Here is a 144179-nt window from a genome sequence, read left to right on the forward strand (position 1 = left end):
CCCTGAGCACGAGCGCTGCAGAGAGCACGACCCCTTCCCCTGAGCGCCGGAGTGCAGCAGGAGAGGGAGGACCGCCCGTTTCAGGACAAACTCGGGCCCCGCTCCCCTGTGCCCGTGGGGCCCTGCATGTCGGCGCTGTCGTCCGTGTCTTATACTTTGCACGTGCCTTATGTTACGGCATCTGCGTTTTCCTGCGCCTCATGTGATCGGCCGGATCTCTCCACGCATTTGATTTGCGTACCTGACGGGAACCCATGCCTCCGTTTCAACTGGAGTCCACTGAGAAAATGCACCGTGATCGAAACCGCGTTAAGCTTAATGAATGTGACGAAAAGGTCATCTGAAAGCATTAGTAGGAACCACCTCCCGCAGCCCCACAGGCAATTAGGACCCCTATTCTAACTGGGGGCTTTTATCTTAGTAAACAAGATAAAAGCAAACCTCTCGTCGTGGAGCTCTACCTCACACTCTCATTAGACCAGGCGCGTCCCCCCAGGAACCCGCGATTGGACCAGAGACCAGTCCCGAGCTTTCACCTGGAGCAGAACAAGAAGGACAGGACCCTGTCCGGAACCCACCGGCGTCCGCAACGGCGCAACCACAAAGCAAGGGGAGACAAGAAATATTTTTCCGTGTGAACAGTTATGCTCTCGGTTAAGTCTGCCATGTTTTGTCATGGACACCCCTGTTTTGTTGCGCTCGAGACCTGGGCAGGCTTCACCCCTCAACACGCCAGCAGCGTCGTTCACATTTCATCACGGGCCACCCTTGAACGAGACTTCCCCGGCCTGACAGAGTCACACTGAGGGAACCCAATGGAGCACAAGACGGGCGCTGCTGGAATGAAGAGTCCGTCATTGCCTTGTAGCTACTGGCTGAAAACGGGAAACATGCTTTGCTGAACTGGCGGAGACGCCATGTTCTTTCGATGCCCTCTGTTTCCCGAAATCTTTCAGGTGGTGCGTCTCTGCCAAACCTGCAGGAAGGTCGTGCCTTCGCCTCTCCGCCTTGCTGCAGCTCGTTTTCTGAATGAGGGCGTGAGGAGTAAGACGTGGAGCTGTCAGCTCTTCCTGTTCCTGTTCAAAGCGATTCTTTCTCACCCCTGTTCAGAACTCAGCTGGGAGCCATTCAAGTCAGCTGCACAAATCTAAAAGAAACCGCGCGCTGGGGAACGCCCAGATTGCCCACAGAAAGACTATTTGGACACACATTCTTCAGCAGCTTTTAGCAAGGTGAGTGTGTGTGTGCATGCGATTTCCAAGATGGCATTATGTGTGCAATAATTAGGGTTACTGCAGGTTAGACAGGGAAGAGAATGGGCCATCAGTTTCCGTGAAATCCGTAGCCAGAGGATCTGGACTCATTTGTCTTGCCCGGAGAGTGGAAACGCACTAACAGGTGTGCCATTGTGCGTCTGTGACCCTGTTGCGCGGTGCCTGGGCTGCCTCTGTGTCTTGCCATGTGTCTGTCACATGGGAAGTACCTTGCTAGCTGAGGGCCCATAAAGAGCCTCTCCTGCCGGCTGCTCTTTATCCCCAGCCCTCTCGTCACACTCCGCTGAGCTCCCTGCCTGCCCCTAATGAGCTGGGCTGGAGCTGCAAACCACAGGAGGAGCGCCGGGCGCTCTGCGCTTCCCACAGGCTGCCTGTGCCAGGATTGGCCACAATGTTGGAAAACCAAACCAGCTTCTCCAGCTAGGTATTTTTTTTTGCCTTACTTTGTCATGACTGATTGCAGAACATGCCAAACAAATGTTTGTTTGCTTTTTAGCATTGAGAGGAACTGTAACGTTCTAGCAGAGAAGAACACCACTTTTGAGGTCATGTCCGAATGATTGTTTGATGCAACTCAGATCGCTTTCTTTATTAATCTTGTTCTGAAGCAAAGTTGTGTTGGTAACTATGATCATTTTGTTGTCTTGTGCTGAACAGATTGGCTGGAGCAGCCAGTGATCCCGTAGAGCACACAGGGTGCAGGGGGCTCTGTCCTGGCTGTGTCCCGGGACTGCGGATGACTCTACCGTCACCCGGCCTCAACCCACAGCTCCAGGGGGTGCCCGCATCACCCAGCAGACCGCGCCACAGTGAGTGTCAATTCTGTCCTTCCGGCTGACAGGAGCAGAAAAGAGCCAATTAGCGATCATTTCCTTTCATTCGCACGACACCTGAGCTGCCACACCGGGCACAGTGCGGTTTGACGCAGCCCGAGCAAGGGGACGCCACAGGTGGAGAAATATTGTGTGGTTGGGTACACAACAATACTGCGATGTCTCTTGCATTTTTTTTAATAAAGACAAAACTTCAGAATAAAAGGCAGCACACATACAGACCACCGTAAAACGCTGGTAAATGTCATATTCCGACTGCGGTCAACACAGCTTCAGAACCGTAGTTTTACTCCACGTCTGTTCTTGATATCTTGTGACAGGTATTATATATAGATAATAATGTTCGCAGTTCAAAAGCATGTAAAATTAGAAAGAACGGAGCCGTGTGTGACGAGGTTTGAGGTTCTTTATATGTAAATAATCACAGCCCGCGGTTTGCGGCGCGCACGCCGCGCTCCCAGCCACAGGCGCGGTCCCCCCCTCCGCCACCAGATGGCAGAGCTTGCCGCCTTTTCACGAGTGGGAGCCTCGCCGCTCCTGTGGGAGCAGCGCACGCCGGAGCAGAGTGACAGCTTCCCCAGGAAGCTAGGGTGACATTTGCTTCACTTAATGACACCAGCTAATTAATCATTAGCGATCCCAGAGGTATGCCAGTTAGAAAAGCTTTGCTGTGCCTGTTCGCACCGGGGAGGCTTGGCCCTGACACGGTTATATACACATATGTTTAAGTGCCTTATATCACGCTAAAATGTCTAAACGTGCTCAGGTTCTTTTTTTTTTTACATTCCCCATCGCCCTGCGAAGTAAAACACTTTTTTTTTTCTCAACATGAATTCTTTACCGGTAAAGAGTGAGAAAATTTACCGAGGTAAAGAGGTCTAAGGGAGGGGGCGAGTCTTTATTTTTTTGTCATCGCTTCTAATTTAAAAAAAAAGTCGCGGCTGACAGGCCCGTACTGGGAGAGACATCTGTGCCTCCAAAGCAGGCCAGAGCTAGACGGAGCGACTTTCAGCGCTTCCCGAGCCGGAGGTCCGCACCTGAACACTGCCGCCCGTTCACACTCCGCTCGCTTGCACGGCGATTTCTCCCGGTTCAGACACGGGCAGGCTCTCGGGCGGCGAGGCTGCGCTCGCCGACAAAAATCACCCTCCTCCCTTCCCCACCAAGAAAGAAAAAAGAAACTCCCATCTAAAGCGCGGAGCTCGAAACCGGCCATCTGACGCCGAACAAAATGCACTAGCGGGCCAGCTGTCTAGGAACGTGCAGGGGGTGATCTGTCGCTGGGAAGTAAAAATAAGATGACAAAGTAAAAAAACAACAACAACTGCGTGGCGCCTAGCCTGCTTCTGGCGTGTGGGAGCCGAAAGCTTCCGAGGCACCTGCCCTCTCCAGCGTGGACGCGCCTGGAGAAGCCGAGGACAGCGGCTGCACGGTGCCTGCAGCTCTGCCGCTGGCTCTGGGGTGGCGCCCCCTGTGCTGGACCAGGCAGGCGCAGGTCGGCCAGGGACACACAGGTGAATCCGGGGGGACGCGCAGGAGAAGTACCCCCCCCCCCCCCCGAACCCGGGCCCGGCCTGTTGGTTCGAGCTGATATTCACGGGGTTTGAGAAGCCCCCGCTGAAAGGGACGCCCCCGTCTGCGCCAGGTCGTCGGCCGTCGGGTCGCGGCGAGGTCACGGGTTGTACACCGGGCGCGGCCGGGCCGCTGGACGGTAGACGGGGAAACTAGCGAGGAAGATATCCTACCCAAGCACCGCAACCCCCTGACCTCGCAGCACATGCAGGGGGGGATCCCTGGCTGACCTATGTAGGCCAGATATTTTTCATAATCCATATTTACATAAGTGGTTCACAGCCCCATCGCACCGTTTCAGCACTCGGAGGCCGCGCTCTACTGCCCTCTAGTGTTTCAGGGCGGCAACGACGCCCCCGTCTGCCGTGCGCTGGAAAACGCAGCGGTGGTGAAGGGCTCTGCTGACTTGGATGACTGGGCGTGAAGCAGGGAAGGCTCTGAGGTTATCAGAACATTTTCCAAAAGTAACGAAGATAGAGATGGAAACGTTTCTCTTCGGTGTAAGACTGCTTTCTCAGCCCATTAGCCTTAAATTAAGAATACTCCATTGATAAGTGGCTAAAAAAACTGGGTAAAAGGCTGAGATCAGATCAGACAGTTGAGAATAGACAGGCCTTCAGACTGAAATGTGCAGTGTGAGTGGTGCATTTCAGAAAAATGTTTTTTTTTCTTTGGATTAAGTAAACCAATGTTTCTTGACTACTGCCACCGACTATAAAACCCTTTCTCAGCTACATATCTAAATACCCTGACCCCAGGTAGCTGACTGCTGGCTCGAGTCGGTGTCTCTCTGGTCAGTAACTCGGGCCGACTGGGCTCAAGTCACGTGTCAGCTTTAGGATGTTCTTACCGCAAAGGTTTCACCTGAGCTTCACTGAGTGTTTGCAGCACGTCTGTCCGGCATTCGCCTTGTTCTGCTGTGAGGTCCTAAAGCCCGAGGCGGACGGTACGGGGAAGGTTTCCTTCTGTTTAGAAATCTGGGCCTGTTTTTCTCTCTGCCCAGCCACCACTCGCTTTTCTTTCTTTACAATACTCTTCTGTTCTCTGTCTTTTAAAACATGAAAATCACAGAGCATACAAAAACAATCGACGAAGGTACAATAGTCATAAGAACAAATAAGTGTCTTTCTCTGCCGCTGCCTTTTAAATCATCCAGTTTGTGTTCCAGCATACAAAAAGTACACTGGAAGTGTTTGATTTACTAATGTACTATCTGTAACCTTGAAAACCTTGGATATATTTTATGGATAAAAAAGCCAAAATTTCAATGCATTTCATACTGCTATGAGGCAAGAAGCTGGAGTTTTGGGGGTGAGAGCACACACAGCAGGTGTTTTGGGGTGAGAGTGCACAAGAGGTGGTGTTTTGGGGTGAGAGTGCACAGAGCTGGAGTTTTGGGGTGAGGACACACAGTGCTGGTATTTTGGGGTGAGGGCGCACAGAGCTGTGGTTTTGGGTTAAGAGCGCACAGAGCTGGTGTTTTGGGGTGAGGGTGCACAGAGCTGGTGTTTTGGGGGTAAGAGCACACTCTCACTCCCTGTCTCTGCACCTCTCCGTCCTGCTCTCTCACTCCCTGTCTGTCTTTCCACCTCTCCGTCCTGCTCTCTCACTCCCTGTCTCTCCACCTCTCCGTCCTGCTCTCTCACTCCCTGTCTCTCCACCTCTCCGTCCTGCTCTCACACTCCCTGTCTCTCTCCCCCTCTCTGTCCTGCTCTCTCACTCCCTGTCTCTCCCCCTCTCCTTCCTGCTCTCTCACTCCCTGTCTCTCCCCCTCTCTGTCCTGCTCTCTCACTCCCTGTCTCTCCCCCTCTCCATCCTACTCTCTCACTCCCTGTCTCTCCCCCTCTCTGTCCTGCTCTCCTAATCTCTGGATCCCCGCGCTGCAGGTCGGTTCACCTATGTAGACCAGAAAAGGCGGACTTTTCACAGGCTGATAGCTGAGACATCCCCCCTGCTCCCTCTGCCGAAACAGATGGTGTTTTATGCTGAACACAATCAGTACTATTCACTGTCAGTGCAGACTAACCTTCTGCACCTGCGCAGAACCTGATCAGGGCCCTAATGAACACATTGGGAGCTGTCTGGACCAAATTAATCCCAGTACGAGCTGCCCCACAGGTACGCAGCCGACATGAAACCTTTCCACTTGCGCGTAATTAAATCAAGATTCCGATCTCCCAAAGTCAGCATTCCTCCAGACAAAAAAGGGAAACATCAAGAATATAGTTTTACATGCATGGTGCATCACCAGTCTGGCTTTTGTTGGTTTTCTCTGCCCTTCAATCTTTGACTTTTTTTTTGTTGTTTTCGCTGGAGTTTAAAACCAATTTGAGGTAACAATTTCGGCCCACAGCCACAGTTTCAGGACCTTGAAAGGAAAATAATAGATATCACACACGGGGGAAAATGCTGTTGTGTGGACTCCCATCTGTTTTGCTCTGCTTGCATCACCTCACAGTGTGCCTGATCAGACGGATCTGCTCCTTGGCAATCATCATGTCTGAGGCTCTTTTTAAATAATTTTCACTTTTTTATGAGTCTACTGGGTTGTTTAGAAGAGCAAGCCAGCATACTTATTTAAACGCGCTTTAAAGGGGAAAATCGTTCATGTAAATTCCTTTTTCTCTGTCCATCCTTTACTCTCCTCTCCTTCAGCAGACTGCCCGACACACGCAGAGTTGTCAAGGCAGAATGAGCCCGGTGTTGTGATTCATGCAGTCGTACTGAGATGGATACCTTGGATGAAAGAGGTTATTAATTTTCCAGGCTCATTCTTTCTAAGCAGCACAGAGATTGAAAGGCTGAATCTTCAGCTGTTGGCTGTTGTACTAACCACTTTATCTCTTCGGAAAAAAAGTCTCGCAAAAACAAACGGCCCACGAAAAGCTGATTCTTCCTGGTTTGTAATACTGCTGAAACCCTCACTAGTGTTTTTGTATTTTGTGCCCTCACCTGAGAAAAACGCAGATCAGTTGTTACACACGACTAAAACAAAAGTCATTTTTAAGCAACTTCTTATTTACTGTTAAACTTGAGAAAGCTTCTCTCCTACAATAAGACATGGTCGAACTGCTTTATAGACCTTTGTGGGTATGACATGCATAGATTTGTGTAGGTTAGAAAGAGCCCTGATGCATGAGCAAACTGGAGCATAAAAATATTACAAGTAAGAGGAAGCTATTCAGCTCTTCTGGCTTGCTTGGTTGCTAGCAGCTAATCGATCTAGTTATCTTGTACAGCCATGGCTTGAACTAAGTCAGTGTGCTGGGTTGCACAGCATGGCTGAGTAGCTTGTTCCGAACTCCCACAACCATTTGTGTAAAGACATCCCTCCTGTTCTCAGATGCACTTGCACTTGCCCGCACGTTCCGCGTTTCCTCTGGTTAATGTTTCATTTGATTCTGGATTCCATAGATTTTGATGCTGTCAGTGTCTTCAAGGATTCGGAATAGTGGTAGACGTCTTTGTTCCAGACTAAGAATTGCATTCTTTTATCCTACCAGTGTAGGGCCTTCCTGTGAGCCCAGGAAAGTACCTGGCCATTCTTCTCTGGACCAGTTCCAGAGCAGCAATATCTTTGTGTGACTTAATTGTACACAATATTCTAACTGAGGTCCTACTTGTGCATTTCATGTATAATTGAGAAATAATATCCCTTGATTTGATATCTACATATTTAACTATCGTCCCGTTTTTGCATTTTATTGCTTACCCACGTTGCCCAGGCAATGAATATGATGTCTTGTCTCCACAATATGTGAATGTGTCAATATAGACACCCAAGTCTACGCATCCCCCTGTAGACAACAAGTGGAATGCCTTATAGTGTGTCTAGTACTGTACTTTGCAAAACAGCAAAGAGAGAAAAACACAAGAAAGTAACATTGAATAGAAAACTTAACTTTGGTCGTCAAGTCAGACAAAATGACAGACAAACTTAGTGCATAACTAACACAGATACACAGCCCTTTTGCTATCCCCCAGTGTGCTCTGTGTTCAATCAATCCAGTGGTCATTGAAGGTCTATGACAAATTCCATCATCATCCATCTTCACTTTGACAAGAAGGAAACCTAATTTGATTTACAAGTCAATCAGCAGAATATGCTTTCTTCTACTTGTGTGCAAACACATGGACCATTGCTAAGACCAGTCTGCATGTCAAAACCAAGAACACAGAGGAAGTGCAAATATCCTCTAATAGCCCTGAGCCAGATTGATGCATCCTCAACAAAAGACCTGTCTTTTACTTGGGTAATGGAAAGGCCAGCCTTGTAAAGCAGAGTTAAGCATGCAAATAGGAGCCATTCACATGTTAAAGAGCAGTTAGAGTGGTATGATAATGGAATCAGGTCAATTTCAAGCTAGAACATTGTTTTTCTCTCCCCTAAAGAAGTCTTTGCTATTAAAATCAGGCCTGTTTGAAAACAATCTTTGGCTTCAATAGTCATCTTTTTTGCCTATTTACTTTAAACACTCAAGGGAAATTATCTAAGAGGGCTTAGCAAGGTCATATATCTGCGTCTATCAGCAGTGTGCTGTAGTGGCTAGGGATCTGAGCTCATAACCAGAAACATGTGGTTTCAAATCCTGCGTGGACACTGCATGATGTACTTTTAAGCGAGGTATGTCAATCAGATCACTCCTGTAAAGTGTAAAAATATAAGTAACTTTGGACCATTAGATGTAATAATAATAATAATAAGAAGAAGAAGAAATCTGACTGTGAATTGTCATTGCAGTGGCATAGATAAACTTTCTAAAGAAGGGATCTGTTTCAAGACTGTGAGCACGTCCCTCTCAGGCGTCCCTCTCAGATGAAGAACACTTGTCAGAAGTGAACCAGCGCTGTGGGCTTCACCACAGCTCCAGTTCTTTCTTGGTGAAGGGAGCAGTGACAAGCCAAGCCCGCTGAGCTGGGCCTGGTGATCTCTGCTTCGTGTCCTGAGTGACAGAGATCCCGCGGCGCAGCCAGGGCCTAGCTCAGCGCACAGTTCACACTTCTCAGTTCACACTTTACCAGAAGACCAGGTCAAGAGTGGGGTGTTGTCACCCCTGGGAGAGGCTCAGTGCATGAGCCCCGCTACATGTGCCGGCACTGAAGGTCCCACGAGTAAAACTGTGCACCGAGAAACGTGTTGCCCTTGTGCCAAGATAAAAATAGCACAATACCTAGCTTACCAAATTATATTGTGGCAACATCAGAAAGACGTTGCAACTACCTACAGAAATGCTGCGGCAATGTGAATTTGTAGACTCTGTTGTACAAGCATTTCTAATGTTCTCAAAACCAAAATAAAACTATTTTAAATTGCTGTGATGTTCCCATTAGCCTGGGAGTTTCTAACATATCTTAATGATGTGTGCGAAACATCGGACATAATATGTACTTGTAAAACATGCACACAATGTTACTTTCTTAAGTGCTTGTAATTTGTCTGAATGTCTGCCTTAACCAGAAGCAGAACTATAAACGCCTTGCTAAAATTGTTTTTTCTAACATAACCAAACCACAAACATCCAGCAACATGCAGGGACGGTGTTGCAATGTTTAGTGTGATCAGTGCCCTGTGCTCTTGTTCTGGTGCCCCCTATCATCCATGCCATTCTGTCCCGCCTCTATTGCTGTTTCCCAGAAGACTTGCCTGAAACAGCTCTTGTATAAAAAAGGTCAGTTTCTGGTTCTGTTGGAACCTCGTGCAACTGCCCCCTAATCCGGCAGAGCCAACAGGGGTTATCGCCACGGTGCCTGTGTCTCTCGGGTTCCTGCAGCAGCCGCTGCGACGCCAGTCACACTGATTCTTTCAGCTGAATTGGTGTGGACAGTCACCAGGTTTCCAAGGAGCTTCACCTGGGTAGTGGAATCACCATGTGAAAACCCCCAGACATCGTCCTAGGTGAAGGTCATCGCCGAAACGGCACCACCAATGATCAATTGGTGTACTGGTGTAAATACGCAGTATTTTTTAATCTTAATATATTAAGTCCCTTGTTGGCTGATGACCAAAGGTGCCCATTTCTGAAAAAAAAAATCTACTTTAAGGTCTGACTTCCTTAAAGTCTGGGAAACACAGAGCGCTTCTCAGCGAGGGGACCTCTCCCAAGAGCAGACGGAGCAGCGGTCAACAGCAACCCAGGCGTGTCACACTGCGCTGCACATCTGCCCAAGAGGCCAGGTCTGGGGCAGGCTGTGCCAACGCTGCTACTGTATTCCCAGAGCTTTCATCTTCATTCAAACGAGCTGCAGCCCAAACAAGGGCTGCATGGCCACATAAAGTTTTATGTTTCCTTTTAAATGGTGCCAATCTACAGCCAAAGACACAGCAGAGAGGAAAATGAATTACAAAGCGCTACTCCAGCAGTTTGAGGCATGCCCCCGGCGTTAACAAGACTTTTAACAACGGAGGTCGTACAGGTAATTAAGCTAATGCTGTACAGTAAAATAGAAAAAGAATATTAGGGAAGCAATTTACAAAAGCAAATTTCACTTTGAACAGTGGAAAATTCAAGCTGTCCAGCCTCACGGTGTTGTTTTGACATCATTCCAAGTTTAACGGGTTTTCCACAGCGAGTCAAATTGAAAATAAAATCTAAATAGTTCCTATAAAAGTGTTGTTTTTTGCCTTGTAAAGAAAAGGAGGTTAAAATCTTTAAGTAGTACCATAAGATTCGCTAATGGGAGGTCCTACTTTTTTCTTGATAAGTTCTAAGGGGACAATTCATGAAGAGCAAAATTAATCCCCCGATTTAAAACCTGGACTTTCTCCTTATAATCAACCAATGCACAAAATTCATGGAGAATATGTATCATCATCATCATCATCGATAACAGCCTTAATGATCTGCTGCACGTCAAAGCTTGGCAAACCCCAAGAGTCTTCCTCAGACCTCACTCTCATCTTTCTGCTTTGTGAGAGATTTTCCTCTTTGTCGTTTCTGTCTTGGGACAGAGCCCAGCAGTGTCTTTGTCCAGTGAAGATCCCCTGTTCCTGCTGAGCAGAGAGTCATTTTAGTCTCTTCTCTCTTACAGTGGTGTCACACACCCTGTCTCTGATCTGGCCTGTTCTCTTTTCCTCCTCTGTCTTTTGCATCCTTTATTCAGTGCTTCTTGGGTTGTCTGGAGTTTTTGTGTCATTTTGAATATTCAGGACCATTATTTTGCATCCTCTGTTTTGAAGCTTTGTCCGTATATATCCTTTATTTTATATAATATATATTGAAAATTGAGACAAAGTTTTCAAAAGGCTTGTTTCTCTGTAAAACAAATCGTGTTCATAACAACATTAGTTCTCTGGGAATGGGTCTCCCAGATTTAGTAAAAATAAGTGAACCAGTCCAAAATGCCATTCTTTGTTTGGAACTCAAAATCCCGTCCTCTGTGTCCTGTTGTTGGAAGGACAGACAGGCTGGTCAGTTTGCAGCTTTCTTACATGAAGGCGGGTCTGTGGCTGCTGGCCTGTATTTAGTAAGGCAGCGAACAACCTGAATGATGGATTGGGCTCTCTTCCGTTTCCTGAGTGTGTATACAAGGATGTGTGTTGCATTACATCAGCACGTAGTTAAACTTCCCTGCGCTTCGCTGGTAATGAGGGAATGTCTTTGATCAGAGAAGAGGTCATTAAAACAACAGACAAGTGATTATCCCTTCAGTGTGTTTACTAGGCTGTCTGCCTCCATGCTTCAGTGAAGGAAGAGGCCTAGTCCTGCAGCCTACTGGAACACTCTCTCCCTCCTTCTCATGTCTGTCTTCCTCTGTCTGTAACTGTGAGCCTGTACTCTATGTAGGAATGTGTACATGGATCTATCAGTCTGTCGGTCTATTTTAAAATTACAGGCATCAGAGCAATAGGAAGGACTTCTTCCAAGCTCTTTCCTGGACCAGAAGGCTCGATGTCGCCGTATTGATACCTGCTTGTCATTGCTGTTTTTCTGAAGGCTGAAAATGCTGTCCTTGTGTTTATTTTCTAGAGCAGGAGAGTAAGACAATCAGCAGCCAATACAATGACACCTCCCTGCTTGCTTCCTTTTTCATTCCTTTTCCATTTGACTGCCTTACTGATTGCACACGTATGGGGTCTCTTTATGTCAGTTCTTCCATCCCTGGCTCTTCAGTGCTGATGCCCTGCAGCTGGAGAGTCTGGCTGCATGCAGGATGCTTATTTCACCAGCTTGCTCCCTCCAGTGGACATGGGATCCCTCTGAAACACCCACCCGTATCCCACCCTGTGTGTCAAGACCATTAATAACGAAGCATGAGCACGCATAAGTCTCGGTTTCGGGATTCCCTGATTTTTTATTAATCCCCTCGCAAGCAAACAGGCCTGTTGCTTTTGCCTCTGTTGTTGCTAAACCCTGCTTTAGGGTATCTGTCGCAGTCTGAGCTCTCCCCCAGCCCAGCCCCCACCTCGTCTCCCCTCCTGCTCAGATCAATCCTTTTCCAACAAGTCTGGAATTCTCGGATAATCTGTGCCAGGATTGGATAGGGCTGATCCAGAAAAGACAGAGTGAAATTTCTGGCTGAATGCTCCCAGTCAGATTTTTTTTTTCTTTTGCTCCAGACGATTTCAGACCATCTCTGGCTGTTTAACACTACTAGGTGAGGTTGACATAAAAGAATCAACCTTTTTGTCTCCATTTGTCCCTCTCCCCTATGTTCTGGGGGAGCGACAGTTTTAAAGCTGTTGACTCCAAAGCACCAGGAGCACCATTTGTTAGGAAAAGGAGCATGCAAAATATTCATATGGGTTACAGAGCACAGAGCCAGCATCTGATTTGTATGAAGGCCTCTTGTGCATTTTCAACATATCCATTGAGAGTCTATTACAGTAGCAATTATTTCAACAATAATTTTAGAACAAAAACAATAGTAATATTACATTACCTGTCTTTTTGTCTATCTTGTATGTCTGCAAAACTGGAGACAGAGATTTCTAGTGCTAATCTATTGCTAATCTGTTGCTTTATAAATTAACCCCTTATAGCAAATATCAGAGCAGAGACTCCTTTCTTAATGTGTGTGCATATATGTGTGTAGATGGCACTGTATTCCTGGTATACTGTTTGCAGAGGAACTTGAACTAAAGTCAATCTAGCTCCCAGTTTGTATCTTTTATATCCAGTAGGCTGCACTTCCTACGGGCCTCACAGCAAGCAGAATTGGTTCCCACTCATCACTCTATCATCATGTTTGCTAACCTTGTGCCTTTGGGACCTACTGTATTCTAGAACGCCTGTATTAACTGAGCAGGGCCAAAACAGTAGTCATACTGTATGTACAGAACACTTAAATGCTTATGTATATCACTTACATTTATTTACACAGGGCATGTGTAATAATTTATGCTTAAAGACTAAAATCCATAAATAGAGCTGGCTTAGAAAACGGTATAGTACTCATCTTATGTTTCAAAACAATGAAATAATCTTAGATGTGTGTTTCAGTCTGCATGCACTCCCTGTGTCTGCGTGGGTTGTCTCTGTGTGCTCCAGCTTCCTCCCACCTTCCAGAGACATGCTGGCTGGGTTAATTGGTGTCTCTAAATTATCCCTGTGTGTGTACCTAGTGATGGATTGGCATCCTATCCAGGGCGTAGCCTGGACCCTTACCAGGAAGAAATGGCTTTCTGATGGATGTCTGGGTGCTTCTGAGTTTTGCACAAATCTCTTTTTTCTCAAGATTGTCGCATATGTCACATATTGCATTTATCCAGGAGAAACTAAAGCAGCATGCTGAAATACATACTCTCTCTCCCTGTTTCAAAACAGCGTGCAGTGTTTTGAGGTCTTATCAGTGGAGACTGCAAGGGCCAGTTCTCTGCTAGCTTTAGTTACGGTGATGTTGAAGGGTTAACTCATTAAAGATAAATTAACAAGCATTTATGACAGTGGTTTAATAAATTTATAATTCAATAAAAAGCTGATGTAATTAGTAAAAGCGGTTATATGGTGGAATGGTGGTTAATGGCTTTGGACTCCCAACCAGAGCCGTGTGTGCTCATCTCTGCTGCTGTTACACCTATGAGCAAGGTACCGCACTCAGATTACTCCCAGCTAACTGCCAGAAACCACTCCAAATAAAAGCAAAATAAATTAATAATAATAATACTGATGGATGGGGAAAGAAACATCAGAGTAAATCACACATGAATATTTCAGTTCTTATTCAAGTTATTGGTTAATATAAGAGGATAGATCTACAGGACAGAAGGCCCTTTATCAGTACAGCAATATATCAAGTTATTTAACACATAACAGCTAAGAATGTGACTATTCCATTTTCCTGCTTGTATGTTTTTTTTTGTGTAGCACAAGGAAACAACATAAGAAACAATAGTGCAACAATACCAATCTGTATTGAGATGGTTAGAAAAACGATATTGCTGCTGTAGAATCTGTCCAGCAGAGAGACCAGGTACATTCCCAACACCTCTTACTTTTACAAAGACCAGGCTGCATACAATGGGTGACGTAGCTGTCTGTGGAGCCCACTGCAAAAACCCAGAGTAGAGTATTTGTGACTTTAAGATTTTTACATCTTGCTTAAACTGCCTTTTCACTAAAGATTTCATTAGATAAGTTTTCCTAGGCCAATGTGCTGTTTTCTTTTTCTCTCTTCCTGATTTTGCTTCTGTCACGTGATGTGTGTTACACGTGTGCTGTGGTTTTTTTCTTGAAACGTGCTCGTAAACAATATTGCATTATTATATTACATGAGTATTGAGCGCATGTCCTGCTCTGCCAGAAGAGAAGAACTGAATGCAAGTGTAGACTCCTGGGAAGTACATTTAAGTGTTAGAATGGGAGGTACAACTTTACACAAAGGTTTGTAGGAGAATGGGACGAGCTGCCGAGTCACACTGTGGACTTCATGAGATCTACTGACTGCCCAGTGAGCAAGATGGGTCAAAGGGCCTCCTCTCTTATGTCACCTTTTTTATAACGCAGTGATGTATTCCAAGTTGTTTATTTAAACTTGTTGCCCTGCGTATATATCCGACTATCCGACCCGGGTATTTCTTCGCTAGCACAGACCAGAATAGCCTGAACCGTGCGCCACAAGGAAGAAGTATCGCTCTCCGTATGGACGGCTTGCTGACAGCTTCTGTAGCCAGTGCTGGAATGTGTTCAGCTGAGTGTTCAGATTTTGGTTCAAATCAACGGCTGACGGGATCATGGAACTGTGGGCACCATACTGTGCCTATGAACTCTGGTCAACCTTTGAAATACCTCAACCCAGGCAGGAAATTGAAATATTGCGCTGTATTGGCAAGTCAATGGCCATTTATCATCCACACTGTGAGTGGATTGTGTAAATGGAGCTCTCTGAAGCTCGCAGATGGACTGCAATGCCCAGTTCAAAGGTAAAGAAGAATGTATGTGGGCAGGAAAGGGGATATGGCTCCTCGCAGGGGTCTGATCACAGCAACAATCGACTGTTTACCTTCCACATGAGCCAGCCTGGCTGTCGGCTTCCAGCACACCGACGCTGGAGATTGGCGTCTCCCGGGAGCCACGAGGTAAAAAGTACTCGCCGCGTTGGGGCTTTCGGTTTGACTTTGCTGTAGGAGATTTTCTTTTTCCTTCACAGGATTCCTTTTTTCCCACTTGGGCGAGGATGACCTTGCCGAATTAAAATCCAGCGTGGATTTTAAGTGTGCGACTGAACTGTGTAGCACGATGACATCACATTGCATTTTACAGCCTTTTTGTTAATAAAGCAGGAAATTATCCTGAAATCGAAAACGTCTGCTTTGTCTGTATTATCCCAAATAATTTAAGGAGTTAATGAAAATGAGGATGGGATGTACAATTACTGCACACGACTTCTCTGTGAATTCGGTGGGAAGGATAGTTTGCATAGTTTATTCACTAATACCTTTAATTACATTTTACCAGAGCACATTGAAAGAAATTGAAATATTCAGGTTTCAGCTGGCAGCCGTGGAGACTGAGATCTGGAGATCTTGAGCGCTCCTAGTGGTAGAACTGGCCAGGAGCAGCTCTGCAGGCACAACAAATCATGCTACTGCTTTGGGGAATTCCTTATCAGAAATACAGGGGGCCACAATTTAAGGGATTAATTGCCCTTGGAGGTACTACACACAGGTTGCGTTCATGCACATAGGAGCAAGTTACTTTTCACAGATATCTTTCAGAATTGCAAAGTTGCATATGCAACAACTGAGCAATAGGACTAATAGCATTTATTGCTTTCAATGCATCTAGATACAGTACATGGTTAGGATAGCCATCCTGTTATCATATCATTTGGCTACTGCGGCGCTCTCATTATGAATTCAACAAAGGTCCAGAAAAACTAAATGAATCAAACAAATTACCTAGCTGTTAACTCCATCTTCCTCAGACATATGCGGATTTCTAGACTGTAAATAACTTCAGACAGAAAGGAGACAGAAGAGAAGGCAGAGATGCCATTTGGTATTATCTTAGAAATGAAGCAGGGGTCTTTTTGAAGGTTCGGGCTTGATTCCAATAAATAAACAACCAACCAAACAAAAAAAAAAGAAACGCAGAGCGATGGCATGCTTTTTTCACAGTGAGAGTAGAACTGAAGCCAGCTCTGGCTGTCTTTCTGGCTTAGCGTTGGTGTTAAACGGGCAGCTGAATGTGATTATGAGAGGGAAAACAGAAAGACTAATGGCTGAAGAGAACATACTGGCTTTAGTTACATTCCTCTTGCCATGCAACATGTTTTAATTTTCAGTTTGCAAATTATCCTAAAAGAATAATTGTTTCTCATTGCAGAGAGTCGATAATGTTCTCTCTTACGTTCCTAACTTTCTGTGAAAGTGAGACTGTCTGGATTGTTGTCACATCTGGAAAGGCCAAAACGCAGACTGTTTTTTTTTTAAAAAAAGGAAAGAAATTTAAGCAAAGCAGCTTGCACTTCGAATTTGAACTCACCAGCAAGTGGTCTTAAAGTAGTGCTGGAATTCAGAGTGATTACACCAGGAATTTCCCAGTCCTGCACCTCCAGGCTTTATCATCTTTCTTTATTCCAGTTGAGCTATCAATTAAGGTCTTAATGGAAACAACAATTGGCTTAATTAGACTTTTAACATCCTTTTCGGCTCTTGAACTGTTGGAGTTGCTGTAGAATGACAGGCTCTTCAAAGATGTCGGTGATGGAAACAGAGGGAAAAGGTCTAATGATGAAATTAGTAATTCAATTAAGGGATCAATTAAACCACTCATCACGATCAGAAAGTCCCAGATGCGACAAATGATCTGTTTGCAGTTCTGCAATGCACTGCTGGGATCTGTCTTGAGCAAAAATGGTCTATTTTATAATTGCAACACAACTGCAAGCCAGCTGGCCACAGGAACTGGCTCACCTGGCTGTGTGCGCTGGAGGCACCTCCTCAGTATGCTATTGGTTTTGTAATCTGCTAGCAGTAGGTTTTGCTGATTGCTGTTTTGATTATCTGGTCAGTAGTTTGTCCTACTCACTCACTTATTAATTTTAAGTTGACCTTTTTGGTTTCTCTTCTGTTATGGAGCATCCTCTCATGATGTGGTTTTCAATCTGCAGCTCCTCTGCAGTGTTCCTCTACAGGGCTCTGCTATGACCAGACCCTGCATTGTTTAACTGATCATGATCAGGATCAATATACCTATTAAGGGGCTGATAATATGGAGCCGATTGGAAGGACTGATGGCTGAACAAGTCTGCACTAGAGGCAATGGGATCTTTTCTCACAAAGATGTAGACAACTTAACCTACCAAGAGCAGCTAGCGAGTTGCAGATGTCAAACACTGGAATCATTTGCTGGGGACACTGAAACTATAAACTTTTGCATCTAAGAATGCTTTCAGTTTTAGGGTTAAATCAGGTGTGTCCGATACTGGTCCTGACCTGGTAAGCCCAGTATGAGCTGATTAAGGTAAACAGCTGAGCTGGAAAGAAACTCTGTAGACATGCAGGCCCTCCAGGGCCAGGACTGCGCTGGGTTCAATCATTTCTGGAGCATGTTTCATCTTATCATGCCCTGTTACACTTTCTACAAGACACGGATCGTTCTGTTCTTTCTTTCACTGCTTTGTTTGCGGTGCATTAATGGTGTGAGTCTGTTGGTCAGCTTGTCCCTGTCAAGTTCATTTGCTGTTGGCTTTTTGAAAATGTATTACAAACTACTAAAACTTTATATGCTGATATGCTTGGAACATGTTATTCAAGACAATATTATTTGAATGAATTAAAAATGCTGTAAATTGATGAATCACCAACGATCATGAACTTCCCACTTATTTATGGCAAATCCAGAACCTGTTATTTTCCTCTTATACATAGAGCAATTATTGTACCAATTACATTATTCATTTCTTTTAAACTAAATGGTTCACATGCTGTATCTAGGAATGCATTTTGTCAAACTTAGATCTTCTGCTGATCATAATCTAGGGTTTGAGTCTACTTTTAGTTTTTGACTTCAGATTCGCATTGCCATCCCAAAGAGTCATAAAAAACTAGTGTCAATGTCTCTACTAGTGAAAAAATAAGTCTGTGTGACCGTAACCTGACACAGTAGTAAAAGTGGTCAGGATGGGAGGGGCGGTGGTGTTTTAAAATAATTCATTAACGGGATATTTTATAAATATTGTCATTTCTATATATACTAAATTGCATTTATTCCGTATCATTTCTGATACCTCCTTCTAGTCGGTGCTCAAGACTAGAACAGTTCTGCAGTGGCGGTTATGAAGTAGCACGTTTTTCGACACATTTTTATTATATTCCGAGACCCAGAGACAGGAAGTGACATCACGGGTCAATACTAAAAATATGTCGCGGTAGTGGGAGTCAGAATTGACTTTCACCTGGATTGGAAGATGGAGTCTGCAGATGAGAGCGGTGATTCGGGGGAGTCTCTCAGTGTAAGTAAAGAGCACAGTGAACAGAGAGAGAGAGACACACACAGACATTGTGTGAGCCGAGTTTAACCACGGCTTTCCCAGCACGTTCAGAACATGAAATAAAACGTGGCTAACGTGAAGACGGACGAGATAGGAGAATATGAAAAAAGAACTTTTCGCATACAGATTGAATTGGTGAAGAAAACGCGCTTTTGAAGGGCTAACTTGTACCGAAAAGAATGACGTCGGATTCCCCCCAGGCCGTCCGTGACGTGCAGGTGCCAAGCGGCAGCGAGGAGAAACAAGCTATCGGATGAAGTGGCTGCTAAGTTCCCCTCGTATTGGAAGTGGTGATGTTTGTTGGGTGTGATCAGCTGCTGTTGATAATCTACTGTTCAGGATTCAGGCGCTTTAAGAAAAGGAGAGTTGTTTATGTCTTGAGTCAGGTGACAGCTGGGAAAACGCAGAGGGCTAAAGGTGACGGTTTATCCTAAGCTTCAAAAGCTGGCTTTCCCGGTAGAGAAGAAAGCTCACGGGCCGCAGTGTGAAACTCGCCACGTTTTACTACAACAAGGCAGAAAACAAATGTTTCGTGCTGGTGGGGGATACTGAAAGTGGGGGCTGTCTGGTAGTTAAACTGGTCCTTAAAACTGAAACAAATTCTCCATAGAATTTTATGCAGGATTAATCATAAAATCCGTCAGTTTACCTACAACGGGATAGTGCTTCCAAATAAGCACTTATACTTATTAGATTTTCTCCTTAGAATAACATTGAATAATTTATTAATGCTCTTATTCAGTGACCACTTCCCTCATTAATCCACTTGGTCTCCACTGCATTGGGAATGTCCAGGTCTAGAAGGTGCAGGGATGAAGTAATCTTCAAGAGCTTTTAATATTGGGAACACCAATCCTATCTCAGTTATACTTGGGGGGGGAAGCACAAATTATAAATTCATTCAATCCCCTTTCTTTACCTTTCAGAGGGGGAAAAAAACAGAAATCCCTCTTAATCACACCATTCATGGAAAAACCCCTCTTGTTCTTTTCTTATTCTCTTTCATATTCATCAAATTTACTAGAAAAGCTTGTAAGTTTCTAATTACCTGCAATGGCCTGGTGTCTCATCAAGACTGTATTTTCTATTGTGTTCCGGGCTCCAGGTGGTCTTGAACTTTACAAGGAATCATGAGTAACATTTATAAGGATTTTATCTTATATGAGTGAAAATTAAGAGCTCTGCAAAGGGCATTGCATTGAATACAATTGCAGAAACAAATAAAAACCAATTGGCTTTATTTTTTTGTCAATAACTGATGGGCATAAAGAGATTCGGACTCAATCCTTACCTTGTTTGAAAAATGATTTCTGGGAAGTCTAAAAAGTCTGAATAATTCTGAACTGGAAGAAGCTGCATTGAAGTACTGGCCTGTGTCATGCATGCAGTGCTGGAGCAGGAGGAAAACAGTCTGTCACCTGTGAAACAGGTCTAGCTCTGTCTCTACCTGCTGCTGGGGTATTTCTTAGCTATAAGGCTGTGAATACTACTATGTGTGGAAGATTTGTGCTTGTCTTGTTCAGTCCGTGTGTGGCTCCGAAAGCGATATAACATCAGCAGAAAGGAAAGAAGATGAACACATGATAAATTGTTTATTAATAAATTTTAACTTTTAACAGTTAGGTTAAGTGGTACTCTCCAATTAACCTAACGTTTCATCAACAGTACTGTGTGTCTTGTACATTGGAGCATGCCAAAATGCTACCCCTCTTAGTGCATGCTTGTGTGTTTTTTAGACAAGGGGATAATGCGCTCCAGACCAGGTACTTTTATCCAGCAGCAGTTGCAAGTTTCAGAGAAGGTCAACGGGCCCCCGTTTGCCTGAATTGTATAAGCGAGCGAAGTTGCGTTAACGAGAGGCGCCAGGCTGTGCCACTGTGCAGCCCAGCAGTAATTAGTTAAGCGCAGTATTCAGCATTACCGTATATTCACCCTGCTGAAAGGTCCCTGGAGGGGTCCTATTGATGACTGACAGGTGCATGGGAGGAAGGTGTCAGGCGAGAGAGAGGCGAAACCAGAGACCAGCGACAGCCTCTGGCTCCGGGTTATCCTGTTCCCGGGGTCAAACACCAAAGCAAGTTCAACACCCTTCTGCAGAAACGGAGCTGTGCCCCACCAGTGACCACTGGATTCTCCCCACTGGGCTGTGTCGGAAAGCAGTGAGCACGCCGCTGCTGCTGCCGGAGTTGTCCAGGACTGGGCCGTCTGGAGAATCGGTGTATCTTATGCTGGACGAGAGTTATTTTTATGGATTCTTTGTTCTTTATGCTCCAGAGATTTGCTGCAGGGATTTCTCGCAGCGTTAGTCAGTGTTATTGCTGAAAAAGATTGTGGTGGTTTTGTTGAGAGAGATGATGGTAGTCCATCAGTTTGCCTTTGTTGTGCCTTTGTACAACTGTAGAGGAACAGTACTGACCAGCTACTGCAAACAGCTTTTGACTTGTGTTTTAGGCACGCAGACACAATGTGGCTCTTGATCTCAAAGAAGTCCAAATGAATACATCTGTTCTATGCCGTTACTATTTATTTTTGACTTTATACAATCACTTCCAATTTGAGCCTTTGCCACCCCCGTCTTAATTCACAACTCGCAGAATTAGAAACACTGTGTAAGTTTGGTTTCATTTAACATTCCTGGGGGTTTTATGAGCGGATGTGTAGAATTATGGGTAGGATACTAAAGGCAAAGCCAGTAAGTTACATTCTGTGCGACAAAGAAAAAAAAACCAGCAAGTGTGTAGTTTTCTCTCCAGCGAGCTCAGGTTCTTGTGTAATGTGGGCTGCAGGCAGACAGAAACTTCTGACCTGCAATTATCCCATCTTAATAGGGGAGCAGAGCTCCCCACAAATCAAGGTGCACAGTTCTGTCTGCTGCACCACGCTGGACAGGCTTATTGCTCCCAGCTGCAAAATGGATGTCAAGTGCCAGCCAAAGAAGACATGTGAAAGCCTAGATAAAGCAGAAACCCTAAAAAAGCATGAAACTACTGAAATAAGCGTGGTAACGACTTGGTCTGCTTTTACCTTGAGCACCGAGCCGCAGATGTGCGCTGCCTTCTTCTATAATCCAGGATTTGGAGATTCCCAGAGACACTTTAAATGGTAGCAGACTAGCAATCAGGTCACTGTGACCACTCAGACACCTCCAGCAGATACGAAGAACCTGTGTCAAGTTTGCTTATTAGGAGTGAAGCTCTGACAATAAGTATAGCAGAACACTGTATAGACTATCTGCGCTACTGGCAGTTTAGCTGTATTCGTGTTCAAGTGATTAAGCACTTTCTTAAGGTTTCCTTGTTTTAATCTCTGTGATGGTGTTTCCTTGCTTATAGAGTATGAGTTTTGGGCAGTACTTCTCTTCTCGGACTGTAGAACTCTAAGGTTAATATTAATCATCAAAAGGAAACATATTTCGCTAATAAGAACGTTTTGAAAGTTAGCAAGTCATAAACACCCCTTTGCTTGTGGAGTTTAATTGTTCTTGCGGTAGAAAATAAATACTGTTGCAAGTGGTTGCTTCTGAAGAAATTAAAGAATTCCCACTTGTAGAAAAACACATTATTTCTTTTCCGGGCCTTGGTTTTATAACCTGAAAGCCTAAGTGTGTAATTTGCACTTTGAGTTAGGAATTATACAAACTTTATTTTTTATATTGGAGAGCCATGACAAAATGAATCCAGTTATTAACTCGTATGCTGTGTTTCAAGATGATTTTCCATTTTATTCTCTAAATTTTATGAGAAAAAATATTTATGGTTGTTTGTGCACAATGGAATTCGGCTTCTCATCCTATAAGCATAGAGTCTTTTCTTTAAATGTAATATCTTTTTTTTTAAATAACATCTTTTGTTAAAAATTAAATTCATAATTTTTTTAAAATGTAATCTTAAGTAATGCTGGTTGTTTAGACAGTGGATGCCTGATATTCCCAAATCATTGCTGTCCAGCTCAAACCACTGCAACCATTGTTCCAGATCCCAGAGAAATGTTACTCTTGACTTATGGATAAATAGAGGGACCCCCATTCCCATCAGGAGCAATCCATCACCTTCCACCGGAGCACACCCAGAGAGGGGAAAATATTATTGAGAGAAATCACTGTTTGGGGCTGATTACTACAGAGAAATGTCAGTCAGGATTTTGAGGAAACGTGCAGTGAGCAGCTAAATGTTGGTTTTAAAGCAGACAGCATGTGAAATGACTAACATTACTTTCTCGCGATAACAGCTCAAGGTAACTAAAACCAGCAGATGCAATTGGTGACATTTGCTGTCACTTCTGCAGTAATAATTCATTAGCCATAACATTTTTAATGTCAAACAGTATTCTGTGTGTTTATGCACCCCCCTCGTGACGCTCCCCTATCGGGAAGACCAGCAATTATCACCTTGGAGGAATCTGGGATCCTTGTGCTAAATTCCCTTTGACCTCCACAAAAGGTCAAGAGATGCCTGTCTCACCAGGATGCCGATAGAAGCCTTGCACTGCGCCTTCAGTAGTTAGATTACTGGGAAACTGTTAGCCAGCCAGCCAGCAGGCAGTAAAACCTGGTTCCAAAGCTAAACAGGATTTTGCATGGATATTTACAATGCAAATGGCGTTTTTCTTAATTTGATTTACGGATACTCCCCAGGCATCACACCTTGAAGACAGACAAGAGCCTGCTACTGTATAGAGGCAGGCTCTTCACTCTGTATGAAATATGCTTTTATTTTTCAAGGAGGTGTGTAAAGTATTTTTTTTCATTCTTTATTAGTTTTTCTATGCCACAAAATAGTGGCGCTAATATTCTATGAATAGAATTCAGTTTTGGGGATGTGAAGCATGGAACCAAATAAAAATATATATTTGATAATAATATAATATTTTATATTATTAAAACATAAAGGTCCCTAATACTATGACTGGGCTACTACCAATAATAGAAACAGGTTTTCTTGGTTTCTTGTCAAACAGAACATTATATTTTTATTTGGTTAAGGGAACCGCATTTAAGAAAACTTAAAAAAAAAAAATGGGACCAGAGTACTTGCACTGAAAGCAGACTTTACTGGCACAGTGAGCGGAAGTGCTCCAGTCAGTGTCGTGTGATTGCACGACGCAATGTGAATCACTGGGGTGCCATGCAGATACAGAACGTTATGCATCTGTCACCAGCCTGAGCAATGATAAGTTACAAGATCGCATGGGGTAATAGGAGGCCTGGCTGTGTGTTAATTTCCAGCAAATGTTTTGAGAAACTGCGTGGAGGGACTGACTTGTGCTTAGAGTTTGGAAAGCTTTTTGTGTTTCTGCAATGGATGTCCACTCTCATGAAAGCAGTCACTCAGAAGCGCTTTGAACTATCCCAGTCAAAGTCTCTATCTAGACAGAAAAAAAATGCTAAAGGTAAGAGATTTAGTCTGCAGAAACATCAAAGCCAGGCCCGCAAGTATGGAGAACAGGAAGGCAGCCCGAGAGCCCTGCTGCTTTGGAGTAATCTCGCTGGGGTACCACCGCTGAGGATAAGTCAAACCTCGGGACGCGACTTCAGTTAAATTAGAAATAAAATAATAATAATAAAGAATAAAGAAAGCAGGAGTTCAAATGGAGCCACTCCGCGCTTTAAACATCCCCGGATCTCCCCATTGTTATTTGCTTTAATCTGAGCGTGAAGTGAGCAGCACATACAGTGGTTACTTGAAAAAGAAAGTATGTCGACTTTGGAGCATGATGTATTGTGGGAGCTTGGAGAACTGTGGGTTGACATGGGAAGCGGTGGGGGCTTCGCTCCTGACCAGCTGTGCTTGAAAATGATCCTGCACCACGCAGGCCACAGAGCCTCTGCTGTCCTTGTCTTTAGCACCAAATCACGCTTATTTTTGTCGAAGGGGAAAATGAAAATGCAATGACTCAAGCATCTATGTCAACCAACTACAACCCTAAACACACCTTAGGCGATAATTGGTGGATAATTGGGGCCTTTGTCTCAAGGTGCTGTACACATTTCTTCCTTGAGCAGTTTCATTTCACCAGCGCACAGTGTCGTTATTCTGAGAGACGTAGAATTATGCTGTTGTGACATTTAACAAAATACATTGCGCCCAATGATGTTTAAAGACTAGGACAAGGGAAGAATGCTTCTGCTGCTGCCAGGTTTGGTTCTTAGTCTATGGCTGGGCTACAGAGCTGATGTACTTGTGGCAACATGGCTATTGCATTACAGTCACCACAAAGCATGACAGCAGAGTACTGATTTTCTGTTTTTTTTTCCAGGAATTAAAACCCCATGCTGCACTGCACCAGTAAGAATCGTTCAGTTCAGAAAGTGATGGGAGAGTCTTAATCAAGGTAAGAGCGTATGACTGAATTAAATCCCCTTTGACACTTTTTGCAACATATATTTTTGTTCTGCTGTTCTTGGTTATTGACTTTGGATTTCCTTACTTTCACATATTGCGTGTTGTCACCCCTATCTGTGTCCCATCAAAAATGGATTCTCTTTGTCCCCAGCCTACACCAGATATGAGCTGTATCAGTCCACATGGACCTTGTTAGTCTGAGGTTATACTGTTTAACCAGAACCTGTGGGTGATGACCCAGTGAGTTCAAACCATCGGATATGCTCCCTGGGGAGAGCCGAAAGAGCTGTCTTCGGTGAGGGGAGCTGCAGTTGCCTCCAAACATAGAAACACCATCTCTTCCTTAGTGCTGTTTGCAGTTGAACGGGCACAAACTCTCCCGATCTCCATAGTTCTGGAATTGAAGTAAAATGCACTGGTCCCTCTCTCCCATTCCTAATTTTGCAGTTTGTTTCATCCTGAGTGTTTTGCAAATGATCGTTTAACAATGTGCAGTAAGTGTGTGCCGTTCCTGTTTCCTTTCACCCCTGTCGTTTGACTTGTCAGAGGTGGCGTTTTGCTCACATTAACTTCTACCTCACCTCCTGCTATAATGACCTCATCTTGGAGTGGCCCAGACACGCAGTTTGGTTTCTTATGAGTTTGCAGCTGATTAAAACTGCACAGTAATTAACTCTGCTATGAATGCAGTCACCCTTGAAGAGGATGGCTTTATATATTTTGACAAACCGAAGAACCGCTAGAGTGTTATTAGATCACTGCACCGTGTTCGCGTAGTGCACGATGACAATTACTTTTTTCCTCCGAATCAGTGGAAAGACCTCTAATGTGGACTCTTAAGTCTGAAACTGGAGTTTTTATCTCAGTCTTATCTCGTCTTTATCTCATAACATTTTTCAATAAACTGCATATCTCTGCTTTGTTACTATTCTCAGATTAACAGGGCTCTCCAGTGTATTGTTCTCTGGTGATCACCATTATTCTCAAGAACACTTGAACTTAATCATCGCCATGGTAACCGGAGCTCCAGCCAGGCCTTGTGCACTTGATCGGAAGTGTAATTATGGTTGGCAGTGTTGACTATTTGGGATTTTTTAAGTGAAAGACCATGAAGCTTCTTTAATTGATGTGTCACTTGAAAGGTCAAATCTTTAGTCTCAGTTCTCCACTGTTTTCCGTATTGGATACAGAGGCAAACGTGAACGTCATGAATGAGGTTCAAACCCAGACATCTTCAGAGTGTTTGGATCTCTTCCTCAGTTTCTTCGTTTGGTTAGTTGAAGGAGATTTTTCACTTAACGTGCAGGCAGGCATACAAGAATAAATCACGATGTGGCTTTTTTAGCATGGGGATCTGAACGTTTCCTTTTTTAATTGCTCTCTGCGATTTTGAAACGACGTCAATAAAAGACATTTAAGGAGTGGTAACTCCAAACTGCTTTGGCAAGAGTGCAATTATTTTAGGATATCATGATACGATGCAGATTTTCTGACAGGGGAAAGTTATTTTTTTCTATTTTGGGGACTGATTTTAAATCCTAACGTGTTGTCTTCACGTGAGGTTGACCTTAACAGGCTGTGGTAAACACTGGATCACCGTGAGCTGCAGTTCTTGGCAAACGTGATATTTCTAGATTTCTTACAGTAGGTGGAATGAAGAGAAATGTTGCTACAGTTGCCACAGACTTCAGTCCCATTTCGTGTCTGTTAGTAACTTGGATGTTATATGTATACGTTGGACCACTTTGTACTTAATAACATTTTTTTTCTGCCTCTAAAACTTAAAATTTGCATGAAGTCATAGTTCATTATTCAGAGTCACACTTCCTTCCTTGGACACACCACGATAAAGACCTGGAGAGGAAAGTGCGGAGCTCGGAGAGCCTTGTGGAATGTGCTGGCCGTGCATCGTGGTGCCGATATTCCAAATAAAACCCCCTTTGCTTGCATTCGTCTGCTGCGTTCAAACGAAAAACGTTCTCCATTGTAGGCCTGCATAAGGGGAGAACAGGGAGGGGGGGAAGGGCTGGGGAAAAAAAAAAGATTCCTGCTTCATTATTTCAAATCTATAATCATCCCCTCGAGCCTCCATCTGTCAGCCCGGTAGGGTTAAATTTGGTTGGCCTTGACATGCTATAGAGGCGCCACGTTCAAATGCTTACAAGGACAAGGTCACCATTCCCAATGTTTGAGCATTCTCACACATTCCACTGCTGTTGGGCTATTTGCCTGGCTAGATGGTCTGCTAGCTTAGCACAAAAGATGGACCACATTTCCTTGCCTTTGTACCGGAGTGAATAGAGACCTTAGGAAACCCAAGCTCAATAAGGCATTTGAAAATTTGTTAATTACAAGCTAAACACACTCTGTGCTCCAGCCAAGTGCGGTTTCTTGGAGAGGGAGCCCCCGTGCAGTATTTCCTACGATTTCATATAGTGATGTTATGAATAGAAATCAGGGAAGAAGAGGTATATGGCGATCTAGCATGAAAATAAATGTTGGCGAATAAGTGCAGATGTAATATCCTAAAGGAGGTTTTTGTAACATGGTGTGAAGAACTTCTTGACATACTGATTTTAAAATTTAGGTTGCAGCGGATTATTTTGTTAGTGGAAAATGAAAACCTCCACATGATGACGGTGGGTTTTTTACTGTGACATATCCTAAGATCCATGAGAAGTGCTTTTTTTTTTTGAGTAGTGTAATCTCCCATTTTGTATTCAGATGTTTTTTGTTGCTCTTCTGACAAGGCTCTAGACTGACACCAAAGAAGCTGATCTAATAGAAAAGTAGATTATCTAGATTTCAGAACGACCTTAGAGCATCTTGGCTTTTAATTTGTTCATGCTCGTTTACAATCGTCAGGATGCAGGAACGTGGGAATTGGACCATGTTTTTGTGGCTTATAAAGTAATTGATTTGGAATCACAATTCAGTGCAGAGAGAGATGCAGTGTGAAAGAAAAGTGTGAACATAAATGCATTTTATAACCAAGAATACATTTAGCCTTGCTGTATAAAGAAAAACAAACAAACATGCCCGAAAGAGCCTTGTGAGTTCCCTGGCCTTTCTTTAAAGAAGGGTAGAGTCTACCCTTTGTGGGCATTGTTCCTTTAGAGACCTCTTCAATGATTGTTTGTGTGGGCGCGCGTGTGAACTTGTGAATGAGCTCGTGTTTCCAATAGGAGGGATGCACTCAGAGCCGCGCACATCTCGCGATCTGTCAATGGTGCTCCCCAAACTGGGACATGGGCGGGCTGGTGGGGGGTGGGGGGTGTGGGGGGGGGTCCTTGGAAAAACACTGTCTCATCAGAACCCGCCCCCCTCCTCCCTTACAGCCAGAAGAAAGGACACGTCTGTGACAGGTCTGGGGAGGCTGGCTGAGACCTGCAAGGCAAAGCTTGTTTCCTGCCCCAGCGAGTGGAAAAGGGGAGAACACAATTAGTGCTAGCATCTGATCGCAAGGGCAGCATCTCATTTCAGTGACATGTGAAATTATGTTGAATCTCTCAAGTCAATATCGAGCACCACGATGCTCCACATGGCAATCAAACCTCAGTACTGGGAGCAAGGCGGAGAGAGAGCTTGTTCTGGACGTTATCCTTACAGGTGCTGGGAAAGGTGTTTGTGCGAGGGCTAGCTGTAACACTGTTGAGCCTCTGATCCTTGGATACGATTACCTTGCCAATTTTAAAATACTAACTTATGTTTTGGGTATTAAGACGGCACAATTGGGCAGAGCTTGTTTCAGACCCTCACCACCCTTTGCTTAAAGAAGTAATTCCTGTTCTCGTTTCTAAATGCGCTTTTATGTAGTTCCCTCTTGTGATACTCAGGTTGATGTTACACTGTTGACTCTGAAGAGGTTCAGTTGACATTATCAATGTCTTGGAGTGCTTTGAAAACGTGGATCAAGTCTCCTCATAGTCCTCTCTGTTCAAGGCTAAGAAGGTTCAGTTCTTGTAGCCTATCAGTGTAAGATTCTCTTTTAAATCGCAACACGTATGTGGTTGCTCTTCTCTGGACTGATTCTGAAGCAGCAATATCTTTCTTGTAACATGGTGACCAAAATTGCACATAATCTTCAAAATGGAGCCTTGCTAATGCGTTGTACACCATTGTGCACCATTAACATAACACCTCTCGATCTAAATCCTGTTTGTGAACATATGTCTTTACATTTTGTTTGTTTTCTTATTGCTTCTCCACATGGCCTGGAAGATGGAAATGTCAACTTAGTACTTAAATCTTTATTTCTTTACTTTTAGCCATTTAAGCTCGGAGTATCCCATGTTTTATAATTTATCTTTGCTTACCTGCTTATAATACTTTCCACGTGTCTACATTATTACACATCTTATATACAAATGTCAGTCTTGAATTTCCTCTGTTTTTTTGCATTTCATTTGCTGCTTCTACAGTGTCTGCTAATCCTCCTACAGTATTTTGGAATCATCTCCGTATTTGAGTAGTCGCTGTCGGAGCTCCACACTGCTTTACAGCAGAGTCTGTTCTGACTGGAGGTGATAGCCTGCCAGCTCAGAGGTCACTGCTGAGCAGCAGGCAGAGTGTGCCCATGCTGGATGCAGCCCACCCAACCTCAGCAATGCAGGGCTAATTATATTCCACTTCTTGGGGAGTTGCCGCAACAGTTGGCTAATGACATAGTGCAGACTTTTAGCTTGCAGTAAAATGACAAGATTTGAGCTCCAGGGACCTCTGCTGGTTTAAACACTTAAAAGCCCCTATTCACAGCTCCGCAACAAGATGTGCCATAAATTAATTTCACCTAATCCAGCCTGGCTAGAGTCTGGCACTCATGCCAGCCCTCGGACATGTTGCTCGAGTACAGCTATTAATTTCCGATTTCCACCACAAAAATTAAATTTAGAAAATGACATTTTTCCCCAAAACAAAGCGGTAAAAGATGATGTTCTGTCATATAGGTTGCAGAAGAAATTGTAAAAAAAATAAAATAAAATGACCTCATTTAAATGGTAGACCATCCATTTCGTTTATTAAATGTTAGAATTATTGGGATCTAAAGTCATTTTTACTTCATTGTGATGAACAAAATAGCGGTAATTTGTTCAAATTAAATATTATGAATATGGTGCGGTGTCCTTCGTGTTTTTTTCTTCAAGATAGAGGGTCTTTCTTTTGTAGTTCGTCATTCTGGGTTGTGTGATGGGAGAGTCTGTTGAGTCCAGTCTTTTCCAGTGAAGCAGTGTGCTCTGTTCTGCAGGTATGCGCCACTGGGTCTGGACATGTCTTGGAACAGGGATGGTAAGATGTTCTAAAGTGCAGTGCAGGTCAGATTCATGGCTACGGGCTGCTGATGTGTTTCTTGAATGGCAGAATGCGTGTGCCTGCTCCAGCAGCGATTCACTGATGGGCGTCCTCTATCTGTCAGCAATGACCTTTCGACAGGCACTGCAGTCAAATGGCTTCCAAGTGAGTGGGTATATTCACTACTCCGCCCCACCTTCTGTCTGTGCAGCGGCTGGAATTGAGAATGATCGACAGTGTGGCTTTCCACTCAAACAAGAACTGGCTCATACCCTGATGCCCATTGGTGCTGTACTCTCCATGTGCTTAGGTGGTGACATGCACGAGTGAGGAGGTTGCTGGGACACACCCATTTCTGGCTGGCTGGAAGCTTGCCATTGGGGTTGGATTAGTCCATTAGATCTGTCTTTGCAGGGGGGGTAGGCTGGAATGGTTGGGGGGGGCGGGGGGGGGGGTCTTTGCTGCTTTGGGGAAGTGATGGGGAATAATCAATACGACAGGCTGGAGGGAATCTGCGTGGCAGAATGCCCCGTCTCCTCCTACCCAGTGCACGTGCAGAGCGGAACAAGAGGGAGGCACTTTGCTGACTGATTAATGCCGTGTAATATACATGTTGGGATAATGCATCCAATTTTAGAATTTTAAATTGGAAGGGATTTCAGCAGCAGGTCTTGGTAATTGACTGCTACAGTTGACTAAAGCAAGAACACAATAACCAGCCCTGGTATTGAGGTCGTGTGCATCTTAGCTGAGCCTCGTGAATAATTATAAATTTTCCTTGGACTGCTCCTTCGTGTTGTGGTTCCAGTGGTCTAGTTCTTTTTGTAATTCTAATTCTGTTCCGGCTGCCCTTGCAGCGATTATCTTAAGTGCTTTTGTGTTCTTGTTTTTAATTAAAGGCACTACCACATCCACAAAGGAAAAAAAAAATCATCAATGTTTTTGTTTCGTCAGGCCTTGTAGAAATGTAAAAGTTTAAGTTCGATCAAAATGGGGGGGGGGGGACAGAGGATCTCTGTGGAGGTGTGGTAACATTTTTCAGAAAAAAATAATAATGATGGTGATGCCTCCTATGCAGAGCTATTAGCTGAAGCACTGGTAGGCTGCCCACTGAGAGCTGCTGGGCTGGGATCTGGAGGATGGAGGATGGGGGCTGGGGGGGCATGGGACTCAATTCTTGTGATTCTGCTCTGTGCTTCAAATGACTCCCACTCTGGCACTTTGCTCTGACAACTGACTGCTTAACTGAGAGCAAAAATAGGTAGCTTGCTGGTCTCCATGACAGGCTATACATAATCACCATAGAGGTATATAATTACAGCTGTCAACCTCATCCTCTGTAATTGATGCAATAGCTCACAACATCAGTGGCGGATTAAGCTTACTGTGCACATGGATGAGAAATAATGTCTCAGTTGCATGAAGACTGGCTAAACATTTTCTTGGCATCTTAATCATCTTTTTCCATAATGCGTGTATCAGCAAGTTTGCCCTGTGCTCCCCCAACCACCCCCCCTTAGGAACGAGAGAGTGCAGTGTTCCAGCACCTAGGAATAAGCAGTGCATTAGGACAGAGCTTTACAACTGTGTTTTTCTCCTCTTTGTTTTGTATTTAGTTTTATGGGCGCTCATCGGTACACCTAGATGATTGCAGATTTCCCATAGCAATTTAGCTGTGTGACGTGAGTTTGCTGCTGCAAAATGCTTTATGAGAGTCTGCTGGTTTTCTTTTCATTTCTGTTTCATTGAGTTCATTGCATTTTAGACGTCGGAGGGCTGTAACCATTGTCATTGAGCTTCCAAGCTAACCTGATTGTATCTCGCAGAAGGCAGCTGTGCAGATTACATCAAGCTCCCTGTTCAGCTTGTGATGTTGCAGTGGAGCTGCTGGGTCTTGTACCTTTTCTTTCTGCCATAGAAGCCACCAGCAGCACCAGCCCATCAGCTGTCCAAGGAATGCTCTCCTGTCACAAGGGGCTGCTGCTGTTTCCAAGACAGCCCATCGTCCTGCGCTCTTTCTCTCTCTCTCCTGCTCTAATTATTTCTCAGCCAATAAAGCTGCCACGTGCTGCTGTCCAGAAGCCATTATTTTGACTTCCCTTACTATATTTCCATCATGTAACAAAGTTTAATATTCTGTTTCTGGAATTATTTGGTATTTTTCATAACCCAGTTTGGTCAAACTCATATGCCAAGGTCATAATTATCAAAGAAGCAGCTAATTTGACCATTTACCACAAATATTATGTCTTAAAAATGTACACCTTCATCAAAATTGGCCATCGTGCATAGTTACACTGTTTGTTGTTGTTCAGTTTAGTCATATGCACAACTGCAATGAAATGCTTATTTGCATGAATGCTCCAATTCAAAGACATGAAAGAAAAACATAAACAGAGAAGAGCAGCAGCAGCAACAACAGCAAAGTTAAACAACATGCAACTTAAATAGAGCTCATCACAAGCAGTGTGCAAGCAAAAAACATCAGCATGAGCCCGTGGAAGAGGTAGAATTCAGAAGGCCAGGAGGACCTCACGGAAGTGCGAATACGTCAGACTATCGGAAAATGGCCCCCTCTCGTTTATAACCATTCAGCCCGTTATGTAGTTAGAAGCTGATTGATCCGAGAATCTCATCCACTCATCTCTTCTTGAAAGAAGCCAGAGCTTTTGACAACGTGGCTGAGTAGCTTCTCGTGCTCCTGCAGCCCCTGGCTGTCAGCGCACTTCCACACTTCTGCTCCTGCTCCTGAAGGAGCCCGCTGGGCTGACTGCGTCAGGCCCTCGGAGCATTCGGAACAGGTCCCCCCGTAGCCTTCTTTGGGCTCAAGGCTGAAGGGATCGGTCTAGCCCGTCAGTGCAGGACATTTCTCCAGCCCCTGAAATATGTCTGGTTTCTGTTCTATGGACCGGTTCCAGAGCAGCAATACCTTGTTGTTTTTTCACAAGGTGGCCAGAATTTGTGCTCAGTATTCTGAAAGAGCTCTTGCGATTGTGCTCGTGGACCACGTGCGGGTCGAGGGTTTGATTTCTAGTAGCCGATCAGTCTTAAATCTTCCCCTTCGGGTTGGACAGGCCGGTTGTTTTTGTTATGCCCCCCTCCCCCAGCCCGGTTCGGAGGAGCCAGCTGTGTGTTCTTCCCCATCACCGCGCCTCTGGGCCCCGCGACAGCGCACAGGTGTGAATCAGGACGTGCAGCCCCTCCCACCTTCCAGCCACTCGTGGTTCAGCATGTCGAGGGCAGCGCAGCCCCCTGCCGTAGGCACCCAGGTCCCACGCCCACTGGAGGAGAGGCGCGGCCCCGCATCGCAAGTCTGCAAGGGGGCGCTGTGAGGTCGGCGGCGCATCCCTGCTTCGGGAACATGATCCTGCCTCGAACCCCCCAGCGATTGAGCCTCTAGGAGGCTGATCACTCTTAAAACCTCATCCAGCTGTGCCTTATATGTTCCCAGTGAGCCTACTACAACAAGATGGGTGTGTGGCTTATTTTGGACAGACGTGGACGTTACTAATTACTTGATGTACATTTTTTTCTTTCCAATAGTTTAATTCTTTAATTATGAAACAAATTGTTATAATGCTGCATTTGTATTGGTCAGTCAGTATTCCAGCTGTGCCGGCATCTGTGATATAGTCATGGTTAGGAGTTATGGGGATAAAAAAGGTATTTGCTCATACAGTGTAACGTAAACCAGGGAGCCATTAGCCTACTGCTAAATAAATAATATCAGAAAAAAATATTTTAAGTGGGCATAGCCTTGCAAAGTTAGTTAACAAGAAATCTTAAGTTACTTTTTTCAATTCCCCTCTTTCTCCTGCACTTAGCAGGCAAAAAAAAAATACATCCTTGTAATGAAAACCCATTGAGAAGCAGGAGGCTAATGAAATCTATTTTAAAAAAGTGCAAAACAAGGCCGTCTGATTGATTGCAAATTGAAAGTGTGATTGCTTTTAAACTATCCTGTCCCATCAATCCTTTATCCTTCCATATGCTCGCCGCCCCATAAACAAGCAGGAAGCTCTCATCAGACATTCAAATCGCTTTCAATTTGCATTCTTGATTGACACAGAGAGTGGGAGACCAAGGGAGTGTGTCGGGCATGCGTTTGTGAATGTAGATTACAGTACACAGTCAAGGCAGCCCCACAAAAGCTGCAGGATGTCAAACTGCAATCAAACAGCTTGTTTTTTTATGATAGGAATAGAAAATAAAAGGTCCTAAGGGTCATTAAGTGGTTAACAAGCATCTTTTCAGTCTGAATTACTTAAACCATTACAAGACCCCATCTGCCGCAAGACTTTTATCTTAAATGTGATGTGGAAAGAGCTTGATTGTAAAAGTAAAAAAGTGGTCGGAATTGTACATAGCAGTGTATATTGTAACTCCAGTGACATTAGAAAAATAAGCAGATTGATTGGTTTATGCTGCTTTTCTCCAGTCCGTCTACACATAACTGTTGCTATGGTTTTTTATTTGTCAGTAGTAGTAGCAGTCTTTTTTGTGGTGTATAAAGAGATGGGTTTGTAAAATTGATTGTACTTACTCACTTAATAGAAACATTTATTTTAAATCTTTTAATGGCACCTTGCACCGGTAGTGAGTTTGCCAGAGAAAACAATGTGGATGTCCACTTTTTCTGGAATGACTGATGACAGTAATTTAGTTTGTCTTAACAAACCTGGCCTACAGGAAGTTGTCCACCAACTGGATTGTGACTGTGCAAATACATACATGCGTAAAATCAGCATCCTAGGCCACAATTTGCACTTTGTCTATTCTTTAATACAAGTGGTCCTCCCAGTCTAGCAAAGGTTGTGTATTTCCAGGTGTCAGTGGAGCTTCCAGACTGTCGCAGTGGTGCTGTGGAAACTCACACAAAGTGTTAATGTTTACACAATGCAGATGTGATCATAGTGGAATTAACGAGAGACTGTAAGGAACAACTCAGTAAGTGACAACAGACAGCCATTGCACATGCACAGGCAAAAGAAAAGTGGGAGGTGTGTGGTGTAAGCTCTGGGCACGTGAGTCCCGCGGACATCCTTCACCCTGCTGACCGCTGCTGGTGCGCTTTGACGGTTCTGTTTCTGGAAGGGATTATGTCCGCTGGATGCGGTTGTGCCCCCACTTGGTCTTCCTGCTGTCTTTGGGGACAGGAGCCACCGGAGAAAAGCACCCAGAAAACACCCGTCGGGTGCCATTCCCCTACTGCCTGGGGCACCCCTTAAACGCAATCCGGATTGCTCGGCAGCAGGAATGCTCTTCTTTAATAAGCACCGACTCAGGACCGTTGTGGCCTAATACGCCCCTGTGTGGACTGCGCTCGTGATGAAAAGCTCCCTTCGTTGCTGTTTAGCAACAGAGAGGCTGCAGCAAGGATGAGGGGAGATGGGATAACAGTACTGTGATGGCAACAGGCATTGCTGTCTAGTTAATTGTTGCTTTGAGGTGCTCACTGAGGAATGAGCCATGTGTTGGCCCAAATGACCACTCTCTCTGGGTATGTTTTGCCTTTAAGAAGCCTCACCATATGCTCCTCCTGGAGAACATAAGGACAGACATGAAAGAAAAGCAACAGAGGTTTTTAAGAATTCTGGTCAAGCCCCACACCCCTCCCCATATCATTTAGCCTTCACCTCTAATCCTAAAAGATAATCTTATTGTTGAATATATATATATATTTCAATTTTTCTATCATGTTACAGACCATACTAGGATATCATAGTGTATCGGACATTATAATGGCAGCAAAACCCCTTTGCACATTCTAAATTGCAACCACATTGCAGTTGAATTGTGCATCTCTCAGGTTCAAACTGTCCACTCACAAGAGGCGCACAGCATTGGTTTTGTAAATAATGGAGATGAGTACAGTCCCTGGCATTGCTTACCAACGATTAGTAAAACTTTTCTGTCATGTCCCGGTAATAGAAGGCATAAAAGGCCAAAGCTGAAAATCAGTGCATCTCTGCAGTTTAATCTAGGACTGAGCCAGGCACTGCACTGTGCCTAGTAGCAATATGTTTTCTTATAGTATGCATTCACATTCGTCAGACCTCCTTGATTTCATGCAGTATTTGCATAATCCACAGCAGTGCTTTCACCAGCCCATGTCCTTTTTGTTTTTTTTAAAAAGATCCCTCTTTCTAATTAGAGTTTTGTGCCTTTTGAAGTGAGATCTTATGGCCAGTTTCCATCAGAAATGTTCGTTGGTTCAGATTTTTGGAAACTCTCCTGCACTTTTACCTCATCTCTAATATCAAGTGAGTGAAGCTCCTGACGTTTGCGTGCATACACCCCAAACAAAGAATAAACCTCTAATGTAAGAGAATTTGTCACCAGCTCTACTTTTTGAATTTTTCCTGCCTCTTTGTGCAGTTCTTAGACCCTGGGCAAAAATAGCAAATGTTTCAAATTAACTGCAGAATTCTTCAGTGTTATTCAGAGGGTAAGGAAACATTTCTGTGGATTTTTTTTAGAAAACAAGGATGGGTAATTCCTTCATTCATCTTTGCCATTATAATCTATAATCTGACATAAATACTGTCTAAATCTCTGTATATTACATAGGAAAGGCACATTTATGGGAACATACATTAAAAATACAAGCTACTTAGTATTTAGTACTTGTTTACTGCATCCAAGCCTTGAACAAAACGAGCCAGTATTCTTCTCTTCAGTGCAGTCTGTGAACAGTTTGCTTTTATTCCAACAGGAAGTTCTTGGCATGTTGCTAAGCAACGTAATGACATCTAGATTCAAAATCAAACGTCTTAAGTTTACTCAGGCAGGAATTAGTTAAGAGGTACTAATAAAATGTAATGCTTTGCTTTTGACTTTTGTAGAATTGGTGGATTGAATAAAAGGGCTTACAACCTTTCTGTTCAGGGAAGAGATCTTTATTGTTCAGAGTGAAAACGCAGTCCTACTTGGTTTTGGGGTATTCTGATGAGTTGCAGAAACAAACCAGGAATCTGCTGCCCCAAAAACCCCTCTAGCACAGCAAGCATACTCCTCACAATCCCAACCTTACCTTAAACAAGCTGAAAATTGCTGAGGAAATCTGCCGATATCAGCCTGTTAATGTAAACTGGAAGAAGACGTTTCTTTCTCTTTACTTCACAACACTCGGGGCACTGCGTGGTAATGACATTTCAGCAGGAGGTTTTAAAGTGAATTACAATGAGCTGGTTCCAGCAGACCCGGGTCCTGTTTTCAGCCACCGGAAAGTGAAGGAGAGGGAACATGGAGTGGGAACTATCTCTGGGATGTGTCCGCCCAGCGTGCTGCGTCTGCACTAGGAGCATCGGCTCTCCTGCGTCTGCTCTGCTGCGCAGGTCCTCGTGGTGCACAGTGTCTCTCCTCTCTGGGCCGTGGAGCGAGGGGAAGCAGTTTGGCCTGTATTTAGGAAAGGGGACGGAGAGGGGGTGGGGCGGGGGGATGGGGGATGGTACTCTGGGCTAAGCCACAAACCAGCAGGTGTGCCGGCATCAGAGAGTCTCACAGTTCAGCCCGCTATGCCCAGTAGGACTGGCTGCCTCTCGCCTCAAAAACAGGATTAACAATATGAAGTAACTGGAGTAAGAACAAAAAAAGCACTTCAGAGTTCGGCAAATTTATTTCACTGGGAATCTTTTAAATCTAAAATTTTAAGGGACAAGTAGGTAGCTGTGTCAGCCTGCGTAGGCACACCCGAAGAAGGCTCCACATCCGAAATGTTGTGTTTCCTTTCTTCTCTTTTCAGCAGGGAATAAACCTTTTTTCTTTTTTAAGGGACACCTGTGCGGCTCTGACTCCTGCTTCATGTAGTTGCTCTGCGAGTTATATTAAAACACTCAGCAGTGCTTAAGAAAGAGTAATGTAAATCAGGGTCAATAATCAGCGTGCTCTGTTGCTTTCATTGAGGAAGGGAATTGGCACTAAGGGACATCAGAATCCAGTCTCTGTGAACAGTTGCAGACTAGAGAAAGCCATTGGCCCATCTAGTTCATTTGGAAGTTAGTACCTTATTGATCCAAGGATCTCATGCAGCTGCTTCTTAAGAGAAGCCAGGGTGGCGGTTTCAACAGCGTGGCAGGGTAGCTTGTTCCACACCCAGACCACTCTTTGTGAAAATGAGGGACTCCTGTTCTCGGTTTTCAATGCACTTCCTGGTAGTTTCCCCTTATGCCCTGTTTGTTCTTGTGACTTTGGAAATACCCTTGAAGTTTTGTTTATTTGCATCAGGTCCCTTTGTAGATTTCGCTGTCTGATACTAAATAATGTCATTTCCTCCTCCTGTCTGTGCCGGATGTTCTGCTATGCCCCTGTTATTAATATATTAATGATATTCTCTTAGGCCTCTGTGGACATACTCCCCCAAATTGTTCCACTCCCATTTGCTGATCTCCATTTTAGATGCCTCTCATGTCATTTTCATTAGTAGGATTTATTTTTTTGGCAAAGGTAAAGCCTATCGCACCTCATGCGTTCTTTTTTTTATCTCCTGTCTCTATGATGACATAGCTCTGCTGCCTGTAAACATTTCACAACGTGAAACGAAGGGTTTCTTATGCCTGCAAAGGGAAGTCTAAACACAGAAGTTTGTTCTCTTCCGAAGGTCTTTTCTTATCAGGGGGAGCTTAAGATGAGTGCTAAACATGTTTGAGTATCTGTGAAAAGAGTCTCTTTAATCCTTTTAAGTTACTTTGCCCCCTCGGACCATTTGTCCTCACACTCGCGCTGAGCCCTCGGTGCCCCCCTCCCTCTCTCTGCCCTCCACATGCGCGCAGAGACCCAGCGCTGAGGGGCAGATAGGAAAGAAAATCATCTGGCAGAGGGGTGCAGTGCTGAGCAAACAATGAGGGGCAGCGGAGGAGAGATTCTGCCGGCTTTCACAGACGTGCAAAGTGGCTGGAGCTGTGGGGTTTAGCAGCTTCCTCCAGGCAGGTGATAAACACAGCCCTGCCAGGTCCCGGCCGCACGCCAGTGGATCTGGAAGGTGGCGGCGTCGGTGATGATGTTGGGGGCCGGGGGGGGGGGGGCACACGTTTAAGAAATGGCACCTCAACACAGCAGGCCAAAGCGCACAGCCCTTCAAAGGGAAATCAAATCGCCATTTTGACCGGGCTTACAAAATAATGGAAAAAAATGCTCCCCCCATCTCTGTACCCGTTTACCCCCACCCCGCTCTCACACACACTCTCACCCACACACACACACACCTCCTGCTCACCCCCTAACTCCCGTCAGCCTGTAAAAAAAAAACGAGGGGGAGAAATGTGTTGAGACTTCATTTTTCAACTGCTGCTGCACAGTGTTGTCAGAGCGGAGTCCTTGGGAAGTCTTTATTTCTGCAGGGCTGGGCCTCTCTGTGTCTCGTTCCCCCTCTCGGGCCATTCTCCTGCCTTTCCCCCCCACCTGCTGGGACCTTCATCCCGGACAGAGCAGCCCGTCAGCGGGGGGACAATTACAGAGGAGCTCAGCCTTTGATCATCTGACCACATGGAAGCACAACAGCTGACCACATGTTTCAAAAGAGAAGCGACCCCCCCCCCCACACACACCCCAAAAAAAAGAAAGAAAGAAAGTGGAGGAAAAGAAAAAACCCTCATTTCCAACATTTCGGCTGACTGCCTCATTTTAGCAGCTGCCTGAGGAGTTCTCATAATTGTAGTAATTATATACATGCGTTTTTATTTTTTTATTATATTATTTTTTGGATCAGAGGTGCTTTTTTGGGGGGGAGAGGGAAGCTGGCTGCATATACTTTTTTTTTTTAATATGTGGCCAAGAAAACGGGGAAGCAATTTCAGTCTCTGCTAATAAAACGGTGCTAATTCTGCCGTCATTGTTTGCCAAACTGTCATCATGCCAGTTCAGCTTCCAAATAACCTTCCCTCAGTAGCTATTGGAGGCACTTCTCCAGAAAGTCAAACGTGCCTCTCTGTGGGAAATATAAAATACGATACAGGGCTTAACACCTATACCATGAGCGTTTGTGAGGACAATATTGAGGACCTGATTAGAAATGTCGCCTGTGGTTTTTAAAGACCTTGGAGTTTAAAACTTTAGGCATTTGATTCAGATGTTTTAATATGTGTCGATCATGCAGTTTTGTCATTAACAGTAAAATCAGAAGAACTGAACTTTTCTTAGCAACGGAAAGCTTCCTTCGAAATCCTAGAAAAAAAATTGGTGCGCTTGTTTGTACAGCATCTTGCTGTATCAAAGCCGATTCAGTTAATTTGTGAACAGAGACTTGAAAACGCCCCGAAAACGTGACTGAGAACCACAGCCTGAATCTGGTTCGTTTTGAGTCGAAAACCACAAAACGGAGCTTGGAGTAGAGGCCCAGCCAAAAATCAAAACAGGATTAAGAAAAAAATCCTGATGATTATTTCTTAAGCTCTTTTTCATTTTATGAGTTTCCCCTAAAATCACAGTAAAATGGTTAATGAATTGCCTAATGTCAAAGTTTCTTGGATAAATGCTGAACACTTGTCTCTGTTGAAAACCGAATATTTGTTAGAAAAATCAGATGCTTTGCAAAGATTTTATTAGAGTTCTTTTGAGAAACGTCTCCAATGCTTCTCACTATATTTTGGTTTTAAGAGACATCTTGTTCTGTCTCCCTCTTGGTTTCCTTTTAAATATTTCTATGTTTATGTTCTTTTCAGCAGTTAGAAAGCATCATCTTCCACATCAGTTTGGGACACTGTTTACCTGTAATTAAATTAACCTGTGTTCAAACTGTGCATATGTATCACCATTTTTAAATATTTCGTTTTTTACAGATTTATTCAAATTAATTTAAATGTTTATTTTTTTTTCAATAATACCTGACTTTTCTGCAGTGTTTTCATGCAGATAGGCAAAATTAAAGGTACATTTTGTGACATGTAATGTAACAATCAGTAGCAAACACTTCACTGTAATGTATAAATCATGGTCATCAACCACCCAGGCAAATACATTAACCATTCTGTGATTTATTGAGGTCTGTAAAGTGTGCTTTTCTATGGGCAGTGAACAGTTTTGTCTTTGTATTTAGTGCTGTTATTTTACTAACAAAGTATCCAGGTCATGTGGATAAAATTTGACTGTTTTATTAAGGTACAGTAAGGTTTTTTTTTTAATATGAAAGGGGTACCGAGGAAGTGGTTCCAAAAGAGAAATAAAATTCGTAGAATGTGTGAACATCCCATTTAAAAAAAATAACGACAATTCAAAATAGAAACGTCTGGGCCACATTAAAACGATCTGAGGCAGTGATGGTGTTTGCAGTGTCTGTTTGCAAAGAATGGCCTCTCTAAGTGTTTCCTATTGTGTGGTGTATCAGTTTACCACATTAACAGGCTCATGAAAAGGGTCTCTTCACTAGTGCTGTGGCCCTGTCTGAAATAACATTGATTGTTTTGACTGAGTGCCACCTTTATTCTGGCCGAATCACTGACCGTACTCCCTTCAAAAGCCCTGGCTCTCAGTGTGAGAGAGGGCATCTCAAGCTTCGGCAGGCAATCGAGGCTTGAGAAGTGTCTAACAGTCTGGTTTCACATTCAAAAAATATTTTAAAAAAAACAATGCCGGCGTTTTTTTTCCCCTTTCATTATTAAAAAAATATTTGTGTGTGCTCACATCTCTAACAGTCTGCGCGCGTTGAGGATTGTGTGGGCGTATCTGTATGTATGCATCTACACAGTGAATTAAGATGACAAATTATTCCATGATTGTGTGCCTAATTTTTGCATTTCTCCACTTAAAGAAATTTTAAATTTCTTAAGTTGCACAGCCAGTATTTCAATATACAGACATCTGCATTTTAATTTAAATGCATTAATCCATCCCATTATTTGTGTTGTAAATAACTTAAGACCTGAGTATCTTGTTTTTCACCTGTGTCATAATTGTAAAAAATAATGTATAAGTATATAATAATACATTATTATATTTATAATTCTTTATTATATCATAATTTATTGATGATATTTAAGTTGGTCTGGTAGTGTATTTAAGTGCAAGATGTCTGTACTCCTGATATTACTTTAGACTATGAGTGAAACATTATCATGTAAATTACTTGAAATTGTCACTCAAGAAAATCTGTAGGATTAAAGATTAGCATCCCTTATGAAATTAGATGACTGTGAGAATGTATTGATGTCTTTGTTTATTACACTGACTTCATCTCAGCCAAGGTCACTATCGGGTCTATCGAAGTGATCATTTGTATTGATCAGATCAGTAATCATGGTATACATAGCAAATCTGGAGAGAAATACTTGCATGGAGATCATAAAAAAGTCTACGTGTTTAATGTATAGCCAATAAACATATGTGTAATTAACTACATCACTTTAGTGTATTTTATTGAATTATTGTTTGACACCACTCTTTAGCAGGTCATTGTGTTCCCTTTATACAGTATGTTGTGCTTGCTGTTTTCCAGTGCACACTATAGCAAATTGAGACTGCTGTTTGATCTTCTACTACACACGTAGAGATTTTGACAAACATTTAACGAGCCATTGAAATGTGGGGTGTAGAGACTTGATACGCCACCCTAAATAGTTTTTCATAATAGGTGTCTCTTTAAACGAGCGAGATAAGAGCTCCCTGTTGCCAAAACCCCTTCACCCTCAGGGCGTCTGCTGTTGCTGAGTGCTCAGTGAACCCACATCTCCCCGTCTTTCTAAAGCTGGGTCCTGGAGAAAGAGGGGGTGTCTGTGTGAGTGGGGCAGTGGTTATGGGGTGTTATAGTCTAGGCCCAAAAAAAGGAAGCATTCCCCAGTGTCAAGTTGTGTTCTTGAAACTGACCCCTCTGTGTATTCTTCTAGTTCATTATCGTTTCTCCTGCAGTAAAAAAGTAACAAGTCTTGTTTTTTTGACAATTATAAGTGTTTGGTTATACAATCAAAGGGGCTCGTGCAAGCATGGTCCCATAATGGTGTCAAAATCCATTTTAAAGTGCTGTAATTCTTGTTTTTTACAAGCCTCCATAAAAAATGCAATGTGCTTTGTAATGAGAAGCATGAATGGAGCCATGGACCGCTGCAGAGCCCGTATGGCAAACCAAACTCGGGACCAACAAAAGCTAGAGAAAGTTTTCCATGTTCCTTGAGCTGTTAACTACTAGACATGTGGCAGACATTGTTCCCAAGCTCCCCGGACCAGAAAAAAAAAGCCTTTTTCAAAAGCTACTGGCTTTTGTTTTGTGCACCCAGTTATGAGCTCGCTGAGCAACGTAGAGACCTCACATGAATCGGCTTTCTAAGTTATATTTAGGAAGTCTACAGCATAAGTGTTACCTTTCGGTTTACTTTGTTTGCAGCTTTCCTACTGTCTGAAACGGGTTTCTGGTCCCCTGAGCTATTGTTTTAATTAATTCAGAATGCAGGAAGCTACTGTTTTTTGACATTGTATTATGGAGGAAACAAAGCTAGGAGTAAGATTAGATTAACTAACAATGACCCGTGATATCATTGCATTTTTTTTTACTCTAGGATAAATCATATTTATATAGGCGGTGTGTATGTAATTTAAAAGCTCTAATCATCTTTAGCAACAAATGTTTTAAAAACGGAATGCAAATGTTAGCACTGGGTATAAATATTGAATGACATTGCGATGTATGAATTTATCCACAACTTTCGATTAAACACATTTATAGAAAGCTTTTATAGATTTACAAAATCAAGAGCTTTACAAAACAATGTATTGTTCCTTTTTAATAACAAACACCACAAAGCACTTAAAGTTTGGCAGGTTTGGCCAGACAATGCCAATTAGAAGTCCCTGTCCCTGCTCTACAATCGCTAGTACTGACATTAGGACGTCTGTGTTAAAGTGAACTCTAACAGTGGCTAACCATTGTCATCACTGATGTATCCATTGGGCAGGCCCTGGGAACTCCTGTTCTGCACTAGTAAACACCTGCTCTCTCTCAGGGTGAGAGGGGAAGAGAGGAGGTCACCCCCCCATCATTTAATTAGGATTTCCGTGAAAATGGACACTCTAGGTTGCAGAATACAAAATGCATGACCCAGTCTTTAGAAGAAGACCCTCAAAATGTGATCATCATGATTTCTAGCTGCTTAGACTGTTGCATATTTTAAAAAAGATTTAAGAACACCGAAACATTTGCAAAGTATCTTGTTTCCTCAAAAAAAGTATCTTGTTTTCGTTCTGCCACTTCTTCTTCATATCCATTTTAAATCTATTGGTTTATGAACTTGGCGATCCTTCAGACTGAGAAAGCAGGGAGACTCCCAGGCCATCCAAGGTGAACCTTCGGCCAGTCTCTGCTGGTCAGGAGGTACACTGACGGTCACGTCCAGACAGAGCCGACAATCAAACCATAGGCCACATAAAATTTAGAACTGCACGGAACACTTACAGTCATGTCAAAAATTATTGGCACTCTCGATAAAGATGAGCAAAAAAGGCAGTGTAAAATTAACAACACAGGAAAAATTTTGTTTTTCTATTCTAATGTAATTGTAGTTACTTCTAATGTAATTCTAACAAATTGCTCACAAAAGGTGTTTGTCAGCAGTAATTTTCTAAAAAAAGATAGGTATCAAAATTATTGGCACCCCTAAAGAGCATCAATGAAATCAAACAAAAAAAATTAGATCTGCCATTATACACGCTACTTTTTGTGTTCATCTCCATCTTAAAGAATAACATTGTAGCCTTTCATGGCTTTGTTTTACTGAGGTATAATGTGTGTAAAACCCCTTTGTCATCCATCATCGTGGGGGAGAGACAAAGAACTTGCAAATAAAAAGAGAGAAATTATTGTTGACCCTTGGAAATCAGGAGATGGATACGAAAATAAATACGACACTTACCACTATTAGGGAAATAATTAAGAAGTTTAGAAACAGCAGAGCAGTGGAAAACCTGCCTGGTACAGGACACAAGTGCGTCTTGCCCTCACGCACAGTGAGGAGGATGGCGTGGGAGGGAAAGGAAACTTAAAGGGCCACAGCTGTAAAATTACGGAGCTTGGGTGCATCTGGGGGTCACCAAGTCTCCAGATTTACAACCAGCTAATGTAAGCTCCTGGAGTTAGGTCAACAGCATTGGCCACTGGACTGGAACGTCCTGCTGCGGTCAGATGATGGACAGTCGAACATGGCGCCGGAGAGGGGCGGCGTGTTGTGTGTTGCTCCACGTCTGTCTGTCTAAAATAGACCTCTTTGGGCACGCACGCCACCCGTGGGTTGGGTGTCAAATTACGACTGTGTATGTAGAAAAGAACATCTGACCAGCTGTAAAATACGGTGGTGGATCTTTGATGGTGTGGAGCTCTTTTGCTTCTACTGGTGCTGGGGTCCCAGTTAAGGTCGCGATGAAGTCTACCATCTACCAGGACATTTTAGAAAAAAACCCTGGTTGTTAAAAGTTAAACGTGGCCACAAGAGGACCTTCCAGCAAGGCAATGACCCCAAGCACACATCAAATTCCACAAAGAAATGGTTAATGGAACTCAAATTCAACATTTTACAGTGGCCATTTAAGTCTCCGGTCTTGAGCCCATTGACAACCTGAGGTTGATTTTAAACAGGGTCCACAAGTACAGACTGAAGGATATTGGGGATCTTAAGGATTTCGTATGGTGGAATGGTATAAGATCCCTGCTAATGTCATAAGACATGATAAAAAAGGCTCTGTGCTGTTATACTGCAAGGGGAGGGTGCACATGGTTTTAAAACCAGGGCTGCTAATAATTGTGGCACTTAATTTTTTTTTGGAGATGAGTTTATAATTCGCGAAGTGTGTAGTTGTGGTCGATCCATTGAGTAATAAAAAAATAAATATATTCCACAGGTTGGAATATAGGTGTCGTTTATTTTACACAGACTTTGCTTATTTTTATCAAAGGTGCCAATAATTTTGGAGGTGAGTATACATCTGTTATCAGAATCCATAAATATTACTCTTAACCACCAGTTTAGCAGTTTTAAACTTGAATTTGGGCTGCCTGCTCCTAAACTGCTAAGCATATTCCCTAAAGTCAATAGAAAAATGCAAAAAAGATATTATCGCGGTTAAAACTGTGTGTTGCTTTACGGTATATTTGCATCTTTCCAAGTACTTAGTCTTATTCGGGTTATTTTTTGTGGTTCACACTTGAGGTCAGGCGGATATTGGCTCTTCTTCCTTGTGTTGGACTAGTTACCCCTTCTTGTTTCTGTTGGTTATGCTTGTGACCTTCCTTAACAGGAAGGGGATCAAAAGACAGTTCATATAGTTCTGCCTGTTGGAGTTATCCCTGCGGTGTGTCTGCGTATCATAACATAAAGTTCAAGAAGTCACGCGGGGGGAAGTTTTTTTATGCTACACTTCTCATGATAAAAATAAGGACCTGTAAAGTACCTCGGGTGGATCCATGCCAGTCACAAGAGTGCATCCCCCTTCTGACTTTTCACATGCTGTGCTCTTGAGATGCCCTGTCCCTCTGTGCACAACAGCTCCCCAGCAATAAACAGCTCAAACTCGCGAGTGGAATCGGCACCAACGCCCACTTGATCCAAAAGAAAGATTTCCACCTTCACCTACTGACACGTGATGAATTAAGATATGGATTAAAGGCATCAGATCACTGCAGAGATATCATTGCTGCTGTTGTTCACATTCAGGGTGGCCTGTTGGTAATGCATTGTTCCATAACTATGGTGTTACTGTTTATCTTGATTGTGCTGCCCTATAACTATGCTAAAGGCAGCTGAATTCTTTTTTTCCCCATTTTTTTCTGACCAATTTATATCACATACAGTTCAAGTTGCAATGAAACAGATTTTTTTTTACAATAATCTTAGCCACTTAGATGTGCATTATCTGCAAAGTGGATTTTCTTTTAGTGGGCTATCGTACTAAAAAAACACCATAGCAATTCAAACAATGAGGAAAAGTTCAACCAAATATATTTATGTTCAAACGACAGAAGGTAATTGTAATCCCAGTTTCTGTTCTCAAATTGTTAAGGTAATTCTGTGTACAATGATCTCTGAAAGGACTGTTCTGCAAAATGTTTTTATTCCTTTAGACTTGTGATTGGCTATGGTGTAAGAAGAAGAGACAGTCCTTAATTTATATATAAGAAGAAACACTTAATTAAGGAGATGTGCATTAAAATCTTTTTGAGCCATATCCGAAATGGAGAAAGGTTTGTGACCTTTAACATTTTAAATTGATACGTGATTGGACAGAGTTGGAAAAATGCGAACTGTCCTTGCAGGGTCTGTGGCTATATGCTGTTTGTGTGTCTGCATCTAAATTTTATTCAAGTGCGGATTATCCATACACTGAAACTGTCTGGTTTTGTATTTTACCCCTGTAAATAAATACCAAAGAAAAATCCCTTTGTACTGTCAATCTGCAGCACTCAAAAAGCTCTAAATTCATTACTTTAAAAAAAATTAAAAGCATGGGTAAAAAGCTTTTCACTTATCAGCCCCTGATTACTTTTAATTGGGCACCATTTTCTGACAAAATAGCGTGAGTGTGACTGTAGAAGTAAAGGAGATGACAGGTCTAATGACTAAGTACGTGGAAACAAACCAAGTTCTTATAGAGCTGTGATCAAGGGCTAGGAAAAGCCATCAGTGTGACAGAAAGTGGCCTTTACTCTGTCCTAATGCAGACACTAGGTTGGAGATCTTGTTCTTACTGTAGCTGGCTCTGAGGTTTTGTATGTCACTTCCCCCAAGAAACAAAATAAAAAATATCAACCTAGCGTTTGTCTGTCAACTCTTCTAGTAATCTATGTCTCTCTGTCCAGAGTGATAGATAGAAATGATAGAAAGATAGTAAGATAAATATAGGGATAAAAGATTCAGAAGCATCAGATCTGATCAGAAACCAAGCTGTTTTAAAAAAATCTTCAAGACAAAAAAAGCAATCTTGTTTACCAGTCATTTAGCTGTTTACTCAAGCTGTTAGATGATGAGTGAGTCACCGTTTAATTAACTTTTTTAGAGATGGATCACAAACAGCTTTCCTTCTCATAACGAATGAGTTATATGGGTCATGTGCGAAAGCTGTTTTTTTGCTTCTCAAATTTCCTGAATTTTTCTTTACTTAAAGAATTTAAATGTTTTCCTGCATGTTGCACTTACTTTTAGTAGTGTGGATCGTGGAGTGGAGTTTGTTTCTCATCTGTGCAATCATATAAAAATTGAAAGTTATGCTTTTTAACACAACCGTGCTAAATATAGATTTATCAATGCAGGCGAGTTATGAACCACACAATGTGCTCATGTACAAAGCTCACACAACAGTTGCAGTATTATACAGTTTTTTTGCACGCTCTTCTGCACAGTTTGACTGACTGGAAGGTGTAAAGCAGTCATGTTTTAAAATACAGTTCTCGCCAGCGTATGTTATTGAAGCTGCAGTATTATTTTTCTGTTTTTGCTTTGTGTTGAAAGGGGTTTCTGTGGGTGCCGGTCAGGTTGTGTCTAGTATGGGGGAGACACAGAGGTTGGCTGCCCCCGGTTGCTGGTCTTTCCCGTTCCTGAATAAGGTGGCTCAGTCAGATCAGTCTCAGGCTATCGGAAGTGTTTTTGTGGTTGAACCCTTTCTAAAAACCGGATCCTCTCGGACAAATCGCTCAGTGATAATTCAGCTCGTTTTCAGATTTCCGTGCCTACCAGATGGACGGAGCGTTGGATTATTAATTTTAAACAAAAGCTAAATCTTTGAATCTATTCTCAGTATCCGTCTGTCTGTCTGCTGACATTTCTTCTTCACCCTTCGTCAAAACGCTTCACGGGTCCCCGGCGTTGTGTTTATCTGACACTTTCCTGGAAACTTCTTGAATAAGAGCAGTAGGGGGGTGGACCTGCAGAGGCCACAACCCGCTCGCTTTTACTCAGGTTGTTTTCTAGAATAATCTCTGTAATCAGAGCCCCCTTTTGTTGTTCGCCGTGATTCTGCAGTACAAAAAAATCTCAAATTATGAAGCAGCCATTGGAGTTTTAATAACACTCTCCTGTAGGCACTGCTTTCCCTCCACAAATAATAACTTCTCATTCCCTAAGTAAATTGCAGTTATTTGATTCCTGTAAATCTCTGGAAGAATTTCAGAAGGCCCCTTAATGGCAGAAGAAAACTATTCTGTATCTTCACCAAAAAAACAACAACATTTACTGGCGGTGCTAAGGGAAATAAAATCTGCCAATCAACTTGAGTGTGTTTTTTTTTCCTCCCAAACTTCTAGTTCTGCTCAAAAGGACACTTTGATGTGGATTATTGAATTACAGTAGCCAAAGAATTCTTTTTGTCAGAATCAGTCAGGTTGATGGCGGGCAAAGACCACCTCCACTGCAACCCCAGAGCAGCGTGGCTGCTCACTGGTGGGGCCAGGAAGGCCAGCTGGAGGTTGTAGATGCTTCATAAGGATGTTAAACCTTGAGAGAGTGACCCTGTCGCAAATAAACAGGATGCCATTGTTCTGTTCTTTTTGGTTTTTTGATCCACTCTAGAACAGAAATATTTTTTTCCCTAAAAGGGTAACTTAGAATTAGAATTACAGTGGTTATAAGAATGAGGCAATAATGACATTACCTAACTAGAAATAGCTGTTACTTTGCACTTGAGATACTGAATTATAAAATATAAAACAGACTTTTTCTCTTTTGGTGATACATTATGTACATCAGCTTAACGTGTATTCAAATCCTATAATTTTTTGTTTAAATTTAATTCAGGGTTGTAGGATAAAATAGATAAATTTAACAAAAATTAAGAGTTGAACGATTTGATTTTTAAAAAAACGCACACTGCCTTTGTATATAATCAGGCCTGAACTTATTGGATAGTAAAGGCTGATAGACAAAGGATAATGTGATGAGGACTAGCACTGGAAAGAATTAAAATGTTCATTAAAAAATGAAATATCCAGGGCCATCTCCTGTATTGTCTATATTGGACATAGAAAAAGTCAATTCAATGTGCTGGAGACATACTCCAGAAATGAGAGTAAATCCTTTTTTTCTCAAGTCAGCAAAAAGTTAACCGTTCTCACTTAATCACCCTGTAGTCTGGCAAAGACCCCACAAATCTCTAGGAAATGTGAGTTGGGTTTGACGTAAACATTTTTACGACAGTTCCAACACAAAGAGAAGTTTGTTTGTAATGTGCTGTTTTCAGCTTCCTGGGTAGAATTGCACTGGGGATTTCAGTTTCTTCATTAAAAGGTTTAATGTCAAACTGCCCCTCAAAATGTTTACAGATAAACTGTGAAATTTGTTATGTGGGTTGAGCCCTACAACAGGTGTTCCACACGCCTTTGTCTAAATGGATTTAGGCAAGGGTGAAATGGAAAGGGGTTGTTACTAATTCCGATTTCTAATTGTTCCATTTTTTCCTTTCTGACACACAAGGGTGATGGTTGGAGGTTCCGGAACCTGGTGTAAATTATAAAGCTGAAAGGAATTTCAATTCATTTTTTTTTTACAAAAACACAGCCAGGTCATCAGCAAAGACTGTTAATTTTTATAACCTGTAATCCATTATGAGGAACCCTGGCGAAATGGGGAGAGTGAGAGAGAGAGAGAGGAGGAAAAACACAACAATGAAAACAGAGTAAAGCATTAAAGCATTAATCTATACGTTTTTTTTTTAATTTAGCCATTATAAAAATGTTCTGTGAATGTAGCATGAACATTAGCCCCCTTCTGAGCCATTATCCGGGCTGTCTGGTGTTGCAATTTCACACTTCAGTGAGTCAGACAACCAGTCTACTTGAATCTGCTTGCCCTAGATTTCACCTTATTTAGGTAATACACCAAAAAGGGGGGGGGGGGCGTTTTCTAGGCAAAGAAAGGGAATAAAAATCGGGTAGGATGGGATATTTTATGACAAATTCCGACCACGTGAAGACAGATGTCAATTCGTGGACCCCTCTGATGGGTTTGACTGAAACACTGGTGGCAAGATGTGGACGGGTGGTTGCTGGAGGAGGGGGCTGCGGCCCAAGCTGCCCCGGCCCACTGCTGCGGTTTCTCTTGAACTGCGTGATGAAATGATGGGCACGATTACGTGAGCGCGCCGGATGGACAATTACCGCGGAACGAGTCACGCGAGGTGTGAAGGTGGTCTTCACCTGCTCGTGTCCTTTACCGCGTTCACGGCAAGACGCCTTGGCTCTCTCCCCCCCGTTTCTTTTCTTATGCATGAACGACGGTGCATTGATGTAACAGCCAGACAGTGAACATATTTATTATTTATAGGGATTGGTAAAAGAATAAAAGCAAAGGGTTTGTAGTATATCGCGGTAGCCTCTCCCTTTTCTGTGACCCGCCACAGCGGCAAACTTCGATTAATAAGTACATACAAGAAACGCACGCAGAACCTCACCTAAGACCCTTCGCGGAAACCTCCTCTCACGCAAATAACCGGTTCCTGAACGTAATACGCGTCCATAAATCTTACCAGGAATCTTTGAAAACCAGCGGACGTGCGTCCGAAAGGACACTCTGTTAGTTCTAGCATAGTTCTTGCATTTGCGCCGAATGTGATATCTGCTAATGCCCACTTAGCGTCATTAAAAACCAGACCCAACTCGCACACCGTCTTCTTTAATTTATACACAGACACACGTGTAGTTATTGGAGAGAGAATTGCCCCAGTGTCCCATGGCGCAGGACGGAGGTGTTCCTGACATTCATTTCGAGTGAGCTGTTCAAGGGCATACCAAGTGAGTTGTTATTAACACGGTGTTTTGTCTGCAGATTTCTTATTGGCTTTGAACATGGGGCTTCTGTGTGTGAATGCTCGGATATGATCTCTGAAACACTGACACAGTTGCACTGAGACTCGCAGGAGTTTGCGACAAGCCAAGACTGCAAAATCTGTTTATGCGACGGGTTCTATTCAATATAGAACAAAACAGCTTAGAAAATTACCAACACGATACGAGTTAACAGACACTTATTTATAAATACCAAAGGAAAAGAAAAAAAACATCCATTACTAATTATTGAAAACGTTTTGTCTACTAATGCATATCACCCGCTTCATTTTTAGATTATAAAAATAACTTGTTGGTAGCTTAGATGATTAAAATAAACATTGACTTATATTTTATTGTTTTCGTTGTTAGTAAATCTACATCTTAAATATTTACTCCATATTATTTTATATAAATACCCTATCAAACGTAATTAAGACTAATTAAAATCCGTGGGAAACATTCCGAATAAGCCAATACCGAATAAACGCTGTAAAAAAAAAGTTGTGGAATTATATCATTTATAATGAAAACACCCAAATACATCTCACAATAAATAAGAAAAAAAATAAATCCAAGAAGTTGGACGTTGAATAAATTCACAGTAACTGAATAAGGCGCAGAAGGCGCAGAAGTGGAATTTTACAAAAAGAAATGATGTCATAGGTCACTAGACAGGGGGTATGGATTGGATTTCGCAAAGGCAAAGTTTGGGGATGTTTGAGTCTTTCTCTGTTCGCCAGAATATCATTTACGGCTCTTTGGCAAGAGGTTGCTGTCTTTAGGTAATGAAAAAGCGAGCATACCGCCAAAGGTGAAATATCCGAGAGAAACGTCTTTTAATCGGGTGTCGCAGTTGCCAGAGTTGGGAGTATTCGTGCTGTTAGCACGGGGGCTTGGACGGCTTTCACCGGGCTCCTGGTCAATTAGGAGTGAACCGAATGAGTTGCATCTTGTTTCATAAACCTTCCCCTTGGTTATGATATATATATCGATTTACTCACGTGGGTTTTGTTTTAACCATGTTGATGAGAAAAATGATTATTAGACATATTATTATTGTCGTTGTTCTGTTATTATTATTGTAATTATAATTTACGTTGCTGCCACTTTTCTTGGAAATATTCCTGAACTTGTGTTTTGGTGAGCTGGATTCATTGCTTTTAGTTCGTGGGTCTATGCCATTACCATATAAACCAGAGCCAAGTTTTGTCTTTAATCATTTCATTTATGTCACTTCAGCCCCACAGTAATTTATTCCTTGGAACGAAATAAATCGTTTTGAAATGAATTAACACATGACCAGGAATACAGACATCTTCTCCTGAGCATTGTGTCCATCCCTGAGCACAAACACCCGATGAATTTAAAGCAACACAAAAAGCTATAAAACAATAATGTTATCATCAGTATTGTGAATTATTATTATCAGTTATGTTGTATGCCATTAATACACCTTAGAAGTGTTGATACTATTTGTGATGACAAAGAAAATTAAATGGAAAATATTTTCCATTATAAATCTGCAATATTAATGTGAAAGAAAAGCCATTACTAAAATCACCTGTCCTGCGTTGTGAAAGACAATCAGCAGGGTGACTGTAGATTACCTGGACATCTATGGCTCTGACATTATCCTGGCATGAGGTTATTGTACCTGGCAGAAAAGCCAGCCATTGAGCGACACACCCTGATATACTGTCTGAAGAATAGCACCCACCTGTCCTTCTGAAGCTGTGCCACCAGTTTTCACCCCATCTTTCACCCCTTCACTTGACTTCATATTGTGACTGAAAGCAAGAGGAAACTTCAGCAAACAAAGGCAGCAGCACGTTCATTTTACACCAAAACAGATCAAGATGTTGAAGTTTTGTCTTATTTGCAAATCAGCCACAAATAATAAATAATAGGTTAAGAAGTAATACATACTCTCTATTATGTACTTGTGAGTTTTAATGTGTATAGCACTGTGCAATGTTTATTTAATTTTAGTTATCAAGGCTGAATGGTCATATGCGATTGATTTCCTTTAACAAAACAGGTTCTGAACTGTTTTTTTTTCCATATTAATACAATTTTGATGTAAGGATTCTGTTGATGAAATATTTCAATTCCAACAGTTCAAGAAGCAGCAGAGTTGGTGTCAGAGTAGAACATTATTGAATTGTTCAGGTGGGGAGCTGCGTCAGCATGCGTAGGCTGCAAAGGAACAAGTTATAGGTTTTTTCCATGCTGAAAAAAAGAAGAAAGAAAACACAGCGTTTCGGCAGTGGAGCCTGAATTGTGTTTTGTTTATCAGTTATAGGCTGGTCAAGGCAAGTGTAGGTCTTGAGAAAAAATTAATGAATAAAAATTATTTTAAAAAATTGCAATGTTAAGACGGGACTAATGATTTAATGTCTAAAATATAAATCCTTTAATTATAAATATTCAATGTGGTTTTTTAATCAATCCTCTGGATAGTAGGTCAAAGGGGTTGTGAGTCTGTGCAAACAGCAAATCATTCCTAGAAACAAATTACAATTGGTGCCTTCTGTGTGCAGATTTGTAATGTCAGCATCAGCAGAGTGGAGACAGTTCCAGACACCTACTGTAGTTCCATTGTGCAATCAAATCATCTCGGTGTGACTGGATAATATAGGCACTACGGTGTCATTGTTTAAATTGCTGGATCCAAATTATTTATTTGAAAATGATTTATTATTCAGCATTTTGTATGCTTAAAATGTCTTCAAGTTGTATACCTTTGCATGATGCATCTTAGGAATGTAAATGTTCAGAATTACAGCAACTGCCACTTGAATAATTTTTAAAAATGAATATTTAATTATCTTCATTGTACAAGAAAAATATGAAGCAACAGTATTCTACAATTCATGTAAATGACAGTCCAGTTAATGGAAAACTTAGGATGCCCATATTCGTGTACTTGTCCCATCTTATACTGACTTGTCCAGATCCTGCAACAGATTTCTTTTAGGCGCTGTAAAAATCGAACTTGCACGTCTGTAGCAGATATTGCAAATGCTCACCCCAGTAAGACATTGATGAAATTGGGCTATTTCATAGAAGAAACAACACCATTACTCTCCATTTAGAGCAGCCTCACTGACCTGCTCATCCACTGGATCATGGAGAGATTAGCGCTCGGTGTCCATCGCTTGATTTGACCCAGCTGTAATCTCATGCATGACCTTTCATGTTCTCATTGTTTCAAAGACTTTTAACTGGCTGCGGTTTCCTAGCCTAAGGAAAATACACGGAGTTGTTATTTATTCAGTGCATCATTCCCCAAATCCTTGCTCGGCTATGCACAGTGTTTTAAATTGTACGGGCATCTTCGTCTCCTTTGTGTCTGCCCTTTCCCTGGCGATTAATGCCAAAACCAGGAGAGCACAGGCATTTTATCTGTATTTTTCCATTTTTATTCAATCTAGGAATGTGTTTATCCCTATATCCCTGTATAGTACATAAAATGAGCTGTCAATGCCAATTGCTGTGAAAAGAGAAGATCTTATAAAGCCTTTATTACATCTTCTCTAGTATTTCTTGTAAATATTACAGGGTATAGTTACACTGAGAAGCTTGTAACCTTCAGGTTAAAATATATCTGTTGCAGATGTGGGAAGAAAATATGCTTAAGTATACCTTTAAAAAACCCTTGCTGAAATGTGACATAGTCATGTTGACATTGATCTCATTTTACTCTCAAAACAAGAATACCAAGGAGCAAATTCCCTCGACCCTCTTTCCATCATGATGGATTCACTTATGGTGCAGAAACTGAATGATAATAAAATTGGGAATTTCCGTGTTTTTGATGAGAGGGACACAAAGAGCATAAGAGGCAGAATATGCAACGATTTCAATATTTTTAAACAATAAGGGTAAAATTCTACTGCAGGTACTAAAGATCCGTGTCAATCTTTTCATAATCATGTTTCCCTTAAACTTCTTGTAGGATCTAACTTCTTGGGATAATTTTTTGTCATTGATGAAATTCCGGGTAATATTCCAAGTTTAAAATGAGCTACACCTTCTGAAGGCAGGCATGGCGGGAAGACGACGACGACGATGACGACGACGATGCTGCTGCTTGGGGGTTTCAGGGTTTGATTATGAGTCGGTGGGGGTTTTCTCCAGGTGTTCTTGATTCCTCTCACAAGACAGGGCTTGGCTCGGGTAGCTGATGTCTCTACATTCTACTCGTGTGTGTGTGTGTGTGTGTGTGTGTGTGTGTGTCCTGTGGTGGACTGAAATCCTCTTCTGGGCTGTAACTTCACCTCCCGAATTTTCCTGCCAGGACGGGCTTTAGGTTTTTCTGAACTGTACCAGGAATAAAAGACTTCCTTTTAAAGGCTGGACGGAACACTTTCCGAAATTATAAATGGATAGACAGTTCCACTATGGATAGGTACGATTCCCCACTCCCTTTCAGACATGAGTAATGTCTAAAGATGTCTATATAGACAACTGCCCTTCTTTAACTCTTAACCCAAACTCTCATTGTGTGGGATGAAATATCTGTGTACTTCTAATAAACTGAACCGAGGATGTAGAAGAGGGTTGGTGTCGAGGGTAAGGGTGACTAAGGTTAGACATGTGGAAGAGGTTGCCTTGTCAAGGTGACTATTTGGACTTTGGACGACAGGGGGGGAAATTTAATCCAATATACACTCATTTCATCCTGTGGATGTGTTAATCTGTAACTGGATAAAACATTTGTTCTTTGTTTTACCGAGGAAAAAGGGAGTTCAGAAAAGTAGTACAGCACTCCGTGTGTTATTTTCAGTGGCATCAGTAAGAGTGTTGCTTCATGGGATAAGGTGATGTATGAAAATGAATTTTGAATTGTGGGGAAATACTAACTTTTTTTATAACAGTGATATGTAGCGTATATGTACATCTCAGGATTAACTACAGCACCAAAATAGTCTGGTCTGTGTAGGTACAGAGAGATAAAAACAACTGTTATCTTTTCCTGTAATCCTTTTAGCAGTTACAGTTTATTAATTAGAATTGTGGCTGATCACATGGAGGATTTGTCTGTCTGTTCTCTTGCTGGATTCATTTTGCATGTCTCTCCCTGCAGTTCTGTCCCTTTTTCTGAATTTGACTTTTGCAAAAAGAGTTTTTACAACGCGCCATGTTTACTGGATATGACGCCTGAAAGGACGTCAACACACACTGCAGAAAACGTTCTGTTTCACATTGTATGGACAACGTTTAATCATGTACAGTGCATATCATTCCAGAAATGTAAAAAGGAATATATGTCCCTTTCCAGTCCAGCTCCTCAGACTCTAAAATTAGACATGAGCACGGAGCATTTAACCTTGTGAATTATAACATTTTGTATATTTATAAAATAATTTATCATCAATAAGAAGGAATTACAGAGAAAAAATACTGTTCACAAATTCAGAGTCAAGCTAAGAAATCATTAGCTGTAGAGGCATGATCCTGTTTGAGGTGGCAACATCCTATCTTTTTATCCTAATTGGTTTCAAGGGACATTTTAAAGCAGCATTCGTGTCCCACTTGCCTGTAAAGAGCTGTTTTATCGATCAACATTGAGACGTGCACACCTGTATAGTCAAGGGCATCTTGAATTTGGTAGCACGGTGAAGAGTGAGACTCCTGGGCTGGCAGCCTGATTAATTAATACTCTAAACATTTGAAGTACAAAGCACGCTTTGGAGAGATTTAAAAATGATCGTAAAATCATTATGCAATGAAAGGTTAGCGCTCAGTTTGGACTCACATTTCGGATCTAAATCAGGTGTTTCACTTTCTGATCGCAGATTAAGAATGCAGCGCTGAGAATCTGGAATAAGTGGGTTGGGGGGAAAGGAGACCCCGAGCTCTTAGAAGGCAGATTCATCGAGCTTTTCTCATTGAAGAGCGTGATTGAGATATAAAAGTTACGCGTGCAAGATGCAGGCATCGGAAAGGGCTGCCTTTCCCGGCTGCTACTCGTGTGCCGATTGTGATACCCGAGCCTCCTTTCTCAACACTCATTGTGCCTTACGTTTTTCTCCTTCCAGAAGTCTTAGTATTGCAGACAGAGTGTCATTGATTTTCAAGGTTCTTGTACAAACGATTTTACAGCCAAAACACCAGCACTGGGCTAAATACTGTGCAACAGAAGCTCAGACAAGAGATTTTTGGAAATGAAGATGTTTTACAATATGTACCTGAAAAACTATATGGTGTACTAACCAAAACTCTTGCACAGTAGGTGTTGTTGGAGCAGCAGGGCGATTTTGGAAACAGACGGCCGGTGAGAATAGTTTTGTTGTCTGTCGGTCTCATCAGCTTTTGCAGAGGGATGAGCGCTTGCAAATTCAATCAGCGGACGGACAGTGATGAAGACTTTCCCATGGTTAATGACTGGTCAGTAATTACTAAACTAATCTCAGGATTTCCGAGCGTCCTTTTACGTCAATTTAGGGTTTTACAAATCCAGCGTTCCAGTTGAAGGGGTTAAGATATTCATTGTTTTCTTTCGTTTTTGTTTTTTTGAATATTCATCCCTGACCAGCAATTATAAAGGAAGGGGTACGAATAAAGTATTGATCTGTCTGCCCATCCCTCGAGGCTCTCCATTGAGCCCAGCGGGACTTCTTTCGGGACAAGACACAAAAGACGCGAGGCGCTCTTTCAGTTGCAAAAATTAGCTCAGGTCGACGTTAGAAGAACGCGGATCGAGCTAAACCGCTGAACGTCAGGCCTGCTGTAATGACGTTCGCATCGCACACCTTGCAAGAGATGGGTGATGAAAAGGCAAATAAAAAAAAAAACATGTAAAATCTAAAACCCAGGCGAATGGCTTGGATGTAAGAAGTATGTTGGCTTTCATTTCGCTCATGTTCCAAACTCGCGTGTAGAGGGATTGCGCTCACACCTATTGTGGTGGTAACCCGTTTGCATGAATTTCCGGTATTTCTCACTGAGTTAAACTTCTTGGCTCCTTCTCGTCCGTCCCAAAAAAATGAAAGCAAGTGAACGAAATGAATATTTTAAATCTTGTGGGAAAACACGAGAAATATCTGCTCTGAGAAGAGTTCAAAGAGGGGAAAACAACACAGGACGGCGCCACATTCCCAATCTGTGCGACAACCTTGCAAAATGGCAAAGTCGAGTTTGGCTTTATCTGATCAGATACCATCACCCATTAACCTGGCCTCACTCGCCGTCGACTTGCTCCTTGGCCCTGGTCTCGTGTTGTCCACTGCGGAGGGGGACTTGACGTTTACACCTGGGACCGCAGATAACGCGGACAGGGGAAATGAGAAGCAAGGCAATTGCTCATTAATACGTCTTTCATTAGAGTTGAAAATGAGACCATCAAACTACAAAACGCCATTGTAAGACCTGCTTGTATTGCCATGGCTGAACATCTGCTTGTCTGAATAAAGCGCACCGCTTCGATTTCCACACTTGGGATCCATTAAGTTCAACTCATATGCCAGCTCTGAGGATAAATTCATCACGTTTTTGACACCTTCCCATATGCTAAGGAATTAAAAGTGTCTCTTGTTGGGCATAAAATTTATTATCAAAGGATTCTTCAGCATTTCGCGAAGAAAACAACATTATTTCTAGGTCGGGCTAATTGAGAACTCCCCATTATGAAATTCACGATAGTGTACCGTTACAACGATAAGTTTTTTTTTTTTCCCTTACAGACGAAACAAAAAACTTCAGAACGCACCCTAACACGTGTGTATCCGTGTGGGGGAAAACTATCCCTGCAATATTGTGATGTTTATTAAAATGTGTGTCACAAATACAATCACCAAAAGCGATTGGTTAGCATTTTTTTCTTTATTTTTAGCCCCAGAAGAACCTTCATACTTCCACTAACAATTTAATGCAGCCTTAATCGCTTTTTGTCATATGACGTTTACATCTGACAACCGGTACAATCCACATAGTTAACGTCTGGTTAATTTATCGCATAAATTAGAACTAGCACGAGAAACGTTTCTTCAGTGCGTTGTGTGGGCCGCTGTGTTGTCCGGAGTGCCGAAGTAAGCACATTGCAGGCTGTAATCTAGAGCTCTTGGTCCTGCAGTTCAGAACTGATCTCCATTAAAATGTGCACGTGTCAGGTGTTGCCTTTTGGGGAGACTCGAGTTCGGGGAATTATTAAGTCTCCAGCTGTTGATATTATTGTGGTATTGCTGCAGTGGTTATATTTCAAGGAGAAAAGAGAGAGGGGGGAGGAAAAAGTGTCAGGCATTTTACAACCGCCTGCCTGGAGAGAGAAGGAAGCGGACAGAGTCAAAGAATTGAGTCATCTGTGAGGTCAGGGCAGCAGACTTCTCGGGGAAAAAAACCCCCAAAACTTAAAGCCAGATCAGAGATGTCGTAAAACAACAAAATGCATTTATTTTTCCTCGTTGTGGCAGTGAATTGCATTTATCAGATTCTTGCCGGGGTTTTTTTTTTCTTATGAGGGTTCCTGGTTGTTTAAAAACTTACACAAGCAAATCACTAGAACGGCCAGACGAGAGCAGTGCAATTCAGTATTATGACCGCATAAGAGATCGGATGTATTAAATAAATAATACATTGTAGTTCATAGTACCGAAAGTGTATGTTTGCAGTTTAATAAAGTTTTAAAACATTGATCGTCGCGTTTATGTGATCGGGGAAAGGGTTTGGTAGAGAACAGACCCTATGATACTTTATAGTTATTTTAAACTTCGTGCTTAACAATCGATCGTGGTTTAAATTGGTATGTAAATTTTCCTAAAGACCCCATCTACAGATCTTTAATCCTGTTATTGAGCTAAATGACAATGCCATTGTTTTTTCTCTAAATTATTTAGCATTACAATTAACCTGCAACAGGTCTCCATAAAAGATTTTAAAGAGGCATATCCTGGATTATTATTCCCATTAACTTTTTGCATATTCACCACTTTCCCGCTGGTTTGAAGGTGAAAACAAGCATCAGTAATGAACTAAGCATTTCCCCGATTGTGTCAGACTACAAAACAATCAATCGTGTAATGTCATCATAAAAATACAAACAAACCAAAAACACGTTTCTTTTCGCACTAGTTTAAATCACACACACGTGTAATATGTAAAATGATGTACGAATTTAAAAGCTGGAAAGACATTCTTAAAGAGGAAAAGCTGCAGCTCAGAATTACCTGTTGATAATCTTTCACAAAATTCGGTGTTGGTTGCCTGATGGTTATTTGGAGAAGACGGAGCTAAAAAAAAAACCCCAAACTTAAATAGGAAAAAGCTAAAAAATATATTTTTGTTTCCTTACTTCCGATGTGAACAGAGGAACTTGAGAAACGGTGCAGTGCTGAAAAAAGACACTGATATCCACGAATTTCTAGAAATATGTACAAGCTGTACAGGGAGTATTTAGTGAGAATTTAGTGGAGTCTCAAATTTCTGCCTTGGATACGGACGTAATTCTATCCCAGCTACAGCGCTCAAACGTTTAAGCAACTTAAGAAAGCCCCGGTTTTAAAACGGTTCTCATATCGTCCTTCAAAATCACGAAAAATATCTGATTGTAGTTTTTAAGGTAGACGTATATGACCATTTCCTCTTCTCAATCAAAGTGATAATACTTCCACTTTTCTTTTAATCTTTTTTTTTTTTTTTACCGCATCAAAAGGACGTAAAGAACGTCTTAGCAAGCCCCCTGTTCGCGGCAGACTTTCCTGGAGAAATTCGCTGCCGAAATCGCAAATGGTCCCCGACGCTGTTTGAAGAGTAGCTGGCCAGCTCGAGCCCATGGGATTTTTGTTTTTCACTTTATTGACAAACGGGATTGGTTTTCAGTTCCAATACGCAGTCCAGCACATTATAAAGGAAAAAGAGAAAGACCTTCTCTACCTGTTGAACCCCCACCTCTTTCGACAACACCAGAGTTACCTCTCTAATTTTCTGCAGAAATGTGAACGCCAGGCGCAGTGTGTGAAATATGCAGTACATACATAGTGGAGAGCAGCATTTTTTTCTGAAGACAATCAGTCGTGTGCTCTTAGAGGTAATAAGGCCCCCACCTCTTCAAAGAGGAAAGATGAGGAGAATGTCTGAAAAAGGTGATTGGCAAACTAAATTAATTGTTATTTCAACACCGCGTGCCTTTAGGAGACAATAAGAAAAATGGGTCTTAGAATAAATGTATTAGGCTACCATAACGCACCCAAAAAGGTTGTAAAATAAGTTTAATGTCCGTCTTTCACACCCTTGGGTGGTAAAATAGTGTGGGTACAGGCCATTTCATAGATGCACAGAGGTAGTACTATACTGCACAACCCGAGGTGCTGCAATAATTTATGACTCCAGAAGCACACCCGACCTGGTCGGCCACACACATGCTAGGACTAGTGGTTCGGCCGCGTCTGCAGACAATATTAATAAGCGCCTAAAATATTACACCTGGAAGCAGCCTGCATTCTATTTTCCTTCCGTTTATTTTAGATATCCAGCCTTTAAAGTTCATCTGGCCGACAGAGGGTGCCGTGAATGTTACTCTTGTTAGTTTTTGGAAAAAAAATGGTGTCCCAGATCAGATGTATCCTATAAACCGAGACTTAATTAAGAGAGCAAGCAAGAAGAACTAAACAGACAAGTACGACAGAATTGTTTTTAATTCCTATAGTTTACATGGTATTCTTTTCGCAAAAGGTCTAGGCTATCCCAGAATAGAACACGGCACTTGTGTCAGTTTAAACCATAAACAACAGCGACAATACTCATTTCGTCCAAGGTAGTCGCACATGTTAAAATATGTTGCCAGCAAGCAGGCGAGAATGTGATTTACACTCGTAAACCACTAAGATTTTCTTATGCAAAGGGCGTCGTTTATTTTGTTCCTGTTACTAGAAAATGCGAGATCTGTACTTTCAAGTGAATGTTAAAAAAAACCCAAAGAAAATGTGCAAAGTAAAGGGGTACCGAAATTTTAATCCACAACTGTTAAAGAGTCTTCATTTTTGCAGAAAAAGATTCTTGATGTTTTAGTAGAGAATCTAGTACCAACAGATCAATATTTTATGATCAAGCTGCCAGAAACGTGATTGCGGATTTCTTATCGTTAAAGCTCATTTTCTCGGCTTTTGAACAGAGATGCAGTTAAAATATTTCATGCTCGGTCAAACTCAAAGTTGATGTTACTAATAGGCTACTAATAAACGTCGATTTTGCAACAGAATGCTTAAATAGCTCACATGTTTTATACATTAATGAAATTCATCTAATTTTAGCATTTCGTTGATCCTGCAAGATTTTTTGTCCTTTATTTCCTCGTAACAATGACAAATACCGTTATCTCGTAAATGGCAACAGTTATTATTTTATGTTAGTTCTATGAAACTATGTGAACTGTACAGATAGTCTGTATAAAACAATCTTTTCTGTTTATAAAAGAAAAACCTGTTAACACCAGTGGAAGACGCCATTCAGACTTTTCCAAATAGTCTGATGCAACTTTGCATAGAATATGACACAGGAAATGAATTACACATGTTAGTTCACGGATTTCATAGCTGTTCAACTAACATAATCAGGAACATATTTTGCAGTAACATAATTTTATGGTAAAACCGTTTGTTTGTTTTTCTGGGCCAAAAGATCGTGGGTTTTTTTTATTTCGAACATTGGAAAGCTGATGGTAAATCAGAGTGGCAGTGAGTTGCACGCATCGTCTCTGGACACCTGAAGGTCTACTCACTAGTGGCAAGGCGGGCCAGAGCGACACGATTTAGCCACTGACTTTATTAGCGCCCCATAAACTCGGTTGCGTGACAAAAAGCGTTCGGAACATGCTTGCTTCGGTTTATCCTCTTAGTCCGCGCTTCCCTGCTTAACTAACAAATGCTATCTGATTGAGGAGACGGGAGGAGGAGATCTGGGGATTGTCTATCAGTCTAGCGAATCGGTGTTAATTCATCCTAACCGCTGGACATTTGAGAATTCTGGGTCTTGAAGGAATGTAGCCCGCTCCTTACGTTTTGTGGGCTAGCCTGGTGTAAGTGAATGTGAGAGAAATAACTGTTAAACATGATCGTGCACGGGTTACACCGACCAGCGTCCATGCGCTATATATATATACACACAATGGAAAAGTAATTTTAAAATGCAGTATCTTAAAGAGAAGTTTACACAACTTCTGCACGGTCTTCTTCCACACCCCACCGTAGTTTTCATTAAAAAAAAATGTTTGCAAGGTTGCATGAAACCTGGGGCCGTGTGCACGCTACCAGTCAAAATGTGCACAGGCGGGCGCTGCCGTAGACTACATTGTTACAACGCTAAAGCTGCGGTCAACATCATTACTGACAAGCCGCGGCTCCTAAACACTTAGACCACGTGACTGGCAGCGCTCTCTAATCCCCTTTGAGCACGCACAGAAAGCAGCCTTTTGGAAAAGACGGGCCTTATCCGCAGAGATGGCTCATCTCCTTGTGATACAACTAACTTTAATGTCGATAAACCAATAAAATATTGCTCTCGGCTTCTTTGGTTTACCACTAAACTGTTACAACAAAGACTGTTTTAGTCGCCCAAGTTCACTTAGGATTTCTATTGTGGCTCAGCGGGGTACCTGGCGCCATCTTGTGACGTCATTGGGTTCGTCAAAGAAGGAACTTGAACTGCCGGAGAAGATAATAGGGCACGCCTGCGCAGAAGGGGGAACCCGGGGTTTAAATAAATTCTTAATACTGTTTGTATCTGAAGATGGGGGTGGGGGTCTGTGGGGGTTGGGATGAAAAGACAGCGAATTACGGAAATGTATTGAACTGAATCGTAACGTTGCATCTGCCAGGGAATAAACGTGCACGAGGAATATTTGCTTGCTTTAACTTTCTGCATGTTCCGACCAAGTGTTGGCAATTAAGATAATAATTAAAAACTAGTTCTAAGTGGCGTATTTCAATAATAGATCGGAATAACGTGTCGAAAATAGCCTATTTAAAACAGATTATCACTGGTAATGATGTCTGTAACACTCTCCACAGATTTACACTCAGATTGTGAACTTGAAAACACCAGAGACGTGCTAAACTGGAGCGTTGAATTGTATTTATGGAGAGGGTCGCCATGACATGAACTACCTCGAAGGTTTAAAATAGGTGCAACTGGCATTAAACATTAATAGCACGTGTTTGTTATATTTAATAAACATAAACTTTTTATACATTTGTCAATTGCTCTTACTACACCGAGTCTACCCAAGACTACACATAAACAGGTGGGCACGTTCTGTTTCAGATAACTTTCAGAAGGTGGTGTTCGTTTCGTGTTGTCATGCACTGCATTTTGCCTCACTGTACGTGAAAGGGGGTTTCGTGTTTTTAAATATTCACATTGCATTTCCCCCAGCTTCTATGTTAAATGTAAGTCGATATTCAGTCTATTCTTAATTCCTAATTCCTAAACTATTATTGACAGACGATAGCCTCTTAAAGATGGCAGAAGAACGTTTGTCGAGACAGATTTTCCTATTTCCGTGATTGCGAGATGTGCGAGATTCACAGCTGTTGTCTAACAGTGAACTGGCATTTGGAAGAAGTTTTGATTTTAAACATTAATATATTATATTCCAGTGTGTGCGTGCCATGCCCCCTCTGATATTTATTATGCAGCACATTTCGGTGGTTTACTTTTGTGTACACTGACACCCAAAGCCAGGCAAACGATCTTGAGGAACTTGACTTTCTATCACTCTATAAACCTGTCGCGAGTCTTTCATTATTACAAACAATAATATACGTTTTCCCTGCTAAAGTCACATGCTTCCTCCCCCATAAAAATACGACAAAGCTATGAGCGTACAGGAATGACACGCATTTCAGTCAATACTCACTCAGCTTTGATTCGCCCTGATGTTACAGACCCGCAAAACGTCATACTGTAGATCTTCCATCTGTGCTCGGGTAAAACTATACAGATGATATATGCAGGACTTCGAAAGGAACACAGCCGTATTATGTCAGTTTCACATTGAGTCCCAGAATATAGCAGTTTTGAAATAAGACACAAGCTTGTTGCGCTCAGAGCTCGCTCTATTCACGGAGGGATGAGGAAAACTGTATCACTGTTACGAAAGGACACGCTGTCAGTTCTTATAAGAGTTCTGGGTGCTGTGCTCTTCGGTGGTTATGATCAAACCTAAGGAAAACCAGTTCAGGCAACAGAAACTTTTCTTGTCTCTTTCACTCCAGAAACAAGATAATAGACGAATCCTTCCCACCGTCAAGTTCAAGTCGATTGCCTGTTTTGTCCTCAGGCTACAATAGTGAGACAGCCAGGAAGGCAATGAAAGATCAGTTTTAAATATTTTAAGAAGTACGTTGAAGTTCGGCGTTGTATATCAAATTTTGTTTTTAAACTAACGAGCACAAATATTGCTCGGTTCTCCACAAAACCCAGGTTATTAAAAACGTGTAATTCCGTTTGTCAAAGACCGTTCTCTATGTTCTCGCCAGAATATCGTGGTCTCATGCCTTATGTGGAGATACAGTTTAGAAAACGGAAAGAATTACTTCTCATGGATAATTCAATAACTTACTAGAGACGTGTGCCACCTCAACTTTAAAACTGACGTTCACTGTATTTGAATCCTTTGAAAGTTAAGGAGGTCGACTTATTTTCTTTCAAAGATTATGGTTGGAAAAAAGGAAACTTTAAATAATTCGAAAGAAAGGATTTGAGGGGGAAAAAAACAGCAGTTTTATTCTTACACCAATTTTGGGCAGAATATGTCACATTTTGTGGAATAACTATGGATCACACTATGGGATGGGGGGCATATCATAAATCTTAGTATGCACTTCATTAAAAAAACTAACATGGAGTTTTGTAGACGTGAAATCATTCAACATAAAATGTATTTATACGGGTCTTGGAGATCAAAGGCCACTTAAAATTACAAACATTAAATTATCATTCACATTCCAGAAAAAAAACTACATTTTTAAAGTGCAAGTGGACAGAAAAAAAACTGTTATTACAAAGTTAACTGCTGTAAAATTCCACGGGGCTTGTGCACGTAATCAAACATCCGACTGAAGGGGACCTCAGTTGTTTTTGCGCATTTACGAGTTTTAAAATACTTACATCATTGTAATCTTTCTGCTAAAATTTTCGACTGGCAACTGTAGCCAGTTTCATAACTGCAAATATGTGAACTTAATTGGCTGTAACGTGTTTTAAGGCCATTATATAATTATATGTATATAATTATATATGTATATGATTAATGGCTAATTGATGGATTCCTAAATGTGTGGTGAGATGCAATTGCTTGTACAAATTCATTGTACAGGCTGAGTCTATGAGTAAATTAAAGCAAAATTAGAAGAAAGTGAATTCACCAAGATTAGTATACTGACAAAGATTTACTAGACAATCTGTCAGCCTAATAAATATTCAGGCTCTACGAGTACGGTGTTGTACACTGACATGTATCTACAAGCTAACACAGTCTAACACAGAACACTTTTAAAGGATATGTCAGCACATTATTGATCTCGTGTTTTATAGCTCTCTACCACATTTTAAAGAAAGATACAGTCGCAGTACCTGATCTTTAAATTCGAGGATTTTAATGTTAAGATGGTTATAACCCAAAACTGTACATAGTCTTGTTAGAAAACATTTCCATAAATATCATTTCAGTTTCGGAACTTATGCCGATAATTAAATTACAAATTGATAAATATGGCATCATGGATATGTATTTACAAAGTTATTACAAAAGGCAACGGTATATTCAACGGTAACAATCGTATTCTAACAATACCACATTCTCCACCTGAAAACGGACGTTAACAATAGAGTCGACCCCATCAAACAAGGAATACATTCACGAGTATATATTTATTTTTTGTTCAAGTTCAAGACATAAAAGACTTTGGCACGTTTCTTAAGACTGTGTGAAGGTTTAACAATCAATTCTAAGGCGATATTGAAAATCACCATCGTCGTAGAACACACCGTGAAAGATTCTTCCTTTTAAAAAAAAAAAACCCAAAACAAATGAAAAATAAAATTATCTGAAACCTGGAAACTAAAAACGAAACCCTTTCTATTTTTCTTTTCATTTTCGTACTCCCAATAAAAGTCAGTTTCTAATCCTGAGAAAGGACGAGGCCTGCCCGACGCTCTATATGCCTACTGAAATAAAATTTCATGTCCTCCAATGCGATTTCGTTTCCCCTTTGTACACCTTAGGGCGCGTGTGGATTTTAGGTTTTCCTTAACCTTTTGGTCCATTTCAGAGTCTTGCTTTGCTCGATTTCAAACGTACCATTCATTAAAGTTGGGCGGAAGTCCCTCGCTATGAGTTGGCGTGTTTTGCACTGCTGAAGGAGGCGTTTTTGTCGGGTCTTCGGTGCTCGTCGAAACCAGGGCTGGCGGCGTGGACGACTCGTACCCCGAACTTGCTGCCGGAGAGGACTCCGAGGCCTGCGACTCGTGAACCTACCGCGATAACAAGAGCGGGTCAGCGCGGGTCTGTTAGAGACACTGGAGACACGTTGGCTGAAAATCACTCCCATTTATGCAAAAAAATATATCAACTCTTTTTATCACGCTTTGGGGGAGAGGAAAGGTGATGGTGTCCCACCAGTAATGAAAGTACGTTTATCCTTAACTGCTTGAAGACAACACAAAAAAGATGCCGATTAGGGAAAAAAAAAGACAAATTAGACCCGATAATAATGCACTGCTTTTAATTATTTTAGTGGTGTAACATTGATTACAGGTCTTTTTCGTTATGCAACCCAGAGCATTTCGCTATAAAATCCTTAAGTTGCTCCAAATATATTTTACATTTGTCCATTCCTAAAACAGAACAATGGCGCAAAAACATGGGCTAACCATAAAACTTAGGTAGATATAAGGATTTTACATTTGATAAAAACGTCAGCAACTACTCCGCTCCGGAACCACCACGCGTATAATCAGTAAACAAAAGACCAGAGAGAGCTGAAAATTAAATATTTTCCCATATTCATTGTTTCCGTCTCTGGCTGTTATTGCAAGGAGACTAAAAAATAGGTTAATGTGTTTACACCCGGTAAATAAACAGTTAATTACCTTCATGTGTTTCCTGAGAGAGCTGGGGTGTGTGTATGACTTGTCGCACACTTTGCAGATGTACGGCTTGTCGGAGGTGTGGACATGCATGTGTTTTTTTCTGTCACTGCTGTTTGCAAAGCGTCTATCACATCCCTCGAACTCGCACTTAAAGGGCTTTTCACCTACAAGAGAAAGTAAGATAAATAAGCAATAAGTGGTAAACTTTTACATTTGCATGAGGGAAAACAGAACTCACAAAACAGCAACTTGCGTTTGGCGGTTGCCAATAATGATTCTTAGAAAATACGGAGAAAGGATATTCGTAGATTTTATTCCAGTTGAAATTGTAAGGGCAAATGTCAACATATCTTAAATCTCAAATAATGGCAGTCTTCTTGGTTTAACACTGCCCACCAATAAATAACCAGACCGCTTCTTTTTAATTACCCAGAATTCAGTAAGTTTTCTACTTATTTACATGAAGTGAATTTCTATGAAAAAAAAATACAACATCAACAGCTTTAAACCGTAATATATTTTCTTTAATATCACCTATACACAAAAAAGACAACCAAAACGTTTTAGTGATTAATTAGGATGTGCCAATCAGAAATAGGACGGAAGTAAATGATGTTTTATTTTGACTCATTAATGTCACCGATATAGCAGCATCATTGATTGTTAGACTCCAGTTATCATCGGGCCTTAAGACTAAACATTGCACTTGTACTTTTACACATCGTCCAGCTTTGAGCTCAAGAAGTATCTGAACAAATGCCCAGAGACCAGAGAAACTTCATCGTTTGTTCAAAAACAAGCAAGAGTACAGTTGTTGTAAAATAAAATTAAAAAGATCCCAGCAGATCTAGCATAATACCTTATGATGTTTATGTACGGAATTATTTTAATGGAGTCTGCCGGACGCTCTCCAGGCGCGAGCAGCTGGTGTTCGAATCACTGTAACTTACTTCTTTTATTGCTGTCACGGCGCTCGTCTCCTCTCCTCTAAACTCACCCTCGAAAAACACAACAACACAGGCCTGTAATCCCTAAACTGAGACACATTCCGCAGACCTCTGAGCTCCGCCGGCGCGATTCCGGCTAGCACGCGAAATAACGTGGAAAGGCAAATGTAAGCTCGCGCGTTCGGAACACTGCTCGCGAGGGGTGCATGCCGCCGTATTTACCTGTATGAGTTCGTTTGTGAATTTTCAGATTTTCCGAGCGGGCAAATATTTTTCCACAACCGGGGAATGGGCAGGGGAACGGTTTCTCTCCCGTGTGCACTCTGATGTGATTTACCAGTTTGTATTTGGCTTTAAAAGACTTCCCTTCCCTGGGACAATCTTCCCAGAAACAAATGTGGTTACTTTGTTCTGGGCCGCCGACGTGTTCCATAGAGACATGTGTCACCAGCTCGTGCATTGTGCTGAAAGTCCTGTCGCAGGTCTTTTTGGGTCGGTTCATCTGGTTCTCGTCTATCCACTTACAGGACATTTCTTGCTTAATGGGCTGTCTCATGTACCTAAAGAATGCCCCCGGACCGTGATGCGTCGGCACGTTCATCCCCATGTTCATGTTTATGGGGTGGTTGTAGTTGTGCAGCTGGGCAGTGGCGTAGGGGTCCGCCCGGGGGCTGGCGACGGGTCGGTACGGGTCCGGCCGGCCAAAGAGATCCCCGCGCAAACCCAGGTGCATCTGGCTGTTCACGACGTGCCCGTTCGGGGACGTGTGGCTCGCGGTCTGCTCGTGCAGCCCGGGGAACAGGAGGTGCCCCGGGTTGTCGGAGATGCCCGGAGGTCCGTGCAGGCTGCCGGCCGACGGAGCAAAGATCCCGTGCTGGGCGCCGGCCGCTGCAGAATCCCCGATGCCGGCGCCGCGGTTTCGGAACAAAAAGTCTCGGGCTGAATTGAACGCTCCGCCGCCGTAGGAGCCCACCTGGCCGCCGTGGTGGTGTCCGAGAGCGGTGGCGTATCCGGACGCCTGCGGGGTGAACGCCGAGGTCTGGCTGGAAGAGATGTCGTGAGCCACGGGGCTCAGCTTGAACGCCGCGGAATGGGAGGACTCTCCAAAGGGATTGAGCCCCAAACCCGGATCCCTGTTTCCCATCTCGTGGTGCCTTGGCGTTCCGAAACCCCCAACTCCGAGCGCAGAGAACTGCGGACCGCTGTCAAGTAGCATCGTCATCTGGAGCAACTCGGGAAGAGCAAACCAAAAACAGCAGCAACAACAACAATAACAAAAAAAAAAAGGGACAAGAGACGGAACAAAAAAAATAATAAAATTAACCCAGGTTTGCTGAGTTCGGTAAAAACAAAACAACGCCGAAGAACTGTAACTCTCTTTTGTTTTGGTTGTGTGCACGGGAGAAAAAAAAATTGCAAAAGGCGGAAAAAAAAATCCCCCCTTTTTTTTTTTTGGAGTTACTGGGGGAGAAAAACTCTCGTAACTGTGATCCTTGAGAAAGAGGATCAAACTTTCCCCCCCTTTCCAAGTGAATGATGTCCTTGGACTGATAAAGTCAATCACTCACTGCTTGCACATAAATGAACTCGGGAGGCAGCCCTACGCTGACCAATGAGGGCCTAGCGGCCTCTTCGGCACGTGACGGGATCCCGGCGCGCTCATTGGCTGCGCCGCTCTTGATTGGCACCGTTTAGCATTGAAAATGGCAGATCAGCGCCGCTCTTCGATCTGATTGGTCAGTCAGGGCATTATTTGCAGGTAAGGCTACGGGATATTCTCTCGCTTGAATAAATTGTGCCTTGTTTATTTCCCCTTCTTTCTAAACCCGCCAGCTGTTTTGAAACGTATCTTTTTAATTTGCTTAGTTTTTTTTACACACACACACACACAACGCACACATTTCAAATACTATTTTAAAAGGCGTTGCTGGGTCTTTTTTCCCCCCAGCTCGCGCCTTTTCAATAAAAAAAAAATCGACGACGGGGTCGTCTGTAAAGTTGCTTATTGCGTTTATTTTATTGGTTTTTTTTTTTTAGAAAAACACAGAGAAAAGGAGACGATTTATATTTCGTGATGCTTCAGATGCCATTAAGTCCTACACGCTGTCTCCGTTCTTTTTAATTAGTAATGGCGAACTGTTTAGCTAAATCGTCCCCTTGGGTGAAGCTATAAAACTTCCCAGCCTTTTGAAATATGGGCACGGAGAGGATAATAAAATCGGCAACTTTCTAAACCCTGAAACTGCAGTAGATTTATTTTGATTCTCTTTTCGTATAACTTTTTCTCGTTATAGCACGCGTTTTTTCTCATCCTGACACGCTCGCTCTAATAAAGCGCTGCTGAAGCAGAGCTGCTCAGTCGTTGCACTGTGTCGCTGTATCGCCCTCTTCCCAAACATAAGTAAAAATACTGTGTAATTAATATAACCATTGCTACCATTTTTACACAGATTGTTAGACTGATTCAAAATATCGAATGCACAAATTTCCCATAAACAAGATTGTGTATTTGAATTCACAATGGAAAGGAATGCGTTATTTTTTTAATTTTTACGATCAATTATTTTATTTCTGGATTCTCGCTTTACGTGGACATAAGGATCTCTGGCTGGGTTCCGAATTCTCGCTGTCGCGTTGGTGCGTGGGAGGGGGTTCGTCTTTTTCTCCAAAGCACTATAGGGTGTAGGAAATAAAAGACGGGAAGAAAGATGGCAGTAATTGTAATATCCTCAGATTTTTGCTTAGCCAAAAAACTCGGGCTATTGAGCCAGTTTCACAGGGTTGTCGCCGACTCGCTGCAGGAAACGTAAAATCTGATCAAGTTCAGAGACGCGCTGAGCGCTTCAAGCAGAGCTTTATAACTGAAAGCCTTTCACATCCTCTTCCCCAATCAGTCTCAGGATAGAGCCCCACATTCTTTATTTTATTAGAGATCTGAAAAAAAAAACCTTCAAATCGCTATTTCTGCACTCACGCGCCATCTACACAGCTCTCGGTCTTACAACACATGCATCGAGAATAATGTTAAACTTTCAAGGTGAGTTACCTCTTGTAAATTATGGGCATTTTTTTTAAAGTGCTATTTTGTAATCCAAGGGATGCGTCGATAGAGTGTTGTAAGATCGTGCGTGGGAAGTAATGCGCGTGTTCTTTCTAACGTACTTGAAGGACATTGTAAGAGCTCGGAGATGACCGTTAAAGAGCCCCTGTATACTGGACTTTCCGCAGTGAAAGGAAACAACAGTAACGTCCCGTGGTTTTTTTTTAATGATTTATTTGATGGCATAGGATCGGGCGTGATAAATAAGTTAACGGAAAAATACGACAGTGAGCGCTCATCTGTTGGTTACAGCCTGTGCTCCGGCCTGCTGTTCGCTTCTCCTCGGCTGTGTGTGTATTTCACTGATGAACTCAAGATCCACGCAAGACTCTTTTAAAAAGTGGACAGGAGCAAATGCTGTGAACACAAATGCGGACAGGCAGATACACGCTGACACACGTACACACCCCGTGATTTCTCCTCAGTCTGCCTTTTTCTGCCTCACACGACCCGGACGATAAATACACTGGGAAGCGTTATAGCTCAAGATTTATGGCGACCCTTCTGCACTTTCGCAAGTGACAGGCTGTGAAGTTTTCTTAACTTTTCCTTTTCGTAATTTTATTGGGTCTTTGCAGCGAAACGACTTGGTTCGGGTTATTATATATGGTCTGTGCACCGTCCGGGTGTAGCGTTAAAATAATGAACGGCGAGAAGCACGTGCACTGCTGTCTCTATAACAGAAACGCATAATTCAATTAGATCATCAACCACGTATTCTGTTGTATGATGGCTCTGAAGTTGCCGATTTAGGACAGGGGAGGGTGGATGACCTTTGACTCGGAGAAAGGCCACATGTGTAGTTCCAGGTTACTGTCTTTAAATCTAATCTAAAGCAACTGTTGGTCGGTGGAAAGAGCAGAGTGCGGATTATGGGATATCATAAAACAGCCTATACCCCAAATGTTCTTGAATTTCGCAAGCGTAAATTCCTCCAGATGTATGGAATACAAAGATTGTGCAAAATAAGTAGGGGTTTCCTTAGTTTTACGTTATCTGTCTCTCGGTCTGACTCTTTTTCTTGAAGAAGTTCAACGCACAACCTTCTGTCAATTCTATTAACCCACTGTAACCCTTTCAACACAACAGTGCCTTTGTATATGTGCGTGAGTGTATATGTAGAACGGTCCTAAATTCTGCTGGAGTTGTATGCTTTGCTTGGTCCCGTATATAGTCCGGTTCATTTTGTACTTTTAAATACTATTCTTGCCGTTGTGGTTAAACAGAATTGAATGTCTGTTGTGTAGGACAGAGTTCCTTATTTTTTTTGTGCTCAGAGCTCCTCATGTTGTTGTATGAGTCATCATGTTTTCGCTGTGTAATAGGGGAAACATTTTATGCAAGAAATAACTACTCTGGATTTTATGAAGAACTTTCTATCTTAAATATAGAGGCACGACTCCTTATATGATTTTAAATTGAGCATTTCACACACTCGGTGGTGATTCAAAGGGCATGAAGTACTGAAAACTGAGCTCACTAGATTATTTTTAAACAAAGCATGCGAAATTCAGAGGTTTAGGATTTGAACTGAAAGATTGAATATCTTTATATATAAAATCATAACACACATGTCCAGGTGCAATAAATATACATAATTATACATGTACAGATGGAAATGTTGTTTTTAAACTCACAAAAATGTCACTCATATACACCAATGCAAGAAAAAAAAACGTTAGTGAAAAATATCGCGGATGTCGGCAAACCGTTGTCAAAAGAAAACGCCCGTAAATGGAAAAAATAAACAAATGAGAATCTGAAGATGAATAACCAATAAATATACAAAACTTTGTCCGGTTTTATTTCAGATTTTTTTAATAGCTACGTTTGATAAATGAAGCCTATCAGAGTATGGATTTCGTTCACATGTCTCGGCACTTCAGAAACGAGATGCTTGTGCATGTATATCGCACATTTTGTGCCGCCTTCAACCAACACAAATCGCATAAGAAATAATACCTCCATTAGATAATACTGGATTACATGTGGATAGATCAGCATAGCGAGGCGTTATCCCTGAGTCATGCGGGTCGCTATCAAGTTCAGCTTTCCCTGTCCAGCTAACCGTTATGGGGCGGTATACACGTTTCCACTCGTCGTACCGTGTAGATACTTCCTCTGGGAAAAAAAAGGAAGAGTTTGTGAGCAACACATGTATTTCACTCTTCCAACTTCAAACTAAAATATTGTTTCTGGTTTTATTAGTTAAAAATAATACCAGTTCCCATTGCGGGGAATTGCTTTGTTCCTGTATTTTATGCATCGCGTTTTTAACACCTACGGCTTGACTTTCATTTGCTTTAAAATAACCCCGAGTTACACAACGTTTAGCACGTCTGCCGGAATTAATATAGCTCTTCACTTGCCGAATTTAGGTTTTGAGCAGTGTGTCAATCGTGCTGCCTTTGTAAAGTAACAATGCTTATTCAGGCGTTCTGGAAGTTTAACAAACAGCACAGTATTTACTGCAATTATTTAAATGTGTTTATTTGATCTCCGCCTGTACACTTTTGAGCTATGAAAATTAGAATTTAATTTGATATTATTTTAATATCTGCTTCTGCAGCTCCTCCCCACCTCCAAATCCAGCCCCCTCCTCCTTCTCAGCCTCGCACCAAAACACGTACTCAACTCAAGACAAAGATTTTATGAAATATTGAAATATTTACGCTGCGAAGAAGCTAGGCACAACCTTCAAAGTCATTAAAATAATTTAAAGAAAAAATACCCCACACATTGGAGAAAAGTAATGGGAGGAATGATTTAGGCTTCAGCCAACATTTCTGGACTTTAATACTAATGGAATACGCTTATGTGGTGTTAATTAAATGATAATATAGTTTAATTCCTTGTTATTAACATTGCGCTAAAATATACCTTCATTAGAATGTTCGCTTTAAAAATTAGACCCTGGTGAAAAATCAGTTAAAAGCAACAACCTCGCTAACCTGGACACACCATGTGCTCATAAAAAAAGTTGATGAAATTATATTCAAAATTGAAACCATGATAGTTGGGCTTAATTTTTTCCCCCGAGTCTTCTCAATCTCATCGCAATGCATTTGTAATGCATCTTATGTAAGGAGGGTTATTGTATCTTTTCTCATCCAGAAACGTGTGCTACATGCATAGAGTTTAACCCAATAGTTACTAGACACAGCACAGAAAATCTGCTAAGGCGTTTTTATTACATTCAAGTGTGTATTTTAAATTCTTTTTATGTGTGAAAAGTCTACGATATCATCTAGTTTTGTACATTACTTAATATATGTAGGCATATTTTAAAATTGCTTACACGTTTTTAAAGAGGCGGGACCTCTTTATACAATAGGCAAATCAAATGACAGTTTGTAGCGGTGTGAAATATTAAAACAACTGAAAAATACATTATAGTTCCGATGAAAATTCACTTCACGACTAACAGGTATTTTAACTTTGTTTTTGGAGCAAAGTTTTATTGGTTTTTGCCGGACGGTTATTTTAATTTGCTAATTTATTGCCTTTAGGTTATTACTGAAGAGTTGTGTCTTATTGCTGTGGGGATGAAAGTTAACATTTTCTTTTTTTTTGTCTTGTCTGACACCTATTATACGCAGTTTTTTTTCATGTGTTTTACTGAAACGTTTAAAAGCGCCACATTTCGAAAATCTAACCAAAGGAAGAGGGAGCCTCGTTGCTGGCATTCCCCTGTGTGAGACTATGGACCTTTAATTAATATGTTCAAATGCCATTAGATACGGTAATTCTACCAAAACAATATTTCTAAGAAATCGGATCAATTTTACGCAAGCCTCTAATTAAATCTCTGCCAGAAGCTAACAGGTACATAGTTAACACCTCCTTTTCCCGCCATGATTGATATGTATCAGTACCTCAGCTCATCTCTTTAACGAGGCTAGTTGTGTTTACTGTTTGTGTGTCTTCCGAGTCACGGCACCAGAGCGTGTTTTGGGCGCTTTGGTAGCTCGTCGGAGGACACTCCAGTTAACTCTTGAGACGGAGAAAAGAAAAAGTTGCCAATATCTCAATCAGTGACTAGGTGACCTATGACCCTTGGGTGGTTCTATTGTCTTGTCTTTTTAGTCGGCGGCACATTTTTATTGACCCTTTCTGCGCGTGAATGCCTCTTGATTGGCAACCGAAGCCACGAAATACTCGGAGACATAGTGTATCAAGTAGCCTGCCCGTCTACCTCTGTGGTTTAGGAACCTGTAGAGTCCCAGTCCAGGCAGAGGGTAATTAGACCCCCGGTCTGTAGCCTTACCCTTTTTCACAACTCTTAGCCAAAGCCAGTTACACTCGTAATATTTGCACTCTGTTAACTTTTCTGGCACTTGATCAGTCCGAGGGCCCACATACGCCCTAAAGCATGTATAAAATTACTTACTTCTACATTTGCTACAGATCTGGACTGTTGTTCAGTGCGTGATTGTCGTAATAGACACAAAGCAATCCGTTAATAGTAGCCTAAGTCACAATCTGCAACCCTACAAAGTTCAACGTGTTAGAAAACTCCCAGTATATATATATACACACACATTTTTAATGATCCTATTTTTACAAATTGGCCTGAACAATAATCAGTGAATATACAGTATACAGTGCATCACACGCGTGTGTGTGTAGTTCCCTTCTTTATACAGGCCTATACGAGTTCCTGACTCCAGTAAGCAGCGAGAGTCAATCTATTCAGATTCCTGTGTGGCAGAAAGCCTAAACTTGGTGGCGCTATGAGGAAACACGCCGGATAAGTTTAGATAAGCAGGTAAGTCTTGAAACAGTAGCCTAATATTAGTCATCATTTAGGAATATATAACATAGTCCTAACGGCATATTTTCTGAGGGGATAAAACATTTTGTATACAGAAATTACATCTAGAATATCATAAGACTCATTTTCGAGACGTGTTTTGCAGTAATGACGTTTCGCTATTCGGCAGTGGAGACAATTCAAGGCTCAATTATAAAGGCAAGTCAGCCCGTGTCAGGAAATAAATGAAAGGTGTCTGATTGAATTTGAATTATTTGCCCCTTTTTAGAACGGTGCACTGTGTGGCCAGTTTAATTCATATTAATTTGGTACAGTATGTGTTAACGGTTTTGCATTAAGCATCGCACATCACAATTTAAGTTTGTGGTTCTTCGTGTGTTTCTAACAAAAGACGCGCTTTGCGGAAAAGGTCAGTGGTAGCTGTAGCAATTGGACTTCTCTTTCTGGTCTTTCCTTCAAGCACACACTTTATTCCGCTAAGAATTTGTTTACTACCGTTAAAAAGGCAAGATAAAGTGTGTGCTTTACCTCAGACAGAATAGGAGTTTCTTTTACAAAGAAAACAAGCACGTGTTCTGTCATATAGCGGGGATCCACAAGAATAGGTGACGCATTCCTGTCCTGATTTCATAGCCTACAACAATTAATCAAACATGAAAAATGAATGGTGGTGTTTGTTCTGTATTGAGGGAAATGTTAGCAACGTGTAGTCATTATTGCACCCTATGGACAAATGATGAATATTTCCCTCTTCCAAATGATTTCTCAGGTGAATAGGAGAGCAAACTGCTCGACGTGTCTCAAACGAGTTGTTGATAGTTGTTGAGTATTAAAACCGAGAGTCCAAACCAAGGTAAAAAAAAACAAACAAACCTCAGGTATCCACGCTGTATTTCTGCAACTTTCTTTTTGCACCAGTTTTTTAAAAAATAAACATCTCTGTGGTTCACTCGCTTTCGCGGTTTTTAAAAAAGAAAACAAATGATTATTATGAAACATGTTTTGCAATTGTTCATTTTACCCTGTAGACGATTAGAAAAAAAAATCTTATAAACGTGTTGTTTGATTTTTTTTATTGCTCTGATTTTCGTTTTACAAGATGCTAAAAACTGCAGTCTTACAATTCACAATTCATACCCGCTGTCTGTATCTGTAGTATCCGAGAATGGGACACAGGTTATTAATACTTTGATGTAAACGAAATTTTCAAAACAAATAATACAGTAAGGTTCATACTGACATTCTGCGTATACTCAGCAATATTATTTACCAAATTAAAAACGTGGATCGAAGTTCGAAGTACCCACCGTCATGACGATTACCACCAACAAAAAAATACATACAGCGCACCTGGATGCGTACAGTTGTCGAGTTAGAATATTTTTTAAAAAAAATTTAAAATAACAAAACTACAAATCATACAGGAATTTAAAACAAGCTAATATCACGAATTTCGTTTGAAAATGGTTGCTGTCTGTCGTGTTTGAATGACGCGCGCTGGAGGTGAAATAAGAAGATTCCTTTGAAAAAAGTTCACCGATAAACAGGAACCTCGCGCGGTTTTGCAGGTGAAGGACACGAGACCAGTCCTTCGGAAGATTAAACATCACTCTCTGTATTTCATAGCCACGACGACTTCTTTTTAATACAATCTGATTTGTGTGATCCCATTGTTACCTTTTTTTCATTAAAACTCGTGACCTAAAATACACAAAAAGAATAGGAATTGTTTTTAACCCTCGTTTAACTTTGATTTGTCGGTCCTGTAGCCCAGACAACATGCTTTCGGTTTATAAAGAAGCACCGTTTTGGGGAATTTAACACACGTTTGAGCAAGAAGACAAATAAAAATATTTTAAAAAAAAATAATTATTTACGTTAAATTAAAAGTATTAGGGTCCCGTATTTATACATGGCGCAGATAATGGTAAGCCACACGATGGCATTTTAGTGAAAGGTTTATATCGTGCTTTCTGGTGACGGTTTTTAAATGCGATTATTCGGCTTGTGGGTCGATGTGCACGTTTTATTCTCGAGTCGTACTGACTGCAGGTAGAAGTTCTGTGTCAGTAACAGCGGCGCGCAGGTGCGGCGCATGTCGCGCGCGCCTCTGTGCCGCTCTGCCGGGCGCTTCTCGGACCGCAGGTCTGGTCAGCGCCAGCGCGCTGAAATCGCTCACCGTGCAAGCGAAGGCAAAATAGGTAAAGGTCTTAATGGGGGGAAAACGCATCCGGTAGTGATTCACATATTTAAACATTGCCATTTAAATACGATTAAAAGTTTGTATACACCACCATGTCGTTAAAATGTCATATTTATATGATCTTTGCTGATTGAATTTTTTTTCTCACTTTGGAATATACCAGTGAGGTCATTTTCTCGCTTTGGTGGTGTGTGTGGTGAGACCGCAACCTTCATCTTTTCGTTCATGTTACTGGTAAGAAGAATGTTGTGTGTAAGGTTGGGGGGGGCTAGATTTGACCGACAGAAGAATCAAAAACTAATTAAAAAACCCGAAATCGTTTTGTTTTTTTATTGGTCTATATAATTTACAACTTAACCCACTAAACACGTACTTATAACCCAACAACGTGAGAAGCTAAGTTTAATTTTCTATAAATGTGTCAAACCAGTCACATAAAAGCCCTCCGTTTTAACGCTCTTACGCAGCTCGCAACTCAGGAAACCTTTAATAAGATGTGCGAAACTTTTTAAAAATGATTAAAGCCTTCCCCCTCTTACTCTCCATTCCACCCAACCCTCTTAGAAGATCTCCTTTGTAGTTTTGAATGGAATTAAAGTGAATGAAAATCTTCTCTCAGTTTCTAGCGAATTTAAAGGCGTGTGTCCGTTTGTCTCTCAGCCTATCACACCAGAGTATGATCTTAGTAAGAAAATACTAACGGAGTCTTAAAAGAGCCGTGTTGCCTTTCAACGGCAAACGATAAACATATCCTTCCGTTCAACGCTTATCTAATTAGTTAAAGTCAATAATAATAATAATAATAATAATATCAATACTAATAACACTTTGTGGAATACGTTGTTGATTTGACATTGTCTGTTCTTGGTGTTTAAGTTATTTCACAAGGAGCGGCGTGGAAAAAGACCAACAGAGCAGAAAGGAAGTTCAGATTTATTGCTAGGTTGGCATCCTGGATAAATGTATACGCATTAGAGATACTGAGATTTACAACCCCTTTAGAAATGATAGACGTTCTTTGTAATAAATCGCCCGAAAGCGAAATGTATTTCTGCCACGGCCGCTATTTATCTTCACAGCGTATTACAGGGTTGTTGTGGCTTAATGTACAGTTCACACCGGTGACCTTACACGGCGCTCTTGCGAGACGCTCGGTTAAAAGAGCCACAGACAGAATGCTTTGATTTTTCTCATTTTGCACCCATTAGGCGCTTCAGTATCGCCTTACTTCTGAAGACTTCAGAGGCATCGCTTGCTGTTGTACATCAGCAGTAAAGAGCGTGAGCAATCGAGCTTCCGAGGTGTTTTTCGGGTGTGCATGCACGCTGCACACAGAGAGTCAAACAGCCGTAGATATTTAGCAGTTTGTACGCGGCGCATTTCAAAGCATCTCTGTGCAATATTTTTTAAAGGAGTCGTGCAGCGAACGCATGCGTGTCTCTTTTAAAACAAGCCCCGCTCGCGTCAATCATACCGAAGTGCAACCAATCCCATGGCAGTATTTTTTAAAAGCAGATCTGCCTGCTGTGCTTTTATATCGCGCCATGGCCTGTTTCGAGGCATTTTTTACTACCACGGTTATTGCCACAAAGCAAGAGGGCACAGTAGACGGCATGGGACGCACACCAGCTTTAACTAGCCTGAACCTCCTTCCTGCTTCTCCGGCGAGGTTCAGGGCTAGGAATGCCACATGCAGATGATATACAGCAGGGATGATGGAAAACACGATTTCTAGGCACATCCCAAGCATAAGATTGGTTGATTTTGCAGGTTCACAGCCGCACTCACAACAAAACATGACAGGCCTGCCGAGGTTTAGTGGCTGCCCTTTTTCTTACGTCTATCCTGGGGAGAGCAATGCTGAACCCAGCGTGGTGCTGCCACCTTTGGCAGGGGAGCACATGGGGCACCCCACCGGCAGCTCCTTAAAACTCTGCCCCTCGCACAGTTTACGAGACTACCCCGAGTCGAGGTCCGGTGCTTATGTTGGTTACTCTGTCCCCCAGCCTTCAGACTCCGGATACGCAAGTCACCGCGTAGCACAAAGTCCTAGGGGCATTGTCGGTGGAGCCGACCTCTCCGGGACGAGCATGCCGCCCGTTACCGATCAGCTGGCGACGCGGAGCTCCCGCCATGCGGCTCTCGGAAGGTACCGTGACCTTCCCAGCTATAGAGAAGGCAGGAGCCACGCGATTTTCACTGCCTACCACGAGCAGGCCCACGGCTCGCCCGACGGCCCGGTGGTGCTGGGTCTGTCCGGGGACCTCCTCTCCAGACCTCCCGCCTACGGCCAGCCCCTCGGAGGCGCGCGGGGCCACAGGGAGCTCGTGAGCCAGCTGTACGGGCTGTACAAGCCGATGGGCATGGCCGTGCAGAGAGGAGCGGAGCCGTTCCTCCGGTGCTCCAGGCAGAACGTCAAGCGAGAGCTGGTCTGCAAGTGGAGAGGCGACCAGGAGGGGGCCGGGGAGCGGCCCTGCTCCAGGACTTTCGGGACGCTGTACGAGCTGGTCACTCACCTGACGGTGGAGCACGTTGGGGGACCAGAGCAAGCCGAGCACGTCTGCTACTGGGAGCGCTGCTCCAGGGAAAAGAGACCCTTCAAAGCCAAGTACAAGCTGGTGAACCACGTCAGGGTGCACACGGGGGAGAAGCCTTTCTCCTGCCCCTTCCACGGGTGCGAGAAAGTTTTCGCCAGATCAGAGAACCTCAAGATCCACAAGAGAACGCACACAGGTTGGTCAGAGCCTTTTCATCTAATCATCATCCTCATCATCATCATCATCATCATCATAATAATATTACGCTACATCAAGAAGCTAGGGATAGTTGTATCATTTTAATTTTATCCTCGCTATATAAAAACAACGATGTAATTTTTGTTTATAGAAACACGATTGAAAGACTAACCAGAATACTTCGCAGATACTTTTTTTTTCTCGGGGTCTTTTAATTAAAACATCTTCCATCTTCCATCTGTCTGCTCGCACAAAAGTACTTGATTGTAAAGCGGGGACACCGCTGGGAGTTTTGAAACAGTCTCCGGGTCTTGTTTCAGAGCGCCTATAAGCTGACCGTTCCTTTCGTCGCGATTATTTCCTTGTCGTTTATGTTTAATTATTTTAGTATCTTAACAAACGTTAATTGGTTTATCTTATATTATTTTAATTTCCTTATTGTATCAGATGTAATGCCTCTAAGTGCGTAAAGGTTTAAATGTGGGTAGTGGTTTATTTGAGTTAGTCATTTGCTGTCACAAAGTATTTTACTATCAAATTATGTAATTGCAAAACAAAATTGAGTTGTGGGTCTCAGATTGTTAGACATTATACATTCTCTTTGGGGAGCTATATGATATCGTTTTGGATTTAGAAATAGAAGTATGAATTAGAAAATATTCTTAAAACATCTTAAAAGCCGAAGCAAGAACCTTATAACTTTTTTCTGGAGAGTTAATACATTGAGCGTTCAGCATCCTGTGGAATAGTCCCGCGAGAAAATTTAAAGCGACAGTGTCCCTGCTATTAGATGCTAGAGATGAGAAAACCCCATATTTTCAAACGTATGTGTTTTAATGTTTCATTATAAGAATAACAAACGTAGAAGTAGCAAACGTGTCAATATAATTTATATTATTGATTGAAAGCGTTTTATCGTCTTAAATTGATTTCGTGTTTCCCTTATGCACACACATGCAGGTGGGATTGCTTTTAACAATGCCGAAAGAAACACAGTTCGTTTTAAAAACGTATTTTCTTCTTCGGCGTCGATATGTTCTTTTTGGTCACGATTTTCTGTGACAAAACAATCGGAGTATTGTAGACACAATCTTAATTAAAAAGTGATGATTAGGATGGCGGAAAAACACATTTAAATCGTGTGTTACGTTATTCAAACACTTTATTTAGCAGGCTTATAAATGCAACATGTGTAAATATTCTGGTTATGAAGTGCATATGAAGTGCATTTTGTAAATAAGACCGGCTACTGAGGTTGTCGATAGGGTGCTGCTCTCTTACTCAGAAACCAGCACGCCTGCTGAACACCGGAGAGCTGTGACGTATCTCACACGCCTGGCGCTCAGGAGCTCCATGAAGGAAACTCCAAGCGCTCACTGTGATGCTCACAGAGAGCCTGAGGGCGCGTATTTCAGAAAACGACTCGCGAGAAACTGCTGTGGTTTGCTCTTTAATATCCTGGTCATGTAAGCATGTATGCGTGCCGCATACTTCTGCAGACGTTAATATTAACGCAGTGTCCTGCCCATTCCTACATTTTGTACCATGGTGGTTGTATAAAATGACAATTGTAGGCGCAGCTATATTTCAGACCACACTATGTACAAGTTGTGACAACTGCACTACTAATAATGACGACGAGCATGATGATCAACCGAGCTTCAGTCTCCTAAAATTAACCATATAATGCTGGCAATTATTCACTGAGCTATTTTCAAAGCCACCGAAAAAAAATATTACCGTTATATTTATTATTTATCAATCACAATATTAAAACCTATATTGGAAAGACACTCGAACATTTAAGAATTACTGTATGTTGTCCTTTCTAAGATTGAGGCGCAGAAGAAAATGAATATGGTAACACTTTCTAGTTCCATGTTACTCAGCAGCTCATTCTTTTTAATATATATGAGAAACGCAAAACAAATTTGTGAACAATATTGCGACCAATAATAAGCTGATAAGCAGCTCCGTTGTATCTGGTTTCATAGACAATATTAATAAAATAACCAGGCAGGTTATAACCAAGTAGACTACAGACTAGGTAGGCCTGTTTAAATCTAGCTAAAATATTTCCCCGTTTCTCAACAAAAGAGACATAATTGGAAGCATACTTTGATGTGAGTGTTGTGTTTCACTTACATGTAATAAAAGACTGTGGTAACATATGTTGGGATGTAATAGTATATGTTTTACCTTACATGACCCATAAAGCTGTACCCGTGCTGACGAGTTTATAGGTTTACAGCTGTTAGTGACTAAATTACAAGCGGTTTCTGTACAGCTCTCCCGTGTCTCCTATTGTCTGTCAGATGTGCCTGTTTGAAATTCATATACACGATTATTCTGCTGAGAATATTTCCGTGAAGCTGCGGAGGTTGAGAACAAGCACACTATAGAGAACCCGTTTTAAATTATGAATCACTGTCCCTCTTGCATGTTTGCTTTTGTGAACGAAGAAAAATAAACTAACGATACACATCCCTGGGGTAGAGCGTAGCTATCGCACATGAAAGCCTCTTTTTGCTGTATAGTTGTGCACAACTTTGAAATCACCTGAAATAAGAAGCAAAAAAAAAAAACCAAAAACAAAAAGTGGTGATAATGCAGCAGGTAACACGCGGTCATTTTTCCCTCCTTTGCACGTTTAGGTGAAAAGCCCTTTAAATGCGAGTTCGAGGGCTGCAATCGGAGATTCGCGAACAGCAGCGACCGGAAGAAGCACTCTCACGTGCACTCCAGCGATAAGCCCTACACGTGCAAGGTCAGGGGTTGCGAGAAGTGCTACACGCACCCCAGCTCCCTCCGCAAGCACATGAAGCTGCACTGCAAGGCCTACGGCGCCAAGGCGAGCGAGGAGCGGGAGCAGCCCGCCGCGGGCGGGTCTCCCAAGCCCCGGGACCTCCAGAGCGACCCTCCTCCAAAGCCCGTCGTGCTCTGCGCCTCCTCGTGCCCGGCGCTGCCCGGTGCGGCGGCGGACTCGTTCGCCACACAGGCCCCTCCGTTCCCTCCCCAGTACCACAAAGGTTTGGACTGCTCCTCTGCTCGCTCGCCATCGGGCTTGGACCCGCTGCTCTTACAGAGGGGACCTTTCAGGACTGACCTGCAGTTCCCCGCCAGCCAGCCTGGAACTGCTCTGGCCCCGAATCCCCGGGTTTTTCAGTCGCACAGCGCCCCTCCTTTCCAGAAGGGAATTGTCAATGGGTGGTACACCTGCCACAGTGCCGCCGAGCCCTGCATAGCAAAGCACTTGAGCAGCGACATCTCTTCTGCGTGAGGAGAGCGGCAGGAGAGTGAATGCTGCTAACGCTTCGGCATCTCGGAGAGTGAGGGTGACACTGAGGGAGCGGGTTGTGGTGCTGGTTATGTGTGTTTTTTTCGGTTAAATACTTAGCTGCTTCACTCTTCAGAAACTGCGCAGCACGAAAGGCTGAGGACCCGGAATGTGATGTCTGAAAGTCCTCCTTTCTCTCCTTTAAAAGAATGTAATTGCTTTAATGCCCTCACAGTGCCCGCAATGTTTGGCTTCATTACACGTCTTAGTGCAGCCTGTTAGTGTTCTGCTTTAAACGTGAGTGTGGTGGAAATGATACTGTACTTTTTAAATGTGACGAGCTCCATCCTTACCCTACTGTAAGCATCTCAGACCCGCCCCAGCCCGCACCTGAGAGCCGCAGTCCAGCGCACGGGTTAGTAATCCGATTGCAAGCTGGTGTTGCCGCCTTTTTGTGTAGATACTCGTGTATTTTCCCCTCGTTCATTTTTTTTTTCGCCTGTTGTGTGCTGAATTAAAAACACACCAGCAGGATCGCAGAGTTTCTTTAATGTTTCACTCCCTCCGGGACATTTTTCACTAGGTCTCTCCGCGAAGGGCGCACGCAGCAAGTGAGCACGATAAAACCCGTTTTATACAGCTATAAATTAAACGCATTATTCTAGTTCTCATGTCACATTACTGGTTTTCAATTAGGGGGTCGGGGACCACCGGGAGTTCGTCGGAGAGTTCCAGGGGTCCCCCAAACACAAACGGGACCTTTCCACTGTAATTGCGTCAGAATCCGCACAGGTTCTCCGAAAATACGTGTGGTGGATATGTTGGTATTTTGTATCATTAATCGTAACATACTCGTAATAACCATACAGTTCTATTGGATAATACCCTAGTTTATGGCAGTTCTTATTTGAAACGGGTATGTTGAGAAAGTGGTCCATCAGGATAAAATGTTTTCAACAATGAACAATAAACTCCGACAAACATTGAACATATAATACGTGTTGCTCACAAATTATATAATGAGCCAGGCCGGGAAAACAACAAACAAACCGATCTCTTTTAATTTTTTCTGTAACAAAAGAGATCGCACACAACAATGTCATCTACTTCCTGTTGTAAGGAGGTTTTGCCTCTCAACTACATCGAAATAGAAAAGAAATCACATCCTATAAAGCCCCTTCTTTCCCGAAAGTAACAACTCTAAAAAAAAACGAAAAACAGACATTAAAAACAGCCGCTATATTTAAGTTATGAAGTCGGGGCGTTTGAAGACTTAAGAGAAATGCGTGCCTGCAAAAAATCAACAGTAGAAAATGTTTTATCGGTTATAAAAATTCTATCCAAAAAATTATTTAAAATGAAGCGCACTTAAGACATTTAATTAAAATTCTTACTGTATATACTGTAAAATTAATTATGCATACCATCTTTCATTAAAGTACGCCTATTCTCTTTGATCAGCCGGTGTGTGTTCAAGTACAATCTATTCTGAAGACGCGGTACAGTTGGCAGCAGCAGTAGGAGCCTCTGTTTATATCAGTGTTGCTAGATTTCAATGGATTAAACTCAGGTTGCCTGGAATTAAATTAACGCATTTAATGAAATGCAATTAATTATCTCTTTAATAAGAAAAAGGTGCTGAATTTCGCAAATAGACCAGACTCCTCCGTGCTTGGTATAAGCGTTTAATTTAATTTCAGTCTGTTTTATTAGATGTCTGCTGTAAAAAAAAAATGAGACAGCCGAAATAGAAAAATAACGCCTTTGTGCAAAGTAAGCAGATTAAGAAAGCTTTCTGTCGAGACCGTGCACGGGGGGGAGAAGGAGGGGATGTGTTTGTGTGGACAACATTTCAACAACCTGCATACAGTGACTGCGGTTTTTAAAGGCACGGCTCCGTGCATTCCAGTGGCTGTGAGCGGTGTACTGTATGCAGAACTGCATCGTAAAACATTGTCGTCATTGTTGTAGGGGTTTCGTAACGATGGCTGAAAGTCATGCGCCTCCATACTTCCTGTTAAAAATGTTGCGTGTTGCCACCAAGAAAATTATTAAACATGTGGCATATAGGAGCGCAACTGACTCTTTAAGCGCAATCAGCTTGTGTGTGATCTCGAGTTAGCATAAAATACGAGCGCCAGAAAGTCACCGGGATCTTATTGATTGCACGAGTGGCAGCTGACCGATTACCGAGGATCAGAGAGACACCTGGCTCGCATTATCGCCCTGATGTTGCCTCACCGTCCAGCTTCTCTCATCCATAAGCGATGAGGGTGAGAGCCACGCTTCTAGTTTTATCCTAAAACGCTAAACCTTGAGTAAATCAGAAGGGTCCACATTTTATCGCGCCGTTTCGAGCGCGGAAATAATACTCCTCACGTTCCCAAAGTTTCTGTCGATGTGTGCTTGTGCTACACTGTTCTCGGCTAAAACATTCACAATATGATGCTGTACTACACACAGCGGTACAGCAGGCCGTGTAATGTATTGCAAGTTTTTAATTCAAGCGCCGTTTGTGAAGAACAGGATTTTTAAACTGTTATTTGCAGGTGGTAGGCTACTGGCAGAGCCTGTCGTATGAAAAATAGCTACCTATAAAATTGAACAGCACAGTCTATTTAAAGTGTTTTCTGTAGTGGATAGTTTCCCGTTTGTACAAACATAAATATTTTCTGGAAGCGACTTTTTTTTTTCTTGTGATTAAGAAAATCCGATTCATATTCAAGATCGTAGAAGCCAGTCGTAAAGCTACAAATGTTTTGAAAACAAAATCATAAATTTAACTCCTACTAGAGTGGAGTCGTACCCATCGTCTTTTTCTGCTCCCCCCCTGAGATTAATCGCTGTTGAATTTGTCAATGAGCTGTCCAAACACTGTACCCCTAATGCCCATAGCACATACTGTTAAAAAGCCTAATTCCATTCACTGCTGGGTATAGCAGTATCACTACTGATTCATAGTTTATGCACCCAATTCGCACTGTTAAGGACGGACCCTCCGGCGCTCATCGTCTCGATCTACTTATAAGGAAAACAGCAGGACGTCTGCGACCTTTTGGGCGTTTCAGGTCGGCCCAGGTGCAGGCGTGGTTCGGCCGAACCAGCGGGAAAGACCTGGGGCTCCAGCCTGCAGCCTCCTGACCTCGGCGGGATCAGGGTCACTCAGAACTCGCTGCGCGTGGGGGGAGGACGATCGGAAGTGGATCCCGGGAGATCCTCACCGATCCGGCTGGCGAGGAACCTGAACTTTCAGACAACAAATATGCCTGGGCAGCCACGGATGATTATTATGTAACGTCACACCAATTATTTTATAAACGTAGTACGTAATTAAGCTAAATGTCCCCTAAATAAGGCAGGAAACAAAAATGATCTTGATTTTTGTCACCGTATGTCACCCCTTGTCTTGTCAGCCTTTGTAGGCTAAAAATTCTACATACACTTGTATTAAAACGGGGTATTTAGTATGCACCCAAGTGACTTAAACAGCTTTTATTGAAAAGGAACCATGTTCATTTTTCGCTCGTCAGTCCGACGCGCAGTCTGGCTGGGTGCCGGGAGCCGTGTGCTGGGCCACGGCCTCGGCTCTCTCGAGTCCCCCGGCTCCGTGACACCCCTGGAGCCGCGTCCTCGCACCTCCCGAGGACTCGCGGGCCAGGTGAACCGGCGCCTCCAGATCGTGCCCAGCGATGGACCGGGAGATCCCGGGGACGCTCCCGTGGGGCGTCCATGCGCGTGACTTCCGGGAGGGGCTGCGGGTCGCCATGACGCCCACCAGGAACTAGATGCTTTCGGAAAATATAAAAATATACAGCTATAAATTCTTCTCCTGTACTGGTACATCTGACGATGAGTTATTTCATTAGCTGGGTAAGAACCCAACAAAAACTATTTCTTTGGAATTCTCTACAACGCTGATAGGGTGAAACAAATGTTATCCAGCCTTATTCCAGCACAGTGATAAGTGCTTATTCTCATCCGCTCAGGATAAGGGTGTGTGTCAGTAACTACTGTTATTTCTTTGTGTTTCTTATGAGTATGACATTTGGAAAGTTCCAGTAGAAAGTCAATGACTTGCAGGCCAGATCCCCATGACATCAATAAAATATCACTTCAGCTGTGTGTGTGCTATTATCCTGTTGGATGATTTTTCACATCTCCGTCTTCTAAACTGATCTTTGCCGCCTGCTTAAAACCCGGTGCCCTGGCCTAAACCTGGCATACAGCGTGTTCAGAGAAAGCAATTGATTTTCTGATATGATATTGTTTTGATGTGTTCTGCATGGGTTACGTGGGCTGAGACTATTGGCTTTTTGTACTGTGCCTTTTCATATGAGTATTGCAGCTCATTTACAACATAAAATAAATTATACACATGCATGTTTCTTTTCAATCACACCTCTTTATCCATATTTTATATTTCTGAGCTAAAACAGTGTTTGAAAATGTTACTTGTACTGTACTTGTATACTGTGTATATATATATGGCAATATCCATGTAGCAAGATCATTTTATGACCTTCTGAAAAATCATAAATTTTATTTTGTGCATTCCCGTCTTGTCATCAACAATGAGCTAAATCTCACAGTGTTGCAAATTTAATTTAAGAGATTTTGTTCCATCAACAATATAAATCACACAATGTTAGAAAAGCATAAGAAAGGTCGCAGATGAGAGTAGGTCATTTGGCCCATCACTAAAAAGTTGTCAGTCGACTGAACAAATACGTTTTTTGCAATCAAATATCAGGGCCTCTTATTTGCTCAGTGTGGATGAAATAGTCCCCATGGATACCAGAGGGAGTCCTGCAGAATTCTGTAGAATAGTGTGCAGTACAAGAGGACAGGCAACTACTAATATGTCACCCTGGTGCCTGTACCCTCTGACAAAGACAGGAATAAGAATGGAGACTGAGGCTGGAATCTGCTTGTCAGTGTTGGGGGATCTGGTGTTAAAATACAGAGCAGAAAGAGGACTGCTTGGGTTGTAATAACTTAAGATTGCAGTGGTTTAGTGTATGTAAAATGGCAACTTTGTTGACCCATTTGTACTGTTAGATTAACATATTACTCCAATTTCTCTCTTGTAAAACGTGCATTCACAATACGGTAAATTATAAAACAGTAAATATACCGCTTAACTGTGAAGTAAAATACGTTATAAAGCTTATGATGTTAAAATCTAAGTAATTTCTCCATGAACACTGTGCATAATATTTTGTTTTGATTTGCACAAAAACTTTGAAAGCTGTTATTGTATTTATTTTTTTAAACATGGACATATTCTCAAACACCACTTTGACAAAACATTATGCCGCCTATTGTATTGTGCATGCAGTATAAGTGCCTGGAAAACATTTTGGGATCTTCAGAGGCAACCCAGTGCTTCATATTGATGGAGCAGCACCAATTCTCTACAGTCCCCAACACCAGCATTAATGTCTTATTGTTTCCGGATGTCCAGGGAGCAAGCTTGAATCCTGTATCTCATTTTGTTCAGTTTCTTTCTCAATCAGCCTCAGCAGATCCGAGCTTCTATTCTGTTGATACTTCCACCTGGTTTTTCCCTCTCGCTGCTCTTCCGTGCTTCGTTATCATCAACCTCTGACACGAGTTGCACTGCACTGCAGCAGGATGGGGCAACAAATAGCTTTTCTTACCACATGCTACACCACGCCAGCACCTCCTCACCCCCACTGCTGCAAATTAGCCCCTATCAGAGAGAAGGAGATTGCAAATGGAGTGCAATCAAAATTGGATTCCCAGCCTTTTCCATCTTCCCTAGATCAGGCCAAGAGAGGTATCGCTCCATGACTCCATGGCTTTTCATCCCACACCAATAACCCCACCCCCCCTCCAGCACTATCCTTTCTCTGGATTCCCATCCAGAGAATTCTTCCTCCTGGCCTCTAATATTCTTGCTGATGGCTTCTGTGCAGACCATCTCTTGTCTGTCATCATCACACCACAATCATTTATCCAGCCTCAGTCTCAATCTCCTTTCCTGCTTTATCTAAAATCAAGGTTATTCCAATCATATTCTCACAATATCCAGACTATTGCTAAAAGTCCTTGTGTACCGTTTCCCAGCCATAGCCCTGTTGGTCGAAATATGCATACAGTGAACATGAATCTTACAAGCAGCATCTTCCAGAGTCATGGTGTTTTACAGGGCAAGCAGAAATCGTTGTGAGATGTATGATCAATTAAAGGCCTTTTCACAATGCTAGAAATGTCTTTCTAACATTGTGATATTATTATAGAGATAATTAGTATTCACATACCAAGATAACAGTGGAGATAGTATCAGCAAACCTTATATTCCATTAGAACAAATTATAAAAATGATGAACTAAGAAGATTTGAAGAAGGAAGTTGGATGTATCTGGGTTACAATAAAAGGCTTTCATGTCTTGAAATGTGACACTGTTTTACTAATCTGCACAATTTCTAATATTCAAATAAATGGCTTAAAAGGTTCCATGAAAGGCTCTGTTCTTCAGTCTTACCCTGATTTGCTATTATGTGTGCTTTCTCCTGTGTCCTCAGCACATAGAACCCAGAACCTGTTTAATTTTGATTGTTGAACCTCTAACATAGCTTTCAATTATACCTTGTTAGGGGAAAAGACAAGATGACTGCATTTCAATTTCTGAAACTTGGCTGAAATTAAAAAAAAGACCCCCAAAATGACATCGAAATGTAACAGAATGTGGAAAATTTTGCTTCCCTAAAATTTGTTCCTTTTGTCATGTTTCCTTCTTCACTCTCACTACTGACAGAGAAGACCGTCTTCTTTCTTTTGCTGTCATGTCAGTTGAGTTCTTAATATAGATTTCATTAGTTTTGTCTGCTTAAGCAGAAAATCCCCCATCGCAGAAGGAATTACTAAAGGTTAAGATCTTCTGTAGCCACACATTAGGAAAACCTGTTCGTAACCAGTTGTAGGAACCCAAATATGCATTTTGGATATTTGATGTATTTTTTCCTTTTGATGCATTTTAAGTTTTGCAATCTTCCCCTGTGGACGAAGTTCTTTAAAAGGAAGTTTTTTTTTTCATTTATTATCCATGGGCTGCATAGAGATATTACTGACAGATCTCTGATTATCTGGTCTCCGGGCAGCTACAAAACATTAAAGGGCCTGTTTTAATGTACCAATCAGCTGGTACATTTCCCTTCTTTCAACAATGGGCCCTTACTGGCAAGCCACAACAACAGGTTGAAGACCTCCCTGGGGTCAGCCAGGTTTTGTGTGTCTGACTTGTGTTTTCCACTGGGACCGACGATCCTTTGTTTTCTTCCTTTATCGTGATCCAAGCCTCTTTCTTCTTCATTCCCTTGCTGTGTATGAAAACCAGCAACTTTCACTGGCCCAAGTCAAAGTGAGGAGCAGCAGTCACTCCTGTGGGGTCATCACGATATCACACCTCTCCATGTCTCTGATCTCCTCTCCAGATCCTTGTCATTAGAGACCAACAAAGTCTGGTCTGTGTTTAACCCTTCCAGATCCAGGACAGGAAAACTGGCTGTCATCAAGCCCATGCTACTCAGAGGAAACCTATTAACATGGTCATTGCAGATTACTGCAGTACTGATCGTGGGTTCATCTGTCCAGGCTCGGTGACTCATTCGTTGCAAAGTGATTTAAGATGCTTAGCTTTTTTATTCATTTTAACATCGACTCCTTTACACCGTCCAACAGAAATTCAGCAGAAGGACTTTGAGTTTAGACATAAAAAATGTTTTTTTTGACAAATAGGCAAATAGGTGTCAGTTCTGTATATCCCGAAATTGGTGTGTAACTGTTTATTTGAGCACACAAAATGATCTGGATTATCATGAGGGCGACAGGAACACTCAAAAGCATGGCAGCATCTTTTCCTTGTGTCTTCTGAAAGCATTGCTTGAAATAGTGCAGAATAAAAGGGAGAAAAGAAATTCCTCTTGAGTAAGCAGTGATCTGTTCCAATGCAGTGGTTCTGTTGATTGTGTGTACTGTATGCTTATATAGCCACACAGGGCTGTGGCTGTGAAAACAATAAACAGGAGTGTCAGTGATAATCTGGCTATTAACCTCTCAGCATTACACCACCCCAGGCCTAAGCAGTGCAGTGATGGATGGGGCTCTGGTCCCAGTGAATTCCCCCGGGCATTTCAATTACAGTTTGGATAAGCGGTCTAACAACTATTAGGTTTAGCTTTAAACCATGACATGAGTTGGAAGACAAATCTATCTTTGTTCAGTGGTGACCTTCATTGTGTGGCAAAATGACAGGGCACTCCATTACTCACACTCGCACCAGTTTAACTCAAGGGAACGCTGTCGTGAGGATTAGAACAAGATGCAGCAGGAGAGCAGAATGCCACCTCAATGGGTCGCAGTGTAAGGCCAGCTAAGTGTGGTTCTCCACAGATACACCTCCAGATAGGCAGGCGTATCTAAGTGTGATATAAACCACAACTAGACATTCGAACATGGAGCTGTGTCGGCATTGCGTGGCCTGCAGAGGAATGGGTAAAGGTTCAATCTCTGCTGAAAGGTAAAGAAAAAAAGCACTGCATTTAGACTGTGGAGCCTCCTTCAGGTGTCTTCATCATACCTGAAGAAAGCCCCAAAGTAAACACCTACAGTAGTGCTTCTTTTCTTCACCTTTCAGCATAGAATGATCCTTTACCTGTTCCTTTGAAAAGATAACTAGTAATGCAAATATAGTCACAATTTCTCCATATTATGAAGCCAATCGGGCATTACTTTCACACCAAGGGGATCAGTCTCCTTTAGAACGGAGTTTAGAACACTGTCTCACGTGGGAAGAGATTTTATTGTGGCTACTCAAGACTTACAATAGGCAGAGAAATATACTCGCATGTCTGGGATTTGTTGACAAGCAGCAGATTTGGTTCGGGGTCCCCATCTTCTGTTACCATGGTTACAGGTGCCCATTAGGAACCCCCCCCCCCCCGCAAAGGAGGTGAGAGCCGGGGGGAGGGGTGAGGGCAGATGTTCTGTTCATTCTTAAATATCTGCTGGGCGACGGGCCCTCTCCTGGGAAGCACAAAGTGTTAAATCCATATAAATGCTGAAAAAAATGTTTCTCTCCTGAAATAAACAAGTTGGTTTCATATCTGAGCACCATCAAAGAGTCTTGCGTTCTTCACGAAGAGACCTTGCGCATCTTACAGCTAATCCCCCGTTACCTCTCATGTGTAATAACCTTGGATTGTCTCAGTGACATCCGGATGTTTCATATTTTATATATTACATTTCCACTATCTCTAAATCTTATCATGTCTTAAAAGTAGAAAGAATTTCAAAGTAACAGTGTGTAATTCCACTCATGTAACAAAACGTTTTTCATATTTAAGGTGATATTACATAAAAAACAAACTGGATATACAGTATATAGATGCATTCTGTACATATATGCTTCTAAATGAGTTCCTTTGCTGTAGGATTAGATTAAGATATAGCTAGAATAATTAAACCATCAATCCCTTTTCTCTACCGTGAATTAACATACAACAGTATTATGTGTGTTTTGCATGTCATGTATGACATTTTTAGTGTTATGTAAGTGACAGTATTGTGTAATTACTTGTGAGGGATCTCTGTTTAAACCTGCAGAAAGGGTAATTGCAGATGAAATGTAATGGAGCAAATCTGAAAAGTAAAATCCTTTAGCTTGACACATATAAGTACAATGTGTAGCTTCAGTATGATGAAGTAGAAACAGCAAAGTAGCAGGAAAAACTGCTCTTTACTAAGTAAAGATTTCAGGTTTGATGTTTCGTTTAATCGTTTTTCTTTAATGATGATTTTTATGCAAACTGAGCACAAATACCTTAATTCTGTATTCTTTTTTATTGTAATGAATGACTTCTCATTCTTTTTAGCATATTTTTAGATATAATTTTTTTCCTCTTTTGATGTTTCATTACCGTTTTCTTTGTAAACTCATCAGTGCAGCAGAGGTGCTGAAATATGTAACAGGTAATATGTTTGACCAAGTCGTCCCATTACAGCTCAGGATGGGAACGATGTCCTGACAAGTGTCAGCAGGTAGGAGCGTTTGGAAATGTCCCAACAGAGCCCCTCCTGTGTCTGTTACACCACTGTACATCATGGGGTCCGTTTTCCTGGTACATCCTCCGTTTGGGGATCTCAGTCGTTAAAGAGCTCTCGGATCAGCACGGCAGAGATGAGGGCCATGCAAAGCTTCTGAAACGCGCGCTGGTGTCCTCTCTCACCGCGGACAGGATCGGACGCCATCGCCGGAGACACTGCACGGTCGCACGCAGGCGTCTGACCAGCTGCGGGGCTCCTGGAGGAGACCCTGACGGACACAAAGCCCCTCTGTCGGCCGAGTGCCCCCAGCTCTCCCGGGGGCTGAGGACATTGTTCCCGCTCTGCACATCCGTGGAGCGCTGGAGGACCCTGTCCAGTTCCACCTGGAAGCCTCACCACCCCAACATCACAGAATGTTGACGGGAGCTGAAATAACAGAAGAGCTTCACACGTGTGCCTCCTGGGCCTGCAGGCTGGTGTGGTCGGGATGGGCTGACACCACCTCCTTCCGGGACCGAGGGACAAATAGTGCGATACTGTCGGTGAGCCCTCCTTAATTAAACATTATATTACTGGCCCATGAGATGGGATGACCCGACTGACCCTTCCTAGGACTTGCCATCCCTGCTAAGTGTCCATTAGACCTTCTGCCCCACCACTTTCATTTCAGGGGATTATATATCTTTAAATTCAATTACACTATATTCAGTGGATGAGCCTCCAGTGCCTGGGTAGCTTTGGCTTGTTCGAAGCACAGCCACCCCAGGTAATTCCTCTCCATCAGTCGAGGTGTGATTGCTCTTGTGTGCGAGGGTGTCCAGGAAAGATCTGGGATCTCTTTATAATTTAGGGGGTAGTTCAATTGTATGGCGGCAGAGTAACATTATAGTTTCATTGTAAATGCTGCCACTGAAAAGATTTTTAATAGAACTACTTGGCTCGTATTATATTGTTTTTTCCTTTACTTGCAGTTTAAACGGGATAAAAAAAATGTTCAGGATACTGAGACCCGGCTTTGAAAGAAACTGTGAAAGAGCCTGGGGATTCTGACACCCCACCATCTTCAATCTCTGCCCACTTTTATTTGGGCTACATTATACTCTGGGGAAAAAAAGGTGACAAATATTCATACAGATTCTGTTGATCTCACTTTGTCTTTCAGACACACCCGGAAATACAGAGGCACAGGGGCTGTCAGTCAGCCTACAGGCTTAAAGGTAGAGAACCTCACTGTCATGAAATAAAGATACCAGAATATTTATATTTTAAATCTACTGCTCAACACAATAAATGACATGAGTGGAAGTGATACTGATATGATTAGGTTCCACTCTCTTTTGAACAGTGTCAAGAAATTTCTGTTGCTAATAGAAAAAAAAGATTTTAGCCAGTATACATGGATACTTCTCTTCTCAGCATGGAATAAACCTTTACTTGTTCCTTTGTAGCTTAAGCATGCTGACGCAGCTACCGACCTGAACTACAGTAGTTCAACTACTGGATTCCAGAAGAACCACAGTAGGAGTAGCACCTGAATCTGCACACATTGATAAATCTGTTACTCTCACCAGGGCGGTTTCTATGCTGGTGCAAAATACAGATGGACTCTTTTATGAAGATACTGCTGTTATTCGAAACCGATTGGCATTTACAGTAGCTGGATAAACATGGCCTTTTTAAGGATATTTGCTAGAAAAGAAAGATTAGAAATTGACCTAAAGGTACTCAGGTCAGAATTAAGTTGAGTTTTTCAAGGAGGGGCTCAATCTAGGAAATACTCTGGGAAAGAGGCTGGAACTATTTCATTTTCCCGTGAAGTCTTTATCACTGCAAGAGTATCATTACTCATCTGACTAAGTCAACAGTCCTGGAATAGAATCTAATGTTCTAGTTGAAGATTTAATTATCGTTTAGAAGTCAATCAGCGGTATTTAATTCTAAGCCACATATTGGATTTATTTCTGTAAAAGTGATTGTTTTTATATTGAAAGCAATTAAGGAATTCCTCTGTGGTAATTAATACTTGTAATTCCCAAATAAATGTGCTAATAACAGCTGTTTTCTCAGATCTCTTCTCTGCACTGTATGTTGGTTTTTTTTTTTAATTCCCATTGACTCATGTATTTTATCATACATTTGAAGTACAAGAAGACATCTTAGCCCTTCTATAAACCAAGCCAAACAAGAGGGGAGGATATTCTCTTGTTAGTTGTACTTGAGTTGTAGCCTCTTTTTACAGTAATGCAGAGCATGTTCAGTAGCCATAGTATTAGCATCTAATTTCTGTGTGCTTCTTTCAGGGGAATAGATCATTTTAGTTTTCCACACTGACGAAGCTTTTTATTTGGAAGTTGTGAGTTAACCGTATATGTATAGTGGAGTAGAAAGATTTTCGGGAAGACGACGAAAGGTACAGAACAGGAAATCTCGAGGAATTCCTTATGCAGCATAATATTGGGCTTCCTTGAATTAAGATAATTAAATGTGTGTAAGCAGACACATTTGTGGCACAGCCTGTGTTGCAGAAAAATAACACCCATTTCATTATAAATGTCCCAGTGCCTCCCCTAATGAGCCATCACCTGTACTGAGATGCTGTGTTTTCTCAGTCGGTACGTTAGTGTTAGAATTATTGTAAACCTCAAGTTAAAAATGGGTGAACCGCTTAATTACTCATACAAATCAACGGTAAAAAGTCGGGATCTATTGCATTTACAGTATATCGACAGTTTTCATCCCAAAGAATCCTAAAGCACTTCACATAAAGCACCAGATCCACGTCCTTCCGCCCCTGACGGGGAAAACGTGGGAGCCAGCGTGTGTCCACAGCCCCTCCACAAAGCAAATCGGATGGAGTAGGGAGAGAGCTGCTCCGCCAGTTTAATTTTGTGGGAACTTTAGGGGGCCAGATTGTACAAACCCAGAGTGGAATTTGCCCGGGGCACCAGGGTTAACGCCTTCGCTTTTACAGACTCCTCCATGAGCTCGTTAACAGCCGAGCAGCGCGGACACCTCCGGCGGCACAGCGTCCCCGGCCACAATACCGAGGCGCTGGTGCAGAAATTCTGCTTCGGCAGGAGGAGAGCTGGCTGCTGCTTCGCCAGCCCCACGTAGAGCAGCGAGCTGGTCTCCCATCGCAGGACCCGCCAGGCCCATCTCTGCTGAGCCGCCGAGACCCGAGGAGCACAGGCTGGGCGTTCACACGGACTGTCTTTCACCCTGATGGAAAAGCACAACTCGTACGATCAGCTATCAAAACAAACAAAAAAACAATCGCCTCAGTCTTTCATCGGCAGATTATAAATTGCAGATCTGGGTGTCTTTCCTACTCATTCTAAAGAAAGGGGAAGAATAACAAGTCTGGGTCTGCATTTCAATAAACCACGATTGTTGGGCATTATATTAAAATAACCATATTTATTCTGTTTGTGGGTCTCACAGGGTAAATGCTATTAGAACTTGGATTCAGTAAAAAGCTAAAAAAAATCGCAATATGCATTTTTTTCCTTTGCTTTCTAAAGTGCTGTAATGTAAGCAATGTTCATGTGTTTATTCAACAAATCAAGATTATCTCTGTGCTATATTAATCAAATTAAATGAACATCATGCATGAAATTATATCAGTGTTACTAATTTTACTGCAAAGAAAATTTAAGAAATTAGAGAAAGCCTAACATGTTATCTACACAAATTGTGTACTCTACTTTCCCAAATAATGATTTCACCTTTAACATAATAATTCCTCTGACATTTCAGGTTTGGCACATTAGCATTTTTTTGTTGTTATTTACATCTTTTTTACAGCGTTTTTTCTGTGGTCAAAATAAAATCAGAGGCAAAGATGGAGCTGAATTAAGTAATGCACACTCATTTCCTTACACAAATGCCCTGATTCTTGTTACCTGTTGGTTTTTAATCAGAAGAACATGAGGGAGTTTGCACAGACGTGGACTCTATTAGGAACATTTTAGTTCCTGTGCTTTTTCACTGGAAATTGATCTGAGGATCTCATCCAGCAGTGTCTTGGCAGAAGTGATGCAACAACACTGCAGGGAGTCTTGTCCCCGACTCTCACACTCATTGGATATAGATGTGCCTCCTGTTGTCAGTTTTAAACAGGACACACGTCCTTCTACAAAGTGTTGTGGAACAAGCTTTTAGGTTTCATTGCCGATGAGCGGACTGAACCGTCAATTACCTGGCACAAACCTGGGACTTGTGCGTCCCAGGCTCCCCTTCAGTCTTGTGCTGCAGGCCACCCTTAGGTGAAAGGATCTTACATCACACTGTGCCACACGCCCTGAAGCCTCAAGCCATTTTAAAGCTGGCTTACAGCAGCTCCACTTCACTCATTGGCCAAACGATTCTGTTCACCTGTCCCCGGCATTGCTGATATTTCATTGTGCATGTGTCAGTCCGCATGTGAGAGCCTAAAATCCACTGGGTGCCGGTATGCCAGTGCCGAGCTCCTGCCATTTCCACTCTCCCGATTCAGTAGTGTGGCACCCTTGTAACAGAGCAATATCTGCGGTGGTGTACCCTCTAGTGCACTGTGTAGGAGTGTTTTCTCCGGTCTCAAATTGAACACACAGCCCTGATCCGCTCGTCTCTTTCTGTTGAATGGAATAATTTCTGTGACACAAGTGGTGTTGATCATACCTGATGTTGCGAGTGAGTCTGGCCCACGAGCGCTTAGTCACGTACTGTATACGATGCCTGGCACGGCGCACCTCAACAACATGCCAGCTGATTAAAGGGTTGTTCTCACATTAGTATCACAGTTTGATTATTAGCACAGTAAATTACGCTGCTTACTTTTTAATCCCTTTCTTTTTCAGCTTGTGACGCAGGGTTGGCTATAATCTATTACCTACACATGCAGGTTAATTCTTCATCTCTTTGTCTTGTTATTTTGATTCCACCTTTAGGGGAAATGTGGTCCCCCAATCTCTCAACAGGTCAGACGCAGAATAGCAAACAGTCAGTTAGGACAGTTTTTCCTTTACTTTGTCCCTCCCAAAGGAAAAGAGTGCACAAGCAGGGACGTCCCGGAGGTGTGTAAGGTACTTCATGCTTGTCCTTCAGCACATACGGTTGTGCGCCTACAAAAACTGCAAGGACACAGACTGCCTTTAACATCAACCCAAGCCAGTGTACAGTCAGAAAACTGGTCCGTCTGTATAGCGAAGGATTTCTCTGATGTTTTGGCCACCGAGGGAAAAAAAAAGGCTAAAAAAAAACTGTGAACAATAATTCACAATCAAATGTTTTCTTCTTGAGGTAGTTCATACCTGTTAACGCGCTAGAATGGGGAAGACATGAGGAATGAAATGGTAAAGACTACCATTCCTGTACAGAACATCTCTCACAACCCCACTTTAGAGAAGGTACCCCTAAACACCAGCACAAGAATGGCACCTACATCGAATAAACTCCCTTGTCAAAGGGAGGGTTATCAGATTTTTAATTCAAGAGACCAGATGTCGTTTTATCTTCCACTTTGCACAGGTTGTGATCTGGGAGTGCCAATGCTCTGTGTGATCCCAAGCAAGTCAGTATTACCTTTTTTTTTAGCACTTTACTACTTTTCAGTAGCGCCCATGCGAGTTTACATTATCTTTACCTCATGAACTTTTTTTTCTGGGGGAGCCCGAGTTTTAAAACTACGACGAATCACAAGAAGCCACGAGAAGTTAAAAAAATCTGTCGATCGCCTGGGCCAGTATTTATTTATTTTTTTAACCCTGTATTGCAGCGATGTCCTCACTACATCATTGACGCAAATAAATAAGTGCAAGTTACAAAGCGAATCTGCGCGTCTCTTGCAGACGAAAACGCTAAAAAGCGGAAAAAAATTGCACCAAGCGGGCGAGGCGCAGTCCGGGCCCGTGAAGAGACGTGATCGTGGCGAGCGGAGTCCTGGTCCCTTTCGTTTCACTGAATTCCGCCCTCGAGTGTTTGATGTTCCGGGTGTTGGGTGTTGAAAGAGGGAGAGACGGTTTCTACAAATGGAGATTGTACAGCCTTTATCGTTGAGTCACTGGCAGCCTGTTTAATGTGTTTGGGCTATTGACGGCGGCGGTTGTTTACCTAGACTTGAAGACTCGAGTCATAAACTCGGTTCAGGCCACTCTGTTCCTTTTTTTATTACTAGTCGGGCTTTTGACGAGTTTATAGTCGGCAGCCAGCGCTTTGTCGGGGCCCTCTATTTATTTAATACAATTGTGCCGTGAATGGAGAAAAAATAAACAGACGGACTAAACATACGATTCTTCTTTTTTTGTGTGGTGAAAACCCTGTGTTTGGATACAAAAGGGGGACGTTTTCACCGCTGAAAGTAAATTCTTTTGAAGTGGAACTAATCATCTGAGGGATGTTTCTCGTTGTCCTAACAACGCAGCTGAAATGGAAAGAGCCTCCCTTTTTGTTGAAGATATGTTTTCTTTCTTTCATTCAAAACTGATGATGATACTAGTTTCACGCCCTGTCCTCTCCCATTGTCAATCCAAACTTTTTTGTCGAAAAGTCTTTACTTGGAGACGCCGAACACACGGCGGGTGACTCCTGCCCCGTGACGTCAACACTCCAGCCTTTGTCCGGCGCTCTTAACGCTTTTTAATACCGTTAGATTTAAAGCAATAGGCTAAGACTAGCGAGCGCCGTGTCACCGGGACCAACAAGAATTGAGATGCTTAAGAATATTTAACGTTCACCCACTTTTTTTAATAAATTAGATGGGCCTTTATCCCTCAGAATATGCTGTGGGAATGAAACTAGGAACTGCTGTTGGAAACTTCACGACAGAATCAATCAGTAAGGCACCTGTTTATCAGATAGGACAGACACCACCAGTTATAATAACGATAACACAAAGTATATATATATACACACATCTTTGAAAACAGCACTGCAACGTGATGGTTAATCCTAGACAAAGAAAACTTAAACCACCACAATATAGCCTTATATAACACTCGCTTATCCTCGTACTTCCAGACAGCACTAACGTTTTAGGAGGAAAAGACCACGTCTTCAGTAAATTAAAACAACACGGGCTTTACCCCGCTTCCCGGTGATGGAGTTTGTGACGCTGGTTCAGACGCACTGTTTCTAATGGCCACTGGACACTAGGGCCGAAACCACTGACTTCCAAACAACTGAACAGCAAGGCCATCACCTAAACACTTCGCTTGATTTGGATGCTGTATAGAACTCTCTCTATGCTTGCTGCAACAGGCCTTGCCTATATTTAAGATGTGCTTGGGGTTTGCCCCTTATTCAGACAGTAAAGACAAGTAGGCTTGTTAAAACAGCGTCGCCAGGAGCCGTTTAGTGGCTGTTTCTGCTGTGAATAGCCAGTACAATGCAGGAATTAACTTTGTATGGTAATCGAGGCGTACGTATGCTAATAAATGAGCTCGCAAGGCCGCGTGGGTAGGCGAATAGCCCACAGTTCTGGAAGAGAGGAGAACTAGGCGTGTAAATGTGTTTGAGGCGCGATGCACGTAGTGTCATGGATCAAAGACGAATACGGGAGACACATGGTCCAGGGAAATGTTAAGGATTTCTCGGGACAGTCGCCTGAGCAAGAGGACAAGCTTGGTAATACGTGGGCGGCAGGTATTCTACTGAGCAGAGTGTTAAACCTACTTTTAATTAAAGTGAAATGTCCAGAATGGAGATGATGTTTGCAGTACGCAGAAGTATTTTGGATATTGTAAGACAAGGAACCTTATTTACATCTATCCGAGACAAGAAATGCACAAAAAATCAGGTGGGGATATTTAATAATAATGGGTGATGTGATATTCATACAGTATTTTAAGCAAACATACTAAACCACTTTTGTATTTAAAAAGAGCTTTGTTCATTACCTTCCTAAACACTCTCAAACGCATAGGCCCCAGATACAGGTAAAAGATTGCTCCATTGAGGTCTTTCGGACCTTCAGTTAAGAATCTGTTCTTCCGAGTGATACTTCTCTCTTTTTCAACCACTTTCACTGAGTAATAAACTGCGGGTCTTTGACTGTCTCACTAACCGAGGCGCTTTACAGTCGCCCTGGGGCACTGACTTCAGCTGTCGTTATGCCGCAAGAGGACTGAACTCGTGACACCAGTGACCAGGCTTGTAAATTGTTCAAAACAAAAACAATCCTCTGCTACAGCTACATCTATAACTATAGACTTTCTTGCAAGAACACCCTTGATAATTTTCTGTTAATCGCCAGAGTTTATGATATGTTCCTTGTCAGTATTCGAACTTCTGTTAAGTAATTACAATAAGGAACAAATAAATACTGTCCCGAGACACTTTCCCTGACCGCATTCAAAGCCAGGCTCAACACTTTCTTCTTCAGAAGGGCTATTTAATTTATGTCTCCGTCTGTCCCTTTGCATCTACTGCCATATTCTAAACCGTGTTTTTAATTGTCCTGATTCTGTTATCCCTCACTGCAAAGCACTTTGAGAAGCTACTTTTAAAGGCACTATAGAAAATAAAAGTTTATTATTATTCCCATATTAACATTAGAGGTCTTTAATTTAGCTTTAAGAAACATAATTTCGGGATTTTGAATTAGTCAGGAGTGATTTTCTGAGTTGGATCTGATTTTTACACGTATATCTCACAGATTTTGCCCTGTGATGGACTGGCGTCCCGTCCAGGGTGTAGCCTGCCTTGTGCCCGTTGCTTGCTGGGATAGGCTCCCCCGTGACCCTGCATTGGAAGAACTGGTTAAGAAATGAATTGGTCTCACAGACTTCAATATACCTGTATATGTAGGTCTGAACATGGTTGGCCTGATTTTTTGAGCGGAAAAAATTATTATCAAAGCTAATTTGCTTTTTATTTCTATTTTTGTATTCATTTCTCAGTCACACTGGTATCTAGCTAGGACTGCTTGTCTTGCCGTCCTCAGTTATCAGTGGGCACTCCCAGGTCAGAGTTTTACTCCAGCAATGTGAAAGAGAGATCCAAGATATATATTTAACCCATTAAAGCCGTTATGTGGTGAACATACTACAGATGCCGGGTAATTACAACGAAATGTACTTTCCTAATATAAGACGGCAGATGCTACCACAGAAGGACAGCGCGCTTTTTCGTGCAGCGTGCCTGTTCTGTCTTATTAAAGCTCAGCCTGAGAATCAGTAAAAATGAACCGTTTGACAGTAAGCGGGGCTTACAGACGCTTTGGGGAAATGTACAGGTGTGAGAGCAGATTGTGCTTTATTACCTGTTTAGGAAATTGTTCCCTTGAGATCCTGCAGGAAATCAAAATGTTGGGGAAAAATGTAGGCCGCTATCCACAAGCATCATTCCGCATGACGGCAGGAACGTCTTGCGTCTTAAAGGGTCGTTACAGAACGACATAAGAACTCAAGAGCAGCAGCTCAGGTCAAATCCCTCATCTCCTCATTTTATAGGGTTCTTCTCAGTACGTCATTTCATTATGTACTCGCAGCCGAAGAAGGCTCCACGGCCGAAACGTGTTTTCTCTCTTCTCTTTTCAGCAGGGAGAACCCCTGTTTGTTACTTGTTCCTTCGCAGCCTGAGCTATTTCATTAGGTACGTGCGCTTGGTTTCCGATGGTGCGCCACGCAGTTGTGCTCCCAGTCACGTCGCCGGTGAGTCACCGGGCTCGGCCGCCCGGTCTGCCCGTGTGCCCACCCTGGTGGCGGTCACGCCCGAGGAACCGGCAGCTGCTGTGGGCAGTGCTGCATGTCCGCTGGCGAAACACCTGACGGGTACGTTAGAACTGTTACAGAGCGCCAGGGCGTCACCCTAGGGCTACACTTCTCCCTCGGGTGAAGGTCAAAGTGCAGTAAAACCCTCTCAAAAGCCCGAACAGGGCGTCGCGCTTGGAAGGCGGGCCGGGGTGGTGTGGGCATGACGACGCCCGTACCCCTGTCTGCATCAAGCCGCCGTTGGTCATCTCTTCGGAAATGTACAGGATATACCGATGGACAAGCCCCTCTGTGTCTGGGGCGTGTTCCCTGGGAGCTTGTCTGCTTTGAGATGGTGTGACTCTACGGCTCCTCCAGCACGCCTCGCGCCATGGCCTGTCGGCTCTCGTGAGAGTGGACCCAGGCGCCCCAAAATCTCATTCAGACACTGATTTGGTAAGTCGGCGGACGTATTAACAGGAACATACCTTTTCCACTTAGGGGCTACGTGGGGAGTTGTTAAAGCAGGATGGTGTTCTTAGAAACCGCGTTAAACTGAAGTCTTGAGCGCCTTTCAAATACTGCATTTACACACTTCAAAACTAGAATGGCAATTACTTTTGCTCTACTGTCAGTCTGAACACAAACGGCGGTCTTTTTCATCATCATAGAATAAGGCAAGGCTATTTTAAGAAACTGAGCATAAAATATTAAAACTGCTATTTCCAATGCATTACAACACCCCGGAGGATGGAACACTGTTCTTATGCTGAAGTATTTATCCTTGTGGACTGCAGACCGAGTGACGTTCTCTTTTCCCACATCAGCCGGCATTGAGCTGTGCGCGGGAGGGAGTCACTCGAGGGTGTTGAGCCGAAGGGTCCTTCAGCTCCTGTGTGACTTGCGGATGCCGGTTTAAGCGGAAGAGTACGCCCCGGGTGGTGCACGCGCCGCAAGCGCGAATGTGAGTTTGTGACGTCACCGCACCCTGCCTGCGGAGAGCTATTGATGCGCTTCTGGATGACGTCATCCATCGGGGGGAGTGTCCCACGAGGGCCTGTGACGTGAACAGCAATGAATGACATTATTCATTCATTACATTAATGACATTATTTAAGATAAAAGTTCCCACAGAAGACGTCTCAACAAAGTTAAAGTAGGACTTTAACATAAGACTTACATAACGTATTGTATGCCCAGCCAGTGGGCTGGTTTGCATGTTTTTCTTAAATCTGGAGATGCTGCTGCGGTCTTTCATGCACACAGCCTGTATTCCAATGTGGGTCGTGTCTCCCTGCTGTAGTCTCGGTTCGGGCTGATAACTAAATCGTCTTTAAGCTGTTTTGTACTAATCACGTATTCTGTTAAATAAAAAAATAGATCAATAACGCACATTAAGTAAAATATATCCAATTAAATCCTAAAGCGCCCAGGATAGATGTCTTATTATTTTGAACATAAACGTAACAAACAGAAAGATGTTTATATTTAAACATTATAGAGTTGCCTCTATTGAAACCGCAGTACCTCATAGCACCTCACGCCATTATTCTGTGTTCTCTAAATGCTTCAGGATTTCATCGTCAGACAAAAAAAAAATCGACTTAAACGACAGAATTAAGAGATCTATAACAAAAAAAGGGGAGAGATCAGAGTTTTCCTCTTCTGGGTTCATTAAAATCAGCTATGAGAATATATGTCATGCTTCTTGTTATTTTCGTGACCAAATCGTGCGTGACATTTGTTTGCTGAAGGAGCTGGCGTGAATGTATAAGACACAGTATAGTTTTTAATTCTTGCACAACATGCGGTATCTGGTCGTCGCCACAGCAGACGGAAGACAGAGAATGTACACGTGGAGTGTGCCAGTTGGCTCGAGATTTCGAAAACACGAGACAGATGCAGCACGATTCTAATCTTAATCGCTCCAGACACGAAGGTCATTCTCTTAGGGACTGGGTGTTTTATTTGTTGGTTTAAGGAAAACCTCAGCTCCGAATAGTTAATATAACCCCTGAGCTCATTTAGAGACCCAGAATTAAAGTACAACGAGGCTATGTTAGGAGTAGGAGTCACAATCTCCAAGTGGAATAGGTCTTCTCAATGTGAACTACACCCGATGTGAACTGGAGGGGACGCTAAAGGCGTTAAGGTATTGCGTTTATATAAGACTGAAAACATAAGAGCGTTTCTTGCTCCTTTTGAAGAGTTAATCCGTTAATAGCAGAAGCCCTCTTCAACACGAAATTAACACTCAATATACGTAAAGTGTACAGCGCATTAAGAATCCAAGCGACTTAATCACAGCCAAATGTCAGATGAATGACGAATGGACATCTAATTATCTGTGATACATGCAGGTATTCTGTTTCTTACTCAGTGAAGAGAGCAGAGCTAAAGTTATTTAAGTCCTGCCATTAGGTTAAAACGGGTGTAAATGGCTCCCAGTTATTTGTAAAAGGGGTAATGCGACAGCATTAAATATATTTACCCAGGGTATTTATTTGCCACGGATTACTGTGACGCTACAACGAATGAGCTGTGCGCACAGCTCTCGGGATCAGAAGTGCATTTCACTCTGCGAGTCTCACCGCTGCTGGATTCAGGTTTTCCCGTTTCCTAATAGGTGCCAGGCGTTGATTTAGGTCTATTTTGACAGGATAAGGCATCTCTGCGCCATGTACATATATGATTAAACAGTATCATATGATTAACCTGTGAGTGTACAGTATATACCGTGGGTCACACAACCTTCCTCTTCACTCATGTCCGACACACACACAACTTTGCACAAGCTCCATTGCAAACTTTAACTGTTACATTACGGTTTCCTCCACTCGTACACTCCCACCCAACTAACACCCAGCCCGCGAGTAAAATCAACACCCGACCCGCGCTGTGACATCACGAACCGCCAGCGCCCTTTACAGATCTAGTCTGTGAAATTCCGTGTCTGCGTACTTGAATGTAATGGAAAGATCTCTTTTTAGCTTAAGACTGCAGGCTTCCACTGCTTTTAGGCGCTGACGTGCTTATTGAATGGGATTCGTGGCTGGATGTCACGTTTTTCAAGTAATTGTGAAAGTTACGCATAAGCATTATGCAAATGACGCCACTGGATGATAAAGGTGATTCTGAAACGTATTTGTCCCAACTCGCCCGGTGTCCACTAAAAATCAGTTCTTACTGTTGGCAGCTCTTTCCTATGAAGTGCGCATCTGGACCATCAAAACTGTGCACTCGGCGGTGTACTTGATCGCGAGGAGCAGAGACCATTCCAGGCCTTTTCCGAAAAAGCTGCAAACCTTCATCAACAATAGCACTTTGATTTTTTAATTTTATTTCTACAAAGGTGTTTTTTTTTTATTCCGTGGGATTAAACATGACTTTCGTCTGATATGAACTGGGAAGAGGAGAAGACCCGATTGGCGTGTGAATGAAAAACAACAATTAGGACGGAGGTGGAATGAGAAATAAATCCCATTTTTAATTTTGTTCACTTGGGGTCTATTTTTAGGTGAAATGTGAAGTGCGCTTTGATGTCACTATCTAGCAGTCGCCACCCTCTCGTTTCAGTCCTTTGATTTTTCTCCAACATCTTGTAGCTAAAAGTCTTTCCTACAGCAGCTTCTGTTTTACTTATCAAAATCACTGAGCTTAGGGGCTTAGATGATATTTATGATCCTTTCAGCTTCTCCGATTTTTATTCTGATGTACTGTACATCATTTTAAAGTTGTACTACAGGCCTCAAACTCGCGCTTGTTTGAATGATATCCTAATTGTCCATTTTAATTGGGTTATAAATATGTGAATGTAATCTTCTGCTACAATTCAGTGAATTTTGGGCCACCAAAAGAAGTTTGAATAGTTGGTTTCTATGAAACCGTATTCATATTTTGTTCTTTCTGTTGTGCTCTGCGGTGTTTATAATAATTTACAATGCGCACGCAGAACAAACTCATGGGTGACGTCTTTATAGATTTTATTTAGCATAGAGCTGGCGAACACAGGAATTAGGATTCGACGAACTGGTTGAATTGGTCAATCAGACATCTGAAGTTAGTCTTAGTGGGGTTTATTTCAGAAGACCCAATACGGTACCATGGGAGACAGAGGAAAATGCATCTTCCTGTCTGCCCCAGGCAGACAGAGGGACATTGGGAAACGGCCATCGCTGCTCCTGGACCTGTTTAAGAATGCCGTCAGTTAACTACAGATACAGGACGCAGATACACGGCATTCTTAAAAATTTATATTGAAAATGTTTTTGATCTGGCACTGCGAGTACTTTCAGCAGTCTGCAGGTCGCCTAGCAACCGCAAACAAAGGCAGGGCACATTTCGAGTTTCCCGCGGAGAGGCGGTCAGGCGGCGCCTTTGATCTCGGACTGGAAAAAATAGCTGACTGGGCACTATTGCCATTTGCCTTTCATTTTTTTTCTTCTTCTCCAAAAAAAAACCCGATTCGAAACAGCCAAATCTTCATCTGTCCAGAGCATCGACCACTCCACGTATCAACCATGGAAAAACGGTTTATTGAAATCGTTACAGTTTTTGACGGCGGCCTGAGTTTCATATTGTTGGTTTTTGTACAGGAGATGTGAACAAAATGGCATTAATAAATCATCTGTGACGTCCGTGTATTTCATATCTGAAAGACGGTTTGCTAAGAGAGAGAGAGAGCGATCTGTTTGGAAATATGTCTGGTCATCTGACAATGTTCACCGTACCCGCATTTAAATGCTTTTAGACGCCTCTCCTTTCCTCAGAATAGAAAGTATGCAATAAATCTCATTCATAACTCTACAGGCTGATGTCGAACTCGACTACTCCCCCTCCATGAAAGTTACGCTGTGCGTCTTTTGATAGAGTGGAAACTACTTACCTCCTAAGTAACTGGGGACGCCTGCAGTTTTGAGACAAATAACAGAGCCTCAATAGATTTTAGAGGTCACTCACTCAGAGAAATAGGCCCTAACCCCCCATTCATAATCCGAAATGCAATCGACACACACACACACACACACACACACACACACACACACACACACCACCAAGCTAGGAACTTGTGACAGAAGCCTAAGAAAATCAGGGTTTCACTGAGGCTAAAGATATAACGTCTGTACGCTTCATCAGAAGGATAATTTATTCCTATCTACACTAAGTGTTGAAATCCTCACTAATTTGTGGCCTTAAACCATAAAATTGAGTGACAGAGTTTTTGTAAATCTGAAATAATCGTTGTCAGTTTCTGACAAATTATCCTTGGAATGGTGTTTTTGACAATATAACTTTCCATTATAATAAACTATATATATATATTAATTTAATGAGCTAATTCCTTGGACAGTTTGTTGTCACCAAGGCACAGAACTATGATTAATGTGCCTCTTCATATTAAAGACAGTAACTGAAGATCTTTGATTTAATTAATTTAACCTCAGAATAGAGACATGATCTCCACCCTTTAAAGCAAATATTTTAAACGTGGTTTATAAAGGACAGCCTTTTGCTTATTGTGGTGTTATTGAGTGTTAGCGATCTTAGCGGATGTTTGCAGGACATGTAGGTGTCACAAATCCCAAATGAGAATGAAGTGTCTCCTTTCCCTCGTCTACATGAAATTAATAATGAGTGACCCAGATAACACTTGTTATGTACGTCCTAGCCCTACAACATTACGGGTCAAATGTAGTTTATTTTCTCACATGAATGACAATGCAGCCTTGAACAGTAGGGGCCTGGGCTCTCCAGGACATATGTGAGATGACAAGGTTAAAGGTCACTGAGAAACACTTACTGTGCTTAATACTCGATTTATGTCATGTGTAATTGCTACTATGTGTCAGTAACATCAATTCCGAACAGCCACGTGACGGATGAGGAAGCTTCCCGGATTTCTTTTTCCATTTTCAATGTGGTGAAACCCTGCCCTCCCAGGTCGTGCATATAAACTACATACTATATGTAAAGTGTGTGTATGTGTGTGTGCGCGCGTGCATGTGTGTGCGCACGTAACCACGCACCGCCTAAACTGTTTGGAAAAAGTGAATGTTGTACAGAAGGATTGGGGGTGTGGATTGTCATTCTCATTTGTTTTTTTTTCATTGGGGTTCAATTATGCTTTTTAAGTGTCTGTCTCCAATGTTTGGTATTGCAGATTTTATTTTTAAGACAGAAAATCTGTTCAGGGATCCCAGGATTTTTAGTTACTCAAGGGTGTCAATGAGGGAAAAACCAGTTCCCACCCCCAGTCCTTCTGTAGATCATTTGTCGTTTCCAAACTGATAGGTGGGAGTGTGTTTTCATGTATATTTAGCAGCAGTTGTATCACTTTGGAAAATGTGCCCCCCCTCGTGTGTTTATATTGGAATGTTATTGGCTGGATCATGTATTTTTCTATCCACATATTTTGTAGTAGTTTGCTCCTTCACTCTTCCCATTCATCCATCAATTCAATAAAATTATTTTTTTTTGTGGAATGGCAAAAAAGTGCAATTCAAAAAAATGTCTTGTATTTCAATTGTTTTTGTGTAGAGCGGTGCTACGTGGAAAAGCAGCTCTTCTCTAGCTGCTCGTTTGACTCAGCTCGTTAAAGCGCAGTATTTCTAAAGTGCACCTGGAATTTTGAAAAGGCTCGCTCTCTAAAGGATATTGACTTTCATCTGAAGAGCAAATAATTACCTTTTCAGGATTTTGAAATAAGAAGTGCTGGTAAGTCAAGAATATCAATGCATAATGCACTGATGCCAAACTGCTGTAAGAGCAGGCATGGGTAACTCAAAAGCTTTTCTTTCCTCTTTTGCACTAGAACTAACGGAACAAGACTCACAATGGTCATGGCTTGAAAAATCTCACTTTCCAACATGGGAACGTTCTTCTGATGCCCATCAAAGGGAGGCTTGCTGGTCTCCTTTCAGATGGACAGACACAAGATGGAAGACTCCCTTCTTCCATCACACCACACTCTCCTTCTTTTCAGGGTCTGACTTTCAACACTCAAATGGTCTTTACATCCGCCAGAGCACAAAGTCCTCCATTTCAGGACAGGCTTGCACCAGTAAGTCCACTTTCAAAGCATTTTGCTCCAGTGCAAATTAAATCCGATTTTTCTCAGAATAGAAACTATTTGCTTCCCAAAATTTGAAGTGAATAAAGATACTTGTTTTCCTCTCCTGTTTTGTTTCCAGACTGATCAGCATCTTTGTACTCCTACAAAAACATTCAACAGACATTTTTACCAAATGGTCTCTGCATTCCATACCTCTGGTAGAGCACATTGCCAAACAAACTCTTGGACACTGAGAACCAGTAGAAAGACATCATTAAAAATGACTTGATAATGGATTCTGGATGTCAAATACATCTATAAAATTAAAAATGGTTAATGTGAGGAAGTTGTGCTTGCAGAAATTCACTGATATCCAGGGACCCAAGCTCGAAACAGAAAAGCAGCCAGTACAGGTCAGCCTGCTTCTGTTTTTTCTATGTATGGAAAATGTCGCCTGTACTGGTGATACGTTAAGCACTTATCAAATCTGGTAGACTTTCATGACATTTACATGCATGTGCACATAAATTAGGTAGATAAACAAGTACTCTACGTTTGTATTCAATTGGATTATTTCAGTGTGGAATCATGTTCCCAGAATGCTGATACACTGCATTAGAGTTTGCACTTTTGCTGTACAGCTTGTTTCCCTGTTTGATCATAAAACTCCCACCAATGAGCACTGACAGTCCCTGCTCTCGAAGGCTTTGAAGGGCTTGCAAGGTCACGTTTTTAGAATATGGGCTGCAAGAACAGCTCACTATCTTTGTTCTTCCACAAATCCATTTTGCACGCAACACATTTCTAATCAGAAAATGACACCCTAGCATGGCAAGAGCAGAAGTTAATTCCAGGGGGGAGAAGTAAAAAGAAACATAAGAGAAAAAACATTTAGGCTGTGGAGCCTTCTTCAGGTGTGACACTGTAACATGCCCTAGGTTGGACACTTTGAACCATAGTGGGCTACTTTCACATGTGATAACCTCAATCCTGTAATTTTGATGTGCCTACTTTATCTGTAACGCTTAACACTTGTAACCATGTTTTTTTCTGCTCTGATGCACCTGCCATCATGTGCTGCCTTCTGCAATGGGAAAAGAGATGAAGAAGGAGCTCCTGTAATTAAGAGGAAGGGTGGTCCAGGTAAGAAGCACCAGAGAGACTATGACCTAAAAGATTCACTTGGTTTTCAAATCAGATTAATCTTCATTGAAATCTATTGTGAACTGACAGTCGTCCTTCACATCAACATCCAAAACAGAGACCATATGCCAGGAAAATGCCCCTCCCCGTGGCCCATATGTGCACAATGGACATTCTGTGTGGCACAGAAGGTACCCGGATTAAATGCATGGACAATGCACGTCCTGGATTAACTCTGGCACAGGCGGGAAAGGTCTTAACGTAACTGAGTTTAGTTGAAGGTATGTCTCTGTTTGGGTGGAGCACCATAAAAGAGTGCATTGAACCAGGTCAGCAGAAAATGTAGTTCATTATTAATGGTGCGAAGAAAACCCAGGCACATGCAACAAAATGCTGGCTCACAGAAATCTTCAGGAATGTCAAATTCAAAAGTCAGCTTCAGTTCCCCAAAATAATCTTCAGTATACAAAATACATTTAACATACCAGAGTCATTGGGGATTAATTTTGCCAGGCAGGAAAGGTGATTAAAGGATTTATGCCTTTTAAGCCCACTTACAGATTCTTCCCTAATTGCACACTGACTTGTATGTTTTAGTTTCTATGCCTGTTGCTAGTATGACATAAAGCCCTTCACATGCGTGGGCTAAGCTTCACGTATTTGTGATTGAAATAATGAACAAGCAGCCCTTGCATTACCCATAAGTTTGAGTTTTGTTCCAGTTTTCTCCATCGTAGTGACTGACATATCGGCTGAGTTTTCTGCCTGGCCTTCTTACTGTTCAGAAGCAACCACTGCAAGGGCCCTGGGGCACTGAAACTGTCAGCCCCAGTGTTATTTGCCGTCTCTCCTGGTGTCCGATTGAGATTTCGACACTCGGAAAAGAAACACAAGCCGAACGTTTCCTCTGTCTCCAGACGGGTTTACTCCTACGTGAACGGGCAGCCTCCAGCCTGCAGCTGTTGTAGAGGCACTCCGTCTGTAATCCAGTGATGACTTCAGCGATCAGAAGCCTCAGTAAGAAATGTCCGCTAGGTGCTGCAGTTGCAGTGTGTCGTGTTGCATTGTGTAGCTTAGAGACGGGCAACCTGTGGCCTGAGCACGACACGTGATTTAGGTAAAAGAAAATAAACTATTCATCCTACTAATACTAGAGATGTGTTCAAAACAGTCCACCCATACAAAAGGATTCTTAAATGTCTTAAAGATGCTTGTGATCTTTCAATGTCTTGTTAATCCTGTGACGGGGGCTGTGGGGGGCAGTTGTAAATGTGGCACTCCACACAATTCAGATTGTGCACAATGTATTTTCCAGCAGGAATGGTTATTGGTCTCCTCCCCCTCTAATATATTCTGGCACTGCCGAATATTTTTCAGGATTTCGAAATTTCTCAAAGCTGATATCTTCTGTTTATCGTTGCCTCGTATGTGAATGTTTTATTTCTCGTTCTGTATTTTGGATACAAAATTGAAGGCCAACCACGAATTCCTGGAGTACCCATGTGAATGCTTCTGACATGTTTTACTCACGCTTTCCTTGAAAAAGGTTCAGCAGTAGAGGAAGCGGTGGCTTATCTCATCCTGCACAGTGTAACACTTTTATAACAGCTGTCTTCATCCTCACCGAGGAGCAAGAATCTGACCACCAGGGAAAACATGTTTCCTTTCAAAGCTGAGACCTGGTTGTACAAAGCGTTTAGGTGCTGTCCCTGCTCTCTCAGATCTCCTGTATAATCAATGGACCCAATCCATAAGAGAAGACTGACTAGCCAGGACAGCATCAAAGACCCCCTGCCTTAGTCCCTATCACCCTGCACACCAGTGGGGTCATGTGCTCTGAACAGCCTCCCCGTGGGATGACCATGACCATGGCGGAAGAACAGAGTGACATGTGATCCCTCTCACCAGCCACGTCAGCTGTTTCCCCTGCCTGTGTCAAAGGTTCAGCCCCATAGGAACAATGAGGGTCAACAGTGGACCTGATGAAGAAGTCATCATCTTCTCCAAATCCAGCTCAAGAGTGATATTTATATTCCCCTTCTGTTTCAATTAATTTAGAAAACATAAATACAAGTCTCACAATGAGATGTTTAAGGGATGCTCAGTATCATTTCGTTTTTTCTAATAGAGGGAATGATTATATATTAATCCACTCTTTTTGTTTATTTTGTGCCTAAGTGGAAACACATTATCATGACTGAGTGGAGGTAAGTAATAATTACAGATGAATGAATTTGTTAGGATTTGGGAGAATTCTGGCTAAATTCAGTGAGGATAAGATGCATTGTCCAGAGAAAATATTTTGCTACTTGAAGGTGAAATTATTGAAGAGTTATGATGCTGTTTTGGTCTGGAGGACAGCATTGCTTCAGACAGGATCAGCTTCTGTAAGTAAATCAAGGTTGAAGCACATCTGATCTCTGTTTGCTTTCAGGGGTCTGTATTGAGAATATCAGAGCATTATCGGAAATTCTGCAAGTGTTAAGACACAGAGATCCCTCTGCTCTTTCTTGTTTCCAAACACAATCCAGTCCCTTAATCTCTCTCTAATAAAACATTTAAAGATCCCAGTATCTGGCTCTATGGAGAGCTTACCACAGCCAGACACTGAATCACGTTTTCTTTTAATTAAAAATATTTTAAAAGGGCTGTTTTTTTTTAAAAAAAACAGCACCTATAGTATATTTCCCTGTTTTTCATAGGATTGAACTTTTGTGAGTAAAAAGCATTGAAATCTGAGCACACTTTAGACAGAGTGACATTATAAATGGGTCACTATGAAAGTGCAGAGTAACAGTGGCAGTTATTACGATACAACAGGGAAATAAACACGAATGCTGTAACTCAGTGCTATAGCTCATTTCTAAGCAGGATGGCAATCTACAAGGCAGAAAAGAACATAGAGCCTAGAACAGCCCTTCTCGGAAACAGGCCTTCATGTGGAGTTCTGGAATTTCTTGCATCAGTAAACTACTAACAACCAAAGAAGATGGGGCAAATAGCCGCCTTTTATTTCTTATGATCTCAGAAGGTGTCGGGGAAGAACAAATTCCAGTGAAACCAGATATGGATTCAAAGTCGAGACACAACGAACAGGGCCAGGCATGTTTTTTTCAGGCCAGCAAAAGTATTGTCTGGAAACCCAAAGTTTTTTTTTGCAATGATAAGAGCCATAAATGTAATCAGCATTGCCCTTGTTTAACACAAGAGTGTTAAAGCTTCTTATCCCTTTATTTTCTTCTACTTTCCTCCAACAAACAACAAACTTGGGGGTTTCTTGTACCTCATACAAACATTGGCAGTACTTCATATAGGCGTATATTATGACATAATTACTGAAAGACTCTTTGCACTAGTAAATGCTTAATGCATGACTTATTACATGAAAGGTTTGTATTATTTACTTTTACTAATGAACGTAATAAACAACTACCAGCCTTCATTCAACGTTTGTATGTTATGTGTTACTGTGTGCTAGTACTGTACAACATTTCTATAGAACCAACACGTCTTAGAGAAGCTTTCTGTTCTAAAATGTAAGCTAATTGTCATCATTTAATTAAGATGTGCTGAGTCACAGGACACTTTACTTGACCCGTAACCACACTGTGTTTAGAGTAACTCATTTTTGTATCGTCTTTGCGTATCTACAAAATATGCTTATCTCTTTCACTCAGACCCATGTATCAGCCCTACAGTGCTTGTGTTTTCTAATTATTACAATAGACTGGATGATAAGCTATGGGCCAATTATCTGGATACAATTAATTTTATTCTACTATTAATGTGCTGAATGGATAATTGGCGGTGCGTTTAGTTAAGAAGGGTTAAATATATTTTAAGTTGTGGAAATAAATTTTACTTCAGCTAAAGGACAGAAGAGAAATATCCTAATGCAACTCCCTCAAAATACTTACAAACATGAATAAAGATTTTAAAAAAATCCTGATAAATTTGGCAAGCTGAGGACCGCGGGGGAGACAGATGGCGTGAAGTCTGCGACTCTGGCGTTGTTCGCATGGTGTTAAAATCCTGTCTCTCTCACACTCCAACAAAAATAAAGATTAAACTAGCGAGTGTGGACAGCTCATTTTCCATGGGAATCCAATGAGTTTCTTTTCTCTTCTGAACAAGTCATGGCCGAGCGCGTTAGTGCTCCGTCTCCCTGATTTACTTTTCTAACAATCTGATGGCTCCGCACAGGCTGAATGAGAGTCTCGGGGCCTGAGCATAGCCACGGAATGCCTGAGATGAGCCTCGATTGTCATACTGCACGGAAGAAAAAGGGACGCTGTTCCTCTCAAGTGTAAAATCCCCCTGCGTAAACACAGGGCAGAGGATGAAAAACTACAGAATCCATTTATATCGGAGGAAGAAAACATAAGGAGCTTTTCAATTTGTTTCACTCTCCCGAGAAGGCGCCCTTGGCCCTGACAAGGAACTCCTCACGCAGCTAATACAGTAACATCTCCTTGTGCGTCTGTTTATAGTCAGAGTCTGTCCTTAAGGTCCCGAAACAGCTTCTCCCGCTTTTCCCCAAGTCTCTAATGAGAAGATGAAGTCAAAGGAAAAGTGTATTATTATTTTATTACACTTTGTTATAATCCTTGCATGTTCTCTTCTTAAGTGGATTACACCGCGTCTGTTAAGATTAGGAATTCAAAGATTTGGAACTTCTTTTACTTTTTTTAAAAAGAATTATAAACCTATTTTCTAAAAACAACTGTTCTGCTGCCTAAAATGCGGCAGCAGAAAATCAGTTGCCTCACATGATGCATGTGTTGGACGCCTGGTTCTGCTGTCTCTGGAGCTCTCAGGACTCACAAAAGCTGCTCCATTCCTTCTGTTTGCACAGACACAGCAAACCTCACTTAATTAATGGCTGATCAGTGAAGATGTGATGCTGTTAAATGTTGCGCTTCATGTACATGATGTTTCTTTTTATTCCTAATTTCCCTCCAGCGCATGGAAATACAGGGCTTGCATTCTATGTGCAGCATTTAGTGAAATGTTGTACTAATGAACTTAGCTACCCTCTTATGACGGAACAGAAGCTGTTTAAAAAAGGCATGAGTCATTTAAAAAAGTGCCCTAGTGTTAGGCACCCAGAATATATGCAAACTACATGTGCTTATAAACACAAGAGAACTGGGGTGTTCATCAGCATGTTGCTTTTGAGGGCACAAGCTTCAAAACAGTCCGAGGAAAAGAAACAGAACTTTTACAATGGGTGTAAGTTGATGTTTTGCATCTTATTCTGCTTTAAAGGGTAGGTGCGATGTGTGCTGTGATATCTCGCCCTCAGATTGATCCACTAACACCACTCCATCAGGGACTAATCCGGTAAAGGTCAGGGAAGGCCACAGAGTGTGCCCTGTGTCCGTGTCCTGGCAAGTGAACCAGAGTGACCCTAGAAATCAATCCTTTGTCATGCTGCTATATCCCACCGACTCCAATCGAAGCAGAGTCTGCCTAAAAAAACTAACTGTGGCCTATAAGGACAGTGAACATCGACCGGCTTCTGGCATTTTCCAAAGTGAAAGTGAAAACAGGTTTTTAATAAAATTGCTTCCTACCTAATATCCATACACACAACTCCCACTTCTACAGGCCTGACTCTGAATCTATAGGGCAGTTTATGACCTGGCGGCTTATTTTTGGGATCAGGTACTGCTGAATATGCCCATAGAAAAATTACAAACATACAAACATTCTTCTGCACAGGTTTTAATCTTCGGATAATGTTGTATTTTTGTTCATTAAAATCACATTCTCATTCTAGCTTGAACAGAAAACAGTAAGAAGAAACAGTGAATGAAAATGTAAGGATTGTTTCCATCCTCTGAGTATTTAATGGACTTTTTAAAAAGAAATAATTGAATGTTGTTGCAAAACTACATCAAATTATTCCTATCTCTCTGCTGTCAGTCCAGTGCTAAGATCACTCAGCAATTCACCAGTTTTTCAGTTATTTAATTCCGATGTTTTTTTCTTTGTAAATACTTGTTTGATATTGATCATTCATGGATCAAAGCATTTATTTCCGGTGTAATGTGTACAAAATTTGGATGAACATAATGATGAACATTTTTAACATAATAAAACAAATAATCTCCGAAACTCTTGGATTATGGTGTATGTAGAGTTCCATACAGGTGTCCAACAACACTGTAGATAAATGACTACAGATGTGTGCACTATGTTTACTAGTGAATTTATTTGTATTTTTCTACGAATATTTATGCAATACATCTATGTGCAGCCGAAGTATGGGATGATTCTGTTTTTGTTCTGTACCTTATATGTGTACATGTACTTAAATATCTGTTAGTAGAACTTGTCTGCTCCTTCACTCCTCCATGAAGCTGGGAAAGTAAAGGAAACTATTCCACATTTACCAAGTGAACCCAGTAAAATTATGCTGTCTCATAAACTCACCCTCACTGGTAATGAAGGCTAATTGTTTTTATAAACGCATTACAAGCTACACTAGTGAACCTATTTACTGGATTGCAGAGGGCAGCCCTGATGAACTAAAGGGCTTACAACAGCAGAGGTGAAATGATAAAAGTGTCTGAATACATACATGTGTGACGGTGTATTTTGCCTCAGTCAGGTTGTTTTCCAGCCACAGGGGTCTAATCCCGGGAAAACAGGCGATCTCTGATTGAAAACAGTGCCTGTAATTAGAGAGCATACTATTTGTAACCACTTGGCATTACATTAGCATGCAAAGCTGCCAGTCAGCTAATCTTGGGAAACCGCTTGTTTCCTTAATTGCCCTCTTAGGACAAAAAGTGAGGAGGGGGCAGAATAAAGAGAAGTGGTATGTGTCTGAGGAAAGGAGATGTTTCACACTTTAAGTGGGAGCATCTTCCTGTAGGCGGACGTTAAAATCAACAAACAGGCCTCAGCATTGTGAAAAGCATAAGGTGGAATCCGATCCATTCAAGAGGTGAAAAAGTCTTTTATTTTAAAGCTATCGCATCTGATGAGAGATCAATCATTTTCCCCTGTGTTTTGGGAAAATGGGGTTGTTCCCAGTCCAGCAGCAGTTTTTCTGTGTAGTGCCTGAGTGACGGCTCTGGACACAGAACGTTCTGTCTTTGTCCAAAAAGACTTTATTGGAGTGTTAGAAAATGATGGTTCTCTCCATGAGGTTCAATTACAAAGAAACGTAATTTAATAAATTAAACTAAATAGCATATTTAATGTTATTCCAACATAAAAACAACAGGAAGGGTTTAACTGTAACGATCCTGATGTATTTGCAACTTTGTGAAAAGATGATATAGATCACACGTATACTGGTTAGCTAGTGACAGACATGTCTTCAGTGATGATGAAGAAGTTCAGTTCAGACAAAATGTTAAAGAGCTGAATGTAGCAGATAGCTGCCTAAAACAGCAGACATTTTAGAGGCAGATGGGCTGATTGTAATTAGTACCCTGCATAGACATACTGATAATTGTTGTGGCCAAATTGTAAAAAAACAAAAAGTTTTAAAAACTTGATTCCTTTTGAGCTGTCAAAAGCTTTAACTCTTGCAGAACTGTCCGGACTGAGCCCTTGTTGCAGTTTGTCCCCAGTCAGGGTGACTCCAACCTGCAGTGATGAAAAGTTATGACAGCTTGTTTCTGCACGACACTAATAGCAAACTATAATGGACGTATCTTTTGTGATTCAAATGTTCTTTTAGCATTATGCTTCAACAATTATGCCATTGTTGTCTTGCTTTAGCTCACCTGGGCCTACTTAAGGGTCAAGACCTTGACATCTGTGTTCTGTGATACCTGGGTGTCTTCATTCTAGGTGCTGGACGGAGCTGTCAGCTGGAGGGAAAGTGAAGAAAGCAGCAGAGCTCAGCTGACACACGGTGAACCCTGGACCAAGGTGCCCCAGTCAGGGCGAAACTGGACTGGAGGTGCTAAACGTGCTAACGTCTTTTTATTAGTCCTGTGGCTGCCGATGGTCCTGTGGTTTCATTTTTCATTTAGGCAGACAGGAAGGTCGTCTTGGAACCGCAGTGTAAAAAATAAATTCTAATGTCCAGGAAGCTTTTATGCTGCACACAATGTTTAAGCGTTCCAACGTTACGCTGTCTTGTAAGACCTTGCAGTCACTTGAATTGAATAACAATCAGTTTTTGACCTTTCACAATGCTGGGAGTCAGAACCATCTAAATACATGTCTAATTCTGTTTGGCAGATACAGAGACACAGAGTGGATTTGTGGATTCTATAGGGATAATGCGGAGATGCCTGGAGAAATAAGAATTGATTATAGTTTGTGTGGCAGAGAACATGTTGGTCTTGTCACCCAGCAACGTGAGCCTATTCCAGGCTGCCCAGGCACCTCATTCACTCCTGCTCCCCCACCCAACCCCACCATCACCTGACTGCCACAAGGGAGCTCAGCTCACACACCCCTTGAACAGACCTGAGCCTCTTTCTGACCGTTTCTCGTCCCCGTACAGAACAGCTACACTACACAAGCGGTGTGATCAGCCACTGTAGGCAATACTGTAGTTTTAGAAAAGCAGCCAGTCACATACTAAAAAGCCATTCTGGAAAAGCAGGACTTTGATTGAGAATAGAAGGAGCTGTGTAATAGGATTGCACTCACCATTCTCCATTTTGTTACGGACTTGGGCGACATTTTTTGCTATTAGCCTTTTTTTTTTTCAATGCATTCAAAAGACTTATATTGCAACACTGGATAATAAACAAAAATTCAACATCCACGGTTTGTTTATGGACAATTGTTCCGGACGTCTCCAGTCGCTCTAGACCTGAATCAGTTCTCAGAACCTTGGAAGAACTACAGTATGCATTGCCAACAATGACAACTTTGAAAGCACACCTCGAAAATAATACAAGAAATGGACCTGTATCGTTCATTAGTTCATTTAGGTCTGTATTTCACTCCAAGACGTACTGTAGTGATGTGTTTTCTAAACATAAGTGCAGCTGTTTGTCTTTATTGGTATCAGGGGATATTGTCCAATTACCAGTTGTAATGATGTACTGACAAGAAACAAACCCTACTAACCAGCTAAACTGCCGAATGGCGTTGAAATGAGCTCATGCTGTTTTAGGTGAGAGAGGTGTGGGGGCGCCACACGAAACAACAGCGTCCTAACTGAGGGCGGTGTGTAAGCAGCGAAGTGTTTATCACTCTCGCCTTCAGACTGACGACTGCACGTATCTGGGAAACTGGCAGCCGGGTCCATCGACAAGCATCAACCCCCAAATTTCCCTTCAGCTGTTTCAATCAACAATCTTTCTTATGTTCTGACATCTCTCTCTAGCCCGGACCAAACAGAATGCGGATAAGAAATAACAAGTCTGAAAAACTTTATTAGTAATAAACAACAACAACAACAACAACAACAACAACAATAATAATAATAATAGTAATAATAATAAACGAATTTTATCAAAACCAAACGCCAGCAAAATTAATGCAATAAATGGACGGAACTTGGACTGGATCTGAATCTGTCAGACAGTTTGAGGAAAGAGTTTTGATGCGAAAGGGACGTGCCAAACCCTTCGATATACGTCTTCAATTGTAATCGTTTTAAAACGCTGCTCCGGAAGTCACGTTTCCTTCGAGGTTTTTTCGGAGTTTGAGAAATATGATAACATGGGAATTTTGAGATTATTAAATTTTCAACAGACACAGAATGTCTCCCTAAACTCAGAAGATGTTCTTGTAGAATCCCTGCATCGTTATAGCTAATGTTGACAAACAGGAACGCAGCAACACTGTCTTAAAAACAGAAGCGTAGAATTCACTGTCAATAAATGACGTTGTGTCATTGTCTGCTGATTATGAAACATACATGTTTTACGTCTTTGAACATAATGTGGTTTTCGACGATTTGAAATGACTGCTGCTTTTCAGCGAGGAGAACTCTGGGCTGGTCCCAGACTCTCCAGCTGTAGCACCGTCATGCCTTTACAGAGGCCTGTACTACCGGATCCGCCTCTGACTCGGACGAGGTCAACCTCATACACCACGGCTGTGCTGTTTGAGCATTGATACGACCGCATCCCGCTGCAAAACCACAACTAAATACCACTGAAACGAAAATAAACTTCATTTGTTTTAAATCATCTGGGGGTAAATTTAAAACAAAATCTTTTTCAACACGCTATGGTAAAAGTCGGTATCCTTATTTTTGTTGACTTTACATTATAATTGCATTTTGAATTTACATTTGCGTTACACCTGACAAAACAAGACACAACAGCACAACTGCATCTTATAGGCTGTACAGTGCCTAATGCAGAATAATATTCGCATTGACTACAGAATAGAAAACAGGAAACTTGCGATACTATTCAAAGGAAATTGTATTCTTTTTCTGCCAATATTGTTACAGTATATACCGTTTTTTCTCCACTTTCGTGCTTTCAAATGTCAATAACAGGGTGAAATGTATTATTGCTTACAGACACAAAGATAAAATAATTGTTTTTTTCTTTCTGATCTGCTTTGTGATTAGAGCATCCGAATTATTGTTTACTTAAGCGTTCTTGATACTTCTGTAATAAGACTCCTCGTCAATTAACTGTCCCAAAGCAGAAGGGGTTGGGATGGTTCTGCAGGCTGAGCATCTGAATAAACTCTGAGAAATCAATATAACATTCCCGAGCATCACAGAGGTACGAATATTTACCAGTGTCAATAATCGGGATTTCAATTCGTGAACTAATCGAGCTATAACTAGTGCTGGCAACGTTCAGATTATGCACACGTCAGTATGCAGCATCCAAATAAAAAAACAAATATTCGGAAAAATAAGTATCTTTAGTGCACGACTTGTAATGTTTTTCTTACATGTTTTATACAGTTATTGTTGTCTCCAAAAGGTCAGCAGCAATTTCACACCCCTTAATTTAAATATTTGATTATTAGAGTATTTGTTCTCTTAGCACTAGAAACCAATGTTCAGGAACACAGTTTGCGTGTGATATTTTTGTTAATACATCTGGTCGATGTGTACCTCACCCTGCAGTCGCCCACAAGCCCTACTTCGTGAAATAACGCGCTTACCGGAGCTCATCAGGCACCGCGTTCAGCGCGTCTGTGCCCGGGCACAATTTTAAGCATCGTGCGAAAGCCCCGTTTTCTTTATTCGATTTCCTAGTTTCATGTTGGCTTTATTAATAAGGGGAAAAAAAGAATATTTCAAAAAGTATATGCAACATTTGTTGTTCCTAAACAGCAGAATGGAAGTCTTCTGTCAAAGATTGGGTTGCTCTTCGCTTCACTGTAACCTCTTTAGGTTACGGGAAATAGTATTCATGAATATAGGCCTCGTATGTTACTTTGCAAAGATGTTCGACAGTTGTTTGGTAAACATTGGTTGAGAGAATCACGTTTTATCAAGAATTAACAGAATGTGTTCAATAACTACCAAAATCGAGAGCTATTTAAAGACGGAATTTTCTCCTAAAATGGCTAAATAGTCTTGGTTCTTGGAGCACTCGCTACTCCTGAGGACTCCTTCAGAGCGACGCTACTTGTCGTATTCCCAAAGATACTCTTTAGATATAAAACTGAAAGACAATATACATCAATAATTGCGTTTCTACGTTTTCAAATTTAGATTACACTGGGTACCGCAAAATGATGAAAGCTCACACAGTAGAATTTGGGGATAAATTATGTAAACAGAAGATGTTTGTCTTCACTAATGCTCTTTCAGTCAGGAGCTTGCTCCTGGGATATAGATTTCTTCCCTCCGTCAGAACCATCTTTCCATCATTCAAATAAAAGTTTCAAAGTAAGAGTTTACCCCCCCCCCCCCCAAAAAAAAAATAATGGTAAACTAAAAACGAATTTTTAATACAATACATTTATAAAGTAGGAGAATGGGGAGAACGTGAGGAGAGAACAAATTTAAATTCCGCGCTCAGAAATATTAATTGTGGACAGCGTCTTACGTTGAAGACATTACTTTTCCTACGACTTCAATGAAAGATTAAAAAGATTTAAGATACCACGACTTTGTTTTGTTTGTGTTTGCCACCACCTGAAAAAAAACATTTCCCTTTTTTAAGTTTTAAGTTTTAATAGCTGTATGGAACCGGGGGTAGGTAGTGACAGATCAATACCGCTCTTAATACACTCCTCAGTGTTGGCTGCTGTATGTAACTGTCAGATATGACAAGCAAACAGGTTCATTTCTTAAAAAGAAACCGCACACTGACATTGCCCGAAGATAGAGACAAACGGAAATATTTGTTTGTAGTTAATATAATACCTTCAGAAAGTGTCTGGAATGCGTTGGTGGGTTTGCGCAGCTCTGTCAGGTGCAAGCTAACTTCACGTTTAAAAACGACCACATTCGGTATGTTCGTACTGTACTATCGTACAGCCTGAAGTCACCGACACACGAGAACAACATCTATTTACATCCAAAACACAATTTATGTTCCGACACAGCACGATTTCGGGAATTAAAATGATCAAACAACATCGAGGTTTTTATTTAATAACCACGCTTTTTCATCGCCTTTGTAATAATAACATGAATTTTATTTTACGATACAAAAAAAATGCGCTGTACGAAAAACGTAACGGTGAAACCAGTTTTAGTCTATTTTCATTTTTTAAAACGAAAAAACAAATTGAGGTTGGTTACGATTTGAATCGTAGACTATTTTATTGATAAATTTTGATGCAAGTATATTCGTTTTTAAAGTGTATTCGTGTCAAGGGTGAAACACAATTCAGGTAACCTGGACGCGTTAAACACGTTTGGGATTCTTCATTTTCAGTAATTTTACATTTCACCGTGAGAGTAGAGATACCGTAAAAAAATCATTAAAAACATCTTCTTAAATCTGAAAAATGAATAATATTAAGTGCTGGGGTGTTTTGCTTTTTTAAAATAGAAGAATTTTATTTTTTCGTTCCTGGGCATGCTTTCACGGTCAAATTAACATGATTTGTTAACGTAATGAACCCGATATTAAGGGTAACTAATTATATTCCAGGACTGTCATCTGTGACAGCTTTAGGCAGATTGTTACGTGCAACACATTTTGAAAATTATGTGTCATGAACGTCACTTTGAAAAGTGTGGTGAAAACTTTGTATTTAATGCCAAAACGTCTTTACACAACCCACCTTATTCAGGCAAAGAAAACGTGAAATAAATGATTTCACACTGAATACTGTAAATGCCTCCTCCTGAAACCAGAGGTTGCTATACTTTCGATTCGAGTATGTGTTTGTTTTTTTTTAAACAATGAAGTTGAGAAGCGGGCTGTCAACGAAATACGAATTTAATTCATGTTAAATTAATGAACGGCGTCGAATTTCGTTAATGATACTAACTAACTCAATCGATAATACTATTACAATACTAATCGACTTCTTTTTAAAAAAACTTCCGCTTCCATTATAATAATAATAATTATTATTATGTACCTCTGCGAACAAAACTTGTTTTACCATATCTGTACATGTATCGCCCATACGAACTTATTCGTAGATCATACTCAGAATTAATAATCAGGTTGATGATTTTGATGATTAGTATTGATGTTGATAACAATAAAATTGTCTTTGTACTATTTAGTTTTCTTTAACACTGAGAAAAACGGGCGCTTTCCTAATACATACATTAGTGATGCCAAGCATACGTTGTGAAGAGAAGCTACAATATTGTCAATTTTAAGACTCAAATTTGTAAACAACGATTACTGAACCCGTATATACGTGACTTCTACGATTGCGTAATAAGGAAATTAGAAGGATTAAAAATTTTGAAACAGTGCTGTGGGTTCGAATGAGCTGTGGATGCTTTCAGTTAAAAAACTTCCTTTAATTGGTGAATTATATACAAAATGGTTATTTTGTCAAGTCCTTAGATAACTTCTTTTTTTTAGATAACAAAGCTCAAAACAGCCACTTGGAAGTCAATTTAAAGGTTGAAAAAACTGTGTACATTGTGGGTCTAGTGTTCAAACAACAAAGAGACGTTAATCCAAATAATTTATACAATGCACAGGGCATGTTTACAGGGAATTGTGTATAAAGGTTAAGGCTCGTGTTCCGCGAGACGTAAATGCAGGAGTGGTCCACCATTCGCAGACAAAAAGAGCCTTTCAAAGCATCATATTGAGAACACTTTCACAAGAGGCCCAAACCACCTCATTAACAGCTCCGGTCTTCCAGCGTGAAATAAATTTATACGCGAAGTAACATAGACGAGATTGATACAGCTGTATTGAATTGCAAGCAAAATCATTTCAGCTATACTAGAGAGATGATTTCGACCTCTGCTCCCACACCTGTGGCCTAATATTCGAAGCATCATATTCAAAATTTCATGTTTATCTGAAATCAGTACGAGTGCGATGATATTTTTCTTTCCGTGGATGAATAATGTGAAGGTTCTCATTAAAGTCCTAATTAAGAGAAATGTGCCGCGCGCTTGGGGACGGTTTATGTTTGTTTGAAATAATTTATCGGTAATTTCAAACACTCAATCAATTAATAATGATTCAACCAACAAAGACTTTTTACTTGTTTTCTTGACAGAATTCAACAACCACGACAAGTGTCGAAACCATTCTAATCACAGCTGCACGTTAACCAATGCCCTTCATTACACAGCGCGACGAGTAACTGGGAAATGTTTATGGTTCCAACACTCTCTGAACACACATGCTTCAAAAAGGACAACATATACAGCTACGAATCGTCCGGATGATCAGATCTGAAGGAAATCGGTTTTCCGTTCACATAATATATATTCAATTCTATACATCTACATACAGTATGTTAAACAGAGTCAACTGATTTGTATAACACCACAGGTTTTATATATACATTAAAAAAAAACATTTTGTAAAAAATCAACATGAAAAACGTAAGCACATATTAATGGGGGGGCATTTTCGTAACTGAAAACGTCACAACATACAAATGCAACACTATTATAATAATTATTTTAATCTACAGATAATTTTATTTTATCTTTTGAGTCGTATGGCCTTACTTTCATGAGACTGTCGGGTGTGTAGACCCACATATTAAGCGCAGGACCCACCTCGATCAAATTGATCAGAGAAGAAATCGTGACACCTGTGCCACACGACGTCAAGCGAGCTCGGAGCTGGACTATGTGAGGGATTAGCTCAGCACCGTCTTCCATCACGCAGGATAATTTGCGCGAAAAGATTTCAATGACAAACTGTGTGGCGAAACAAGTCAATAAGGGATATTGCTTAAGGGAAGAGACATTTAATTATTTACTTAGATAATGCCAATGTTTAGTTTTGACAGCATGCTTAAAAACTAAACATGGAAAGGTTTGCAAATTGTAACTAGAAAATTGTTTATTAGTCCCATAATTAATAAGCTAAAACGATCGTGTTTCACACAATGAAATAACTGACCAAAACAAGTGCTTTCCCCCCCAGCTGTTAAAAAAACGTTTTTTTTTATCTTGATTGGCAATAGTTGATAAACCTCGTGTCTTGGCTGCGTCCACTGTACGTTGCAAATGCCTGAACGAACGAACAAATCATTCGGAAATCGACGACCACACAATTTCTTTAGCCCTTCGTCGGGTGATACCCAAGATTAATTACTTTTTTGCGACGTATTATGAAATTACATTTTTGCCCGATCACAGTCGAGTTTACAGGACTTTGATTGTGGAAAGAACTGCAGGTGATGCCGCCGGTCGGGTAACCGGGGCAACACCAGGGTGTCGGGCGGAGCTGCAGGTAGCGCGCAGACATGTTGAATTTCATGTCTAACAGACCAGACGCGCAGATCAGGGCTTTGAGGGGTATGAACATGGAAATCCTCGAGAACTTAATTTCGCTATCGTTTTTTAGAATTTCGTAAAAACCACATCAGTATTTGTGGTGGAAAGAAATGCACCCTTCAGTGATGAGTAAAAGCCCAACTGGATGTTTGAGCACTTTCTCAAATTTAATCTGTATTTTTCCATATTAATAACCTGGAATTACTGTTTGGCATTAGGAAAGACATTTATTTTTTTATTGGCATTCAAGTTTATTTTTTGTATATAACACAATGACCTCATCTGTGCCTTAAATCACAATATATAAATGGGCATTTTAAACATTTATTACACGATAAATTGTACGTGTATTAAACATTGCACAAATCAATCAATCCATATGGATATGTAACAATTTCATGTCATAACTTTAAATGGTGAAATTATTATCGTACACTTTCATTAAGAAATTGTTATTCGATGATGTATGTACATTTTTCTTTCCTTACGGAAAGCATTGCAGGTAATATGGATTTATGTGCTCTTTCTGCCCACTTGTGCATTAAGCGATTTAGAAGACAAGAAAATTTTGCTTTTATAATCTGAGCCCACTAATCACGTGACATCACCCACTATTTCACAGAAGACATTTTTCACAAATAATGTGATATAGACGTCACCAAGCTAGACTGCCAAATAGTGAAATTCACTTGTCAGCCAGAATAAAACGTAGACAGGGATAGATCATTTTAGAAGTTTAGACTAAACTCGAACAAAAAATAATAACCGAAGGACTTTTACAACTAAGTTTACATTAACTGAATTTTCTGACAAGGTTGCATCATGTGATACGTCTGTATATAGTGCGCTAATGAAAAGTACCTAGTTGGAGAAAATAATTCACTGATCGTGTTTTCAAACAAAACGCCACAGATTTGTCTTACGATTATGGTGCACAAACATTTAAATCTATGAAAATGAACGATGCACAAAGATGGGATCCATTCGTCTTCGTTTAAAACAAAACATACGATTGGCAGTACACCAGAATATATTATTTTTTAACAATTTAAAAAGGAATGGCGTATAAAATGCTACACCGTCATTAAATATTTGCTTTTTCAATACGGAAATGTATTTATCTCATGTCTTGTTTCGACTTGTATTTGTTAAAGATAACATTGTCCCGTCCTCTTCAGATTCGCCACTCCATGGTGTGATGTGGAGGTGTGTGGCTTCGTGTCAGGTTAATTAATTTGTCACTGTAAGGGAGGCTATATTCTTCAGTATCTCGTGTAAATCCCGCCTCCTCTTAATTCCCCCGAATTCGGGGGTTCTGTGGGCACATGTCGCTGCGGGGTAAACGGGGTGTAACCGCAGGTGAGACGAGCAGGAGAGAAAGGAGCTGTCCTTGGTCCTTAGGCAGCTAAAACAGGCTTCGCCTGAAAGTCATTAATCAAATTAAGACACCTTCCGCACGTCCCTGTTTTGGAGTAAAGCAGGTGGCCGCGTGTGGTGTAGCCGATACTCGGGGAGGTTACTTTTTTGTTATTTTAGATTTTTTTACACTTCTTTTAATCCAAATTCATTCATTGCATTTCATCTTTATGAAATGCAGGCCAACAGAAAAGACAACAACAAGAAGCTTCCCGCACGTTCATGCGTTCACAGCGCCGCAGAGGACACAGGGGGGACTCACGTGATGTCCGTGAGAGATTTTAGCGTCAATGTGTGAACCTGGATATTCACGGAAAAAATGACTATGTCCTTCTGCCTGTGTACTGCATTACTGCCCACGGCGCAGGGCACATTATAAAAGCAACGTAACGTAAGAGTAGGTGAAGAATCGAAGCATTCCCAGACATAAGAAAACAGCCGAAATTACGTTTTAAATCAAATAATTATTCTTTAGGCTGGATAATCTCAGAATCTCAAAGGATTCAGTTCCGATTCCACCTGCATTTCTAAACAACGCGGCAGTGGTCTATGTTATATTAGGCCAATATTTCACTCCCTGTGGTTGTTTTTTCTCAGTGTATGGGTCTCATTTCCTGGCCAGAATTTCGTGTTGCTACCCTTCGAATTCCCCCAGGATGTAAAAACGAAAACACTTTTGTTCTGAAAGCACCGAGCAGAGAGGCTTAGGTGCGCTGACGTCATGACGGCGACAGGCGCTCGCACGTGAACGGGAGCTCTGGTCATTCTCGTCATTCCTGGTGCCTTCATCATGAACACGGCCCGTGAAACACAATGAGGAAGACAATAGACTATTACACAAAAATGCCATTTCCCTGTAGTGAGCGTGCTTCGGAGCCAAGTGAAAAGCTCTCAGTGCTCCACCAACAATCAATTAGGCACAATCATTAACGATACCAAAGAAAACTGAGCTTTGTGCCACACGTTCAATAGAGTTTCTTGTGGGAATTCATTAATTTGCAGTAATTTAGAAATTAAAGAGTGCTAGAACGCTCTTTCAGTCCTTAAGGCGACGCACGCTGCTAAGTACTCAAAGCGCTTGCAGCCGACCCTGACGGGCCCCGCGTGTTTCGCGGGGAATTTCCACTAAGGTGAGAAATCCCGGCATCACGGGCACAGGTGGGTCGTTTAGATGTCACTGGTTCAAACCGGGACAAAAATGGACGGTGGCCTGCGATTTTTTTTTCCGCTAAATGCGCCGGTGAGAAACAGAGCGCAGCACGGCCCGGGGGAGTTTTGCATGGAGCAATGCGTTTCTCTGCAACCGGGCGACCCCCAGTGTCCCTGGTCCCCAATCCTCGACCCCCAGCTGCCCGTGACTCAGTAAAGCTGGGCCACTTGAAGAATCCGGCCTCCATCTTAACTTCCAGCTTGAGCTTTTTTTTTTAAATGTGTTTCCTGGGAGAGGAACAGGGGGACGACCGGCCCAAGTTAGAAAACAGTGTTCTTTCTAATCCTGGCTCATTCATTCCGCAACTGCCGCTGTGACCTCTCCCGATCCTCATTTCGGAACAGTTACAGCGGCGTCTCTTCAAGCCAGCCACGCTGTCTCGTCTTAAGTATGCCGATTCAACAGGTCTTACTCTTGAGCTTGTCTTTGGTCACTAGTTTCGAGAAATCTGACACCCAAAGCACTTTCTTCTTCAAAGTGGAGGCCTGTTGTGCTTTGTATCCACACGAGTGTCAATCTCGTACTTGCAAAGACTGATCTCTTTGTTGGCATTGTGTACGCCGTCCATACTTGTTTCTTAAAAATAAATTAAAAGGGAAACTGCTTGCTCGCTCGCTCGCACCAATACTCCAGCTCCTACGCGCTCCGAGTCCATAAAACTACACGCACAACTTAATAAGGTCTTCGCTGTGCTTTCCGTGGAGTATTTATTGCTTTAACCAGACAATATGAGGACTCTCATGGTAATTAGGTTTCTAATCTCTCAGAACACGTATTTACCTTTTTTTTTACTGAAAACTCTGAAAGAAATACGTTTATCTTTTTTTTCTTCTTTTATGTCCATTACATGCCCGCTACGGTACGAAATAAACGTATTAAGTGTATTATTACTATGATATATTATAGAACTATATATAGTTCTGTTTTAAAATCAGTATTTGAGACGTGCAACAAGGCAATAGAAGATTTGACCGAAAAAGAATCACGAAGGAAACAAGACTAATAATATTTAAAAAAGAGAAAAGTTTGACATGCTCGTTTAAGCATGCTCGTTATTATACACAGAAAATAGAACTGGCATCTATAAACAGATTGTGATTAAGGACGTATGGGTTTATTTTTAATTCATTGGTCAGAAAAACACATACAATCTGTTAATTAATAAATTCTACTCATCCTATTAGTCATACGCAATTTGTAGCCACATATAAATATAGTTATAAAGCCATGAGTAAACAGTAATATATTAAAACGGAGACAGCACAATTGTCTGGTAAAATGAAAAAACACAACTGTGTATTCACAATTTTGTCAGTTTTTCCATGGTCATTTTTATCCGTTTCAATGGAAACCGGTTTCTCTCTCTCCTACACTCAATACAAAAGAAAAAAAAATCCCCGAAGATACTTTTGCAGAAACAGTGCAATCTGCTGTTCAAAGAGGGGCAAAACACTTCTGTCTCAAACATAAACAATGAGCAGACCAGCGCGGGTTTGCAAACATGTACGATCGTGTTGAATAACGCATCGGAAAGAGAAGAAAACAAACGATAGGTTGTGTTTTATTATACAGATGGGTCCCGCCACCGTTAAGAAGGACAGCCTCTGTCCCTTTCATGGGAATCAATAGGACCTGGAAGGGACAGGTCCTGCCCAGATCAGACACAGGGCACTTCAAAGACTCTCGTTTTCATTAAAACTCTTCAGAGGGAGTAACATCAAACATAACTAGCGACTGCTTTGTTTTCGCGCCCTCCTTGTTTTTTGTACCTTTATTATTATTATTATTATTATTATTATCATCATCACCGCTCAGAGTGAAATCTCTGCGCTCTGGTTGGTGAACATGGACATGAAGTATCATTTGTCCTCCTGTTTCTTTTAACGGGCAGCCAAGCCAATCCCCCCCTCCGAGTCGTGGCCCGGCGGCGTGGACAGCCTCCCGGGCGCGGGGCCCTGACTCACCCTCGCCGCGCCACTGCGACCAGCTCTGACCCCTCCTCTGACACAGTCCTGTGTTCACCAGAACACCGTCACCGAAAGTAAGTAACACCACTTTATTTACCCTTTCAGCTTCATTGACGTGTCTCACAATTCTGATCTCTTCTGTGATGACATTTGAGTACCCCCCCCCCCCCCCCCCCCGAGCACGTTAATTTTTGTTTTTTTAAAACTCTTCTGCTTTCATAATCATTTGTTTCGCGATAAAAGTAAAATACGATACTTTTCCGTGTAGTTTGCAAGTTGAACGAAAGTGGTTTCTATAAATCATACCCAACATATTTAGCTTTACCTAGTGCTGCAGTTGCCTACGTGACTGAGTATTGAATGCTAACATGTCGACATCCTCGGCTGTCTTCAAACATGTTTTTTTTTCTCCTCCTGAGTAGTTCAATTTCCACTTTTTAAAAAAAAAAAAACCCAACATAAAATAAAATCGGCCTTTGTTTAAAAATCACAACTGCCTCCTGTCCTTCGCGAAAAAGAAATGTTAAAAAAAATCGCTGCCTAAAAAATAAATAAATAAAATAACCAGAATCCAAGGAATGACGAGTGATTTTGGAATATTCACATGATAATGATAAGATGAAAAGAGCGGCGATCTCAATAAACTTGTCATTCAGCCTTACATGGTTCAATCATATCTGAGGGATTTTGCATATCTATGAGCCTGCGTTCTAATCCTCAAAGCATCTCAGTGGTACTTGGCTTTGCACTGTAGTCACTGAAGGTCACAACCCTGCAGGAAATATGGGCTGCCATAGCAACACAGAAATGGCTTCTAAAGGCTTAGCATAATTCTCCCCTAATAGAAAAATAACAGCAGCAAATCCTATCCTTAGTGAACTGGCTTATTTGATGGAGCCAGACTCCCACCTGTGATCTACTACTAGTAACCAATGTGCGGGAACCACTACAATAAAAACTATTTCAAAACAGGCCTTCGACTGAGTGCCATTCTCTTCCTGCCCACAGCTGAGTCTGCCTGCAAAGCCTGCCACTGGGTCTAAAGCTTGTGAACGGCTGTATTGTCTTTCCATAAGACAAATTATCTCCAGAAAGGTTTTGGTTGCTGAACCTACCTCTGACATCTGTGCATTTCACTTGGAAATTTTGCTTTCAACAGGTCTGAAAACAACTACAATCAAACCAGTTCACCAGTTTCTTCATATTTCTGGAAGTGAGCCGATGTGTAGAATGCACGCGCGTACTACAGTAGATACATCTCGGGTTGCTAAATTTCTGCTGTTTAAATATTAGTACCGAGAATTGTCTTACGTAAAACATCAACGCAGACCAACACAACACTCACTCTTTGTTACTGATTGGGATAACTGAACCAAATATTTTTATATGGCATCTGCATTTATAGCATAAAGCCAAAGAGCAGAGCCAAACACAGAGGTTACCAGACAGCGAACAGTGAACAGGATGTGTGGACTTAGCTAAACGAATACAAGGTTCTGCTCTGATGTTCACATCTAATATTTCGACTGAATCTCAACAACTGGTTTCCACACTTGCAAGCCCCAGGAGCGCAGAAATGGAATCTGTTAGTATATATTCTTCCGGCAGATAACTGTACCTGATATTGTAGGCACTCCAAAAAAAATGTGTGCAGCACGCATTCTGTTTATTGAGTTAGAACAACACTTTCACCGTAGAACAGAAACAACTATGTTAAATGTGCAGGAAGCTCAGATTTTATGCCAAAGAGAAGCTATGGCAAAGAGCAAGAGGTACGAGGTCTGACCTTAAAAGATGAGCGGTTCATTCTGAAAAACGTCAGCTGGTATTCAGCACAGAAAGTCAGCATCATGAGGCAAAGAGTCACAGTTGTCTGTGATTCTATCTGTCTTTGGTGTCTAGCTGTCGAGGGTGCCATTAACTTTGTCGTGTTTCATACAAGTGCCGCATAATATAATCCTCACATTTTTCACAATGGCTTTCAGTACATTAAGAATATGATTTTTGTATTTTTACCATAAGGGTCGGTAAGACAGGCTCATTATTCTGTGCTCTGTCTGAAAACGCTGTTGAATTGGGTGGAAGTAAGTTATTACTGTGACAGTGAGTGACAGCACATAGCCAATTGTCTAATGGCAGTGCTTTTTTACTGTTGGATGGGCAAGACGAAATTGTCTCAATGAAGTCTTCACAGAGCGACAGAGAAGCATTTTCTCATCGTCCCTCCAAGACCTTCATCTCATTATCTCCTTATGTGAGTGATGTTAGTGTAGTTAGATCTCAAAACTACCATTGTGACTACTGCGATTGAAAATCTTATGGTTAATTCCTTTAACGCTACATTAGCAAATGTGAATTCAATAGCTGATAGGTATTCATTCAGCACTTAAGCCTCTGAGAACAAACCAGTGTGAGTTTCAGATTCAGATAAAGTCAGTTCATCTGGACAGAATTTGTACTGATGTTGCAGCTTTTGGGATATTTTTTGCTGCTTTTTCGGGGTGGAAAATCTATTTTTCTGTATCTGAATTACAGTTCAGTGTAACTCCAGGTCATTTGATTGTCACTAGGATTCTAAATGGAAAATTATGAGGGATAATCACTGAATCATAATAAGCTTATAGGTGCTTTCAGTAATATCCTATTAACAGGTTTAGCTGATAGTTACAAAACATTTCTGTCTATAACAAGCATTTCAACCAACTCAAAGCTCCAGCTGCATAAAGATTGTTATCTGCGATTCTTGCTCTTATCTGGAAAACTGGTTCATTCGTATTGTGAGACATCTGCAAAGGTAGCTTATCCGAGCCTAATGGTGCCTTTATCTTGTGGTCTTTGCTGTTTTATTTTTATTAAGTTATATCTTTCAGTTATGGTGTTTAACTGTAAAGTGCGAAAATGTGTAATTCTATTTTACCCCGATTTGCAACTCCAGTGGCAGATTTTGACGAGCAGCGGAAATTTCTATGATACCCCTCACATTAATATAGCTTCCGTCAACACGACATGCAGTTGCTAGGATTAACCTGCAAATTCATGTGGCAGTGTAGTGGTGACAGTCACATCAGGTAGCCAAGCTCTGTTCATTTTAACACTTTATAAGCTAGCAAGGGATGTCCCTGTACATCTGCAGTTCATTTTCAGTAATTAACTGAGTACCAAGGAGGGCACAGTTTAATTAAAATAATGCTCAGTGGTCGCCCAGCAAGGCATATGGCTTCATGATCCCGCTGTTCATCGAGAGAGTCCCAGTGAGTTTCTTTAAAGCCTGTGTTGTATTGTCTTCAGGTGGGCACCTTCCACAAAACTACTGCTTCTAGGTTCTGCAATATGGGTCTGAAAGGACTGATAACCGGCACCATTGCCCTGATCAGCATTGCCACCCTTGTCCAAGTGCTGGTTAGACTGGATCTAACACCATCACTCATATCTAACCAGACTAGGCAGAGAGGTAGGTAAACCCACAGCTAGTAGTTACTCTGGATCCTGTAACATCTTCAAAAGATTTCTAATAAAGCATGTCCAATATGCTGATCAGGGTTTTCAAAGACATACTGTACACACCCTGAAGCCCCTACAAACTCAACTGGCATTTGTGCATGCATCTCGTAGAAAATCAGGCTCTATTAATTTAATGAGTCTAGGGTATTAATATGCCAAACCAGATTTTACTGCCTTTTTTATCTTCTAAGGAGTTTTAGTGAGTGATCTGCTAACTTAAAAGTGACAAAGGATAGATGAGGAGGGTGATATCTTATAATCTGAGATCATCTTACTCTTTCTTGTCCTTAGAGAGCAATTTCATAGTTAAGGAAATCTTACTGGAGTCAAAATGGGAAAGTGTGACAGAATAAAACATATGCCAGCGTCTGGAGAATTTTCCCAGACCTCTGCTGCAATGCAAACTTACCAAAACTCATTGAAGGAAATAGGTGGTGGTAGACAGCAGAAGATGAATTAGCGTTTCTCACATTATTTACATCTTTCTGTACTTTTACTTTCCTGAAATTGGCAACAGTTTCTTTGTTGGAAAGAAAAGTTATGAAAGTATTGTACTATTAGTGAATAATGGTACTCCAGGATTGCTTTCTTGAAAATTTTCAAAGGAAATATGCAGACCTATGTGTCAGCTGGAATTATACAGGAGACTTTGGATAACTCAATTTCATTCCTGTCCAGGCTGATGCCTTTCCATGGACCTTAGTTCATTTCCTTGCAAGTGCTGCTTTCCCCTCAGTATTCTACAGAGCCTTGCTAGTGGCGAATTCTGGATATCAGTGGGTTAACTTAAGCCTGCCCTGAGTAGAACCACATCACTTTAAGGCCAGCTGGAGAATTAAAAGGCTGTTCACTTTCATTTCCTCCAGTAATAAGCAACAGCTAAGTACAGTGGAGTACCCACTTATTACACACATATCTGTGACTGACCAATTTGCCTTATAACTCTCCTTTCCATGGCAAATATTTATGGCAGCCAATACTCCAGTGGTAGTCACCTGCAAGAAATTAAGCAGTAGCAGGGCACAAGGGGGTGTGCGGCTCAGGAAATGCTAGCCGCTGGAGTTAATTAAGCTTGGTAACTAAAGCTTGCTTTGCCCAAGATCAAACACTTCCTGACGTGCACGTCTACTGCTGAAGCTGCATCTTAGGGGTGTTGAGGCCCTTGAAAACTGGCAGAAAACACATCTCTGACCCTGGGCCCTTGATGCTGAACTCCGGAGGGGAGGGAGGACTGCGAGGTCCAGCTCTCGTTGGCTTACCTGTCCACGGTGCGTCAAGGCTGAACGAGGATGTTCTGAAGTACCTTGTGGATGCGGGTTTTTTTCCCTCTGTGTCCCACACCTGTAAAAATGATGAAGATAAAGTGGCTGAATAAAAGTGTCAGGCAGGAGGGAAGGGCTGGGTAATGAGCAACTTCAATCAGGTGCAACCAGTAAATACTTTCTGCAGGGTACAAGCTTCAGGTCGCTGTTGAGTGAACAGATGTTTATGCTTATGACGAAGGCAGAGGCTGTTAAATGGTTATTAGCTGGGCAGAAATATTTCTGCTAATTTACAGAACTTAACAATAGCCTTCTGTCTTCCAAATGTCGGTTGTGTGTTTTTAAACACGGGAATCTGAGTTTGCAATGTACCGTGACTGAAAAAAAATTGTCTGGCTTTGCTTACTAAATGTGTTGCAGCCCACCATAAACTCCTGCCTGTGCAAGGCGCTCCTGCACGTCCATTTGAATCGGGAATTGATCAGGGTGGTCTTCTCTGAACTCTACGCTGGCACAGAGGTCCTTTTTGTATTGACCGGAATTGTTTTCTTAAGGAGCTCTTATGAGTTACCTGTACTGTCTCAAGATTAGTCCTTTTCATTGAGCAATATATTGACTTTCATGCCACTGTACAGCCCAGCACTTTGTGGGTCCCTGTGGTCTGCAGTTTGATCACCTCCCGAGAAAGGAAGATATATTTTCTTTTCTGTTCCTATAGAGGATAAGGATATGCATGGACTTAGAACTCACAAACAGAATATTGGAAACAAACCACGGCAAAAGAAAAAGAATACCTGCATAATATCCTTTGATGATGCCTCATCACGGTATACAGGGGATACTTGTAGGGATGAAAGCGAATAAGGACACTTAATGTATGTAAACTACTCTGCAGCATGTTAAGCAACTTCAGGTCAATATCTGTCTCCTTCCCCAGAAGAAAGTTCATTATGTAATGGTTTTACTGAGTCAGGAGAGGTGACACTGGGATATGAGTTAATGACTAAGAAGGTAGATCAGAAAGATGGGTGACAGGGCAGTAAACTGGCTGCACATGTGTATTTGCACTACAGGAAATGTTCACTGGAGAAGCGAACAACCTTTTTTAATTTTGTGCTCAGGTGGCTCTGATGTAATATTCACATCCATATACAGTAGATTCATTCATGTAGATAGATAGGACTTTATTGATCCCGAAGGGAAATTGATGTATGTTTAATCTAAAGTATTAATGTAATATCCATCTATAAGCGCACTTCATCAATTGCCTATCACTAAAACAATGCTTCACTAAAGGAACAGACGTCAGTCTTCATCTTTAGATGTAAAGCCACTGAGCTGACACAGCGTGCAATCATTTTATTCCAGCTCCTTTAGAAATGTCAAAATAGCAGGCATTGTTTCTGGTTCTTTTTTTTAGAGCAGTGATAGACATTCATGTTGTTTTTTTTTGTTTTGCTTTCCTTGTTTGATAAACACTTGTTCAAAACACAGACAAGCGCCACGGTAATTCTGTCTGTTTGATCCCGGTATTGCCTGAGCCAAACAGCACCCCAGTTTTCTAAGGATCTGCATCCACATGCTTCAATGAGTTGAATACCTAAGTTCCCAGTGTGTACCAGGGATGATGTTACATATTGGTACAGGATATTTCCAGCACAATTGATTTTAAGAGCCTTAACCCTGATAAACTTGCATGTGTTGCATTATTTATTATGCATCATATTTTTGATGCATATAACAGTTAAACTTCCTGCTCGTAGAACGTGAGTGTAATTCATAGATGCCGTCGCTGTATTGTTACCTGTGAATGTTTTACTTTTTGTTTGAGCTGGGTATAAAAAAGGAAATTACTTTCTTTGTAAGGCAGGTCCTAAAGATTCTGGGCAAAAGAGTTTTTTTGTGGGGTTGGATAAAGAGAACAGAAAGTGATTGTTCTCCACAGGGCTCTAGTCCCTGCGCAGCCTGCCTAGTTTGTGTTGGATCTGCCGCAGAACTGTCATTAAGATGAGATCTTTCCGGTTTCAGGTGCAGCTGTGTGAAATGATTCGAGGTGTAATGCTGCAAGAGAGGCTTCGCAAACGCACACGCGTGTTGCCGTAAACAAACCTGGATGTATACTGGAGCCAAACAGCCGACTATGTCAGTCAGACAACATTCACAGGGAAAAGAGGAGGACTTTTTGATTAATTAGCTTGCGTGTTATCAAATAAGTATAAACCATTATTAAACAATCCCAATGTGTGTGTGTGACAAGAAGACAAAGAGCATCAACAGTCAAATAGGGTCACCCAGCTGAACGTGCACAAGAGGAATATATCTCACCCCAACCCCTGAAGCATGAATCATCTCTCTGTAAACTTTCCCAATCCTCGCCCACCTCTGAGATCATCTTTATTTCACTTGAATGTATTTATTCCTTACAGAGGTAAGAGTAACCATGAATGTATAAACACGTCAAGTCCAAACTTTTCTTTTTGCACCTGAATGTGAATATGTATACAGTGAACATGTTCTGCGTGCCTGGGGGTTTTGTTCGGATACAGTCCTATGACTGGAGGTTTTTGGTTCAGGTGGGTTCATGGTGACCTGAATCATCTCATTAATGGCTTATGGGGAGCAGTTTAACGTCTTCAGGTGCTGCTGCATCCAGGACCAGGCCTGGGGACCTCTGTATAGGCAAACCACCGAATCTCCTAACATTGCTCTTGTCTGGTCGTGTTACGTACACATGAACTGCATAATCAGAAGCTGTCCTCCTAGAAAACCAAAAGTGAATTAGTGCTGTAGGCGTAGCAATTGTGAGTTTCATCTTAAAGCCAGCAGCACTCTCAGCATGCCTTAATGCCCCTCAAGTCACAACATCTTTACTACTGACTTTACTACTTCTTTCAAGGCCAAACAAGCAATTCAAAGTTGTAATGTTGCCCTAGGACTAGCACTACAGCGACGCCAGACTGAAGCAAAGCATTACATTTTTTTTGGACCAGTGTGTAAATGTGTGTATAAGTGTATGGCCAGTGATGTAAAGTTCAAGTTTATGAATTGCTGCAAAATACTTTTTTGGTTTCCAGAAATACAGCCAGTTGCTTTTTTAATTTTTTATGACTCTGTAATGTATACTGCAAACACAACTGTGAGCAGTTCAGACGAGTCCAGAGCTTCGTGTTCCATGCTGCACTGCTTTTCAGCCTCTATAGCAAGACTGGACCAGTTACGGCAACAGTGTAATTGCTGTCTTTGTTGCCATTGGTAGCTCAGAATGCTCTGGCACTGTCCTGAGCTTAGAGCAGTTGGACTGTGTCTAGGAGTGAAGCAGATGGTAAAAGCTTAGATTAAGAACTAAAAGAAATCGCCTTTTATCAGCATGCCCCAGGAAGCAGTATAAGACAAATATTTCTGACAGGACTTTTGCCTGTGGTATAGCAGAACAGTTTTTGTGCTGAATACTGGTATACCATTGTTCTCCAGACAGTGGTGGTCGGTTTTCTTCCATTAAAAACGTGACGTATTTTACAAGAAAAATAAAAAAAAAACGATTTCACTGCTATAAAAAAATTGAACTGAAGATTGTTCAGTCAGTGTTGTCTCTTTCAGTGCAGTGCACTCTCTCATTCTCTCACAGTTTTGGCTAGATGTTGATCTGATTTTAATCTTCAGTGCTAACGAGCAGGGAAGCATGTCCCAGTGTATTATAGATGTTTCTTCAGTTCAGCTAAATACATTTAGATTTGAGAATGATCATGGTAACTACAACATATCAGTAAAATTATTTTCATTGACATCTTACTAATTTGTAAGTAAAGTGTACCTGTAATAGATTACTTTTTAAAAGTAACTTTGCTCAACACTGGTCATAGCCCATCAGAACCGAAGTCTTCACTAGACAGAGCAATGAGATGGTGAAAGACAAGACTACCACACATGGGCATGATGATGAGGGCATTAAATGGGCATGGAAGAGAAGAGACGAATATTGCTATTAAGACTGTAATGTTTGTTTGAAAATAGTTTTTGTTTTCAGAATACAATTATGTCTGTGGAGCAGTGAAATTAATTCATGGAAATTAATTTTCCCTCATACCTTTCAGCACAGGTAGAGTTAAAAATGACAAAAATATCCCCTTAATTACTGTAATTAGTTATCAATTTCACACACACAGTAACTGGACTGTGTTCCCTGTATTGGGATTTACTGTTAGTTGGAGATAACGTTAATTTAAAAGTATCGTGTTGGCTTTGGACAAACAAATATACATATTTTGTAGATTCTGTAAAACGAGTCATTTTCTAAGCAAAGGACAGCACTTCTGCTCAAGACAATTGCAGGGGAGATCTGATGAGTTTATCCCATTGAAACCTCGTTTAACTTGCTTTGCTTGAAGTAAATGCATTTTACAAAACTCACCTCAAGTTTATAGGAACCACACTCAGAGTAGAAGCCTGAGTTGGTGTACCAACAACCCCCTAATATATGCAGTATATTTATGCAGTATAAATACAGATAAAGACAAGTGACCTGTAACAAATATTACATTGTGCTCGTCTCAACACAGATTTTAAAAATAGTCAAAACAAGCACGTTTCAGATTTTTAAAGTGAAAAAAGAAACATTTTTACCCTTCTGGGGCTGAAACTTCAATCCATAATAGACAATGTTCAAGATAAAAAAATATTTTTAGGTTTTTTCATTTGTAATATACACACACCTGTCCTAATAATATAATAATTATTTTATTTGCTATTGATTAGATATTCTTCCATCAATATTAAATGTATACAAATTCTATCAGGAATAAGAACATACTGACAATTTCTGTGGTTTCTGTGCTCAAGGTTCTATCTTCAGCCACTGAATTATTTATTTTACGCTTTACCACTGTGTCTGTGAGTTTGTGAACAGTTATTAAAGAAAATTCCTAGGTTCATAGACCCTATTTAGCTCTCATTTGGTCTCACTTCACTAGTGCTAATATAAGGTAATGCTAATCTGGCTCTG

At 41.8% G+C, this 144179-nt stretch overlaps 2 protein-coding genes and 1 long non-coding RNA gene across 3 annotated transcripts; 2 read left to right on the plus strand and 1 right to left on the minus strand.

The window, feature by feature from the left end:
* The first annotated feature begins 1931 nt into the window (after positions 1 to 1931).
* Positions 1932 to 97377, plus strand: LOC148828808 (uncharacterized). Its single transcript, XR_016091562.1, has 4 exons — positions 1932 to 2083; positions 24869 to 24943; positions 96352 to 96702; positions 97323 to 97377. It is a non-coding gene; the product is annotated as an uncharacterized LOC148828808 (long non-coding RNA).
* Positions 66662 to 74778, minus strand: zic3 (zic family member 3 heterotaxy 1 (odd-paired homolog, Drosophila)). The gene is made up of 3 exons (XM_088925478.1): positions 70225 to 74778; positions 69056 to 69219; positions 66662 to 68437 (listed from the first exon to the last, which is right to left on the minus strand). Exons 1-3 carry the CDS (start codon positions 71222 to 71224, stop codon positions 68255 to 68257), a joined length of 1347 nt encoding a protein of 448 aa, XP_088781604.1. The 5' UTR covers positions 71225 to 74778; the 3' UTR covers positions 66662 to 68254.
* Positions 80404 to 87309, plus strand: zic6 (zic family member 6). Its single transcript, XM_088925202.1, has 2 exons — positions 80404 to 82812; positions 85469 to 87309. Exons 1-2 carry the CDS (start codon positions 81792 to 81794, stop codon positions 86092 to 86094), a joined length of 1647 nt encoding a protein of 548 aa, XP_088781328.1. The 5' UTR covers positions 80404 to 81791; the 3' UTR covers positions 86095 to 87309.
* Positions 97378 to 144179: the final 46802 nt, after the last annotated feature.

This window comes from Atractosteus spatula, chromosome 9, assembly GCF_055471065.1.
Source record: "Atractosteus spatula isolate fAtrSpa1 chromosome 9, fAtrSpa1.hap1, whole genome shotgun sequence".
Classification (NCBI taxonomy): domain Eukaryota; kingdom Metazoa; phylum Chordata; class Actinopteri; order Semionotiformes; family Lepisosteidae; genus Atractosteus; species Atractosteus spatula.

What these genes read in the sequence shown, in the direction of transcription:
- zic3 (XM_088925478.1), bottom strand. Translation starts at nt 71,224, where the DNA reads ATGACGATGCTACTTGACAGCGGTCCGCAGTTCTCTGCGCTCGGAGTT. An exon ending in TCACAAACGAACTCATACAG is followed by an intron (nt 69,220 to 70,224) that starts GTAAATACGGCG and finishes TTTCTCTTGTAG; the next exon opens with GTGAAAAGCCCTTTAAGTGC. An exon ending in CTCTCAGGAAACACATGAAG is followed by an intron (nt 68,438 to 69,055) that starts GTAATTAACTGT and finishes TTATCGCGGTAG; the next exon opens with GTTCACGAGTCGCAGGCCTC.
- zic6 (XM_088925202.1), top strand. Translation starts at nt 81,792, where the DNA reads ATGATGGAAAACACGATTTCTAGGCACATCCCAAGCATAAGATTGGTT. An exon ending in CCACAAGAGAACGCACACAG is followed by an intron (nt 82,813 to 85,468) that starts GTTGGTCAGAGC and finishes TTGCACGTTTAG; the next exon opens with GTGAAAAGCCCTTTAAATGC.